The sequence below is a fragment of the Sceloporus occidentalis genome, unplaced genomic scaffold, assembly GCF_023333645.1.
Source record: "Sceloporus occidentalis isolate IW3139 unplaced genomic scaffold, rSceOcc1.0.p SCAF_9, whole genome shotgun sequence".
In the NCBI taxonomy this organism is placed as follows: domain Eukaryota; kingdom Metazoa; phylum Chordata; class Lepidosauria; order Squamata; family Phrynosomatidae; genus Sceloporus; species Sceloporus occidentalis.
Window position 1 is genome coordinate 11,932,069 of NW_028316989.1, and position 124,469 is coordinate 12,056,537.

General features: G+C 43.4%; 9 protein-coding genes and 1 pseudogene across 11 annotated transcripts; all 10 read right to left on the reverse strand.

Moving 5' to 3' along the window:
* Positions 1 to 22,944: 22,944 nt before the first annotated feature.
* Positions 22,945 to 29,076, reverse strand: REXO2 (RNA exonuclease 2). The gene is made up of 7 exons (XM_089537631.1): positions 28,931 to 29,076; positions 28,129 to 28,212; positions 27,257 to 27,334; positions 26,538 to 26,649; positions 25,601 to 25,709; positions 23,837 to 23,890; positions 22,945 to 23,387 (listed from the first exon to the last, which is right to left on the reverse strand). The coding sequence occupies exons 1-7, from the start codon at positions 29,045 to 29,047 to the stop codon at positions 23,258 to 23,260; spliced, it is 684 nt and encodes a 227-aa protein (XP_089393757.1). The 5' UTR covers positions 29,048 to 29,076; the 3' UTR covers positions 22,945 to 23,257.
* A 1,975-nt stretch (positions 29,077 to 31,051) lies between these two features.
* On the reverse strand, positions 31,052 to 37,091 carry RBM7 (RNA binding motif protein 7). The gene is made up of 5 exons (XM_089538133.1): positions 36,974 to 37,091; positions 35,932 to 36,094; positions 34,867 to 34,966; positions 33,371 to 33,449; positions 31,052 to 32,156 (listed from the first exon to the last, which is right to left on the reverse strand). The coding sequence occupies exons 1-5, from the start codon at positions 37,067 to 37,069 to the stop codon at positions 31,776 to 31,778; spliced, it is 819 nt and encodes a 272-aa protein (XP_089394259.1). The 5' UTR covers positions 37,070 to 37,091; the 3' UTR covers positions 31,052 to 31,775.
* A 14,396-nt stretch (positions 37,092 to 51,487) lies between these two features.
* LOC149306904 (nicotinamide N-methyltransferase-like) lies at positions 51,488 to 53,354 on the reverse strand. Its single transcript, XM_089537908.1, has 3 exons — positions 53,198 to 53,354; positions 52,793 to 53,000; positions 51,488 to 51,917 (listed from the first exon to the last, which is right to left on the reverse strand). The coding sequence occupies exons 1-3, from the start codon at positions 53,352 to 53,354 to the stop codon at positions 51,488 to 51,490; spliced, it is 795 nt and encodes a 264-aa protein (XP_089394034.1).
* Positions 53,355 to 58,467: 5,113 nt separating this feature from the next.
* LOC149306905 (nicotinamide N-methyltransferase-like) lies at positions 58,468 to 63,389 on the reverse strand. Its single transcript, XM_089538224.1, has 3 exons — positions 63,233 to 63,389; positions 62,204 to 62,411; positions 58,468 to 58,906 (listed from the first exon to the last, which is right to left on the reverse strand). Exons 1-3 carry the CDS (start codon positions 63,387 to 63,389, stop codon positions 58,468 to 58,470), a joined length of 804 nt encoding a protein of 267 aa, XP_089394350.1.
* A 1,433-nt stretch (positions 63,390 to 64,822) lies between these two features.
* Positions 64,823 to 68,660, reverse strand: LOC149306906 (nicotinamide N-methyltransferase-like; annotated as a pseudogene).
* A 1,303-nt stretch (positions 68,661 to 69,963) lies between these two features.
* LOC149306907 (nicotinamide N-methyltransferase-like) lies at positions 69,964 to 72,956 on the reverse strand. 2 transcript variants are annotated; one of them, XM_089539109.1, is made up of 4 exons: positions 72,846 to 72,956; positions 72,263 to 72,546; positions 71,158 to 71,365; positions 69,964 to 70,614 (listed from the first exon to the last, which is right to left on the reverse strand). In XM_089539109.1, exons 2-4 carry the CDS (start codon positions 72,504 to 72,506, stop codon positions 70,179 to 70,181), a joined length of 888 nt encoding a protein of 295 aa, XP_089395235.1. In that variant the 5' UTR covers positions 72,507 to 72,546; positions 72,846 to 72,956; the 3' UTR covers positions 69,964 to 70,178. The 2 variants fall into 2 exon arrangements, with proteins under 2 accessions (XP_089395235.1, XP_089395236.1); XM_089539110.1 differs by lacking the exon at positions 72,846 to 72,956 and having other exon boundaries at positions 72,263 to 72,622.
* Positions 72,957 to 73,003: 47 nt separating this feature from the next.
* LOC149306908 (NXPE family member 4-like) lies at positions 73,004 to 78,053 on the reverse strand. Its single transcript, XM_089539108.1, has 7 exons — positions 77,977 to 78,053; positions 76,626 to 76,739; positions 76,256 to 76,316; positions 75,429 to 76,131; positions 75,002 to 75,063; positions 73,997 to 74,215; positions 73,004 to 73,564 (listed from the first exon to the last, which is right to left on the reverse strand). The coding sequence occupies exons 1-7, from the start codon at positions 77,980 to 77,982 to the stop codon at positions 73,005 to 73,007; spliced, it is 1,725 nt and encodes a 574-aa protein (XP_089395234.1). The 5' UTR covers positions 77,983 to 78,053; the 3' UTR covers position 73,004.
* A 1,998-nt stretch (positions 78,054 to 80,051) lies between these two features.
* Positions 80,052 to 90,250, reverse strand: LOC149306909 (NXPE family member 4-like). Of its 2 annotated transcripts, none has more exons than XM_089539106.1 (7): positions 90,079 to 90,250; positions 86,224 to 86,401; positions 85,117 to 85,180; positions 83,591 to 84,287; positions 83,075 to 83,136; positions 81,712 to 81,930; positions 80,052 to 80,587 (listed from the first exon to the last, which is right to left on the reverse strand). In XM_089539106.1, exons 1-7 carry the CDS (start codon positions 90,120 to 90,122, stop codon positions 80,052 to 80,054), a joined length of 1,800 nt encoding a protein of 599 aa, XP_089395232.1. In that variant the 5' UTR covers positions 90,123 to 90,250. The 2 variants fall into 2 exon arrangements, with proteins under 2 accessions (XP_089395232.1, XP_089395233.1); XM_089539107.1 differs by lacking the exon at positions 80,052 to 80,587 and adding an exon at positions 81,368 to 81,445.
* Positions 90,251 to 93,547: 3,297 nt separating this feature from the next.
* LOC149306910 (NXPE family member 2-like) lies at positions 93,548 to 100,486 on the reverse strand. The gene is made up of 5 exons (XM_089537705.1): positions 100,385 to 100,486; positions 98,864 to 98,924; positions 97,510 to 98,206; positions 97,106 to 97,167; positions 93,548 to 95,491 (listed from the first exon to the last, which is right to left on the reverse strand). The coding sequence occupies exons 1-5, from the start codon at positions 100,463 to 100,465 to the stop codon at positions 94,956 to 94,958; spliced, it is 1,437 nt and encodes a 478-aa protein (XP_089393831.1). The 5' UTR covers positions 100,466 to 100,486; the 3' UTR covers positions 93,548 to 94,955.
* Positions 100,487 to 108,138: 7,652 nt separating this feature from the next.
* LOC149306911 (NXPE family member 4-like) lies at positions 108,139 to 116,077 on the reverse strand. The gene is made up of 6 exons (XM_089538225.1): positions 115,997 to 116,077; positions 113,409 to 113,469; positions 112,429 to 113,131; positions 111,624 to 111,685; positions 110,940 to 111,158; positions 108,139 to 108,674 (listed from the first exon to the last, which is right to left on the reverse strand). The coding sequence occupies exons 1-6, from the start codon at positions 116,075 to 116,077 to the stop codon at positions 108,139 to 108,141; spliced, it is 1,662 nt and encodes a 553-aa protein (XP_089394351.1).
* Positions 116,078 to 124,469: the final 8,392 nt, after the last annotated feature.

Genomic DNA, 124,469 nt, shown 5'->3' on the forward strand with positions numbered 1-124,469 from the left:
GTAGGAAAGCAAGAAGGAAGGAAGAGGGAGAAAAGATGTGATGAGAAAGCCAGAGATGGAGTACAAATTGAGTGCAAACAGTGAAGTCGTTTCCAAAACCCCATGTCCAAAATCCCCCCTTGTTCCACAAAAGCAAAACACCTCCCCAAGCTCTCGCAGATGGTCAGGGCGGGTTGTTCAGCAAACTGATAACCGGTGGGGAGATGTAAGTCGGAGCAAAGAACAGGTCCTGGGAGGTGCTCTATTATATCTACAGTGAGAAATATCTCTCTGTAAACATGTTTCCCATCCATTATTAAGCACCTAGGTCTCATGAAATATTGAAGGCTTGTGCATATGAGAGGAATAAAGAGAGGTGGGTGGGGCACAACCACGTCTCTTCCCTTCTCACTCCCATCTTATTATTATAGCAAATTATTTACAACCAAGGAGGCCTTCGTAAGAATCAAGGACAGAACCCTCTAGGCTTTGAACAAATTTGGCCAAGAAAACCCTATGATAGGTTCACCTTAGGGTCACTGTAAGTTAGAAATGACTTGAAGGCAAACAAAAACAATAACAACATTTGAACCTGGTCTCCCAGAGTCCTAGTCCAATGCTCAAACCACCACATCCTCTGGCTCTGTAACCATCCTGGTGTATATTTATGCCACGTTAGAAGCATGTAGGATCTAAGTCTCTGGTTGTTTTGGCTGAGCTCCTCTATCAATCACAAGAAACATAATGTTACATGTCATGGTTGTGCACCAGTGAATTGCAACATCACACAACAGAATGTGCCAATATGTGTACAATGTACTATTGCAATACTCGGTGACCATCAGCATGCACAATGCATAATCATGCCACATATGCAATGGCACCGCATGAATAACTCTGCTTCTGCAACCTCTGACTGTATGCAAATGTTCCACATTGGACAAAAATGCCCATCCACTTTGGTAGGGGAAAGTACGTGCAAACATACGTCACGCACAGGATGCCAGCCCATTGTTTCTCCACCTGAGATTAACTCTGGCAGGAAATGTTCATGTAGGCTCTTCTAATTTTAATTTCCCTTTTTATTTATTTACAGAGTTTATGATCCACGCTCCAGCATACGTTCTCAGGGTCCAAAGAACGATGCAGTAAAATATAACAGGAAAACGATAGAAAACACACACCGAAGAGGCAGTGTCATGTCAATAAACCAGCTCAGCCATAAAGTAACAATTAAAAACCAGCTATTCAACATGCTAGAAAAATTCATCTGCAAACAAATGTTTTGATTGTTTGCTTCTTTGCTTGCTTGCTCATTATATTAAGGAAGGCTCTTTCTCTAATTTGGGATGATTGGCTTGAAAAATGGCACTTGGTCAAGGAAATGCAGTGTCTAGGACGGTTTGGCAACCAGTGAACTGGGAAATCCCAGACTTCTCTGGTGCCACTGGAGTGAACCAGATGACTTTCTCCAAACTGCTAAAAGAAGAAATGGTGCCTTCCAGTTTTATATGGGGAAAGGAGGAGCACCTCGATCCTTGTCTCTAATCCCAGGACCAGTGGGCCTAGTGGTTTCACATAAAGTCCTTCACAGAAAGTCCTGGGGACATAATGGTTGCCTCCTGGTGTACTTTCCAAGGAGGATCTCAACATATAACTAAAATATTTCGGGGAACTGCAGGCCCAGTGGCCAAATATGGCCTTCCTGTCATTCTGATCTAAACACTAGGGATCCCCCCTAGACAGCCAGACACTTTCTCACCTTTTATTTGGGCCTCTCCCCATTATAAAAGGGTGAAACGTTACTCCTAAGACTCGTTTCACTGCAGTAAGAACTTCCAATGGAGACAAGGGCCATGCAGACCAATCCTCTGCCATGTTGGAACATGCAACAGTTGCCATCTTTAATATATATGCTGGTATTTCTGTCCTATTCTGTCCCACCCAACGCCACTGTAATGCAGCCCCTCAGAACTTCTCTGAAGTTGAATATGGCCTTTGAATTGTACGTATTATCAGTTCCCATCTGAAATCCTGTTGCACTTCCAATGGAGACGAGGGCCATCCAGACCAATCCCCTGCCATGTTGGAACATGCAACAATAGCCATCTTTAAATAGCTGAAGAGTTGTCATGTAAAAGGTGGAGTGAGCTTGTTTTCTGCTTCTCCAGACCCTAAGACATGAACCAATGTATTCAAGTTGCAAGAGCAAAGATTCCACCTAAGGATTAGGAAGAACATTCTGATGGTAAGAATGGATTGTCTTAGAAGGTAGTGGACTTTGCTTCTTTGGTGGTTTTCAAACAGATGTTGGAAGGGAATCCCTTGGGAAGCCAAGGACCAATGGGTAAATATGGAAGTTGTCCTCCAGTGACAACTCTGCACAGATGGACACTTCCTTCCTGAAGCAAATAAGGATGGAATAACAGGATTTTTCACAGGAGTCACCTTAGCAGGAGAAGCTTAGTAAACCTATGGATGCTTTTTGCATTTGAAAAAGCACACACTTTATTTGCATTTCACAATTAACATCATGCCTTGCCTGGCCCCAGAACTCGCCTTCGGTTTCATTGTGTCTTTCGCTGGCGGCTTGGTGCTGCTGTCAGAAAAGCAGAAGAATAAAAACACAGGCAGGCTAGACAAATCTGCTTGCAAAGAATAGAGCTTTGCCACAGCGCAGTATCTTTTCTCTCTTTGACAGGCATGGGGTGTAAAATTATATTCATTTTGTGTGTGTGTGTGTGTGTGCGCGTGTGTGCAGGAACTCCTCGTTCCATTTCAAAAGAGGGATTATACCTGTAAAGATAATGTGTGCCTTTAATACCTCCATTTGTGCCCGGGAGTTCTGCATTTTAAAAATCCCCACACACCTAAACAGAAACCTGTGGAGTACAAAATGGTGTTTTCATCCCTCCTCAGAAAGCAATGCTTCCTTGTCATCGTTCTCATTTCTTTTGTGTATGTGCGTTTGGTATTCTGTGGTGTTTGTCCTTACGGAGATATCTGAAAGTCCAGGAATTGCAACTGCAAGGCTTGTTTCGTGAGCGAATCAGCGCAATTTGGCTCAGAAAGCCCAGTGGTTGTTGTTCTATGTGAGTGTCAGCAAGAGCCCTGCAATGCTCAGGAACAGTTCAAAGCTGACTTAAAGACAGAATCATGTGCATCTGGACACATTCTGTACATGGTTTCTCAGATAATTCGCAGGACAAATCTAGGCGATTGTGGCTGAGGTTTGCAATTATGCTTATATAGTGTAAATCAGCACTGACGCATATTGCCACACCTCACACAATTGCACAGTGGTTGTGCTACACCACCCTCCTGCAGAGGACTGACACTGTACTAACCGATGGCATACCTGCCAATGTGCTTTCTCATTGCCCCTCAGTACAATGAGGGATGTGCAATAGCTGTTTCTGTAATCCCAGTGAATCAAGTGGCACACTGATGGCACCAATAGTGTGGTGTACACCGTCCAGGAGTGTACAATTGCATGTGCAAATGGAGGCACTTGAGGAACAATGCTTACTCGGCCATGGACTGAATGCAGACGTTATGCGATGGTTCAAAATATACAACCGGAGCTGAGGTTCTGTTAGTGATATATGCATTTCTAAGTCAAAATGCACACGCAGTGCAAATTGTCTACCAAAGCAAAACAGACACATTCCCTTCTCAGGAATGGAAGCAGAGCTGAGAATCCAGCAACATTATGTATTGTTTTTACATGCACTGTGGTCATGCATTGTGCAGTTGTGCATTTTGCCTGGGCACTGTATATTGATCCTTGAAGAGCAGCACCCAGTCATTGGCGCACGCTGTTGCTATTCTGCATGGTTACTGCATAATGTTCATGCTAAATACACTCAACTATTTAAGGCATTTCTCATAGGGCTTGGTGCTTTCCAGACCCTTCACCATTTTGGTCGCTTTCCTCTGGACACACTCCAGCTTCTCAACACCCTTCTTGAATTGTGATGCCCAGAATTGGACACAATATTGCAGGTGGGGCCTGACCAAAGCAGAATAGTGTAGGACTATTACTTCTCTTGATCTAGACACTATACCTCTATTGATAAAGCCTAGAATCACATTGGCTTTTTTAGCTGTCGTGTCACACTACTGATTCATGTTTGTGGTCTGTTAGGACTCTTATATCCCTTTCATGTGTCTATGCAGGGCAATTTCAGGCCTTTAAAGTAAACCAGGGGACTGGTATATGGCTTGGCTGTAGAGTAAGGATTCGATTGCCATTTTGGCCATGAAATCCACTGGGTGACCTTGGGCAAGTTACACTCTCTCAGCCTCAGAGGCAATTCTCTGCATACATCTTGCCAAGTAAACCCCATGATAGGCTTGCCTTAGGGTCTCCATAAGTCAGAAATGGCTTGAAGGCACCCAACAACAACAGCAACGAGATGCACCATAAGTCTACTTCATCAGATACAGGTAGACATGGCGGATCACCATACTATGCTAAAGCGATGTTGAATGGAGACCACAGTGTGCAATTCTTTGCAGTGCACAACCATGCATAACATGCAGACACATCCATGTGCAGCCATGCAGAACATACCCTCACACTTCCATGCACAAAAGCACCACATGTGCATCCCCATGTCCACAACCTTGAACTGAATGTGGACAATTTTGGTTTTATGGAAGGGTTGCCATGATGATGAAAGGGAGAGGCAAGTCCACTTCTGCCGTATCTTCATATGGATCCCACATAGGATCTGCACCCAGCCTCTCACTGCATCCAGTTGCATCCCCCCCCCACACACACACCCCTTCATTTTATTTCATCAATTTTTGAGAGACCTGTATTCCCTGAACCACTGCACGATCGCACACCAAATCATGCCGCTTGCTTTCGCTTCATACAGTTCTCCAAGCAGATATTGAAAAGGCATCTGGAAAAAATTGATAGTCTGCCTATACTCCAAGATTTCATTTTTAAAGAAGTAATTGTTGGAACACCCAGGCCTAGGTTTCTGTTGTGGGGGCTCTGATGCTTGCAGGACATAATGGAAGCGGCGGTGGAAAGTCTCGTGATCTTAGAGCTCCATCTGCAGGACAGAATGGAAACAAACACTTCCCATGTAGTCTGTAGACAACACACAATTGAAGGAAGCTCAGTCATGGAAACACACTTGAGTGACCTTAGGCAAGTCACGCTCTCTCAGCCTCAGGGGAAGGCAATGGCCAACTTCCTCTGAACAAATCTTGCCAAGAAAACCCCGTGATGGGTTCGGATCAGGATCGCCATAAATCAGAAACGACTTGAAGGCACACAACAACAACAGCAACAACAACACTAAGGGAAGCTACAGAACCAAATGGAAGGGACTAGATCCAAAATGGTCCTAGTGGGTTGGAACTAGTCCCACCCACTTGGTTCTGTTTTATTGCAAGAGGTGAGTGTTCTTTTCCTTTTTGTTAGCCAAGGAAAGGTCTCTGACATAGAGCATCTTATATAGGCGCACCTACCAACAAATGATGTGTCTGCACTGCACAACTATGTCAGTATCATATTGTTTTAACAATCACAGGCTCGTCCTTAGGAACTGTGAGATTTGTTAAGAAGTTAACAGCCAACATGGTGTGTAGTGCTCTTAGCATTGGGACACAATTCTGGTGATCAGGATTCGAATCTGCTCTTGGCCATGGAAACCCTCCAGATGACCTCCTCTGAACAAATCTTGCCAATAAAATCTCATGATAGGGTCACTTTAGGATCACCATAAGTGAAAAATGACATGAAGGTACACAAGAACAACAACAACTGCTGAAAACAGAGGTACAAGAGGTCCTTGGTATCCACTGGGGTTTTGTTCCAGGGCCCCCCATGGATACCAAAACCCATGGATGCTCAAGTACCATTAAGTACAATGGCATAGTAAAATGGTACCCCTTATATAAAATGTCAAAATCAAGGTTTGGTTTTTGGAATTCTTGTATATATTGTTAATGTTTTCAATCTGTGTGTGGATGGTTGAATGTGTGAATAAAGAATCCATGGATATGTAGGGCCGACTATATTTTGGTGCACCCAAACCACTCCACTTTACTGGCTTTTTCTAGTCATGCACTAACTAAAATGGCAACTGGAAATGATCCTGGCTGATCTATAGCTAAATGGCAACCCTAAGCCAATCCTGTTATGGGGTTTTCTTGGCCAGTTTCTTGGCCCAAAGTTACCCAGTGGGTTTCAGGGCTGAGCCAGGAATCAAACCCTGGTCTCCGGAGTCATAATCCAGTGCTCAAACCATGCTGGCTCTCTCTTTTGGACCCAAAATTTTGAACCCAAAATTGTGCCAAAAAACAGGGCTGGTTTGGGATAGCTTTTGGAAACTGCCTGGGGCTTTGGAGCACTAAAAGCAGAACGCAAGGCAACTCTGCTTCAATGCTACCCAAAACCTGGAGTGGATTTACTGCCTCACTGACACGGGAACTGAATTTCAGTCAACCTCAGTCTATCAGGTGAGGGCCACAATTCTCTCTGAATACTGTTTGAAATAAAACACAGTTTGAAAACACTGACATTCTGGAGCATGCCAACAACTATCGGATCATAATGCACAGGAAAGCCATTGAAATCCACAAACACTGGGACAACTTCAACAGGAAAGAATAAACCCTTAAAGTTAGAAAAATTTGGCTGCCGGTCCTGAAAAGCACTAAAATCAAGATCTAGTAAATGCAAATGGAAACCAGCCAGGGTCAGGGGTTTTCCCAGCAAACAATGGATCTCTAATTAAACAGACACAAATCCTCTTTGCATATCCTCCCATTCAACAACAGAACAATACACAGATTAACATGGAAATCACCCAACCTAGAGGTACAGAATACACACACACACACACACCCCACTCACTTCCATGCCAGCATTCTCTGAAGATGCCAGCCACAGATGCTGGTGAAATGTCAGGAATAAACTCTTCTAGAACACAAAATCCTCGCTGACTTCACTATCCCTCTTTGGGGCTTCATCCCTCGGAGGACTCAGCCGATCCCTTCCTCCTGGTCCCAGCTTCCTCTCCATCTGCCGCTGAGTCCCTTTGGTCCTCCCTTCCCAATGTTGCTTGACACTTGATTGTCACTTGGCACTGCTCACTCCACACAAGGCTCACACAGACAACAAGAGCTGCTTCGGCACCACAGATAAAACACTGCTCTGACACCTGGCAATTTATCCCCATCGCCTTCTCATCTGTCACTCAAAAAGCCGGCATGGAGATGTAAGGTTGTCATGGGTGAGTGATCCCTTATGGTTGCATAAAGGGCAGCGTAAAAGCCCCTTCCCCCTTTCTCCAAAGGAGGAAGCCTCCCAAACAGGCCATTGGAAATATTTACCAGCCTGCTCCCAAACCGCTTCATGCTTACCTGGAATAACTACTTTCTACAGTAAATCAAGAATTATAGCTGCGCTGGAACAATTACTCTTGCCTTAATCCTGTTGTTACTTTTGGCTAGTCTTGAATCTATGGGATTTGCTTTTGTGCCAGCTGACCAGTCAACAATTGAGTCAATAGGTCTATTCTTGTTGGAACTAACCAACAGGGTTCAGCCATCTGGTACATACTCCCTATTCTTCCATCCTTCACACATCTCTGAATTTATTACCACACTTAGTTTATAAACACATTAACAATTCAAATGTACACAAAAGTGGAATGATAAAAAGGGGTGCAAGTGGTTTTACAAAACAGTGACTTCTGGTCACCTCCGCAGTGATAACTGTCTAGGTACCAAGCTCTCTCTCTTTCTCTCTTCATCCACCATCTATCCATAGAATATGTGGAAGCGACCACAAGGGTCATCCAGTTCAAACATCCTTCCTTCCATCTATCCTTCCACCCATCCATCTGTCAGTCCATCCATCCATGGCCAAATTGTGGCTTCCATGCCAGGTAAATCTACTTCTTTTTCATCCATCCATCCATCCATCCATCCATCCATCCATCCATAACTTCACTATTGGCAGCTAAACCCACCTACAGTTCAAGCATACATAGAGCCAAAATGATGAAAAGGGACACATCTCCTGTGCTTTTTAGTTGTTGATGGAAGTCCAGGGACCTTGTCATAACGCACCATTACAGTGCTGTGATTCCCCCTAACTGTCATGGCTTCTTCCTGTGGAATCCTTGGATCTGCAATTTTGGGAGGGGTATTTATAATGCTCAGCCACAGAGCTCTAGTCTTGTCAAACTGCAAATCCCAGGATTCCATAGGATGCAGCCATGGCAGTTAAAATAGGATAACAGTACTATAGTTGTTTGTGTGGAAAGCCTCCAGATTCCAAGTTCTTCCTTACCACTAAAGAGGAGAGAAGGAACGCCAGGTGAGCCCAGAGACTGGCAGGTATGGCATCACTCCACAGAAGCATTGCAGCAAAACCACGCTTCCACTGATCTGAAGAATCTTACTCTCACCATGAATGCAAACATGACTTCAGGGTTACTTCTCTTCCCAGGAAGAAAAATCTGAGCCATTTTGCAAAATGGGAGCCTTTGCTTCAATTGGACAGGTGCAGTTTCTCAGGGAAGTTTGGTACCTACCCACCGAGAAATAACCAATGAAAATCTTTCCTATGGTCTTGTACTGGTTTCTTCTGTATGGAAGGCATGGTGCAATCCTAGAGTTGGAAGACACCTCAAGGCCCATGTTCAGCCATGAAGGAACATACAATCAAAGCCCTCCCAACAGATGTGCTGCCCTGGAAATAATCCTATGCAGATCTAGGCTTTGAACCATGCTCCATTTCTCACACCTTCCTATTCCAGATCTCCACTCTTTGCTGCATCCTTTTTTAACATGTGCTCCCTGTGGATACTTCTGCACATCTTGCAACTCCAAATGCTCATTTGCATCTGTAACTAACCGTGTTTCTATTGCAAAAAGTTGGTACAGCCCTTTTGGTGGGCATTCACACAAACATCGAATCCGTAATGCAGATTCGATGCCTTTTGAGGTACTTTGCGAGTCTCAAGTCTTTCAGATGATTAATCCAGTGAAACTGACACACTTCAGGTTTAAGGCATGGAAAAGGGAGGGGGGTTGTAGAGGCCCTTCTCTACAGAGGGCATGTTTAGCATAATGGAATATGTCACCGTAAGATGTTCTGATAGGGATTTAATTGGCCTCGGCATCACCATGATATCTCAGCTTGTCACAGATTTCAGAAAAATCAACTACCAAAGCTGTTTCGAGAACCCAAAGATCTTTCCTAGAATCAATCACAGGCTTTGTTAAAATAAAGAAGGGGAAGAAGAAGGAGGGGGAAAAAAGACCACGAACATCCTGGATTTCTCTGCTTAACCAAAGTGTCTCCTGGGAGTCATAATTAGCGGTTGCTATGATATTGTTATTTTGAGAGCTTTTGCCAAACCTCGTCTTTCCTGATACACTCTGCATCATTTGTGACAGGTAGCTACGGTCCCTAAGGGGAAATGGCTCTGAGAATTTGAAAAGATCTTGCTTTGGGCCAAGAAACCCAACTTTCTTTTTTCTTTCCTTTCTTTCTTTGCAGCCTTTTGCATCCGCCCATCTTCTTCTCCCCCCAATTAACAATGGCAAGGACAAAGCATCCAGGGCATTTTTTAATCTCTTCCATTTTAATTGGCGAGAAAAAAAGCAATACCCACTCATCAGGCCTCCAAGACTTAAGAATTTAATTAGATCTAATGACCAGATAAATTGAGGATTTGGAGGAAGGACCTTCGGGGAATCTGTTGTGTGAACAAGATCGCGTTGTTCCCTTCCCTTACGGAGGCCCTCTCCAAATCATTTCTGCAAATGCATGTCAAGCGGAAGAGGACAAATCCTCCACTGATGTGGATGGACCATTTGTCTGTGGGGTGGAAGGAAAGAAAGGGGTCCGTGAGGGACCCCCAGATTGGAAAGTCATCTCACAGCTCAGAAGAGGAGCCGAAAGAGGAAGCCGAAGCCATTCTCTTCTTCTTCTTCTCCAGGTGATTTCTTGACAGACCTGACAGCCACTTTGGAAGAAGGGGCCTGTAATGATAGCCCCCCGGCGTGGGTGGGAAACTCACCCATCAGTTGCAGGGACCTCGCTCCCCGGCGGCATGTACACCTCTTGACAAGCGTGTTGCATGGAATGGGTGCGGGATAATTCTTCACGTCCTTGTATTGTCATTTGGGGCACTTAAAGTGTCAACCAAGATTTCACGACTCTAAAAGCTTATCTGTCAGCGTGGGTGAGTTATTCCAGTAAAAGGGTATCATCAACACCAACAATGGAAAACAAAAGGCTTTCGATGCTGCCAACTTGGGCGAGGCCTTGCATTTTTTTAGGCTGGTCCCGTCGCATCCAAAGAAGACAGACGCTCCTGGGAAAAAGGCTGGTCAAGGGAAGGCTGTCTGGAGAGATGGAGGCATCCAGGTGGAAATCTTCCAATTTTAGCAACAATTAATTGGCTTAGGTAGAATCATAGGTCTCATTCCCAATTGCAAATAATTGGTTTGCAATCTGAATCGATGGATCGTTTCAACAGAGGAGAGTGGTCCATACTACATTTGACCCAACTGCATTTCCCTCCCCTGTAAAATAACCCACTTGTGATTCACATTGACGAATGAACTGGTTCAAAATGGACCTGCTCCAGCCAGCTGAAGGACAAATTTAAATCAATTCCGATCCGCATCTGGTTCACACTTGTGCGGAATCGATTTATCCAAAAAGACGTGGAAAAAAATCAGCATCAAAAAGACGTGGGTTATATGGGTCTAGCGCATGGCCCACCTCTCCGAATCGCTTCAGCTGTTCAGTTCACGTGGGAATCAGGGTCATTTGAACCGGTTCCAAACGATTTGCGATCTGTTTTAAAAGGTAGTGGGAACCAGGCCATAGTATCATAGGTTGGATGGCCATCTCTTGGAGGGTGCTTTGATTGTGTATTCCTGAATGGCAAAATGGAGTTGAAGTTGTTGGTCTTTGGAGTCTCAAAGGCCATCTTCTGCCATGAAGCCCTCTCAAGAGATGGCCATCCATCCTCTGTTGAAAAACCTCCCATTCATCCATTGGGTTTCCTCTATTTGGGACCAGCACTTCGGCTTCAGCCTTTGTCTTGGTCGTCTTTTCCTGAGTCCTTCTTCTCTTTGGGTTGCAATCCTACAAGGAAATGCACCCAAGCATTTTAATAGCATTTCTGGTAGACTTCTATGAGAGTTGGCTCTCTATGGGATCTCATTTCTCTGGCAGGCAAATAACTTTTCATTCAAATTGGTCTTAAGTCTTTCACTGAGCGTGGCAGAAAGGTCTTTTGATGGGCTTTTAATGGGCTGAATTTTATGCTCTGCATAGTTTAAACTTTATTTACTATCTACATTTACTAACACAGAGATAGAGTGTATGTATATATAGTAAATACATATATAAATAAGAGATCCAGCATGGTGTAGTGGTTTGTGCGTTAGACTAGATATCTGGAGACCAAGGTTCAAATCTGGGCTCAGCCATGTAACTGCATTGGGTGACCCTGGGCAAGTCACACACTCTCAGCCTCAGAGGAGAGCAATGGCAAAGCCCCTCTGAACAAATCTTGCCAAGAAAACCCCATGATAGCTTCACCTTAGGGTTGTTGTAAGCTGGAAATGACTTGAAGACACATAACAACAACATATACATACACACACACACACACACACACACACAGTTGTGTATACAAACTATATTTACTATTTTAACTATTTTAATATGATGATCCTGAAACCAAACTCCAGTGGATACCAAGGACCCACTGCACTGTTTAAACTGTATTTTGTTTTAACCTTACATTGTAATCTGCCCTGGCTCCCATAGACAAGCAAGCAAGCAAACAAGGTATGTGAGAATAAAAACTGTGTGTTTGTGTATGGACTGGGCTGCCTCTCTTCATCATGGCCTGGAAGCACCATTGCATTTCCTGCCTTCCTCTGTTGCAGAGAGCGGGACTCATGCGCCATGCGCTTTCGCAGGAGACTCCTTTAGTCAGATCACATCGAATCATCGCCGGATGATGTGAAGATTCAGATTGGCAGCAGCCAAGGCGTTGCCAGTGGCAGGTTAACAAGGGAATGGGATACAAGCCAATGGAGGAAGACAGTTGCCACAGTCATCTAAAGGGTTTTATGACCCACGTGGGTTTTGCAAAAAATCACTGTTAATGTTTCTTGGCACCAGTGCAGAGGTGGGGGGACTTCTTTCTGGGTCACTGGTGAATTCGCATCCTTCCCTTCCCTAACATCCTGACAAGTGGCTTTGTGTTAATGCTGCATTGCATTTGGGATGAGGACCTCTAGAAATAGCCACCTTGAGTCCCTGTACTGGGAGGAAGGTGGGATATAAATAAATAAAATAATAATAATAATAATAATAATAATAATAATAATAAATTTTTCATTGCAAGTGCCCTGTGCAAAGACTCAACCATTTTTCTTGCTAGGCATATGCAAATAATGGTGATTGCCAGGTAAGCAAAGAAGTAAATCTAAAAGAGCTGTCCTGGGTGCTAAAACAATATCTAGGGATAGGTTTTAACACTTTGGATAGTGCCAGCATGGTGTAGTGGTTTGACTACGTAATGGTTTGACTGGTGCTTTGGATAGGCCTCACTTGGAATAATACTGTGTCCAGTTCTGGGCACCACAATTCAAGAATGATGTCAAGAAACTGAAGCAGGTCCAGAGGAGGGTGAGCATAATGGTGAAGGGTCTGGGAACCATAAGGCTCTATGAAGAGAGGGAGCTGGGGATGTTTAGCCTGGATAAGAGAAGATTAAGAAGTGATATGATAGCCCTATTTAAATATTTGAAAGGATGTCTTATTGAGGAGGGAGCAAGCTTGTTTTTTGCTGCTCCAGAGACTAGGACCTGGAACAATGGATGCAAGCTACAGCAAAAGAGATTCCACCTCAACATTAGGAAGAACTTCCTGACAGTAAGAGCTGTTTGACAGTGGAAGACACTCCCTTGGAAAGTGGTGGAGTCTCCTTCTTTGGAGGCCTTTAAGCAGAGGCTGGATGGCCATCTGTTGGAAGTGCTTTGATTGAGAGTTCCTGCATGGCAGGGGGGTTGGACTGGATGCCCATTGGGGTCTCTTCCAACTCTATGATTTTGCAGGCATAGCTGGGTTTTCATGACCCTGAGTCAAAATATCAGTCTTTTGCAACTATTGAGAAGGTCCAGCTGTGCATGGCATGACATTTACACCAGTGTAGCCATTGCAGGAGTCCAACCCAGGCCTTGAAAGAAGAGCCGCTTGGTTTGAACCCTGCTTTCCCCTTCTCTGCAAGGAAGGACCCTGCGCTGCCGACAGAGACCAAATCAAAAAGGACAGGAATCAATTTACGCAGAGGGGCTACACTCTCAGTTCGGTGGGAGGTGGAGGCAGCTGCTGAGTATTTTGGAAGGAAATAAAATATCCGGTGATTGATTGTGCCTCGCAAGCAGCACTTGAGTGATCCCCCTTCGATTCCACCCAGCGTGATTTGCCCTGGGCCTCCAATCCATCCTTAGGTCTCTTTTATTCACTTCTGCATTTGTAAAATAATATTTTATGCATGCTTCTGCCATTTATTCATTTTTTGTTGTTGTTGTTGCTGTTGTTTGTTTGTTTCTTTATGACCTGAGCTGCCACAAGATTCCCAGCGTAAATGAAATACAACGTGGCAGGCTTGTCCTGGCCTGACATGCATTTAATACATATGTAAATCCATCTCCTCGGAAAAGGTGGCATATAAATATTGTTAACGGAAACGTTCGCATTCATTTACTCCACAGAAATAGTTTTTGGCTGAGATCCCAATACGAGGAGCATCCATAGAGAGAATGGCGTAGTGCGAAGGTGCAACGCACAGCACTTGTGAACCCAAAACTCCAATACACAATTGATGCACAATTCGTGTTATTTGTTTATTTTGTTACTTTCCAAGTTCGTTCTTTGGATACCGATGGCCAAAAGCTAGGTGCTGTTGTTGTTGTTGTTTTGCAAGGTTCTGAGTTTCATAAATTTCTGCGCTCAGATTTCAAATTGCCCCTGAAAACAACCATAGAAATAGATACATAGCTACAGGAAAAGAGATTCCAGTTCTATATTAGGAAGAACGTCCTGATGGTAAGTGCTGTTTGAGAGTGGAGAGCAGTGGAGTCTCCTCCTTTGGAGGTTTTTACACAGAGGATGGATGGCCATTTGTTGGGAGTACTCTGATTGTGTATTCCTGCATGGCAGAAAGGGCCTAGAGTGGGTGAAGGAGTTGAATTAGATGGTCCCTTCCAACTCTAGGATTCTATGTATTCTTGCATGGCAGAAAGAGGTTGGACTGGTTGGCCCTTGGGGTTCTCTTCCAACTCTAGGATTCCATGTATTCCTGCATGGCAGAAAGGGGTTGGACTGGTTAGCCCTTGGGATTATCTTCCAACTCTAGGATTCCATGTATTCCTGCATAGCAGAAAGGGGTTGGACTGGTTGGCCCCTGGAGACAGCTTCCAATTCTATGATTCTATGACCATTTAGTCCATCAAGGCAGGGGAAAGGATGACCATGATCTTTTTGGCTGGAAGGTATGGAGAGCTGAAGTCCCTCCATAGCCATTGCCAAGGAATGCGGGAAATCCTGCATGTCTTTCTACCCAAACTTCTTTTGCCGGGCACCTCCCTCGATACGCTTTTTTCTCTCTGGAAGAAGCGTTTGTGGAGGGAAACGCGAGAAGAGGCATCTTTATTGCTAATTCATTAAAAACACATAAAGAAAAATCTAACAGCAGATTAGCTTATGAGGGCAGTTTTTACAAGTGCACTGCAATTAGAGTATATAGAAAACAATTATTTCCTAGTAAAACTCTGCACTTAATCTTTCTCCTTAACTCGCCCTGCGCTGGATATTCAATCACTCTTGCGCTTTTTATATAAACACAGACACAACACACACACACAAAACACCTGTGCTGTGATGCAGTTTCCCCAGGGATCTCAGGCTGCATCTGCAATGGAGAATTAACACAGTTTTGCACTGCTTTAACTGCCATGGCACAGTGCTATGAAATCCTGGGATCTGTAATTTTGCAAGACATTTAGCCTCCTCTCTGGTGCCACAACTAACTACAAATCCCAGGATTTCATAGCATTGTGCCATGGCAGTTAAAGCAGCATCAGACTACATTAATTCTTCATTACACTGCATCAATCAAGCTGCACTAATTGATAGAGATGTAAATCCGTGCTTCTTAGCCCTGCTCAGAATGGAGGAGGACATTTTGAAATCCCTGCTGGAGAGAAGGTTGAAATGTAGGACATGTTCTGGAAAAGGAGGACAAGTTCAAGGGGCAGGTTTTTAAGGCTTGAAGCTGGAGAAAATTTCGCTCCGCTTTATCTGTATGGAAAACTTCCCTCCAAAGGTATAGATGTGACAATGGATGACTTGCCAAATAACTTTTCCCCTCTAAGAAGGGTCTCCCTCTCTCTGTGTTTATTTATATAAAACAGATTTTTCCCAAAAGCAGGATGGGGAGAAGATAAGGCAACACTATAGCATCTAATTAGCCCAGGTCCTTAGGCATAATTCAAGGTGGAAGCAAGCCAGGAAAGTCCTCAAGACCCAGCTTTAGATGCTGGGTTTGTTTGCTTCCTTGGCTCTGCCTTCAAAGATCCAAAATGCATCCATTTTAGGAGCACTCAAAGACACTCAATAATGATGTTTTAATCAGCCGCTAAAGGACAACTCCTATCCTCTTTTTATCTCCATGTTATTGCCCTGATGAAGAGGATCTTCAACCACATCTAGAAGAAGGCACGAAAGCCAAGGAGTCCCTCAGCCCTCTGAAGAAGAGAAGCCCAATGCTCAGCTTCAGCATCCTGCTTTGGCCCACTAGGATTCTGTATTTAAGGCTCACAAGCCACTTGCAACACAACCCAAAGCCACTGTAGATGAGGCTTCTGTGAATGCTTGAGGGGGGGGGACTACATCTTCCAGAATCTCCTAACCCTCATGTGTGATGTAGTCCAGAAAAGTAACTTTCCCAGATTTTTACTATATAGTATTTTAATTTTTCTTGAAAAGCAAACTATTGTATGCACTCGACTATAAGTCAACCTCATGTATACGTTGAGGGCAGATTTTGAGGCCAAAATTATGGATTTTGATACGACCCATGAATAAGTCGAGGGTAAAACTTAGGGGTATCTAACAAAGGATCTAAATGATGAAGCAAAGGAAAACAATGCCAAAGAACTTACAAAATTCCAGCAGACATAACTTTGGGCTTATTTTAAAGGCTGGATGGATGAAAGACTAGAGGGAGGTCAGTGCTTCCAGAACAAATTACACTCTTGCCTTTTGCCAGGCAATGGTTCCCTTTTTAGAAAATGAGCTTTCCAATATAGATAAAGTTCAGCATCTCTCTTGCTAAATTTTCTCCAGCTTCAGGGCTTAAAAACCTGCCCGTCTGAACCTTATGAATGGCATATTTTTGGTCTGTTTACTCACTGTTTTATCATTGCATCGTACAGGAATGCTTATGGCTTGCTACATCAGAACCAGAAAGAAATGGGTCACAGTCTGAGAATAAGATGCATATCTAATTGTTAGTGACCCAAAGCCAGAGGTAGCTGGTTGCTCCATTGTCAGTGGAGGGCTGAATCTATGCTGGGTTGTCACCCAAGTGATAAAAGAGTGATCCCAGATACTCAGTGTATTTCGGGAATCAAGTCAGACCTTGGACAGTTCCTTCAAAGTCGAGGCTCCTCTACCCTACTGCTCAAAGCTGTCTTTGAAACTTTCAGTGATGGATGCCATCTATTCCTTCAAAACCCTCTGGTTTCCCCCTTTTTTGCAAGGATAACCAGGTTGTCAACACCTGGATGTGTGGACGATAGCCTTCTAGCCATTGGGGGAGAGCCAGCAATGTGAGTTTTATGACAGGCCTGGGACATCGTAATGAGAACATTCATAAGAAGTGACAGAGCCTTGGCTCCGAAAGGCAGCAATAACCTACCTGGACAGGCCATTGGATGGAAAATGTTGGCAAGGGTCTAGGCAATTTCGCCACCCCACCTGCGCCCTGGATCAAGAGAGCCACGCCATTGGCTTCCTGAGAAGCCATTACCAACCTTTTTGACAGCAGAGAATTAATTCTTCTGGAAAGCGTGTGGCTAAATAATTCCCGGGTTGCAGAGACACGGGACACTTCTACTGATGGACAGCTTGCGATGAAGTCTTTTGACTTCCCAGGACCTTGGTGGCTCCAAGCCAGCCTGAAAATCCATGATGGCCGTGACTGTTTCTCTCATCCAACCTGTCTCCTTCAAAACCCTCTGGCTTCCCAAAGATAACCAGGTTGTCAACACCTGGATAGGATTTGACTCATTTCTCATTGGGCAGCGGTCAGGAGACAAAGAAATGTTCTTGGTCCTGATAATTCATTATCGTTTTGGTTGGACCAGTGTTTGGGCCACAGAACCATTGAGGTTCCTTCATGTCTTGCTCTCATTTGAGGGACTTTCACATGGCTCCCATATCGGTGGGGTGATCAATATCCTCTGGGTTTTAGCTGGAAATTTACATGAGCTATCCATAGGACTGGGCAGTGGCATTCCTGGCATATTTGATACCTGGTGCAGTTAATTTGTTAACAAAATAATAACCATGAAATGAAACCGCTCATTTCTTTGGAAGAGATGGACTATCAGCAGTGGCGGTAGGAGTGGTGGGACAAGTCCATGTTTCTGCCACCACCATTGCTAATGTTGGTCTCTTTAGCATGCCATGGACCCCTAAAGAAATTAGTAGAGATGGTGTGTCAACTCTATGTTACCTCCAGCATCACCTCCTCACTGCCTCACCTTCCTCTGACTACCTTTCCCACTCAGATAGCAGCCTCTTTTGGCCTTGGAAGGTCTGCTGGCTGGGTAGAAGAAGGAAGCAGAGGAAGGGAGGAATCCATCACCTCCAAGACTCAGTGGAAAGAGAAGAAGACACTTGGCTCACTTGCTGATGGTGACCGCAAGCATGCATTTACTTTTTGTGTCCACTGAGCAGTACTTCACCCCACGCCTTTGACATTTGGAGAATAGTATGAGGATCTCACCCGGTGAGGTCCATACACCCCACACCCCACACCCCACTAGCGACACACCTTGGTCTGGGTCTGTTTTGGAGACAAGAGCCAGCACTCAGGTGCTTCCTTTAAAGTATGGATGAAACCCAAAACAGAAGAAAATCCCATGATAGATTCACCTTAGGGAAGACACACAGCAACAGCAAGATACAGTTGGCTCTCCTTATCCACGGATTTAAGCGTCCACAGCTTGAAAATATTAAAATATATATATATATAAATTCCAAAAAGCAAACCTTGCTTTTCTATTTTATATAAGGAGCGCCATTTTGCTATGGCAATTAATGGGAGGTGAACATACACGGATTTTGTTATCCACAGGGGGATCCTGGAACCAAACCCCAAGGGCCCACTGTGGTCCCACTGATTTTGTGATCTGATTTTTAAAGGCAGTATCCAGGGTTATAAGCTGTTTGAGGGATAGTATTCATCTCATTAAAATTCTAAGTAAAAGCCCAGAGTGGATTAGCATTTCCACATGGGAGTCACCAAGGGCCACCAATAACTCCATGGATGCACTTGGTGGTCCTGCAAAGATTGCTCGATCAACATTTCCCCCCTCTGTACACACAAACACACACACTCAGAGAGAAAGATTGTGGAACTCTGGTGCTGGAAATAAAGGGCATAGGTTAAATTATATGGAACTGTGATTCTTTTTTTGAAACCAGACAAGTCTTCAGAACAAGGCGGGACCTTGCAACCCTAGAAGCAGAATGAAATTTTGCAAGTGTTTGGAACTCAGCCAGCCTTTGTGATGCAAATCCAGATTTTTTGAATATTCAGATGTCCACGTTAAAACTTTGGTCGCCAGGGACAGAGGCCAGGATACAAAGAACCTCCCAGCCTGTTCCCTTGCCGCCTATGGAGGCTCAAAGCTTTGTGTTCTGCAGAACCCACACACTGCATAGAAATCCGTCTCCGAAATGAAAGGTGACCTTCAAAACCTGTTTCATTGAGCTGGCAGGAGCTGCTGCTCAAAAGAAGCAGAATCGACAACAATTCCTCTGGAAAGGCCCAGGCGTTTGGGATGCAGCGAAAGTCACTCCATGGATGCCAGTCTGATAGTGTGATCCCATCTACGTCTGCAGAGGATTAGCTCCCACCGAATACAATGGGACTTGCTCCCTTAGATAAAACTATGCATGCCCTTCCCTACAAATTGGTGACACCCTGAAAACTTCTATGTTCTATTTAGGAAATAGTACCAATAGTCCCCTTATATTTTGCACTGGTCAGGCCTCATTTGGAGTCCTGCATTCAGTTCTGGGCACCACATTTTAAAGCTGGACATAGACAAGTTGGAGTGGGTTCAGAGAAGGGCAACACGGGTGATAGAAGGGACAGAGATCCAAACTCATGGGGAAAGGTTGATGGAGCTGGACATGTCCTACTTGATGGAGAGAAGATTGAGAGGCAACATGGTTATGTCCTCTTTAAATATCTCCAGAGCTGTCCCACTGAGGGAAAAAGGTGGGATATAATAATAATAATAATAATAATAATAATAATAATAATAATAATAATATAGAGCAGGAAGCAGTTTTGTTCTTTGCTACTCGAGAGGATAGGACCAGGTGTAAAGTTACAGGATGGGTTTTGACTAAGCATTAGATGGAAATTCTTGACAGTAAGAGCAGTGAGAATAAGGGCAATTGCCTGGAGAGGTAATGGGGTCTCCTTCTCTTGCAATTGTGTGCCTTCAAGTCATTTATGATTTATGGCAACCCTAAGGCAAACCTATCATGGGGTTTTCTTGGCAAGATTTGTTCAGAGGGGTTTTGCCATTGCCTTCCTCTGGGGCTGAGTATGTGACTTGCTCCAGGTCACCCAGTGGGTTCCATGGCCGCACTGGGATTCGAACCCTTGTCTCCAGAGTTGTAGTCCAGTACTCAAACCACTACTTTACGCTGACCCTCAACTCTCCCTGCTAGGGATGCTCTCTCTGGAGATCCTGTATTGAACAGGGGTCTAGATCCAAAGACCTATGGATAGGATCCTAAAGGATGGATTAAGATTACAAAACAAGGAGATTCCAACTCAACGTTAGGAAGAAATTTCTGGTAAATAAGAGCTTTTGCTAGGACTCCAGGGGATCAAGGCTCAAATCCCCCTGGAAGCCCAATGAGACTGAATTATGTGTTGATTCACCAGTTATCCATTGCTTCAGTGGATCTACTCTAGGTGGGACTAAGTACTAGGATCCAAACCATTGTATAACTTGCTCCTTGTATTCCAGTTTGAAGCATATCTGGGGGAGCTTTTGCACAGCTTCCTGTGCTCAGGAGGAAGGATGTAGCTATTAAAAATGGCAAAAGAACTTGTCTGGAACGCATAAGACTCCCCCTCGCTGTCTATGAAGAAGTAAAGAACGGAAATGCTACCATCTGCTGGTAGGAATATTTCATTTCAATTCCACTTGGTTCACTTAAGGATGGAGAATCTCTGTATCACTCCACAGCTTGTTGGACTACAACTCCTATCAGCCCTAGCCAGCATAGCCAGCGGTGAGGGATGGTGGGAGCTGAAGTCCAACAACTCCAAGAAGCACATGTGTGCTGGAGTCTCCTCCTTTGGAGGTCCCAAATGCAGACCTTGATCCTGTCATTTTATATAAGGGCACCATTTGACTAGCCACTGTGTTTAATGGGACTTCAGCAATCACAGATTTTGGTATCCATAGGGGTCCTGCAACCAAATCCCAATGGATATTAAGGGCCCACTGTATTTATGACTTTAATCTGGAAGTGTTTTAAATGGTTTATATTGTTCACTGCCCTGAGATCCCACGAAAATGTACAGGATAGATAGACAGATCTATCCATGGATTATCTACGGATTCAACCATCCACTGATTGAATGAATATATATATATATCTCCCAAATGCAAAAGGGCACCATTTGTCTATCCATTGTATATAATGGGACTTGAGCATCCATGGATTTTGGTACCCAACAGGGGTCCTGGAAGCAAACCCCATCAGATACCAAGGGCCCACTGTATTTCTTGCTCTGCAATGCTAGAAGTTTGGGGAATGAAGGAAAATTCCCTTGGGGATGTAATTCTTATTTTGGGTGGCTCTGGCCTCATTCTTCCATCCAGTACTGTTGCTTCATCCTTGAAACCAACCCCGAGGTCTATAAAATGAGCATCCTAACGCTGAACCAACCCACAAAAATGTGTCTATGCATTACTAAAGAAAGCAGGATGGATACAGACTTGGAAATCCCATGGGTTTCAACAATTCTAAAGTGGTGCTAAGTCTGGATCCTGCGCTATGTGTGCACACATCAAACAACTTTGATCACTTACATAAGAGAAACACATTATCTGCCTTCATATGCCATGGCTCCAGCAGCTCCTGATGGAAAATGGTATGGTGAGGAATCGTCTGTTTCTGGGAAAGGAAGTGCAATTATGATTCATATTAGGCGATTCCATTTCATTTCATAATCAAAGGAGGCTTGAGTAAAAAAGAAAAAAATGCTCATCCAGTGATGTTGTCTTTCTAGTTTTCGACGTATCTTGATCTGCTTTAAGTAGCTGCCATGTGAAATTGTAATGGATTGCTCTCTTGAGCTCTGCAAGGCTTTGGGCCAGACGATAATAACCAGAGCCTGGAGAAGTTACATTTTTTCCTTTTCTTGGACTATAACCCCTAGAAATCTCTTCAAACAGCAGTCATCCAGGATGGGAAACTTGGGAGTTGTAGTGTCTATGCATGGGAGGAACTTTTAACAGCAGTTTCTGAGCACTTTAATCCAAGAAATACATTTTCCAAACTGTCCTGGAAGCTGCTTTGGGTCCTATCCTGGAGGAAAGGATTAAATGTAATAGTGATACATTACACTCATAAATAGTAGATGAGAGCCAGCATGGAAAAGTGGTTTGAATGCTGGACTAAGATGCTGGGAGACTAGGATTCTAGACTGGTGGGACAATTGCTTCCTATGTTGAGAGTGGGATGCCACCAAAATGTGGTTCACATGGATTAACACAACACTTAGACATGTCAATGCCCTTTATTGGGTAGATAAATAATCAGATTGGAAGCTTTGTCTGAGCAAACTTTGGAGAGATCTACTGAACATGCCTTGTCTTTCTCAAACTGGTAACCCTTAACTGACTTTGGAGTAACTAAAGCAGTGGTTCCCAACCTTCCTAATGCCATGACCCCTTAATACAGTTCCTCATGTTGTGGTGACCCAAACCCATGAAATTATTTTCATTGCTACCTTGTAACTGTAATTAAATAGGTGCTTTCCAATGGTCTTAGGCGACCCCCATGAAAGGGTCATTCAACCCCCAAAGGGGTTCTGACCCACAGGTTGGGAACCACTGATCTAAAGGGAGACATAATGAACACACACAGTCAGTGAGACCTTAAGTGTCTCAAATGCTACATGAAATGTATTACATCAGTGTTTCTATTGCGTAGACTGCTGATTTGTATCAGGTCTCAGATGTCTTTTCAGGTGTTATATTAAATAAGTTATTTTAAAAAGCACAACACTTTGTTAAAAAGGCAAATGCTGTAAGACAATTCCCCATCTGACAAACACTCTGTTTGGGGTGATGGCCCAAATCTTCTGTGGTGCTAAGCTTGTGCTTGTCCATTCACACATGCAATGTGTGAACGTAAATATGCTAACCCTTTCCACAGTTGCACACAACTGGATGTGTGAGTTTACTCTGCTGAAAATAAATACTGAGTTTGAGGTGGTGATGCGTTCTGTCAATGGAGTTTCATCTCCCTGGAAGCACTTCTGCAAGTTCCAGCCTCATGAACAGAAGCCATGACATAGCAGGGGAAATGAGAAGAAAATATGACAGCAGACACTGAAATCTTTTAGTGAAATTAGGGCTTTTAAAAATTATTATGGAACAAAAGAAGGTCCCCTAAAAGCAAACAAGATATTGTCTAACTACAGAAAGACTTTTCAATCGTGAAACAAACAGTCGCTAAGGGTTAAAGGCACTGGCTCACAGCTCAGATGCAGGAAAGCTGCCATACCCAACCCTGAGTCTTTGTTAACCTTCTTGCGAACAGAAAGGAGTCATTTCTTTAACTGCGAATGAACAGGAAGAAACTTTTAAAGGAAGAAGCAGGAGGTGCTCCTGGGCGCTTGAGCTTATGCTCAGGAACCGGGTTGCGAAATCAACTGGCGGACTTTTCACTTTCACCGTTTTCCACTAGTTTCCTCTTCTTTTCATCTGTTTTCCTTTTGAAGATGCTGTTTCTGTAGAACTGGAGTTCTTTGATACTCTCCCTGATATCATCAAGGGCCCTAAAGGGAATGTGGAACAGGTTAATATATTTAAGAAAAGGAAAAGAAAACCCTACCGTATGCACTCACCCTCTCCAAGTATACAAAAACGCCTGGGCGGAGGGGTGGAAGATTTGCACCCAAAAATACTGCAGAGGGCTTATGCGACTCCTATGCTCCAGAAATAAATGTTGGGGGGAAATCGCCACACGCTATGATGGACTTTGTCAAGAGTGGGAATTGTGTAACCTCCAGAGGATTGCAACTCCCTTGAGCTCCTTTATTATGAAAGCTAATGGGGAGGGATGATGAGTGCTATAGTCCAGAAACATCTGGAGGGCCACACAATTCCAACATCTGGTTTATATGATCAACTGTAGCCTAGGATGCTTATCCTGGTCAGAAAAAGGGTGGCATGGGAGAGGCAAAGGATGCAAAAACAGCCTTGTGAGGATGGGGACCACATTTACCTGTGAGAAGCCGCCTTTTTTGGTGCAAACTCATAATCTTCTGGGTACCAGCGCCTATACATGGAAAATGAGAGTTTTAACCCCAATGATAAAAAAAATCCAAATCCTCTGAGGATACAGCAGAGGAAGAGTATCAAATATACTGGAGTCTGGAGAAGATTTTATCTTGATTTGATCATTTGTATGTACAGCGCTGTGTACATTTACAGCACTATAAAAATAAAGTATAATAATAAGTCAACAGTATAGGAGGGGAATGGGACACAGAAACATCAAGTCTACTATTTGGTGCAACCCATGCACCTAAATGCATAAAAAAGGAAACCCATAGATTATAGTTTCTGACACAACAAAGATGTATTTCCTACTTCCCAAAAGGAAAAAAAAAATCATGTTATATGAGAAGCTTAAAAAGTTATGATCAAACAAATAAAAACATACACAAACATTGTTTTAGAATTCAGAAACATCGCCGTCTTCGTCTGGAATATCAGTATGCAAAAGGATCTTGCAGCACCTTTGAAACTAACTGTGCAAAAGACATGGTACAGGGACGCAGCTGTTAGATACAATGAATGGTGTGTATGCCGTGCCACTGCACTCAAGCCCCATTATAATGGTGGCACTTAGTCTGGAGCCCACCCCTTCCCAAAATCCTGGCTACATCCCTGAGTTGTAGCACAAGCTTTTGTAGACTTGGTCTTCTTCCTCAGATGCATGGAGTGAACCAGATTATTATTATCATTATCATTATCATCATCATCATCATCATCATTTTCATATCTCCTGTCTTTCTCCCAACACAGGGACCCAAGGAGGCAGACTATGGCGGAGTACAGACCACCAGAAAGAGGCGCCAGGGAGGCGTGTCTCATTGCTGCGCAGGAGCGCCGCAGCATACAAATTGAGTGGCGCTGCTGCGCAGCAGAAAATGAGCTCCTAAAAGCAGCTCCTTTTTGTGGCGCCGCAAAGCGCCAGAGACGGCGTGGTTACGTCGCAGCTGTGCAGCGCTGTTTGGAGGCGGCACAGCTGCGATGTCAACATTACGCACGCCGTCTGTATGGCGCTGCTAGGGTTGCCGGGCGTGTGCACGCTCCGTCCCGAGACAACCCTAGCACGTCGTGGACACGCCGCAAAGGGCCCATCTGTACAGGGCCTATATAAGAATAGTCGTAGAAATGCAAAACTTGTGGTATTGTCAACTCATCCCCACAAGTTTTGCATTTCCATGGCTATTCACAGTTTGGTTATAAAGGTCCTTTCTGGGCACCAATTCACTCAATGTGACCAAAGAAGTAGACTAGGTCTATGAAAGCTTCTCCTACAACTTCTTTCACAAAGTCAGTCTCAAAGATGCTACATGATCACTTTGCATACTGATAAACGTTGTTTATAACTGCAGGACTGATAGTGTATTTTTTAAAAACTATATCAAGATTCTCTGAAGATGACAGCCACAAATGCTGGCGAAACGTCAGGAATAAACTCTTCTAGAGCATGGCCACATAGCCCGAAAAACCCATAAATATCTATGGATCCCAGACATGAAAGCCTTCAACTTTATATCAAGATTAATCATGCACATCATGATATTGACATATCACACAAAATCCCTGCAAGTATCCTTCAAAGTCCATTGCCTGCCATTTTCCTGAGAGATTTCCCAATTGTTCAGCTCTGTGTTGCTGGCCCAACCCTTTTCACTGCATCCCTCCTCTTTCTGACCCCTTCCATGCCCAGTTCTAAGGCTTTGCTGTTATTAACCTGCACAGCTCTTTGACAGTGCTGACGTCAATGATCCGGTAATGAAGATGCTTCATGAATTGGGGCATGTGCTTGTCGAGAAACTTCTTGTCTGCATGAACTGAGTTTCCTATAAATAAATCAAACAAAACAAAACGCAGACGCATCAATTGTGTTCACGTAATCAAAGCAGGATTCCACTTGCACTAGTTTCAGTAAGTCTGAAGGACTGCATCCTTCCATATGAATTATCCTATACAGTGCAGCCATCATTCAAGTTCTTGTTTCAGAATCAGGTGTGGTGGGAGGGAATAAAACACAGCAGAGTGTTCTGTTTTATGGCCAAAGAGACCCCACTCTTTCTTGTGCTTTTTACCTTTTTCAACAGTGTGACACTATCGTTTTGAACACAGATCTTTTAACCTTTTCAAAATCATCCACTCTAACTTTACAGAAACCTGATCTCTCCTCATGGCTCAGCCTGGCCCCAACGTCACCCCCAGCTAATTAACAAAGCCTCATTAGTTGGTGGCCCCATAAACTAGACCTCTCTTCCCAGAAAGGCTTCCCTCCTATCCATGCTTCCAATAAAGAGAAATTTATCATAACTGATTAAGGTTATGTAGGAGGAGAGAGACAACTGTTTGTGGCAGCTTTCCACAAATAGTCCATAATAGGTGAGGATGATGGGAATTGTAGTTCAAGACCTCTTGGAGACACATTGTTGGGGAAGGCTGACAACAGTGTGGGTCGACGAAACATTTTGCATTAATTCCAATCAAGTGCATCACGACTTTAATACTTGATGCATGTAATTGTTTCGGGGTGCTGCTTACACTCTCATTGTTTCAGTCTATTAACTTCTACAGGCAAATCTTGTGGAAAGGTTCAGGTGGATGAGATGAATGCTTTATCTCAAAGTGAACAGATGCTGTTCTTAGCAAGGGGTGCCTCTAACCTGCAAGGGGGCAGAGTCCTGGCGGTGTCTGCTGTCGGATGAAAGACAGAAACTCATACTCCGCTTGGCGTAGAGAAATTGTGCTTTCTCGCACTGCCTTGGTTAGGCCGGACTGCGGAAAGAATGGAAGAAATTCACAGTTAAGTAGCACAGGCATTGAAGAGAGCATCAAATACACACTCATGGTTTTGCTGCTGCAGGTTGTGTGAACAGGATACTGAGGTCAACAGGACTTCAGTCTGACCCAGTGTGGCTCTTGTGATGTGAAGTCAGTGTTATACAAACCACCAAAGGCAGTGCAATCTCAACGTTTCGCTCTCTCAGCCTCAGAGGATGGCATTGGCAAACCCCCTCTGAAGAAACTAGCCAAGAAAACCCCATGATAGCTTTGCCTTAGGGTCACCATAAGTTGGAAACTACTTGAAGGCACACAACAACAACACATAATAATAATAACAATAAAATTTATTTATATACCGCTATTCCATTCGATCACAGCGGTACATGACAGAGTGGAGTCAATTAGGCAAAACGCCAGTGTGTTCTTGCCTGAGTGGATGTTCAGAAGCAATGCTGAGTTTGGGAATGAGGGTCAGAAGGAAAGTTAAAGTGGAACTGGCAAATGGGAGGCTCAGAGTAAGATCTGGTGGAGGTGTAAGAAAGATGAGTAGCTTTTTCTTTAGGTGCATGAGCTAGGAAGAAGCCGGGGGAACATTTACCTTCCCGTGATGTTCTTTGCACCATTCAGACATGCCATCCAGCAGCTCATCCGGCTGGTTAATGATCAGGTTAGGCCCCTGTCAAAAGCAAAAGAAGGAGGGAGAGAAATGTTATGTTTGTACACCTGTGATGAAGTGACATGAGCAGGGAACAAATCCTTCCTGCCGCGTCCACAGACCTTCTTGTTGCAGCTCCCATATCATTCCTTTAACCACAGCTGCAAGATGGCCAAGCCAACACTGTCTTCTTTCATTAAGTAAAAAATATCAGAGACACACTTGGACAGTAAAGAAGTAGTAAACAAACATGACTCAAATTCCAGGAAGGAGATCATGTGGGATGGTGTGACCTTTGATAAGAACTAAAAAGCCTTTTCAAAAGCATAAAGGGGAGGGGGGACTATGAATGGAAACTGTGCTGTCTGTAAGTGGGGCTTTGCTCCATGTTGCTCAAAGCACATGGATTTTGTCTGCTTTTCCTTGCTGCCGCTACCACTATACAATCCTGGAAAAACTGCAATCCTATAGCCTACCTCTATGCAATCCTGGAAAAGCTGCAATCCAGTAGCCACTGGCATAGAATCAAAATCCCAGCCTAAATTAGCCTCAAGCTATTCTGTGCATGAATTTGAGGGGTGAGAAAATGGCTGAACTTTCAGACCAAACGACAACAGGAAAGAGATGTAACCCAGCGGGCTTCAATTTCCAGACTGAAAACATCTGGGAAGCACATGCATACAAGGAGGCTTTTTAAAAAGCCAGCTGCCCACAAAGCGTTGTGCATAATGTCAATCCCAGATGAAAAGCCAATGGGGTCACAGAACTGACATTTAGGGAAAAGACACACACACACACACAAAAGCGCAACCTACTTCTGCCAAGATATTCAGGTCCGAATCCGTTATGAGGCAAGCCATCTCGATGATCTGGTCTTTCTCGATGTCCAGCCCCGTCATCTGCAACAAAGGCCAAAGTGTATATATATATATACACACACAGGCATACACATGTATGCAGCCCATATATACATATATGTGTGTGTGTGTGTATGTATGTATGTATATATATATATATATATGTATGTAAGTACACACACATACAAGTACATATATAGCACAGATTCATAAACACACGCACACATATACGTATACACACACACATATATACACATACATACATACACACATATATACCTACATATACATAGTTACGCACACACAAACATGTGTGTGTGTATATATATATATATTTACATACAGACAAAAACACACATACATATATATGTTCACAAATACATACATACACATACAAATATACACACACATTGCTACACATACACAAATGTACATATTTATATATATACTGTATATATACAGAATTACACACACAAATATGTGTATATATACATAGACACACACACACATATATATAAAGACACATGCATTCATATTTACACACACAAACATATGTACGTATACACACACCCTTCTTCCTGTTCATACAAAATCCTGGGGATGGGGAGATATTATGGGATGAAGGGTTGCCATAATGAGCATATATTATTATGGGATGGAGACCCCCCCTTTTCCCCCTCCACAATCACGTGGGCCCCATATATTATGGGATGGAGACCCCCCACACACGCACTCTCCATGCCCCCCTCCCTTTGCTCACCTCCAAGTCCACCCAGACCATCCTTTGCCCCATGTGGGCCCCTTCCCCGTTGGCCATAGCCGCCCCGCTCAGCCACCGACACACCCGGCCTCCCAACGCCGCCGCTGCCCCTCGCATCCTCCGCCAGTACTACAGCTCCCGGCAACACCCGCGAAGGCCGCGCCCGCCGCCGAGCAGCGCCGCCAGGGCCCCGAGGCACGACGGGAGATGGAGTTTCTTCGTCCAGCGCTGGAGGTGACGTCATTGTGCGTTTCCCGCTGAGAGGCGGTCTCCGCGCGGGGCATGCTGGGAGATGAAGTCTCATGAGGAGGGGGAACAAAGACACTTTTGCGCATGCGCAACTCAATAATTGATGATGGAGGCTCAGCAAACCATGAAATGCCTCGAAGGCACCCAAAAACAAAGGCTAAGCCACACTCTCTCAGCCTCATTTGAAGAAATCATGCCAAGAAAACCCCATTAAAGGCCCTAAAAGAACCCAAAAACAAAGGCCAAGCCTTCTGAGGGGATTTCCTCAGAGGAGGCTTGCTACTATTGCTTTCCCCTGAAGAGGCATCTCATGGGGTTCTCTTGGCCAGTTTCTTCAGGGATTGCCTTCCCCTGAAGAGGCTGAGAGAGTGTGGCTTGGCATTTGTTTTTAGGTTCTTTTAGGGCATTTAATGGGGGGGGGGCGGGGTGTCTTGGCATGAAAAAGGCAAATACTGTAAATGGTTCTGAGTCCTCTCTTTGGAAGCCAAAAACTGAGACTACTTCACTTTGTCTGCACCCAGAAGTGACATAATGCTCTGGAAAAGATGAGAATGATGGGGAAAGTGGAAATAAAATCCCATAACCAGTTCACTTTAGGGCCACCATAAGCCAGAGACAACTCAAAGGCATACAAGAACAATTCCCACATAATTTAATGTGTTATTAATACAATACATGATGTACATACATAGTAAGGCTAGTGTTTTGTATGTTAGATGAGGATTCTGGACCAGGGTTCGAATCCCTGCTCAGCCATGGAAACCCGCTGGGTGATTTTGGCCAAGTCCCACTCTCTCAGCCTCAGAGGAAGGCAATGGCAACAATCCTACAAACCTTGCCCAGGAAACCCAGGCATAAGGCGCATGTGTGCGGCGTCTTCAAGTCATCCGCCAACTTATGGCAACCCTATGAATTTCACATGGCAAGCAATATTCAGAGGCGGTTTTGCCAGTTCCTTCCTTTGAAATATAGCTCAAGAACAGCAAACTGTAATAACTTTGCTCGCACGCGATAACGGTTTAAAAGAACAAGTTTATTGATGTCAAAATATATATATTTATATATGTACACAACTTAAAAGAAATGCAGGTGTTGTTGTTCTCTTAAAATACTCTTTTACCGGTATTGCTTGGGATCGTTTTGGAATGATGTAGACTTCTTTGTGTTGTTTTTTTGGCAATAACGCCAAAAACCATAAAAATCAAATCTATGGAATCAGTGGGGAGATGTGTGATGATGGTGGTCAGGTTTTTTACCAAAATACTATAATTTTGGGGTGGAAAAACCCATAAGACCCTTTAAGCATGCAGTCTCTGGGATGGTCACAGACATTCCCATCTCCATTGACCACAAATGTGGCTGAAGGTGAGCAAAGGAGGACAACCGAGTCTCAAAAACGTAGTGGTTTGGGGATGGAGTTGGCCAACTTATTACAGAAGCAATCACAGATTTTACATCTCTGAGAGGTTTTCTGCTGGCTAAAAAAGAGAGGACCTCTAAAACCAAATCTTTATTCTAGCATAGCACTAGAATTGCAGATGAGTGCTCACTTATTTTCTTTATAAGCAGCAATTTCTCTTATTCTCTACATAATACCATGCATCTGAAGAAGTAGACTACGAATCTACTAGAGTTTACGCTTCAACACCTTTCGCATAGTTAGCTTCAAAGGTGCTGCAAGATCCCTTTCCATCCAGATTAACACCATTAAGACTATCGAGACTCTAAGGATACACATTAGAATTTGCAATTCTCAAACAGGACTGTTTCGTGGGTTGTAGTTTTTATTCTTGTAATTGTGTTCAAGCTAGAAAAAGTGTGTGTGTATATATACATATATATAAAACACACATAAACGTATGGGCACCACAATGATTTCCTGAGAGTTTTTAATCACTTCGGCGGCTGGAAAAAAATAAAGTCCTTACGATACTGCTGGTTTTCTTTATATAAAAATCAAAGGAGTCCACGGAAGGATTTGAGGGGGAAAATAATTAGCACACCATTCTGTATAAATTAGCAGGTTATTCAGCAAAATCTAAACAGGCTGGATGTTTCTTTAATACAAGTATTCAAAAGCAACGGTTACCCCAGTAGCAAAAACACCATCGTCGACATTTACGGCCGGACCTTGCCGATAGAGCGCCCTTTCACAGTGGGTTTTGTGCCGAACCGCCTCGGAAGGTTCCTTCGCTAACACTCTACAAAAATACTCACATCCATTTTAAAATACAACCGCAACGGCACATCTTTTTCTCTTTTCCCTTATAAAATAAACTAAAATGATCTCCCTCCCACCCGACTTCGCCCTGTGTTTAAAAAATGTGTGGCAACACGCCTTTTCTTTGCCTCAAACCCAAGAGGGAAAGTTAATACAATTGAAATGAAGCCACTTTTGTCAAAATACAGACTGGAGGTGATTTTCTTTTTTTACATACATATAAAAAGATCACTTTTGTTTAGAGGAAGATGTGTAATTTCCAGAGTTACTGCCTACAAAGTCTCGTTTTTTTTAAAAAGAACCAATTTATTCAAAAGGGGGAAGAATCGCTTAATTTCCCCAAAGGATGAGATGGAAATCGACTGGGAGCAGTGGTCAGTGGCGGGAGGGATGCCATTTGCCGTCTCGGTAGGTCTCCCGCCGATGGTCGTAATCGTGGCTCCAGCCTCCGTAGTTCCTGTCGTTGTGGCAATAGTCGTCCCGGCTTCCCCGGGAATAGTACTCTGAGCCATAGTCATTAGCCCGTGGCTGCTGTTCCCGGTTGTAATGCCTTCCCTCGGATGGGTATGGGTGTGAGCTCACCCGGCTCTTGCGCTGAGACGACACAGCATCCGAACGCCATGGCATGGAAGTGGCTGATGACTGGGGGTAGGAGTAACTCTGCTGGTGCCCAGCCGATGCAAAACCAGAAGGGTCCGGGTGCGGAGAGCCATGCCGTCCACCATACTGTGACTGTTGCCACATGACGCTGTTCATCTGGGGGGAAAGAAACAGAAGAATCACTCTTCTGAGGAGGAGGCATTTACCTAGCTGGTACAATTCAAAGATATAACCATGTTAGTCTGTAGAATCAGTAAGTAGAGAGATCCTGTACTTTGAGACTGAAAGTAAGAAGTTGGCAGTATGAGCTTTCCTAGACTTAGGTCTGCTTCCTCCGACACCAACTGCCAGCCACGCGGGTAAGTTCTGCCATTTAGATGCCCCTTGTCATAAGAAGCCGCCCTCCTCCAAAGGCCACCCCACTCTCCCAATCTTCTGATCCCCCTCACATTTTTTCCTTTAGAACCGATGCAACTTTGGGGTGCTTTTTCTCTAAAAACTAAACCAACACCCTCCCAATTAAAGCATCTTGAACAACCATCACATCAATGACCCACTGCTTCAATGTCCACAGAAACACCCCCTCCCCACAATAATGCTATTTTTGTTTGTTGTCGTGTGCCTTCAAGTCGCTTCCAACTTACGGCGACCCTGTCCTGGAGATTTCTTGGCAAGATTTGTTCAGAGGTTTGCCACGGTCTTCCCCTGAGGCTGAGGAGGCATGGCTTGCCCAATGTCACCAAGTGGATTTCCATGGCTGAGCTGGGATTCGTAGTCCAACACTCAAACCACTACAACAGCCCTCTTTGGCTGCATCCTGGTGAGAATGGCAATGGGAAGTGACCATTTTCTGGTCACCATTTTCATAGAATCACGAAACCACACAACTGTGTAATAACCACATTTATAGCAGTTCTCATCCCCACTAGGAGCGGGTCTTTTTACCCAGTTGAGACTGAATCACCCAAAAGGACAAAGATGCTGAGGTTATTATTATCATCTCACTCTCCAAGATGCAATTGAAAGGCAATGAACACAAGCAAGAACAACAATTAAGAAGCAACAGAACCAACTTGTTTTAGCAAGCAAACAACAAGAGGAAGTGGGAATGAATCCTGTCATTTGCAAGCGTATAACTTTCCAAGTTCTTCTGCAGACTTTGGAGGCATGGTATGCAAAAGAAAAAGCAGGCTGGATTCCTACCCGACCAACCCCTTCCCCATCTCTGTCACAGCATTTACATTTCCAGGCCTGGACAACGATGCTGTTGTCAGACACCCAAAATGAGAAACCGAGACTCCCTTGGACCTGCTTTGTTCCGCCCCTGCAACACCCATTGTCCCTTTGTCTTTGGAAGAAAAGATTCTCACCACAGCTTGTCTCTGAAGATTATCTGGAGATGAGAAGGACCGCTGCACTGCTGGCATGTTATCTGTGCTCCTCTCATACCTATTAAACCAAAGGTGGAAATCAGGTTTGCTGCAAAAGTGGCATGGATAATTCCAAGCTATGTTAGCAGTGAGACATCCTTTTGCGTCATAACTGCAAGAAGGCACAGCCGCAATCCGCATTTAGGACAGCGAGTCGCAAACTCTGGTCCTCCAGGTGTTTTGGACCAGCTCCCAGGAGCCTCAGCCATCTTGACCAATGGCTTGGGATTCTGGGAAGTGAAGTTCAAAACACCTGGAAGACCAGAATTTGGTACTCACTGATTTAAGATGTTTGTATGTGGTTCCCAGCTCCCACTGAGCTTTCTGAGCAGGAGCTTTGAACCAGGGACTCAATGGTTCGAGCTCATGCTCTAATCACTACAGAATAACTTTTTCGCCAGTTTTCCCACTTAGTGTGGAACAAGAGCAATAGCCCAAAATCTAACAATTCAACTGATTCCTTTTGATAAATGAAGCGAGTTCAAATCAATGCACTTTTAAAATAACTGTAAGCAGAGCACAACCAAGCAATCTGTTTTCGCTTCCCCTTCAATTTTACAACTGACAGGCTTGTCAAAGCAAAAGAGAGGCGCAGATTAGATGCCTCCAGAGGTTTCTGGTAATTGTTTCTCTTAACATAATCTTTACATTTCAATTTAGTTAATTCCAAGAATATATATATATATATAGCTTGCTATAAGGCTGCTTTAGAGATGTGCCACATCAATTTTCTCTTAATAGCACTGGGTTTGTCAAGATAACCACAATCACCCTAAAAGGACCCTGTGAAAGAAGACCCTCCGCTTACAGCCTGACTGGCATCAATATTGGTATCATTCTGGTAACACACAACAATGGCTGTTTTATTCAATCCTTTGTGGTCGAATTGATTCCACCCAAATCTGTTCACATGTGTGGTTTTAAATGACCATATTGTTTTAACTGGTTTTAAACTGTCTTGTTTTAACATCCTAAATTTTTGCCTGTTTGAATCAACGGTGGGCCAGTGTGCGAGAGACTAAGGACCGAAACACACTGCAGAATTAATCCAGTTTGAGAACGCTCCCAACTGCTCTGGTTCAATGCTTGGGAATTCTGGGATCTGTAGTTTTGTGGGACATTTAGACTTCCCTGGTGCCACAATTCCCAGGATACTCCAGCCCTGAGCCAGGGCAGCTAGAGTAGTTTCAAACTGGATTATTTCTGCAGTGTGTTTTGGACCTAAGGGGCCGAAATCATCACCCCCACCATTGCCTCTTAAACACAGAGTTAATTTCCCCACTTAATATATATTACACCCCACTTAAAGAGCAGCCCAAAAAAATCACCAGATATGGATACCAACACCATCAACCTCCACATTTCAGGTCAGAATCATGTCCCATACCATAATAAACTACTGTCTTCAAAGTAGTCTGTATCAAAAAAAGGCTCACCGGTTGCTTGCCGGCCCTTGCTGTACCCCAGAGAGACTTCCATTAGGAGAGATTTGCGGGGGATAGGGCGAACCACTGTCCTGAGATGCATGGCTGCTCCCTGTTAAAAGACAAAAGGATATTATTATATGAGCAAGTAAAGCAAACCTCTCCTACCCCTGAGAAAGGCGTCAACCATCATCATGGTGCGACAGATGTAAACCATGGCACATTACTTAATGGGCTCTGGAGTATCACAGCAGGGAACCTCCAGAGCAGAGAAACAGATTTCCATAACAAGCGCTGCAATCAAATGGCATACCCAGCGGGAAAGATGCAATCGCAATGCAATGCCGAACCCAAGTTAATTGAAGTCCCAAGTCACACAAGCGTCAACTTTCCTAAAGAGAGAAGTCTCAAGACGTTCTTCAATGAGAGGGATGTCATTTTTCTCATTTGAGAAGGAACTTAAGAGCCTCAGAGGAGTTGAATGGACTCTCCGTCTAAGATGACCCAGGTCCAGATTTAATCCCAGTGGTCAGAAACCTACTAAAATGATAAGAGACCATGCTCCTAACTACGCAGAGAGGTCAATTCAGGAGTCCAGGATACAAAATAGTCCTGTTCCCAAATATACATTGTGGAACGTCATCCCAAAACAATGGTAAAATGCCCTACGGAGCACTTTTCAGCACTTTAAGGACACATTGTTGCAGCATTTATACTGTACTGAATTTAAAGACCTTTTGGAACAGTGATTCCCAAACCTGGACCCTCCAAGTGTTTTGGACTCCAACTCCCAGGATTCCTGGACACTGGCCACAGTGGCTGGGGCTTCTGGGAGCTGAAGTCCAAAACGACCCGGAGAAGCAAAGCTCAGAAATCTTTGTTGCAACCAATTGTTCTCCAACAATTTACAGACAAGAGAGTCTTCCGAAAGAGTTTAAGAAGTCAATAGTTACTTGTGCCAATAAAAACGCGCACGATTTCTTCGCACGCCCAAAACGTGAGTCTAAGGGAAGGTCGTAAAGCGGCGCTTGCGTTTTGTACGGACGACCCAGGCGCCTCCGAACGTTTCACGGATACCTGATCGGAACTGGATTTTGAGAGGCCTCCCGAAAAGCTTGATCCCGTTAAGGAGGCTCATTCCATAGGGAACTGATTCTTCGTGCTTGAAGTTCACAAACGCAAACTGCTTCGCTTTCCCCTCTTTGTCCTTCGGGATCTTGACTTTGATGACCGGACCGGCCTGAAAGGAAGAAGGACCAAAGGAGGTCAGTCTGAACATTAAGGACTTCTTCACTAAGAGTTTCCTTGCTGGAGGATTCTGAACAGTGGCGATCTTGCAAACCAAGGGAGCTTGGGAACTGTAGTCAGGGGGGGATTATGGGATCTATGGTGGCTTTCCTGACCACAGGATCATGGGAACTGCAGTGGCTCCGCAAACTAAAGGGGGGTTTGGGAACTACAGGAGTTTCGTTTGGGGATTCTGGGAAGTATAGTGGCTGTCCTGAATGGAAAGGGGACCATGGGAGATGCAACCCAAAGGGGTTTAGGGGATTATAGGAGCATCTTTGCGGGGGGATTCTGGGCAACGTAGTGGCTTTCCTGACCTAAAAATAAAGGGAAATGTAGTGGCTTTGGGAACCAAAGGGGGGATTTGAGACTTCCTTAATGGGGGATTCTGGGAAATAAAGTGGCTTTGCGAACTATATGGAGTTTAGGGAACTACGGGAGCTTCCTTGTTGGGGGATTCTGGGCCATGCAGTGGCATTTCTGACCAGAGGACCATGGGAAATGCAGTGGCTTTGGACACCAAGGGGGTTTGGGGACTGTAGTGGCTTGTTAGTTGGGAGAAAGAGTGGGTGATGGGAGCTGCAGTCTCTCCTGACCAGAGAGAGAGGACGATGGGAACCGCAGTGGCTTTTCAAATTTGGGGGCTCCTGAAGGATTCTGGGAGCTGCAGTAGGGGTTCATGGACCCTGAAGTGCCCTTTTTCCTGAAGAGGGGGATTCTGGGAGTTGTAGTCCGAGGGAAAGAGCTCATTTCCCCCCAAAGGCGGCCTCTGGGCATGTGCAGAGTGCTGGGCGACCCAGGCCACGCAGGCCCCCTTCCAGCCCCCGAGTACCTGGTGGAAGAGCTCGAAGAGCAGCTCCTCGGTGACTTTGGGGTCTAGGTTCCCCACAAAGAGGGTCCGGTCCGCTTCGGCCGCCGCCGCTCCCATGGCGCTTCCGCTCCGAACGCGCATGCGCGCAGGGAGCCACGGAGGACAAGGGAGCCTGGCACTGCGCACGCGCCGGGCGTGAAAGTTCCACTCTGCACACGCGCCCCCTTGCTCTCGGCTTCTTCCGCCCTTAAGTGTCTTTCCTCTCCCAACTGCGCATGCGCGCGTCTCTCTCTCTCTCTCTCTCTCTCTCTCTCTCTCTCTCAGCCCGATGATTGGTTGATCCGCCACACCGCCTCGGCGCGTATAAAACAGCTCCACCTAGAGGCCGAAAGCTGTTCCTGCAGCGACTTGTGTTGCATGCAGACTGAGCTTTTCTGTGTGTGGGTTGTTGTTTTTTTGCAGCGTCTGCATTGCATAATTAACGCAGTTTGGCACCGCTTTAACCGCCCTGGCTCCATGCTATGGAATCCTGGGATTTGTAGTTTTGCAAGGCCTTTAGCCTTCTCTGCCAAAGAGTGCTGGGGCGTCTTGTTGTTACTGTCAGCATTACTTGACTTCTTGTCCTTAGTACAGATTGCTCATTGGGACTATCAGATGTAGAGGCACCTCGTGTCTGAGTGCCTTCCATAGCTTTTCATGATCTATACAATCAAATGCTTTGCTGTAGTCTATGAAACACATGCTGATTCTTTCTTTGTGATTCTTTGCTGCACTCCATTAGCCATCACATGTTTGCAGTGTGCCCCTAACCTTTCTCCTCCGGATTATTGCTGCGGCAACCAAAATGGACCTCCTTTCCCACGCCGCCGCCAAGGCACTCTTTGCGCCCTGGGGCGTCACGGAGACATGCCTCGTGTGTGCCGCGCCATTTGGATGTGGCGCACAAGACACGTCATGGACACGCGGATGCACCGTATACGCCCATACGCACTAGGGTTTGAGAGCATGCTTCCGAACCCTAGTCTCTGCGGTGCCACGCCATTTTTGGCCCATGTGTACTGAGCCATATTTAGCCTTCTTTGTCAGAGAGCTCTGGTGCCACGACAAACTATGAATCCCAGAATTCCATAGCCCTGGGAGTTAAAGTGGTGCCAAATTGGGTTATTTCTGGAGTGCAGGTGCAGTTTTCGAAGCTGAAATCAATTATCTCATTAAAGAAGATACAATGAAACCAATGTTCTGTTCGTTTTGTTTATTGTTATCATCGTGTGTTTCTTTTCTTTTTTTTTTTTTTTAGTTTAATGAAGGTATGATAAAGAAATAATTAAGAAGAGTAAATGACAATATTAGCAACCGAGAGCCCTTTAAATGCCTTGGCTTAATGCTAGAAAACCCTGGGATTTGTAGCTGGTTGTGGCACCAGAGCTCTCTGATAGAGAAGGCTCAATGTCTTGCAAAACTACACTTCCCAGGATTCCCTAGCATTGAGCCAGGGCAGCTAAAGCGGTCTCAAGATGGATTTTTTCTGTGTTTTGGACGCGTGTTACATCTTCCTGTGTTCCTCTATGATTCTTTCTTTGATGTATTTTCCTTAGACCTTAGGTACTTTTTGCATTGTACTTATTGCTTCCTCCTTTTGTTCTTCTGAATTCCAAGGCAGAGCAACAGACTCGGCGCTAACCACTGTGCTTGCTGGTTGTCCGGTTGTGCAATGACAAACACCGTTTCCACACTTCGAGGGAATCTAGTGCCGCACGTCAAAGATGCCAACCAGGAAAGTTACTCACCTAGGAAGGATATGAAACTGCATTACAAATGGTTACCCTTGAGGAACCCTTACTCAGGCAACCGTAAACTCTGTTGCACAATGTCCCAAAACCTCAGCCAGATGTGTAGAGAAAGAGATTTACGTTGCGCTCTTTCATCCGCAGGAGCAAGTTTTTGCAGGTGTGCCAAGGAGAGGCATTCAGCCTTAGGCGACAGAATTGCACAAACAGATAAAACACACAACAAGAACCATTTGCAAAGAAATGTTCACGTTGCATATAGTTGTTTTTAAGCATCTCCAATGCAAAAGGCTTGGGATTATCCCAACTAGATCCCTACCCTTTGCATCCTTGTGTCCAGCAAACCCCATCGTCCTGCTTTGATTCCAAGACCAACAAGAACGACGTCCAAAATACATAAGACCCTGATGAATTACGTGGTCCGAGCCATTTTTGGATGAAAAACGAGTCAGTCCCAAAGTGGTGTCAGACTGCATTAAACTGGTGTCAAACTGCATTAATTCTGCAGTGTAGATGCAGCCCATTGATTGCCTTCTAGACTCATATAGCCCTTGAGATCCTTTGGGTGGTGCCTTGTAACATTTCATTTTCATAGACACACATTCTCTTTTAAATTGTATTCCTGAGACGTGGAATTTTACTCATGCTCCAGATGGTTGTTCTCACTGTTGCCGAAAGACCTACGTTCCAAGGCTGGAAAGATGAATAGTCTCCATTGATTGTTCAGTCTTCAGAAGATCTCCGAAATGAACTGGTTTTCTTTCTGTAAGCTTTCTTTACCATCCGTCTGTTGGATCCATACATGATGATGGGAAATACAGTGATCTCCCACATCCGTACATGATGATGGGAAATTATGGGATCTTGAATGATTCTAACTAACTCAGTGTGGGAGATCATTGTATTTCCCATCATCATGTATGGAGTCAACAACGACATTGTCTCCATACATGATGATGAGAAATACACCATACAGAAGCACCTTTGCAGCGCCTAACACCTTGTTTTGCTACAGCTGCAGAGCTCTTTGGGCTGGAAGTCAGCCTGAAGAAAACGGAAGTTCTCTACCAGCCGGCACCTCAGGAAGAACACTACCATCCCCACATCACTGTAGGCACATCTGTGCTCAAGTCTGCTCAGCAGTTCACCTACCTGGGAAGCATCATCTCCTCAGACGCCAAGATTGATAAAGAGATCGATCACAGATTAGCAAAGGCATATAGTGCATTCGGAAAGCTTCACAAAAGAGTCTGGAGTAACAAACACTTGAGGCGAAGCACAAAAATCAGTGTGTATAGAGCCATTGTACTGTCTATTCTCCTCTATGGGTCTGAAACATGGGTCACCTATCGCCAACACCTACGACTCCTTGAATGCTTTCATCAGCACTGTTTACGCACAACTCTAAATATACACTGGACTGACTATGTGACGAATGTTGCTGTCCTTGAGAAAGCAGGGATCACCAGCATGAGGCCATGCTATTGAGGACACAGCTGCACTAGGCAGGACACATTTCGAGGATGAAGGACCATCACCTCCCCAAAATAGTATTCTACGGTGAACTCGCCACGGGTCAAGAGCGTAAGAGGGGTGCCCCAAAGAAGAGATACAAGGACTCCCTGAAACAACACCTCAGGTTTGGCCAAATTGATCACCAACAATGGTCTGCCCTGGCCTCACATCGGGAGGCATGGAGACACACTATCCACGATGCTGCAGCCTTTTTCGAAAGCTAATGGCAAACGAGTCTCGAAGAGAAACGACAACGCAGAAAGAACCACAACCCGGAAACATCACCCAAGGAGACTTTCCACTGTGCTTTCTGCAACCGGACCTGTTTGTCCCGGATTGGCCTTTTTAGTCACCAACGCGCTTGTACAAAGCGCGGGATGAGTCCTTCCTGAATCTTCGTTCACGAAGCAAAGCCAAAGAGAGAGAAAGTATGGAGAAATCTTTACCTATTTCGATTTCTTCATTGTCTGGGTTGAATTTCTATAGATCCGCATCCCATACCACACCATAGTAATTTTTGTTTTGTACTATCGTCACTCATAAATGCTAATTCCCATAGATCATTCCTAAATTTTTCAAAGAACTTGCCATTTCTAGCGCTTCTGATCTCAATTTAAACCAGATCTTCATGTTGCTCTATCCTGTTTACAAAAGTGGTGAAACAGATGCAAGATATGACTTTTTTAAAAAACAAAATGTTTCTAGGGAAATGATTTTATCTTTCCTCCAGATTTGGGGAGGGAATCGGTGCCAGCTACACCCTCTCACCCCTCCCAAAACTCCTGGGTTGCATAAATACTGAGAGACTCATCATGTAAAGAATGTGTGCATCCTTGGACTATTTTTTTCCAAGCTGGGTCTAGGCTTCCTGACATTGGTTGTTGAGCTGGAAGGAAGGAACAAGGCAAGCATTCACTCTTTGGCTGTTCTCTGCCCAAGACAGACGGAAACCCAGCTTGGCCAGCATTTCATTGCGTTTCCATAGTTGTCCAAACTCAGCGACAGCAAAGAGAAAGACAAGAGGCATCAGACCCCCCAAAAGACCCCAAAAATGCCATCTTCTGAGAGCAATGTCCCTTCCTACATTGGCCTCTCCATCTTCAACATGCTCTGTTGCTGCCTTCCTCTTGGAATTGCAGCCTTGATCTACTCTTGCCAGGTCAGTTTCCTCCTCTATCTATCTATCTATCTATCTATCTATCTATCTATCTATCTATCATTTATCTATCTATCTATCATCTATCTATCCACATTTTGTTTCCTTGAATGTGATTGCTCTTTCCTTTCCCCCCCTGAACTATTCTTATAGCATGCTGGGGTAGCTGTGTTGGCCATTTAACAAATGCAAACTAAAATCCATCAGTGATGCCTTTATCGGCCAACCGAAATGCACCATATACTTGTTGCAAGCTTTCAAAGCTCCATGGGCTTCTTCATCAAGCAAGCTTATCCTGTTTGGTTTGTAACATCTTGCCTGATGAAGAAGCCCATGGAGCTTCGAAAGCTTGCAACAAGAATCTTGTGCCTTTTGATTGGCCAATAAAGTTTATTGCTGATGGATTTTTGTTTGCATTCTTATGGCAGTAGAATTCAAAGATATAGCCGTGTTAGTCTGAAGAATCAGTATGTAGAGAGATCTTGTAGCACCTTGGAGACTAGTGTTTAAACTCCACTATTAAGTCGACCTCATATATAAGTCGAGGGCAGATTTTGGGGTCAAAATAATGGATATTGATATGATCCATGGATAAGTCTAGGGTAAAACTTAGGGGTAATGAAAGATTGAAAGGATGAAGTAAAAGAAAACAATGGCAAAGAACTTACAAGATTCTGGATGGATGAGAGAGTAGAAGAGGGTCAGTGCTTCCAGGGCAGATAAAACTCTTTCCTTTTACCATATATATATATATGTGTGTGTGTGTGTGAGTTAAAAGACAATACTTACATTGACCCGTGGATAGGTCGACTCAGGCTTTTTGGGTCAATCTTTTAACCTAAATTTCTAGACTTATACATGAGTATATACAGCAAATGGAATAAAGGAGCTGGCTACATGAGCATCCCTAGACTTCAGTCTACTTCCTCAGATGCATCTAAATGCATCTGAAGTCTACAAAAGCTCATGCTGCCAACTACTATGATTCCACTTTAATGGCCATGGCAAAATCCTATAGAATCATCTTTCTATAGGATGTTTAGGGAGGAGGCGTTCACATTTCTTCTCCAAACTCCCAGTCCTGGGATCCCATGGCAGCTAAAGTGGAAACATAGGGATAAGATTGTATGGCATGAAAAGCATATCCTCCAGAATTTCTCATATGAAAACCAAGACATGCGTTGGCCATCAAGATGATGTCTATATATGCGCTTTCAGTTCGCCATGGATTTCTTTGGGTTTTCTTACACAATGAATGCACAGAGGTGGTTTTGCCAGTTCCTCTGAAATATATCCTACAGCACCTGGGATTCATTGGCAGTCTCCTCTCCAAATCCTAACCAGGGCTGACCCTGCTTCACTTCCAAGATCAGACACTCAAGATGGGAAATGTTATCAATGAGGAATAACACACAAGCCAGGAGAGGTTGTAGCAGTTTGCTTTTGCTTGAGCCTCTTGGGAAGGCTGAGACTTTGCCCTTCTTCTGAGTTGAGTTCAATGAAAATGACTTTTGTGCACAGTTTGCAGCAATTGAAGGAAGCAATTGGGCAGAAGTAGACCGAAGAGAAGAGAAGAGAAGAGAGAAACTGTTTCAAGTAACCAAGCAATGTGAAGTTCTATGAATGTGAAATATATGGAAATTCCAAAAAAAATAAGTATATAAAAATAAAATAAATAAAAACAGCTTAAGAAACATCACGTCTTATCAAATTGAAACTATGTACGTGCAAATATATTTAGGCTGTGCGTATTGTCATTTAAAAGGTATAGTTTTAATCTTGCCAGTTGTTTACATCACGACTATTGCTGTTGCATTCAGTGATATATGGGAATTACACTTTATGAGTAACATTAGTAACAAGAAACATTATTAAGGATCCAGTGATATAGGAAGAAGTCAATGGGGAGATGGCATTATGAGTTACTATGCCAGGTGATGCCAACTCTAGTGATGCCACTCTCTGGTGCCAAGGACAGTTAGAAGGAGTAGGTTGTTGCACTCGTATCCTATCTGAGAGTTTCCCAAAGGTATTTTTCTGACCCCAGAAATGGAATATTGGGCTAATTTGCCCATTTTATCCAATTCAACAAGGCTGTCCTGTTGGATAGCCAATGCCAGAACCATCTCTTGTTGTTGTTGGTAGCATGAGCTTTTGTGGACCTGAGTCTACTTCTTCAGAAATACATTTGCATACTGGTTTTCCAAGTTACAAAGGCTATGTATTCAACCGGTGTTTACCCTTTGTAAGTGCATTGAATGTAGGACTAGGAACCTGGAAGAAACGGGTTCGAATCCCCACTGGACATGCATGAAGACACACGCTCCCAGCCTCAGGGGAAGGCAACGGCGAACCTCCTGACATTTCCATCAGACACTTTTGGCCTAGGGCACCTTCAAGTCACTTATTGATTTAAGGTGAACCCATGAATTTGCTGGCAGCCAGGATGGCAAAGTGGTTTGAGCGTTGGACTATGACTCTGGAGACCAGGGTTCGAATCCCAGCTCGGCCATGAAACCCAATGGGTGACCTTGGGCAAGTCACACTCTCTCATCCTCAAGGGAAGGCAATGGCAAACCTCCTTTGAGCAAATCTTGCCAAGAAAACCCTATGATAGCTTTGCCTTAGGGTCGCCATAAGTCAGAAATGACTTGAAGGCACACAACCTACATATATGAACTTCATAGTGGAGAGATCTTGTAGCACCTTTGAGACTATAAAAAAAGTTGACAAAGTGATTCCCAAACTTTGGTTCTCCAGGTGCTTTGGTCTTCAACACCCAGAAGCCCTACCCAGCTTGACCAACCATCAGGAATTCTGGGAGCTGAAGTCCAAAACATCTGGAGGACCAAAGATTGGGAACCACTGTCTACAATCTCTTTCTGCATATGATTCCATAGACTGACAGGGCTATATCTTTGCATTAGGTTGTAGAGAGATCTTGTAGCACCTTTGAGACTAACTAAAGGAAGAAGTAGGCAGCATGAACTTTCCTAGACTTAAGTGTACTTTCTCAGATGCATTTGGTGGAATGCATTTGGTGTCCACCAAATAGATCTGGGGAAGTAGACTTTAGTCTAGGAATTGGAAAGCTCGTGTTGCCAACTTCTTTCTTTCAGTGAGTCTCAAAATTACTATAAGATATTATTATTATTATTATTATTATTATTATTATTATTATTATTATAGTCTAGGAAAGCTCATGCTTCCAACTTCTTGCTTTCAGTAAGTCTCTACATTAATGATCCTACAAACTTACACGGCTATATTTTAGGATTATATCTTTGAATGGATTTCATAGGGTTCTCTTCAGCAAGGAATACTCAGAGGTGGTAAAACGGTTTTATTCAGGCAGGCTTTTAATGTGTAATCATGGGATGTCTTTTATATGGGGGTGTTTGTGATATGCGGTTGTCGTTTTCTTGTTTGTAATTTTATATTCTTTTTAAGCTGATGTTTTTAATTGTTTTAGTGTAATACGTCTGTTAGAATTTTTTATTTGTGAGCCAATTTGGGTCCCTTTCTGGGAGAAAGGTGGCATAGAAATCAAATCAAATCGATCTATTGATCAATATAGCTCACAGTGCCTGATGTTTGTTGCCCCGTGTTCTTCTTCTCCCTTCCTTCAGGTGGACACCGCCTACAGTTCAGGAAACGTCAACCTGGCCACCCAATCGTCCCACATGGCTCGCACCCTGAACGTCATTGGCATCGTCCTTGGTGTGATTATGCTGAGCATCCTCATCGTGTATTATGTGGTTGTTAGTACGAAGTGAGAAAGTGGTCCAGCATCACCGCTGCTGTAGCCTTTGGAAATGGATCCAGCCCAGAACTGTTGCGCCATTAACAAGAATGCTGCGATGCTGGGAGACATTGGCTCCTCTACTGAAAAAGAAACCCTTCATTGCATTTTTTGCCTAAGTGCTTAAGTGCTTTGCCTTGCCTTTTTCTTACCCAGATGCCACCCATTATGTGCCTTAAGAGCATATAGCAAAGTTGTACGCCAATAAAACTCAAAACGTTGAGTAAAAACTCTGCCGCTTATCGTCGTCTCCTTTCCAAGGCAGCAAGGGAAGTTGGATCCATTTTGGTGGGTGGTGTCCTTTAGGGTTTGTTTCGGGGGGAAATGACTGTTTGCAACAAAACAGGATGAAAGAGTGTATGTGTGATACGATTAAAATGAAGACAAAAGGAGAACATAAAGTTCTTGTCGGCTAGCGGTTCGAACGGCAGAGTCTCTCCAAATAATCCAGTCTAGTGGGAAAAATAATTAACCTTTAAATACAGTGGATGTTGTTCAATCTAGCAAGAATGCTCAGATATAAAAAGCGAGCCTAATTTTTACTATTCTGGGTCAAGTTCCCCATTGCAACATCTTCTGAACAGGAAACACCTTGTGATGCTCCAGGAAATCTTATTTCTGCATAAAAATCCCATTTCCCAGGCAGGAAGAAAATGCAGTTTCTTTCACAATGAGCCACGCTCTGCCTTTTGCAATGAGCTAATAGTCCGATCTGCATGCAAACACATTGCAGAAATAATCCAGTTTGACATTGATTTAACTGCCTCGGCTCAGTGCTAGGGAATCCTGGGAATTGTAGTCTGTTGCAACACCAGAACTGTCAGACAGAGGAGGCTAAGTATCCAACAAAATACAATTCCCAGAGTTCCCTAGCATAGAACCGGGATTGTTAAAGCAGTCTCAAACTGGATTATTTTGGCAGTGGGTTTTGGTACTAGAATGGAACCAGCCTGGTGAAATAGTTGGAGTGTTGGACTATGACGTTGAGAGACCAGGGTTCGAATCCTCGCTCAGCCACTGGGTGAATCTAACTGAAATACATATATTAAATGCTGGGGAAATACTGTGTGACTTTGGGCAAGTCACACCTTCTCAGCCTCAGAGGAAAGGAATGCCCTCCGAAACAAATTCTGCTAAGAAATCCCCATGATAGTTTACCATAATGAAAACCATTTTCCTAAAGGGGTTTTTTAAAAGGTGTTATGAAAAGGCTGAGAGCCAGTATGATGTAGTGGTTTGAGCGTCAGACTATGACTCTGGAGACCAGGGTTCGATTCCCAGCACAGCCATTAAACCCACTGGGTAATATTGGGCAAGCCACACTCTCTCAGCCTCAGAGGAAGGCAATGGCAAACCCTCAATGGACAAATCTTACTAAGGAAACCCCACGATAGGTTCTCCTTAGGGTCGCCATAAGTTGGAAAAGACTTGAAGGCACACAGCAACAAACAAAATGCAATATATATATCTGGATCAATCGATAGATAGATGATAGATAGATAGATAGATAGATAGATAGATAGATAGATAGATAGATAGATACAGTGGGACCTTGTTATCTGCTGGGAAACAGAAATCCCTGCATCCAGGCCAACTGAATGGATGCCAAGGAGTCCTATGGTCCCTGCTGATGGAAACCACATGCAAACCCCTTGGCTTCCTCTGCAGTGACTGTGTTCTCTTCTTGCGTTACATTTTGCAAGCTTTGGGAAGATCGTTTCCTGGACTGCAATTCCCATCATGGCCACTTATCAAATTCTGAGAGTTGCAGTCATTTTTAAAAAGCTGTGGGGTGCAGGAAGGCTTTCTAAAGCTGTGCAAATGTGCATCAAGGACCTAAGGAAAAGTAGCTCAAATATCGACGATAATCTGACCTTAGAACAGGGATGCTCGAACCTTGGCCCACCAGATGTTTGGGACTTCAATGCCCAGAATCCTCAGCTGTCTTAGCCAAAGGCAACGGATTCTGGAAACTGGACTTTCAAACATCTGGAGGAACAAAGAACGGAGATTTTCGAGCGATGGTTCCCAAACTTTGGTCCTCTGAAGGTTTTGGACTTCAGCTCCTAGCATTTTTACGTTTTTATTCTCATCGATATATCATTTTAAGTTCATTAGACTTGTCACACTCTTCAGCTCTCTGCAGTGCTTTTGCCGCTGTTGTAATTGTTTGCAAAGCATGCTGCAGCCACGTTTCTTTCCAGGAAACTTGGCCTAATCCTCCGGCACCGAAATGGATTCCCATGTATATCCATAACTTGCATAGAAGGCATGTGAGAGAAGCAGAGTATTAACCACAATTGCATATATATGGTGTGTGTGTATGTTTTTTTAAAAAATATGGCTTGATTTGAAACAATGAGATATGAGTAACACAGATACTAGGGAATATACTAGTAATACAGGCTACATGGCATGCTTCGTATCTGTGAAAGAGGACACACGATTGCCATCTAATGGGGCTTCTGTTAGAACATGTTTCTCCAGTTAGTGGCCCTTCTTTTCTCCTCTTCTAGCCACCTATCCTTCACTGTGTTTCTGAGCGACCAGGAAGACCCCTTTCTGAGAATCGGTGATCTCTGGCGGAAATTGCAAACCGAACATCTCAGACCACTGGATAGCAAAACCTGCCTCCTTCGCAGCATCTTCTACAACCTTTGGCTTCAGGTAAAGGGTGGCAAACTTGTGTTGGCCAACCATGTAGTAGGTTTCTCTAAGGGCCACCACTAAGATGAGGTGCCACCCAGATTGGACCAAGGAGCCCACGTTCTTCACGGCTGACTGCATTTGGCATGTTTTACCTAAACAGCCCCTAAAGTTTTCCTTATGCAAAAGTATGGAGACGTTCAAAATTCTCTGCATAACAAAGGGGGCTCACGAGGGATGGAAACATCTTGGGTTTCCGATGAAGAACCTTTTTGTGTTGCTAATGGGATATAAATTTCATTTTCTTGACTTTCTTGACTTGAAAATGCATTGTCTCCAAGTACTCATAGGGCCAGAAGTTGGAGACCATCTCAATTCATACCGTCCATGCCATCTCAGTTCAAATCACCACCAACATCTTGTGACTAACATTGTCATTTGCTCTTCCTCCTGTATCGACACCTTTGCCTGATGAAGAAACCAGTGGGGCTTCCCAAACTTGCATCATGTATTTTGTGCATTTTGGTTGGCCCAATAAAGGTATATTACTGTTTTGTGGGTTTTGGATGTCATTGTACCGTGCTATAGGGCCGACGCACCTACCCCTGGATATATCCCCTGAAATAGGTTCAGTTCCCTGGGTAGTTGCCCTAAGTTATAACTAAGAGCTTCCCACCAAAGGGCATGAATTTGAACTTGGGTCTTCTCCCCAAATGTTACCCAAAGGCCTATTCCTTCAAGGCACCCCAAAACTGTGGAATGATCTGCCAGTCAAGATTTGATAACTGGATGTATTTTCTGAGATGAAAACAGCACCAAAGACCAGTCTCTTCTGGCAGATCTACCCAGATGCTGTTTAAATATATGAGTTTTCAAATACAAACTGATATGTATAGGTTTTATATGCTTCCTTAACTGGTGTTATGCACTTCGTAACTGATGCTATGTGTATTTTAATCTATTGCTGTTTCCTGGCTCAGCCCGTAGGGAGAACCAGGTAAGATATATTATTATTATTGTTATTGTTATTGTTATTATTATTATTACTACTATTTGAGCAGATTCATCAGCTGTCGATGCATCTCTAACACACACACACACACACACGAATACAGCTTGTGCTAGTCCAGATTTTTAAACAAGGCTCACACATCCCACCTTGAGGTTTATCACACGGAGATTTTTAGAGCTTTTGCAGCTCAGTTCCGACGTGAGTGTGGGTCCAATGATGCGGATTCACGTCATAACGTGAATGTGTTTTCAGATGCGATTCCTTTCTATGGGAGCCCCAACCGTGGAGCTTCCGCAGTGAATCCAAAGTGACTCCTCATTTGGATGAATTCCAGAAAAAAGGGAATTCACACAATTTGCATTCAAGCTTACTTCAATTTCACTCCGAATTGGTCTGGTGTGGAAGATCACTCCGATGTCGCCCCCCTTGGCCCCCTGCGTCCTGCTCCTTCATCCCTCTCCTCCTCCTTCATGCCATTTCGTCCCCTCCTTCACCCTGCTGCCTATCCCATCATCCCCTGCCTTCTCCTAGACCCCAATCTGCTCCCCTCCTTCACCCTGTCACGTATCCCATCATCCCCTGTGTCCTCCTAGACCTCGATCTGCTCCCCTCCGTCACCCTGCTGCCTATTCCATCATCCCCTGCCTTCTCCTAGACCCCAATCCGCTCCCCTCCTTCACCCTGCCACCTATCCCATCATCCCCTGTGTCCTCCTAGACCCTGATCTGCTCCCCTCCTTCACCCTACTGCCTATCCCATCATCCCCTGCCTTCTCCTAGACCCCAATCCGCTCCCCTCCTTCACCCTGCCACCTATCCCATCATCCCCTGTGTCCTCCTAGACCCCGATCTACTCTCCTCCTTCACCCTGCTGCCTATCCCATCATCCCCTGCTTTCTCCTAGACCCCAATCTGCTCCCCTCCTTCACTCTGCCACCTATCCCATCATCCCCTGTGTCCTCCTAGACCCCGATCTACTCCCCTCCTTCACCCTGCTGCCTATCTCATCATCCCCTGCCTTCTCCTAGACCCCAATCTGCTCCCCTCCTTCACCCTGCCATCTATCCCATCATCCCCTGTGTCCTCCTAGACCCCGATCTGCTCCCCTCCTTCACCCTGCTGCCTATCCCATCATCTTCTGCCTCCTCCTTCAACTCGATGAAAGATGACAGCTAAGGAGAGGGCAGGGAAGGAGGACAGAGTCCAGAGCCCCACGGAGCATACACTCGGGTGCCGATTCGAATCGTTGAACCCTCAAATTATGTTCCGGTGTGGTAATACAATGTGCACTCACTCTGCTTTGCTTGAATCCGCATCACGTGACTTGCTTGGAATCGAATTGATTCTGCTTCCAGGGCAACCAGGTGTGGTAAAACATCACATCTTAAGGTGAATTCGCATTGCTAGACAGGAGTGACTCCGGATTTGGTGTGAAAAAACATGACGTTTCACATTGCTAGAACAGGAGTGACTGCGTATCTGAGCTGCAAACCTCCCCATGTGTGATAAGGGCCCTTGTTGCACATTGAAAAGCATTTATTCCTTCTTTACCTCACTGTTAAATATCACTGATAAAATATTGTCTGGTGTTTATTTATTTATTTACATTTCATTTTTATTAATTTTAAAATCACAACAAAATACATACAGAAAGGGAAAGAGAAGAAAGAAAATAAAACTATGCATACCTAATACCTACAAATAACTAAAACTGAAACTAAACTACATTAAATTCACATTATGACATATTCGTGAAACACTATTGCATTAAGCAAAATCTAATTTATCATAAACTAACTAAAACTAATCATAAGTTAATTAAATTAATTTCTTAAAAATAGTCTTTTAATTGGGCTACTGGTGTAATGCATTTTAAAAACTTTGTTCAAGTTGGGTATCTCTCAGCCAGAAATCCAAAATGCTCCAAAGGTGGCTGATAGTTGCTTTCTGATAGTTAAATGTACACAAACGTTGTTTCATGCACAAACTTACTGAAAATACTGTCCATAAAATTACCTTCAAGATGTGTGTAGGAGGTGTACACAAAACATAAATGAATTTTGTGTTTAGACTTGGGTCCCATTTCCGAGATATTTCATTATGTATAGGCCAATATTCCAAAATCCAAAATAAATCTGAAATCCAAAACTCTTCTGGTCCTGAGCATTTCAAACAAGAGATACTCCACCTATACCACAGGTTAGCTGTTTTGCATTAAGTTGTATTATAAGCCACTTTGAGTCCCATTTGGGAGAAAGGTGAGATATAAATCAAATTGAATCAAAATAAAGGTTTCAAACTCTTATTGCCCATGTTGAATTGGAGGATTTTGGAAGTGATAGTCCCCCAAAAAGGGTCATTTACATCTTCTGCCTGTTTGTGTGGGTCTGGTCTCGCTGTCATGGCCTTGGAGTAGAAAATTATTATTATTATTATTATTATTATTATTATTATATAGATTTTTATGGGTTTTTCAGGCTACATGGCCATGTTCTAGAAGAGTTTATTTGTGATGTTCGACTTCACATTATTATTATTATTATTATTATTATTATTATTATTATTAGTTTTCCTCCATGAAATAATGATTGCCTTCCTTCCCTTTTCCTAATAGCCTCCTAGGCTTCATTGTGCTTTTGGGCTACCAGAAATCCTACACTCTGGACATTGGCAAGGTCCAGTGTAAAATTCATGTCCAACGTCTCAAAGCACACGATCCCAAAGCCGGCCTCTTTCACAGCCTCTTCGACCATCTCCGGCTCGAGGTAAATGCAAGAGAACTTGTGTTGGCCAACCATGTAGTAGGTTCCCCTAAGGGCCACCACAAAGATGAGGTGGCCACCAGGTTGGACCAAGGAGCCCACGTTCTTGAAGGCTGACCGATAAGTGGGAAGGTCTTCGCAAGCCGATTCCAGGCAGTAAGTAGAGAGGACGCAGCTGACCGGTTGGAGCACCAACGGATCCAGAGGGTTGGCCTGGGTCACATCGCATTTCAGAACCTGCTTGATGGTCTTCCTGAGCTTCTCCTCCTTCTCCATCCACTTCTCCCTAAAGGGAAGGAAAGGATGGAATTGGCACAGAGAAATTGCAGCGGAATATGCATTTACAAAATGAAGTGATTATGCGCAATACTATACTACTAGGGGCAGGGAAGGAAGATTTTCTCATATCTGAGAAAGTGATCAAATGAGGGGAGATTGAGTGAGATTGGGACAGAACCATCATCAGAAAATCCTTCTTTTCCAAAGCTTGGAAGCAGCACTTTAAATGTACATTAAAACATAACAATTTGTCATAGAATGCACCAGATTATTAATCTCCAGCATGCACACTGTTACAGAGGATAAGAGGATGTTATAAGCAACAACTTTTCAATGTGAAGTATATGTGTCTTGGGAAATGTGAGAATAAAGGAGTAGATCACTCAAGCAGAGTAATCAGATTGGCAAGGCAGAAGCTGAACAAAAACTAGACCTATAACCATCCATCCACAGGGTCTAACAGAGAAACAAATGGGCTCAGATATATACTGAGTTCCTATAGAGTTAAATGCAAACCATCATTACTGAATATAGGCATGCAGGGGCTGCTACATCTAGGAGGGGATGGCAATGCTGATAGCAATTTCGAGCAAGAAGAATCTTGTGGCACCCTTAACAACTCATATTTGGCTTTTGTGTACTTCAACCACAACTTGTTAGCCTTCCACGTACCCACACTTTTTCTGGTTGACATTTATAGGGGATCGGAAGCGTGAAGCCCATTGGATGTTGCTGGACAGCAGGTCCCAGCAGCCATCGCCAATGGTAAGGCGTACTGGGTACTAGAGTCCCAATACGAGAGGGCATCACAATTCCCATTCCTTGTTGTTAATGCATGCAAATTAAAGGCAGCTATGCGATATCAATTCATTCTCTCCGTACCTGTCCCCTTCCAGCTGGCAGACGTATTTCACCATCAAGGTCCAGTCAAAGGCTTCCGGATCCTTCTTCAGCCACTTTTGCATCTCTTCCCGGTTCTGCTCAAGGAAATCAGTGGCAATGATCTCTTTGAAAGACTCACAGGCAGAAAGGAGTTGGTGGATGGAGGGTCCACTGCCAATGTCAATGAGTGTCTCTCCTTGGATGCCATCTGCATTTCAAAGAAACCATTATATATATATATATATATATATATATATATATATATATATATAATCCATCGCATCATCTAACCCATTGCAAACCCATATATATATATATATATATATATATAATCTGTTGCTTAACCCATTGCAAACCCAAATCTGTTGCCTGTCCAATTGCAAGCAATACCCCAGAGATATTTACCCAGCAGGAATGCCTTGTGCAGCTTCTCCAGAATGAAAGCATAGCCTCGCTCGCGCACTGCAAGGCTGCCAGATCCAAAAGGCACGTGCAGTTTCAAAAACCCTTTGGGGTCAAAATGCTGCCTGTAAACCTCTTTTCCAGTGAATTCCCCTTCCATGTTGCCTCTGAGCCAGGACCCAGCAGGAATGCCTTGTGCGCACAAGTGACCTTTGCTTTTATATTCTTTGAGACACGTTTCAATAAGTGGGGGGAAACGTTCTTGCAAGGAGCCCGTTAGATGGCAACCGTGGGTCCTCTTCCACAGCTACGAACCATGCCAGCCTTCCCAATATATTCCTGAGTATATGTGTTACTTATATGTCATTGTTTCGAGTCAAGCCACATAGCTCTATATGTATGCAATTGTGGTTAATACTCTGCTTCTCCTGTATACCTTCTGTGCATGTTATGGATATATATGTGATGGTTTCCTATTGTACTAGGTGATCGCTGCATGCATTATTATATTGCCCTGTCCATTATGTTTTTATTCTTGTTGATAGATCATTTTAAGTTCATTAGACTTGTCACACTCTTCACCTCTCTGCAGTGCTCTTGGCACTTTTGCAATTGTTTGCAAAGCATGCTGCAGCCACGTTTCTTTCCAGGAAACCTGGCCTAACCCTCCGACACCAAAATGGGATCAGATGGTCTTCTGGAAGAGAATTTCCCCGTCAGAAAAGGAGATGCGCAGATTTTCCTAGATTTTCCTGTTTCATAAGACACGTTAATTTATTCAGTTCTGCCACCTTAAATAAATGTATTAACCGATCTTGTAGCAGATACTGCACTTGGTCTAAGCCCGAAAGGCCAAGAAGTGATTTCTGAAATTTCTTTCTGTTTTTGGGCCAGAAAATTGTAAGCAGATTATGAATTATATAAGTAATCACTATGGTAAAGTAGCACCATTTGGGTTTATGGATTAATCAATGAAAAATATAGCATACACACACGGATATATGGATATGGATATGTATGTGTATGTGTGTATGGATATGGATATATATGTGTATGTAGCATATATATATGGATATGGATATGTGTGTGTGTGTGTTTGTGTGTATAATGCATATAAAATATATATGCACATACACACACACATGTATTGCATCGAACTGTTCTGAAATTACATAAATATCAGAAACAAACAATAACTTATATAAAAGGATTAACACTGGTTGTAATATATATGTATATAATGCATATAAAATATATATGCACACACACACACACACACACACACACACACACACACAAATTTTATATGCATTATGTACATACATATATATTATAACCAGTGTTAATCCAGTGAAGCCAGTGAAACTTGGAATGCTTGCATGATGAATTTTGTGCATTGTTGCTGCTTTGTGGGTTGTTGATTTTATTGTACATTGCTGCAGCCAACATGGCTACCCACAAATACACATCAGAAGAGTTTACATTACTATACGCTTTATGCCTCTATTATTGGCATGTTATCGTTGTTGTCATTATCACCATCATCGTCACAACTGGTCATCATGAGGATGTTGGGACTTGCTATCCAATACATCATGAGGATGACTGGACTTGCCATCCAATATCTCCTGAGGGCAGGCATCCCTTTAGGATATCTGAGCAAAGTCTTCTAGCTTCACCTGATGAACTGACCAGCAAGGAGTGGGAGACTTGGAGTCAGAATTATCCCAGAGGTATGTTCTCTGAGCCTGAATTGTCTCCCATCATCTACCTCCACTTCAGAGCCCTCTTCTCCCTGTAGTCCTGCAGTCACATCCCCGGCCAAAAAGCCACTTCTCTTATGAATTTTTGTGGAATGGGGTGAAACCTTGGAATAAAAATCATTTGCAGCATTTGCATGAAATCTATTCTGTTACATACGCATGGGAAGAAGACCACCGCAGTCAGGGCAGATGTCCCCAGATACTCACCCAGCAGGAACGCCTTGTGCAGCTTTTCCAAAACGAAGGCGAAAAAGGCCTCTCTTGCAGGCACGCTACCAGGGCCAAAAGGCATATACATGTTTAAATAATCTTTGGGGTTGAAATATTGCCTGTAAGCCTCTTTTCCAGTGAAATCCCCCTCCATGGTGTCTCTGAGCCTGCAGAACATCTAGACGAAGTTTGCTCCGGTTGCTTCCCAGTTTGCAGCCCACGTGGATATGGTGGTCTCACTTCAGATTCTGGACTGAGGGGTCCTAGATGAGGCCTCTTTAGACAAAGGTAAGGGCTTCTGGTCCCATTGGCTATCCCCAGATAGAATAGACTCATGGAATCAATGGCTGAACTCCGAGTCAACATCCAGGTTAATCCCTTGGACTGAATGGATCTATTATAGTCAGAGCTAACAATAGGAATCGAGCCATAGCCTATTATTTCACATATGCAGAGCATGCTATAACTGCATTCAACCATACAATCATCCAGGATTTCTGATCTAAACTTTGCATAGTAGGGCCCTCCCTTCATCAGTCAAATAAAACACCCTCCCACCTTCTTGGACGATGCATGTGCCAAACCCCAGTTCTGCTGCAAGCAGACTGGACAATGTCTGGCCCATTCAGCACCAAAACCAGGATATATTCCTCTTAAGATGCATTAAATTATATGTGTTTGCTTTGGATCTTCCCAGAAGGTCCAGATTTCTCCATCCTGATGCCTGGTGGCTATTGAAACGCATGCCACTTTGCCACCTGTCTCCCAATGTCACCGGTCACTTCCTCTGGGGTCAGAAAAAGGGTCCCTGGCCATGTTACCATCACTGGACTCCTCATCTTGACCTCAGAGCAAAGCAACCCACAGTGGTGGTGGACACATTGTGTGGTTCAGTGGGACGCATGTGCAAACCACTGTCTGGCATCGGAATGGATGGCCAATGCAAAGTTGAAGGCATAGTTTTCTGTGGGTTTTTTAGGCTGTGTGTCTTGGAAGAATGCATTCCTGATGTTTGCCTGCATTTGTGGCTGGCATCTTCAGAGAATGGTGGCATGGAAGTGTGTGGATTATACATGGGTCGCATGCCTGCAGCGTGGACCTGCGTGCCTCCATGCACCCGCACCTATATTCAAACCAGTGGGGCTTAGGTGAACCTTGGTTTTCGCGAGGGGGGTCCGGAACAAAGGAGGGGCAACTGTATACATTTGTGGTACCCCATGTTTGGGAGGAAGTAGTTTTTACATGTTAATAGTTGAGTTAGCTTGTGTGTTGCACTGTGTTGAATGGAGCAGCCTGGAAGTGTGTTGTGTGTAGGATATGCAAGGGGGATTGCTTGTCTTGAGTCTTGATTTGGGGGGTTTTCAGCAATGGAATGCATGGCCTTTGTATTGAGGAAAGATCAGGTCAGCTTCATGGTCAGGATACTCTGGGGTGCCCTGTGTATATCGCCTTGTTGAAGATGTGTGTGTCTCACAGAATTAAAATTTAGTTGCAAAATGCACCCAAAACTAGAACCATAGAATCCTAGAGTTGGAAGAGATCTCAAAGGCCATCCAATTCAACCCTATTCTGCCATGCAGGAACTCTCAATCAAAGCACCCCCAAAAGATGGCCATCCAGACTCTGTTTAAAAACCTCCAAAGAAGGAGACTCACTAGACTCACAATTTTACTACGCGTTCACAAACTTTGTGGTTGTAGGCCTCCAAGACATTGTAAACTTATGGTGATCCTAAAGTGAAAATATCATAGGGTTTCCTTGGCATGTTTCTTCAGAGGTTTTCCAATGTCATCTTCTGGACTGAGAGAGTATGACTTGTCCAGGGTCATTGTGTTAATCTCCAGAGTTGTAGTTCAACACACAAACCACTACACCACAAGCATACAGGGTCACAAAGTAGGTGTTCCTGGGTGTGCGCAGGTATACTTTAGTCATCAAAGTGGATGCAATGCTGGGTATTAACTCTCTAAAAGAGGAAATTTAGTACCAGAGGTAGAAACAACATGGAAAGAATAGGGAGAGGTCCTAATGCACAAAATGGAAGAGCAGTTTGACAAGTTCGGCAAACTTTTTATCCAGAGCTAACAACATGGTCATGGTGAAAGGAAACAAAGGGGTCAGCTTAGCCTTGCAGAAATAAAGAGAAGTATTTTTAATCTTCTGGACACCACTTGAGAAGCTGGAGCGTGTTCAGAAGATGGTGAAGGGTCTGGAAACCATGAAGCCCTATGAAGGCTGTCTAAGGGAGCTGGGTATGTTTAGCCTGAAGAAGCAAAGATTGTATGAAAGCCCTGTTTAAATATTTGAAGGGGAAGCAAGCTTGTATTCTGCTGCTGCAGAGAATAGGACCTGGAGCAATGGATGCAGGAAAATAGATTCCACATAACATTAGGAAGAACTTCTTGACAGTAAGAGCTGTTTGACTGTGGAATAAACTGCCTTGGAAAGTGAATGGGGTCTCCTTCCACTTGCAAAGTGCAAGACAAATAGAGTAATCCCACCTTTGCTGTCTGGAGCCTTAAGGCTGTAATGTCTGAAAATATACTCTGGAGCATTTGCTGCAACTTTGCTTTTAATTCAAATATTTGCTTTTATTACAGATCACAACCACCGCCCCCATTTCTGCAAAATATATCCATTTACCCAAAGATTAAGAAGACACCTGTAGCATTACACACATGCAAGAGTTAAATGGGAATATTATATCACATTACAAAGAAGGATAGCCCTATAATGCACACCATGCTTAAGTTTCTTGCTTAAAAAAAGAACAGAGAACCAAACGAATATGCTTTTCTCTCCCCCTAGACATGATCTATTTGCAAGGACTGGGGGAAGAGTACTTTTTAAAAAAGGTTTGAAAGCATAGCTACTGGCATATTCTGGGAGTTGTAGTCCAAAAGAGAGAGAGTGATAGCAGGGGTGGCTTGTAAATCCCATGTCAGTGGGGTAATGAATCCACTCCGGGTTTCGACTAGCTTAAAGGAGCTGGCTTAGGTTCTGAACTTATTTGGGAAGCTGCATCTGCACTGCAGAAATAATCCTGTTTAACGCCAGTTCAGCTTGAATGGCTCAGTGCTATGGAATTTTGGGAACTGTAGTGTTGTGAGACGTTTAGCCTTCTCTGTCGGAGAGCTCTGGTGTCACAACAAACTACAGCTCCCAGGATTCCATAGTATGGTGCCATAGCATTGCGGATGCAGCCTCAGAGCCTACATTAAAACCTGGAGTTGATTCACCATTCCACAGATATGAGAGCCACAGGCCTTGCTCCTTTCCTTTCCTTTTTTCCCTTTGCCATTAACTCACTGGGTTTTTTTTGTGCTTCTGGGCCACAAGGAATAATATTTCTTTGAGATCAGTGAGGGCCACTGGGAGATCCATCCCAAGGAGCTCAGAGCACACGATCTCAAAGCCGGCCTCTTTCACAGCCTCTTCCACCACCTCCGGCTCCAGGTAAAGGCAAGAGAACTTCTCTTGGCCAACCATGTAGTAGGTTTCTCTAAGGGCTACTACAAAGATGAGGTGGCCGCCAGGCTTGACCAAGGAGCCCACATTCTTCAAGGCTGACCGGTAGGTGGGAAGGTCTTTGCAAGCCGTTTCTATGCAGAAAACAGAGAGGACGCAACTGGCCGGTTGGAGCACCAACGGCTCCAGAGGGTTGGCCAGGGTCACGTCACATTTCAGAACTTGCTTGATGGTCTTCCTGAGCTTCTCCTCCTTCTCCTTACACTTTTCCCTAGAAGAAATGAAAGGGTGAGATTGGCACACAGGAATTATGGTGGAATATTTCTGCTATCACAGCAGAATATGCCTTTTTCCAAAGCGTGGATGGAGACCATTAAAAGTGTTGTAGTTCTTTGCAAGACAATAATAATAATAATAATAATAATAATAATAATTTTATACATATCCCACCTCTCTGGTTGGACTGAGGCAGCTTCCAATAAGAATACAATGCAGAAGATAATAAAATATCCAATATAAACCATTATCCCTCCCTTCAAAACAACACTTAAAATATCCAGTTGTTAGAGACAATGCTAAATAATATCCTAGGAGGAAGGAGGAAAGTATAGAAGGAAGGAAGGAACAAAGGAAGGAAGGAAGGAAGGAAGGAAGAGGGAAGTAAAGGAAGGAAGTAATGAGAACTTCACAAACTCACATCTGAGATATTATACTGAGGAAAGAGGGAAGGAAGTACAAAACTAGTATCAGGGAATCCGTCTTCTCCAAAGCTTAGGAGCAAAGTGTCAAGAGTAAGACAACCCTGCCTTTCAATCCTGCCACTTTGGGGAAATAAAAAGAGTTTAATGCACTTGAGCCAATGCAGTCTAGTGATTTAAATGCTGTACTAGGACTCCAGGAGACCAGGGTTCGAATTGCCGCTCAAGTCATGGAAACCCACTTTGTGATCTTGGACAAGTGACACTCTGTCAGCCATCTCAGAAGAAGGCAATGACAAATGCTCTCTGAACAACCCCCAAATGATAGGGTCTGCTTAAGGTTGCCACAAGTCGGAAATGACTTGAAGGCACACAACAACAACAACAAGAAAACTAATGTTTCAAAAGGATGTAAAGCTATTCCCATTGGTACTAAGGGTGCTTCTACACTGTAGAAAGAATGCAGTTTGACACCATTTTAAGTGCCCTGGCTCCATTCTATGGAATCCTGAGATTTATAGTCTTGCAAGGTCTTTGGCATTCTCTGCCTAAAGTGTGAATGGTGCCCCAACAAAATACAAATCCCAGGATTCTGTAATATGGATCCATTGCAGTTAAAGTGGTGTCATTATTTCTACAGTTTAGATGCACCTTCAGCTGCTTTTCTGACTTATGTTAAAAAGGCATTTGGATACACATTTGTCAGGTTTTAGGCCACTCTTTTACAATTCCTATAGGGAAGAGAAAGTAAGGAAATAAGTAACAAGTAACATTGCAAGCAGTGAAACGGGTAACTTTTTAAGATATTGCTAATGAATGATTGCAGAAAGAATACGTTGTCGTTACTCATTGCAGTGTTTGAAAAACCCTTAACTAACAGAATCAATTCACCTTCAAAAAGCAAATGTCCAACCTCTGCCCTTTTCTGGTTACCAAGTATGGCAAAAACTCACCCAGGCGTTTCTAACTGGTGTATGATTTTGTTTTTCCTTTTAAAAAAGAATGTATGAATTCAGCGATTCTTCCATTTCTTGCAGAGTTTGGACTGAGTGCTTTTTACACAGACTTTGCATCCAAAAGGAATGAAAGATGGTACAAAGATATTTCAGGAAGATGGACAGCCTTCATATATATATATATATGACTGGGATTTTTCTTTCCTGCTTAATTTGAAGAAGAAAGAAAAGTAGATGATGTTTGCAGACTGGGATGCTTGATGTTATGATTTTAAGACAGAGGTAGATTTGAAGTAGCAAAATAGGTTCAGCTCTGTTAGAGTTTGGACTAAAATGTGGGATGGATGCATTGCCTCCCTGGCTGCATCTATGGTCCAAAACAGGGGTAGGCAATCTTTTTGAGCCGGGGGCCGGGTTGCTGTCCCTCAGACAACTGGGAGGACAAAGCCAAAAAATAAATAATTAAATATTTTTTTAAAAAAATTAAATATATAAATAAACCAGGACAAATGTAGGACAAAATTTTCAAATGGAAGACACTTTTTTAAAAAAAATGGAGGACACGCGAAAAAATTTACTGATTTTTAAAAAAATGTTAATATAAATACATGTTTCTGAGGCTTCTATAGACAATTGCCCCCCAAAGGCCCCGGTGGCAATCGGCGGCAGGACCGGGCTGGGGCTCGTCCCAAGGCCTCGCCGGGCCGCATCCGGCCCACGGGCCGCAGGTTGCCTACCCCTGGTCCAAAACACACCGCAGAAATAATCCAGTTTCAGACTGCTTTAACTGCCCTGGGTCAGCGCTAGGCAATCCTGAGTATTGTGGCACCAGAGCTCTCTGAAAGACAAACACAACACTTCCCAGAATTCCCTAGCATTGAGCAGGGCAGTTCAAGCGGTCTCAAACTGGGTTATTTCAAGTGTGCTTTGGATATGCACTGCAGTATTAATGCAGTTTGATATCGCATTAACTGCCACGGCTCCATGCTATGGAGTTCTGGGATTTGCAGTTTGGTGAGATATTTAGCCTTCTGTATCTTGAGAGCTTTGGTGCCACAGCAAACTACACACCCCAGGATTCCCATGGCAGTTACAGTGGTGTCAAACTGCAATAATCCTGCAATGTAGATGCAGCCACTGATGGAGGAGCTTTCAGGGGGGCCTGCAAGGTCAGGACCCAAGATGATTTTATTATTTCCGTTCCGGTTGTGCATTTGGTCTGGGCGCATGGGAAATGTAGTGGCCTCCCTTCCATTGACATGGCTTGGGAACAGAGTGAATTTTGTTACCGACTCCAAAGAGCTGCGAAAAGTTGGATGCAAGGCAAGATATCTCTTGCCAAGCGAATCCCAGAGGCCTTGAGCATCTTTATTGTCCAAATAAAAATCCCAGTCTTGATTGCATTTGACCAACGGCTGTAAGATTTTACCCAAGAAAAGAAAAAGCAAGATAAGCCAACAAGAAACGTGCAAACAAATACTTGGGTTGCCTAAGGCAGATCATATAGTTCTTTCAGAGTTGGAGCAGAAATGACTTTTCCAGATGGCTATTTGTGAAGTCCCACTCAGATTGTCAATAGGGATATAGCTATGGGGAATAGGGGGACAAAATGAGACCCTCCCATAACAGTTATCCTTAACCTTCATGAAATTTTCCTTTGCTTCCAAATTATTTGAGCATTGCAGCAATTTAGGATAAAGTTTAGACATACATAGTAAAGAGGAAGACAAAGTGGCCCAGGAAAGGCAGACACAGCAAATAGGAGAGGTCTAGACGAGGATGATTTTCAGTGTCTCGATGAGACCTTGATGCCAAATAATGATGCATTAGTGTTTAAGATGCAACCAGACTCTTGGTTGTTGATAACATGATAATAAAAAGCCACTATCAGAGGCAGCCTCCTTCTCCCGTTACCTGTTTCCCTCCAACTGGCAGACGTATTTCACCATCGAGGTCCAGTCGAAGGCTTCCGGATCCTTCTTCAGCCACTTTTGCATCTCTTCCCGGTTCTCCTCAAGGAAATCAGTGGCAATGATTTCTTGGAAGGACTCACAGGCGGAGAGGAGTTGGTAGATGCAGGGCCCACTGCCAATGTCAATGAGGATCTCTCCTCGGATGCCATCTGCTTTTCAAAGAAACCATGAAATCCTCCTCTCCCTGGTCCCTGGTCTCCCCTTCCTTCCTTCCTTCCTTCCTTCCTTCCTTCCTTCCTTCCTTCCTTCCTTCCTTCAATCCTTCCTTCCTTGGTCATTGCTGTTTGGAATATTATTCTTTTCTGCCCAAGGCAACCAGTTACATCTCTTTGCTATGCAATGGCACTGAGCTTATCAACCCTTTATTCCTGAAATGATCCGGATGCTCTTTCTCCAAACCAAATTCCATGAAAACCCTCTAGAGTGAACAATATCACTCATCTACGCACTACTGTATTTGTATCCCAACTTTTCCCCATGTTGGGACTCATTGCCCATGCTGATTGGGGATGATAGGACTTCTTCCCCATCCCATCTGGAGTGAAGGACCCTTTGGGGAATGTTGAGCCAAGCCATTCTAACTTTACCTCTTGAATCTCCACCACCCTTTGAACAAGTAAAAGAATCAGCTTGAATGAAAGCCCTTCATTTTCAGCTTCACCTGTTGAATTCACCAGTGAGGAGAGGAAGACTGGAATTGGGAAGGATCCCATTAGTGTGTGTTTTGAGCCCAAAATGTTCCCCACAACCAGCTTTTTGGGGCTGAAGAGAAGACAAATCCCCATTTTCCCACTAGCCTTGTAATCCCATTGACCCCCCCAAAGGATCTCTCCTGTGCATTTTAAGGACCGGGTTGCAACGCTGATATAAAACCATGCAAAGCATTGGTATAAAATCCTGTCTGTCACAAATAGCACCCCGAATAAAAGCGGGGGACAGCCTACCAATGCAAAAAATAAATAATGCTCACCCTTTGTGAATGCCTTGTGGAGCTTGTCCATGACATCGCTGAATGCAACATCACAGCCTGAAGAGTCAGCAGAGCCAAAAGACATATAGGTCTTTAAGTAATCTTTGGCATGGAAATGCTTCTGGTAAGCCTCTTTGCCAGTGAAGTCCCCCTCCATGGTGTTGCTCAGCCTGCAAAGTATGAAGTGGTGCTTGCTCTTGCTCTTGTCGCTTCTCAGTTTATAGCCTCAACCCTTGGGCAAGGTTTTCTAATCTGAGACATGTGGTCATGTGTGTGTGTGTGTGTGTGGGGGGGGTTTCCAGAATAATAAAGATAACAATAATGCATATTCCCTTACATCTGGAAACTATGCAGTTACTAGGTGTCAGGAATGTGGACCTAACCACCAGGCATTTCGACAAGTTATTGCAGTGCCCTGGGATTAGTTTTCATTGCATAATCCACCACAAACTGAACTCACAGTCTTAGTATTGTGTGAGGGTGCATCTGCAAACATGCCTATTTCCCCTTGCCAGTAATAATAATAATAATAATAACAACAACAACAACAACAACAAAACCAACAACCCACCAGGACAAAATTTCTCTGAATGACTTTAATAGCCATTGGGATAATCTCTTGTTATGGCTTTTCGGGGATGAAAACTGGCATCTTCCATGAACAATGTGGCAAAGATGCAAAAGTGATTTTCAGTGCGGTGGCCCTATTCTGAAGAAGATAAAAATTCTCTCTTAGGTGTGTTGTTGTATATGTGTGTGTGGCAGACACACACTAGAACTCACTAAGTCAGAAAAGTCAAGAAAAGAAGTCAGAAAACTCAAGGGTCACCAAGTCAAGGGTCAGAGAAGACTCCACAAATCAAATGGTGTATCACTTGGACCTCAAGGCTCTTTCACACTAGAAAATTATGGCATAACAATGACAACAACAACAACAACAACTATTATTATTATTATTATTATTATTTTACCTGCCTCTCCTCAAGGAACAAGGTGAGGTACAACATAGAGCGAAACCCATAAAACCATTTCAACACATTAAATTAAAACACACATATATTGGACACATTAAAAATCAACCAGTATAAAATCAAAACATCCCCATTTAAAATGCATAGTTTAAAATGGATAGGGTAGGCCTATCAGTTGCAAGCGATAAAGTCCAAAACACACTGCAGAAATCATCCAGTTTGAGATCGCTTTGACCGCCTTGGCTCAGTGCCAGGGAATCATGGGAACTGTAGTTTTTGTTAGACATTTAGCTTTCTCTCTGTCCAGGTGCAATGCCAGGGAATCCTGGGAATTGTAGTTTTGTAAGATTTTCAGCCTTCTGTGTCAAAGAGCTCTGTTGCCACAATAAACTGCAATTTTCCCAGGATTCCTTAGCAATAAATTCTGCAGAAATTTAAGCTTGATATATGATTACATCTAGTTGTGATTGAGTTATTGTGTCATATGGATGCCAGCTATCGTTTCCTGACATTTACAATTTTTATTCAATTCACACTACATTTGGGGGGGAAACGTGGAGCTCGGCTGTGGAATAAATCAACACAAATCAGCTGGTTTCAAGTCCTTTCCCAAAGACTCCTACGTTTCCAAGCGCTTCTTGGCCACTAAGAAAACTATGTCCTCACTATCAGTGGTCAAGTGTGGCAAATGCCGATCAAGCATCTCAGAGCGCATAATATCAAAGCCAGACTCTTCCACAGCATCTTCTACCACCTCCATCTTCAGATAAAGTGAGGTGAACTTGTGCTGGCCAACCACATAGTAGGTTTCTCCAAGAGACACCGCTAAGATGAGGTGGTCTCCAGGCTTGACCAAGGAGCTCACGTTCTTCAAGGCTGACCGGTAGGTGGGAAGGTCTTTGCAAGCCGATTCCAAGCAAAAAGCAAAGAGGATGCAACTGACCGTTTGGACCATCAGAGGATCCAGAGGGTTGGCCTGAGTCACATCACATTTCAGAACTTGCTTGAGGTTCTTCCTGAGCTTCTCTTCCTTTTCCATCCATTTCTCCCTAAGGGGAATGAAAAGATGGAATTGGCATAGCAAAGCAGTTATGAAACCTTTCTTTTCCAAAGCTTGGAGGCAACACATTAAAAGTAAAAATTATTTGCAATTGATTTGGGGGTTATGTTTTTGTTTCACAAAACTTAACAATGGGCCTGAACAGACATGTGTCCTAAGAGTCTGGAAGCCACCTCAAAGCCAAGGGGCTTTTGGCCCCTTAAGATGCGTGTGTCAATTAAACAGCATACCTCCAAAGTGACCCGAAGCAGCTTTATTTTGGCCTGTCTGTTCAGGCCCTAACTCATATCTCCCATCTTGTTTACAGATCAAGAGAGAGCAGATCATTGGAAGGACCTGGCAGGGGAAGACTGGAGAAAACAGGAATGAATGGGCATCAAAGTCCAGTGGTCTCAACCTTGGCTTGCTAGAGCTACAAGCATCCTAAGCCAAGGCCTGGAATCTCTTTCAATCCAAGGAATCAAATTCAGCTTCATAGATGGTGGACAGGGTCAAAGGCAAAAAGGTTGGAGCTAATAATACCAATCTGTTTTATCCCACTAACCTTCCTGGCAGTGAGTAAGCTGTTAGAGATGCATTGCAACATTTTAGATATGGAGCAGCATTTGCATGTATGGGAGACAATAGTTTGGGATATTATTGGGCTTTTCAAAGTGACGGGGAAGCCATTGTCATTGCACAAACCTTAAACAAGTGGTAAGGAAATTTTCAGCATCGGGTCACAAGAACAACAAAGAGCTAGAAGTGTCAAGGTATCCTTTGGCTAGTAAACAGCAGCAGTTTGGGGATGAAATATGTTTCAGATAAGAGACTTTGAGATAAGATAGAAGCCAGCCGATGACTTAAAATTGCAGCCTTGCCCAAAAGAAAGATTCCAGACTTTGTAGCGTTTACCCAAAAGGCATGGGAATTTATCTGGATAAAGAAAAAGTGAGATAATAACCTAGCATGAAAATAGCTTGCTTTGAGTGTTCTTTGCTGCAGTCACCAAGGCAGACCTGAGGCAAGTCATCACTGCTCTTTCACAATTGCCAACAATTGTGGAAAAGATACCATTCTGGTCTACAACTGCCACAGTCCCAGCTGGACCAGCATTACTCCTGTCAAATGGGGGATTCTGGGAGCTGGAGCCCAAAAATGTGCCATTGCCATGTGGTTGGAACGTGATTTGAAACAAGTTTTGTTTCCTTGAGATTTTTTTTGGTCACATATGGGCAAGCGGATTTGGCAAGGCTTTCAAGCAGGACAACCTGTCAGGCCTGTTTATCAGAGGTGCAAAAATACCAGTGCGTCCACATATCATGAGCATTTGCAACACATGTCCCTTCAAGTAGCCTGATGGCTTATGGCAAACCCATGAATTCCAAAGGGTTTTCTTAAGCAAGGGATCCCCAAAGTTGGTTTGCCATTGCCTTCCTCTGAAACAGATTCCAGGATCTGCTATTCTTTGGAGGTCCCCCCATCCAGGTCTGACCCTGCTTAGTTTCCTAGATCGGATAGGATCTGGTGCCTTCAGAATATTTAGGCTGGTGAGCCATGTCATACCAGTTCTCCTGCTCTTTTCTCATCCTGGTTTAGTATTTTGGTGATTTATTTTTCTGACAGGCTATTGGGGCAATGGCTTTATCTGACTGTCTCTTCTCTTTAACCACACCAAAACCTTATAACTGAAATACTGTATCAAAGAAACATGGCATACTGTGCAACCTTGCTGCAAAAGTGCAACACTGCACAACTAAATGTGCATTATGCATTGAACTGCAGTGCACCCTGTACAACCACACACTCAATGCACAATGCACCACCAAGCACACGGCACAATGCATGACTTGCAATGTGTCACAATGTGGAATGATACCATATGCATAACTCTGTAACCTTCCTTTGAAAATGGATGTTATCCCTTGGCCAAAAAAGTGCAACTGCATGGGTTTGAGAACTTATGTACATGCAACACACCAATGAGATGTCAGTCTATGTGGCTGGAAAATTTTAAGCATAACTCCCCCAAGCTCTTAAAGACCAACTTATGTGTTGCTACAGAGATGTCTGAGGACTAGCATCCAGTTTAGGAGAGACAGGATTTGGGAGGGGAGGGTATAGCTACACTGGGAGAAAATACAACCAAGAGGAGTACTGTGGGATCCTTAAATACTACCAAAATTAATGTTGTATAATGCTTTTGTGGACTCTGTGGGTTCTTTCCAGAAAAGCTGTGTGCCAGGCAAAACTCCAAGGTGTCCACAAGACTCCTGTGAGTTGTTATGGAAAAGGGATGGGAATCCTGTGTCTCTCCACTTGTTATTGTGTTGTAAGTCCCAGTACATATAGGCAGCACAGCCAATGGTGAGGCATGCTGGGAACTGTAATCCAAAAACACCAGGAGAGCCACAGGCTTTCCATTCCTGTCATTAACGAATGAAAAGATAGCCATGAGATATCAATTCATTCTCTCCGTACCCGTCCCCCTCCAACTGACAGACGTATTTCACCATTGGGGTCCAATCAAAGGCTTCCAGATCCTTCTTCAGCCACTTTTGCATCTCCCCCTGATTCTGATGGACAAAATCGGTGGCAATGATCTCTTGGAAGGACGCCCAGGCAGAGAGGAATTGGTAGATGGAGGGTCCGCTGCCAATGTCAATGAGGGTCTCTCCTCAAATGCCATCTGTGTTTCAAAGAAACCGTGAGATTCCCCTTCCTTTGTTGGATTAATTCTTCACCCTTGGCCCTTCCTTGACCCATGCTCTTTAGATGATGGTTTTTCTGTGTGGTTTTTTTTTTTTTGCACAAGCATTCAATTAAATCTCCTTGGCACTCAGGGGCTATTATTCAATTGAATCTCCTTGGCATGCAGGGGTTATTAGTTTCTTTGTTCTTAAAGAAGAAACCCAGTGCTCTTCTCTGACAACCATCTCCACAAACACATACACACACGTGCACACACACCCCTAGATTAAGTCTTCATCTCCTTCGCCCTTTCCTCCTCCTCCTTCTATTCATTTGCACATGATTATGTATTAACCCTCATTGGGATACAGTGGCACTGGGATTATTAGCTTTTCACTTCTTAAATAAGAAGCCCAGTGTTCGTCTTTGACAACAAATTGCACAAACACACACCCCCACACCCTAGATTAAGTTTGTATCTCCATTCCCCCTTTCCTCCTCCTCTCTCTATTCGTTTGCACATGGTTATGATTTAACACCCATTGACACGCAGTGACACTGGGGTCATTGGTTTTCCACTTCTTACATAAGAAGCCCGGTGCTCTTTCCTGGCAACAGAGTCCACAAACACACACGTGACGTAACACACAACTGGGGTCACTCAAGTGTGGTCCGTACCCCCGCATCCCCCAAAGGACACCACCGCCTCATCCTCATCAGCAGCCATTGCCATTTGCCATACTGACTGAGGATGATGGAACATGCTGCCCAACCCATGTGGAAGATGGGCAATATTTGGGGCAAGACTGAACCCTTCCAGTTTTGCCATAATTTTTGTTGTTGTTGTACTCATCCAACCCACTGAACATGGAGCACGGAGACAAGATCAGGGAATAACTCACCACCATCACCATCATTCATGGGGATATTCACCTTGCAGGAATGCCTTGTGGAGATTATCCAGAACGAAAGCTAGCCTCTTATCATTTCCTGAACAGTCAAAGACTCTGTACATATTCAGAAAACTTTTTGCATCAAAATGCAGACTGTAAACCTCTTTCCCAGTGAAGCTCCCTTCCACGGTGCCTGTGAACCTGCATGTCTTTTGTGCCTATGGTTTCCCATTTATAACCCCAGTGCGATGGTTCAATAAGTTTAGATTCTGGACTTAGCCATCTTTAGGCAAGGACAGTATGCATTCCTTCACAGTGTTTAAGAAGCAATGCATGCCAGGACTGCCTTCGCAACATGATCCCTCAGAATCAGGTAAAAGGGTGGGCATTTTATTTCCCCAAATCCCAGTTTGTTGCTGAATCCATGTAGAGCTAAGCCTGGCATTTCTCCAGTTTTATCACTTTCCTGCTTGTAAACAGTTTTCTGGGGTGATGGCATGATACCCAGGGACAGCTGTTGGCTCCGTGGCATCCACTCTTGGAGTCAATCCAGATCTAGGAATGCCGATGCTTAAACATGAGACCTTCTGCATTCAAAGCCACTGAGCTTCGGTGAGCATTACAGCATTACAGCATGAAAGCTCAAGTAGCGAAGCAAAAGAGTCCAACCCAACACTGGTAAAAAAGCAGAACAGAGTCACTGAGCTATTTTGTGCCAATTGCTTTCTGCCAAACTGGAGTCCCATCCCTTTGAAAAGCAAAGTGTGAGACAGAACAACTGGCCAATTCTTTATGAGAACTCAAACAATGAGCCTTCAAAGATCTATGCATGTTTTGCACAGTTTTGCTTCCTTTCCGCAGTTTTGCTTAATGTGCATGAATAATAATAATAATAATCTTTTTCAAGACTGCCACAAAAAGGTCTCCTTCTCCTGGCAAATGAAAAGAATATTTTTGCAGGCCCTTGTCTTTGAGGACAAGAGAAGGGAAGATTTACTTTCCTTGCTGAACCAAAAACTGAGCATTTGATTGACCAGTAAAACTTGCAATTATTTTCTAGAAGGGTACACAATTTTGCATGAAGCAATTGATCTTAGTAAGAGGCCGCAGTCAACAAAATGATGCAACACAGGCAACTTTGGTTCCTGCACCTAGAAAACTTTATTGCATTTCAACTTACAACCCCCCTGTGAAAGTAGGTTACCCTTGTACCGATTATATGGGTAAGCTGAACGACCATGGAATAGGTTATATATCCATTAAATCATTAGATTTAAAAACAGCAATGAACAAACCCTATTGTGAGGCTCAAGCTAAGGATATTAGTGTGTCTCCTATACTGTCTGTTGGGCTTAAGCCTTTGTTCCTTTGCAGGCTACAATGAAATACAGTGCAGTGAAATCACACATGTCCAGCATCACTTTATCAACCCTGGGTTGTGTTTTGAACTGAACAATGGTAAAACCGTTTGTGGTGAGGGCCTCTCTCAGGAATTTCTCGGTGAGGAACAAGCTGGAGAATTTCCGGGAGCCAACCATGTAGAAGGTGGTCTCCAAAACCCCACAGAGCACCAAATGGCCTCCGGGTTTCAACAAGGAGCTGATGTTCTTCACAGCGGTCCTGTAGCTTTCGTGGTCACTGCAAGCAGCCTCCAAACATTCTGAGGAGAGGACACAGTCCACTTGGGGCAAGGACAGGGGAGCCATGGGGTTGCCGAGGTGGACATCACATTTCAGAACCTGCTTGATGGATCTTCTCAGCTTTGCCTCCTTCTCGGCCCACTTGTCTCTGCAGGAAAGGGACAGAAAAGAACCCATGATGTTTTGTGGAGTCTCAAGCTTCAGGTCAAGCAGCCAAGAAGAGTGACTCCTACCCAAAGCCCTCAGCCTGAACTGAGGAAAAAGAGGCCTGGATGGGAATGTTCTCCTCACACAATGTGATCTTTATGTCCAGCCTGTGGATCGGTCCATGCCTTGGACTTTGGCACAGTTGAAACTTGGAATGACTTTCTCATTCGCAAAGCGACACAATGCCGGCATTCAAAAGCTCACAGAAAGGGAAGAGGAAAATATGCCGAATCAAAGACCAGGGGCAGAGACATGAAAGTTTCCAATTTTCTTTCCACAGTTTCAACTAAACTTTATCTTTCAGATTTTCCCCCATTCTCTCATTGACCTTTTCCTTTCCCTGCAGAACTGTTGTACTTTGTCAACATTATGTTGCGTCACTTTGTCCCCCTCCTTGCTCCCACTGTAACACATTGGTCAGAAAGGCCTTGAATTGTTCATGGCCTCTGAAAAGTCCAACAGATGGACGGACCGATGGCCATACCTGTTTCCCTCCAGCTCACACACGTATTTCACCACAGGGCTCCAGTCAAAGGCTCCCGGTTCGTTCTTCAGCCACTTTCTCGTCTCTTGCAGGTTTTCGTCCAGATAATCAGAGGCAATGATGGTCTCAAAGGCCTCGCAGGCTGAGATGAGTTGGTAGATGGTGGGGCCGCTGCCTATGTCGATCAGGGTGTCTCCTTTCATGGACCCTGGAAATAAAGAAGTGGAGGAGAAGAATGAGAAGGATCAAAAGCCTCCCTCTTTCCTCCGATAGTAGCACCTTGAGACCCCAAAATGGGCATCCCAGGCTGCATCTGCACTGCAGAAATAATGTGGTTTGACACCGCTTTAACTGTCATGGGTCAATGCTATGGAACTCTAGGATTTGTATTTTGTTACGGCACCAGAGCTCTCCGATGGAGAAGGCTAAATATCTCACAAAACCTCCAAATCCCAGGATTCCATAGTACTGAGCCATGGCAGTTAAAAGTGGTACGCTAACATGTATTAATATGTATTATATTTAATTATTTTTGCGGAATGTATGCCACAAGCAGGCTTATTTTATCTATTTTATCTATTTTAATTGATTACACATACAGCGCTGTGTAAATTTACAGTGCTATATAAATAAAGCTTAATAATAATAATAATAATAATAATAATAACAACAATGGTACCCAACTTGTATTAATTTTACAGGGCTGATGCAACCCCAAACCTTTTTGGTCAATATCAAAAGAGCAGGGATAAAACTTCGTAAACCTAGGTCTAATCTGGAGAACCGGGAAGGGACAAATGACATTGATCTGCGAAAAAAGTAAGCATGATTTGCTAACAGTATCCTTAAGGCAATAGCTTCATGGGAATAACCCTTGCCTTTCCTGAACCAGGCTGTTGCTTTTACTTACCCCAGTCATCCTCTCTGCACCAATGGGCAGAAACTTTCTGCATGGAAGGCAGGAGTATTTCCCTGCCCGGAAATGCCATGTATTGAACCTGGGTCTTGAATTCAAAGTCAGGGCTCAGCCATTGGACCGGAGAGCTTTTGCTCCTTACTTTGACGGACACCCAAAGATTACAGCCATGTGCAGGCAGTAACTTACCCAATGCAAAGGTTTTGCAAAGGCATTCCAAATAAAATATAGTGGTCTCATCTCCCAAAGTGCCTTCTCCAAACTTGTAGTATTCTAAATAGGACCGAGGATTGAATTCTTTCTGGTAAACATCCCCTCCGGTGAACTCTTCCATGATGTGCTGCTCCCTCTTGGGTTTCTGGACAGCAAATGCAATGCTTTCCCTTTCTGGGCCTCTTGTACCCAACACCTCTTTGAGGACACCTCTTGGCATTGAAATTTCTATTGGTTGGCTTTAGCTGAATAGCCTTCCCCTGAGAATAGAAGCAGAAAATAAAATTTGCTTGGAGGTCGGTTTCTGGCTCAAACGCTTAGTTTCTCAGTCAACCCAGGATACACAGTAAGTAAGTAAAGTAAGACAGGACCAAGGAATAATTCACCACCAGCATCAGGGGATATTCATGGGGATACTTACCTGGCAGGAATGCCTTGGGCAGATTATCCAGAACAAAAGCTAGCCTCTTACCATTTCTTGTTTAGAAGTCAAAGATATAGCTGTGTTAGTCTGTAGACTCAGTACATAGAGAGATTTTGTAGCATCTTTGAGACTCACCGAAAGAAAGAAATTGGCAGCATGAGGTTTCATAGGACTTTATCACACACAGGCAAATTTTGGGGCAAGTTGGTTAAATCCCGTGCAGAAACGGGGTTTAAAAGTTTCATCGCTTGATAAATCCTCAGGTTTGTCTGACTGTCCTTTGTTTCTTTGTTTTTACATTGGATTGGCTTTAGCATTGCAACAAATGTAAGACAAAAGCATATTAACTTCTTCCCAAACCACGTGATTGAGCGGGTGAACCTTCTTCGTATTGTATGCAACTGTTATGTCCCACGCATCAATGAAGGCCACATTCAGATCCCGGAAAACCTCCTTTAGTGCAACAGACTGAGCGTAGCCTTGAATATCTCCAAATCGTTCCTGGTCCACCTCCATCTCCCGAATGTTCTCTCCCTTGATGATGACTCTCACGTCTGGACTCCTCAGGAGAAGGCGCTGGATGGCCCTCCGGATATTAATCACCCGTCGAATGAAGAGCTGGATGGGGAAGGGTCGGAAGTGCTGGCCCAAGCAAATGACAATAATTGTGTCTCTGTCACCAGCCACGTTGTCGATATCCCGAGCTACGTAGCTGTGATCTTTCACTGTGTAGCCATGAGTGCCGACGTAAGGGTGACCATGCTTTTTTGACTGTATCCAAATACATTTGGCCAAATCCACAGCCAGCAGTTTCTGGAGCTTTTCTTTTGGATAGATGTCTAGATATTCAAGCGCTAAGGTGGAAACAGAAAGAGAGGCAATGTCAGTTCAAGTATGATGGTGACATGTGTGCATATATATATATATATATATATATATATATGGAAGGTAGGATTTTTTAAGCCAGAGAAGGGAATGATTTGGCCTTACAGATGTTTATGGATTGAAAGTCCCAGTAGCCCTAAGAGATCCATCCTTGGTGTAGTTTTTTTGAGTGTTGGTCATGGTGATGGCAATGGAGTAACCACACCACCATGTTTGGTGGAGTAACCATAAAACCATGTTTTTGGGTGGTTTGGGGCTGAATAATTTTCATTTGTTGTCCCTTGGGAGGCCTTGGAGGGCCAGAAAATAATGGTATGGGACCACATGCTTCCCATGAGCCACCCTTTCCTCACTCATGTGTTACAGGGAACAATGCAACATCGCTGACGCTGAAGACCTACTGGTTACTCTTTTTGTAAGGGTCTCCATCCATTGCCGCAGAGTCGAGTCTCCCATGAAGTAAATCATCTTGCCCTTCAAGCACGTGTTAATCTGCTCCAAGGTGTCAAAACGTGGCATGTTGCAGAATGCGGGGTGCCACTGGTTTTGCCACACAAAGCCACTGGGAACTGGGGAGCTCACACCAACACAGCATTCCTTGCTTGTCATGTTCTTGTTGCCTAAAAAAGGGAAACTAATGCAGTTGACAATAGACTTGAAGATTATTCTGTTTGGAGGGAACTGGAACCAGAAACAAAGCATGGATCGGGGTTGTGATCTAGGAGGATCAGAGGGAATCCCTAAGTCCCTGGAGGTAGAAACTGGGCATATAGGAGCCGCCAACAAAGGTAACATTTTGGACCCTGAAGAAGAGTCAAAGTATTTGAGACCAAAATTCTCCAATTGCTGATCCTCCTCAACTGTATTGAGAGACATGGGCCTATATCCTATTGCAAGTTTTGATTAAAGTAGATGCCCTGGATCATTGAGATTTGTGCAAAAGTAGTCCCAACAATTGATACAATGGGCCTACTTATCTGGGACTAAACAATCAGATTTGAATTTCACTGTTTCTGATGTTGAAAGGACTGTGTGGCTGCTGCAGTTAGTGGCCACTGATAAACCTGGACCTTTTCACACTACACATTTATATCACAATTTAATGGCCATGGCGACATCACATGGAATTCTGGGATTTGCAGTTTACATATATGACCAAGTTACCTGAAATCTATACTTTGATCTGGTATTTGGTAGACCACAAATTTAAGAACTCCTTTCTGATTTTTGACCCTAAAATTCCTGATGAATTTCATGAATGCTTTATTGCCATTTTGAAAACCTGGCAACACTACTTTCAAAAGCGAGAAGGGGTTAGAGGTCCAGAAAAGAGAGGGACCTGCCTTTCTTGGTTGCCTAACCATGGGTCACCAAAGTTGTGATGAAAACTGAAAAGTCCAGCTCACCTTTGCACTGTACAACCCGAATATCCCCAAACAATTGAGGGATCTCAATGCCAGTCTTGAACCTTCAAAGGAGAGAAAAATTGACACTTCAGTCAGTCAGTCAGTCGGTCATCATCATCATCATCATCATCATCATCATCATCATCGGTATACCTTGTTTGCTGAAAGCCAGTCTTCATATCTAATTGGTCCCTTCTGGATCCAGAAGGCTTGGCCAAGGAAGGTCTTGGTCGACCCTTGGTCTCCATCAGACAATGAACATTTCCAAAAATATATCAGCAGAAATGAGACATTTGTAAAGTACAAGTATGACCCTGAACCACTGGAAAACCCAACCACATTTCAGGCTAAAGGGGAGGGACACAGATCAATACTACTGTATATGGAAATCAAACATGTTCAGATTAGATTGCCCCAAAGTCAATACCTCTTTAACAGACTCTGTTCCAACGTAGTCAGATATGAGATGGGTTTGTTGTAGGACTTGAGGTGAACAAATGCTGCGCATGGCACATGCTTTGGTTTGAGGCAGTAGAAGGCTTCTTGGTCCCGCTCATCCAGATATTCACATAGTTCTGCATTTCTGGTCAGGTTAAACCCACATTCAGTGGTGACTTCAGATGTTCCATTCAAAAATTTACCCGTGAAACTAATTTTGCCGTAGCCTTTCTTCCTCGCCGCCCACAAGGCGGAAACTCCTTCACTGGGGTGGATGAGCAAGATGGAGGCTCTGATGTTCCCCTCCCAAAATAAGGTGAAATTGACCAGGTATGTCCCATTCCTGAAGTCTTTGATACTCCCAGACGCTCCAGCCTTGAGATCCAGAGAGTAGATCCTTGCCCTTAAGAAGTCTCCTCCATACTCCTTCCTCTTTCCTAAGTGGTCATACATATCCAGTTGGACCATCAAGTGTTCTCCTACACAGTAAGAGTCTTTCTGGTTCAAAATGGTGGCTTTGCTATTCTTGGCACTTGTGGTATTATTTATATCCCTGAAAGTGACATTGGGCATCATGCGGTCCAGCTTTGCAAGGATTTCTTCTATTTCTTCATTCTTTCTTGGCTTCTCTACTTTAGTCTGTCTTGGGGTGCACTCCTTACTCAGCCATGTATTGCTTTGTTCTTCTTCGACTGTACCATTGGTATTTAAAAATAAATAAATATAAATAAATTAGCAACTTCCCTTTTCGAGATGTATAATGATATCTAACACTGGGATGTGATTATGCAAATTTAAAGAAAAATGAGTACTCACCAATAACTGCAGCAACTTGATTTGCTTCCGGTTGTTCCATGGGACCCCCAAAGATGGCAGGCTTAAGCATGAAACCATAAAGAAGCAGACAAATAAGCATTAACAAAGGTTCACCTCCTAGACACGTGAACAAATAAAATCATTACCAAAGATTCACCTCCTAGACTCTAAAGACCAGAGTTCAAATCCCAACTTAGCCATGGAAACACAATGGGGGACCTTTTTGGAGATGCCAGCAACAGATGCTAGTGAAACGTCAGGATTAAACTCTTCTAGAACACAGCCTCAGAGCCTGAAAAACCCACAACAAACTATGGATGCTGATCATGAAAGCCTTCGACTTCACTTTAATGTGGATTCATCTTTTTACCTTTGTTTGCGTTCTGTGGGAGCTGTAGCTGAGGATGATGACCGTTGCAATGAGAAGCACCAGGAACGATGCCAACCTCATGCCAGGCGCCAAAGGCCAAGGAAGCTTACAACTCTATTAATGCAAAAAGTTAAAACACAATTAAACTAAAAAAGCTCAGTTGGGGAGGGGGGAATTAAAAACAGACTTTTATAAACAAACAAACAGATTTAAAACAGAATGGAATAGAAATGCAGCACCAGATTCTATCTGCCGCAACATGTATTAAAAACCACATAAGGCCAAGGTGGCTTACAACTCTGTTCATGCAAAAGGTAAAACACAATTACACCAAAGTTCGGCTCATCAAAACACAAGTTAGACAAACAAATTAAAAACTGGTTCGTTCGTTTGTTCTGTTCTGTTTTAAATCTGGATGGTTTTTTGTTCGTTTAAACAAACAAAAAACCACCCAGATTTAAAACAGAACAGGGGATCTTGGAACCAAACCACAGAGGATACTTAAGGGTCCACTGTAGTAATAATAATAATAATAATAATAATAATAATAATAATACCCCATTGTATTTAATGGGACATTGTATTAAAAGCCTCATCTACCACAACATCCCAAAAGGATGGACTTAATCGCTGCATGATTACCAAACATTCAAGAGCCTTCTTGGTGGCTTTTGGGGAAGTTTCCTTGGGTCCCATTTTGGGAGAGTCATCGAAATAAATAAATGAAAATAAAAGAGAAGTTTAAAAAGGAATAGGCAACATTTTCCTGTTTCGGCCTTCTTCTGTGGCTCACAATAAGGTGGAAGTTTAGAACATTCGATTGTCAAGATTCTTCAGTATCAACTGTTGCAGGGAGACAGCATGCAAGTAAATCCCATTAGTTCAATGAGTCTACTCTTGTTTATTCTGACAGCAAATGTGCCGTAGTGGTTTGAGTGTTGGACTATGACTCTGGAGACCAGGGTTCGAATCCCAGCTCAGCCATGAAAAAAAATCCCACTGGGTGACTTGGGCAAGTCATACTCTCTCAGCCTCAGGGGAAGGCAATGGCAAGCCTCCTCTGAAGGCATTTGCCCAGAAAACCCCATGATAATGCCAGTGGAGTGCAGTGCTCTGAGTGTTGGGATCCCCATTGGGCCATAGGAACCCACTAGGTGACCTTAAGCCTCAGAAGAAGGCAGTAGTACCTAGCAGGGGGATGCTGGATGTTGTAGTCTAAAAAAGAGGAACACTTCCTAGAGCTCTGAGATGCTGTCCTGCCTGAAATGAGATGGAAAAGTGCATCAAGCCAGAAGGTGTGCTAGATACCATAATGTGCCAACCCCAGAAGCTGGGCCTGATTCTCACTTACTTGCATATCGTCTTGTTCTAGGATCGCCTCTTTGTCTCTGTCTCTCCTTCTTTCTCCCCTGCATGTCTCCCTTGTCCTTCTTTCTTCCTTCTTCCTTCATTGCTTTCCCTCCCTCTTGATGTCTACCTTTGACAGGTGAGAGCAGCAGGTGGAAAAAATTGAATTAAATCGCCCAATTGTACTTATTTATTTCCTTCTTCTTTTGCAGTGAGCAATTTGCCCTGAGGACTGGGCCAGGCCCTGGGAAAGGGAAGGGTGGCAGCAATGAGAGAAAGATACTTAGGTACTTAGCATGCATTTACACTGTAGAAATAATGCTGCTGGACACCACTTCAAGTGCTGTAGCTCCATCCTGTGGAAGCCTAGGATTTATAACTTCGTAAAGTCTTTAGCCATCTCTGCCAAAAAGTGCTGGTGCCACAACAAAGTGCAAATCCCAGGAGTCTGTAGGATGGAGCCACAGCAGATAAAGTGGTGTCAAACTGCATTATTTCTATAGCGTAGGTCCAGCCTTACTTGGGAACCCTTTGTAGGAAGTCGTCCGAGTGGAAAAGTGGGGGGAAAGCACATTTGTGAACCAAAACAGGGCATGTTCTTAATGCTTAGTCTGCAAGCAGATAAATAGAGTGGCTCCTGGGCATGTGCAGAGTGTCTTTCCTTTGCACCAGGTTTGGGTTATGAGCCATGCTCATTGACCACTGATTCACATGCGTTGTATTAAATTTCAGTTGAGTACACAGGCAAGTCACACCCTCTCAGCCTCAGAGGATGGCAATGGGAAACACCCTCTGAAGGAAGCTGCCCAGAAAACCCCAACTCGGAAATGACTTGAAGGCACACAGCGACAACAACAATGTGGTTGTCTATCCCTGTGATGACAACCCTTTCCTGTTTCCAAGGCAAGACAATCTAATCGCAGTATGAAAACAAGAACTTGCAAAAACATAGAAAAGCTTATTTTTTGCTTACGCAGTAAATTCTTTGCCCCTCAATCCGCAAGTTCCTCTCTCGATCCGGTCTTAGCCCTTGTGCAAAATCCATTTCCACGGACTCTCCTTTCATAGTTCATTTTAATCAGGGATTCAGGGGTCGACTTGGACCCTTCAGATGTTGTGCCCTACAGCAACTCCCAGCATCCCCAACAAACATGTTCAATGGCAAGAGACTGTGCCATGTACAGGCTGAAATATCTGGAGAGTCAGCATTTCTGCCCACTCCCAATTTATGTATAACTCAATTCCACTCTAAAGGTGCATTTACACCGCAGATATAATGCAGCTCAACACCACTTTTAAGTGCTGTTCTCCATCCTATGGAAATCCTGGTGTCTGCAGTTTTACAATCCTTCTCTGTCAAAGAGTCCGGGTGCCTCACCAAACTACAAATCATGGGATTCTGTAGGATCAAGCCCTGGCAATTAAAGTGGTGTCAAACTGCATTATTTTTATAGTGTAGATGCATCCTCGGTTTCCCTGTCTTTTCCTCTTGTTTTCATTTGTTTATAACTGAAAGTGAGGTTTGTTAATAATCAATCCAGTCTATATGTGGCTGTTGGTACATCTCTCCCCCCCCCCTTAATTCTTTTCCCAGTTTGAAATTCAATAGGTCTGAACCTTTGGAAGGGCAGGCGGTTGCATTGAAAGTTCATGCCAATGAAATGGTATTGTTTGTTTTACTAGAAATTTGTCCCTGGATGTGCAAAATCACTACAAAATATGTTCCAGCACCGCAGTGCTCACAGTCTCTCCCACAACAGCCCCATAAATACAAATATAAAAGGTGGAAGATGAAGCTTCCTATTGATGAAATCTAACTTCTATCTCCTGAACCAAGTCAGCATGATTAAAAATTCCTATACCGTTTCCTATTTTTATGGAAACCCAAAAAATGTATCTGGGGTAGCCATATTGTCCATGTGGCAAAGTGCAACACCCCCCCCCCCCCAAATCCACCGAACTGGTGCAACGAACTACTTAAATCTGATATTTGGTAAAGCATCCCATATCTTGAAGTGATGCTGCTGCAGTCCTCCACTTTTGTATGGTTACAGTTTTCACATTCAATTTCCATCAGTCTTAACATATAGAATTAAAAACCACATTAATCTCATTCCAAACCACGGAGTCTGGAGGGTGAACGTCCTTTGTGTTGTAGGCGACTGTCATGTCCCACGCATCAAGGAAAGCCACTTCGAGATCCTGAAAAACATCTTTTGCTGCAAGGTATTGAGCATAGCCATGGAAATCACTAAATCGCTCCTGGTTTATGTCCATCTCTCGTATGTTCTCTACTTTTACAATGACCCTGGTGCCCGGACTCCTTAAGAGGAGACGCCAGATGGCTTGACGGATGTTGATCGCCCTTCGGATGAAGAACTCTATTGGGAAGGGACGAAAGTGCTGGCCCAAGGAAATGACCAGAACCGTATTTTTGTCACCAGCTATGTTGTCTATATCCCGAGCGATGTAGGAATGGTCCTTGACTATGTACTCAAGGGAGCCGATGTAAGGGTGCCCATGTTTTTTCCACTGGATCTGAATGTTTTGGGAAGTGCTGACAGCAATTAATTTCTGCGGCTTCTCACCCACATGGACATCAAGATAGGTAAGGTCTAATGGGGAAGAGAAGAAAATTCTATGACAGTCTCTGGACAATATCTGGGCCATGTCTTGTGGGGAAGACCCTAGAGTTGCTCTGTGCTCTTGGGCCTAATGGGGGCAGTTTATTTCAATGCAAAAAAGACCTTTATCTGCTACAGGACTATATATCAGTGGCATCACTGGAGGGGTGTGTGGACCACACTGGGTGACACCCCAGAAGAGGGGTGACCCCTGGCCAAGTGTATCCCCCTCCCTGCCATGCACCGATTTACTTCTGAGTAAACCAGTGTGTAACAAGTTGGGAGAATGCCCAACCTTCCCTGCCTGCCATGTACCATTTTACTGCTGAGTAAACCAATGTGCCACAGGGAGGGAGGGAGGGTCCTCTGGACACTCTCCCAACCTGCTGAATGTCAATTTACTCAGGAGTAAAACAGCATATGGCAGCAAGATCAGGGGCATGCCCTTTTGGTTCTGCCCCCCACAAGCCCCACTCCTCACACTGGGTGACACCTGGTGCAGGAACACCATAGTTTCTGCATCATTGATTCCAATAATTTCATCTCAAATGAAGAATTTAGTGGAGCATTCTGTTGTTACAGGCTGCACTACCATTCCAATTGTTTCACATGGAGCAGAAGACAAATTCCCTTCCCAATTGGAAACATGACCCTGCTCTCAGTTGCGCAGTGGCCATGGTGGAAAGATAAATTTGGTACACTCATCCACACATGGAGCTTCTGAAAGCTCCTTTACCTTCAGTTTCTGCTGTATCCTTTCAAGATGAAAAGCTGGATGGAGAACATTTAAGATATTTTTTTCTCCACCTTGGAGGAAGCCTTGAATAATTTTCAAATCTCAGAGAATCCCTGCAGAAATATTATAGATCTTAAAAGACCTGAGATATAAATAATTATTTCTACAGCATATATGTGTGTGTGTGTATATATATATATGGGTTTTTCCCCCAATCATGCTGTCTTGCAGAACCCCTAGTAACCTCTCACAGAACATTAGGGTTTCTGGGAACCCTGTTTGAGAAACCCTGATTTAGTGCATGCAATGCATCCTGGGTGCCATGTCAGTGCTACAGAACACAATGCTATATATTAATATAACCAAATCGAGAACGTACTGGGCACTCTTCTTTTGAGGTTCTCCATCCACTGGCGCACAGTCGAGTCCCCCATAAAATAGACCAGCTTGCCTTTCAAGCACGTCTGAATCTGCTCCAAGGTGTTGAACATGGAGAGGTTGCAGAAGAGAGGGTGCCACTGGTTCTGCCACACAAAGCCACTGGGAAATGGGGGGTTTGTCTCAAGCCAGCATTTCTCACTTGCCTTTGTCTGGTTGTCTGGAAAAAGGAAACAAGGGACGATCAGCTGAGAAGGTTGTAAAGGACCATATTGAAAAAAGAGTCTGAGACAACCAGCAAGAATCCCAAAGCCCCAGGAAGCATGGAAGAATGAAATGAGCCAACAAAAGAAATATGGTCTAGCCCTACCCTCTGTCCTTTGCAAACCACTGATTGTGATGTTGTAGTTGTTGGCTCAGCATAGTTTTGGACCTTGATCTCATGGAATCCTAGTCCAACAGTAAAACCACACCATCACACCATGGTTATTAAGAAAGAAATAGAAAAATCCCGGAGGAGAGAGTAAGAATAATGCTATAACAACCAATGCACTCTTTGCTTATATTTGTTTCATATCCTGAAGTCAGGCATAGGCGGTTCAGAGTGGCTCATACATGAAGCAAAAACACCAATAAAGGCAAAATAAATAAATCTCAGCCTATTAAGACAGCTAGAACAGGATATACTGAAATATTTTGGCCCAAAGACTGGAGAATTTACAAGGGCTGGCTGAATCACAAGGTCTTCATTGGGTTCTCTCTTCTTAAATACACAAGGTGTTGTTGTTGGTGGTGGGGTGAGAACCTGTCTTTATAGTTCAGTATGGACTTGACAATCCTGAAGTGTAAAGATACACAACTGAGCACTACAGTTATGATCATTCAAGTCATCATATTCCCCATTGTCATGTATCGATTTGAGAACTGGAGAATGACAAAAGCCAGCAGAAAGAACATCAGTTCATTTGAGATTTGGTGCTGGAGAAGAGTACCTTGGGTGGCCAAGAAGACAAACAAATGGGTCCTTGAACACATCAAGCCAGAACTCTCCCTGAAAGCCAAGATGACAAAACTGAGGCCGCCGTACTGTGGCCACATTACAAGAAGGCATGAATCATTGGAAAAGACAATAATGCTAGGAAAGCAGAAGAAAGAGGGGAAGACTGCATGCTAGATGGATGGACTCAATTCAGGAGGTCATTGGTCTGAGCCTGCCGGACCTCAGCAGGGCAGTGGAGGATAGAAAGGAATGGGGATGTCTCATTCATAGGGTCACCATGAGTTGAGGACAGTCCTTGAGGACTCAAGGACAGTTAACAACAACAAATGAGCCAGACGCCATCCAAGTTGTGGCCAAAACTCACCTTCACATTGTACAACATGGATTTCCCCAGTCATCTGAGGGATCTGAACTCCAATGTTGGACCTTCAAGAGAAAGCAAAATGGCCATTTGGGTGAAAGAGCCGATCAGGATGTGTCAGTCATCAAGAACGCTGCTGGTTTACTCAAACTCTCAATATACTTTAGAAATAAGAAGCTTGACCACAGAAGACCTTGGCCAATGTCCAGTAAGATCATGTTTTGGGTTTGGAACAGAAGGATACCATGTTTGGGGTTTAGAAAGGAAAAAGATAAACCACCTCTTCATTTTTTCTTGTGTACTATTGTGAGTGGATTCCAATTCTTGCTGTGATTTCCTCTTGGAAGGTTACTTTCATCAGCAATACATATAAAAGCAGAGATGAGACATTTGCAAAGTACAAGTATGACCCTGAATGGCTGGAAAAACCTACCATATTTCAGGCTAACAGGAAGGGACACAGATCAATACAATATGGAAATAAAACATTTTCACATTAGATAGCACAAAAGTCGATACCTCTTGAAAAGACTTTGTTCCAGCGTTGTCAGATACGAGACGGGTTTGTTGTAGGACTTGAGGCGAATGAAAGCATCACACGGCACGTGTTTTGGCTTGAGGCAGTAGAAGGCTTCTTGGTCCCGCTCATCCAGATACTCACACAGTTCTCCATTTCTGGTCAGGTTAAACCCACATTCAGTGGTGACTTCAGATGTTCCGTTCAAAAATTTTCCCTTGAAAGCAATTTTGTCGTAGCCTTTCTTCCTTGAAGCCCACAAGGCGGAAACTCCTTCGCTGGAGTGGATGAGCAAGATGGAGGCTCTGACGTTCCCCTCCCAAAATAAGGTGAAATTGACCAAATACGTCCCATTCCTGAAGTCTTTGATACTCCCAGACGCTCCAGCCTTGAGATCCGAAGAGTAGATCCTTGCTCTTAAGAAGTCTCCTCCATACTCCTTCCTCTTTCCTAAGTGGTCATACGTATCCAGTCGGACCATCAAGTGTTCTCCTACACAGTAAGAGTCTTTGAGGTTCAAAATGGTGGCTTTGCTGTTCTTGGCACTTGTGGTATTATTTATATCCCCGAAAGTGACATTGGGCATCATGCGGTCCAGCTTTGCAAGGATTTCTTCTGTTTCTTCATTCTTTTTTGCCCTCTCCATTTCAATTTGGATTGGGAGTCCGTCTTTCGGAGGCCGATTTCTGCTCCTGCCATCTTTGACGTAAAGATTTATAAAAGGTTTATAAAGTTAAATTCATGTTACTGCAATCATTAAAGTTCAATGAATTAAAATTAAATAAATAATTAATTGCATTCAATCAATTAGAAACTAATGAATTGAATTAAATCTTAAGTGAATTCAAATTTAATTAGCTTTTTCTTTTAGTTAGTTAATGAAATTTGTTCTTAGTCTTAACATCATGACAGCAGTGAGGAGCAATGGTTTTGGTGAGTCACACACTCTCAGCCCCCCAAAATCCAGTGATAGGGTCACTGTAAGTTGGAAATGACTTGAAGGCACACAACAACAAATGAAGAACCTCCTAAAAATATGGAACATTTTGATAAGTCCCTACATTATAATGTACATTTTTCAGTACCTTTACAAGCAGTGGCCTAAATCCTGTTCCTACTTTTAACTACAGTGAAGCCATTATGTGCAGAATGGTTTGAGTGTTGGACTATGACTCTGGAAACCAGGGTCCAATTCTCCACTTGTCCATAAAACCCATTGGGAGACCTTGGGCAAGTCATAGTGTCTCAGCCTCAGAGGACAGCAATAGCAAACCCCCTCTGAGCAAACCTTGCCAGGAAAACCCTATGATATGGTTGCCATAAGTTGGAAAAGACAACAACAAACAAAAAAGCCATTGACGCAATGAGATTTACCAGTGTTGACTCACCATTCCACAATTGAAACCATGGGTCTATTCTTGTTACAATTAACCAAGAGCATGCCATCAAATGTTGGTCCTGCAATTTGTTATTTACAGTAAATGTGAAACACTAGGTGACATGTTTATAAAACTTTGGAAGGCCTTACCAAGTTCTGAGATTTGCTGATCTGTCGCTGTTGGCCTTATGGTACCCCTCGCCTCGGACGTGCACTAAAAGTATAACGACAAGGAGAGACCATAATTCATGGGGAGAACATATTGTTGCATGTTGTTCCCCTGTCCCTGTTTCCAGTCCTAGCTTCCCGATTTTGTGTAAAGTCACAGGTAACAGGAACTAGGGGTGCATCCACACTGCAGAAATAAACCAGTTCAGCACCACTTTAACTGCCATGGCTCAATATTACATATTTCTAGGATGTATAATTTTATGAGGTGTTTAGAGAGCTCAAATGCCCCACCAAACTACAGAATTTAATGAGAAATGGAAGTTAAAGTTAAAGCAGTGTCAAACTGCTTTATTTCTGCAGTGTGGATGTAGCCCTAGGAAAGAACAATGATTGAGATCCTAATAGAGTTATCCCCCAGCTAGCTTGGCCACCAGTCATTGTAGGGAGAGGATGTTGGGAGATGTAGTCCCAAAAAGTAACTTCTCTAAATTCTGTCTCCTGGACACCCCTAAACAACACTGGGCTATTAAAAAGATCATGAAACAACCTCTCATCCTGGGGCAGACATGCCAGCCCTGAGCCAAAACCCAAAGCGTTGTTGGGGAATACTAGGATCAAGGAAAATGTCTGGTTCAAGGGTGGGCAAAGTGCGTCCCAAATGGGGCCGTCAAGCCCTTTCTTCAAGTCCAGGGTAAGCAAATGAATAAAAATTGGTAGAAAAAATAAGATTTGTCCCAAACAAGGCTCCAAAAATGTGGCACTTTGGCTAGATTTGGCCCTTCTCCCAATACTCACCCAAGCTGGTAACAAATCGTCTGAAAGCAAGACTAATATGACCATTGTGCCACTTGGAGGTTGCCAGGAATGTGCCAATGTGGCCAAAGTAGGGTGAAAAGTGGCCTCCTGACTTCTAGTATAGTTTCCCACCAGTAGATATTAAAACAACTCAAGATCACACTTTTTGAAGTACAATTTTCATAATAAATTATGCTGGCTGGGGGATTCTGGAGGTTATAATCCCAACATTTTACTTTCCCAAGATGTGCAAATGATTTGTCTGTAGTTCACTGAGGTGCAGATTCCTACCTTACATCGGTTTCTCTGGAAACTGTAGCTGATGAACACAATCACACCAAGCACAAGGGCTGCGAAAAGGCACTTGTATGTGAACATGGTGCACATTAAAGCACTGAAGTCACCTCTCTGAAAGAGATAGAGCCCCAAAGCATTCAGAAGTCTCTCTCCAGCACCTTTGACTGCAAACCTGTCACAACCCAAAAACACAAGACAAATGAAATAGCAATATTTTGCATTAGGATCATAGTCCATAGAACCATTTCTTTTTAAAAAACAACAACGTAAATGTGCTGTTTTCCTAAAAAGCATTAAAATTGTGATTAGGAAAAAAAGGAATAGCTTTATAAATTTTGGGAAGCAGAATCCAATCGTCTCAAGATTTTTCAGAAACCAAGGCACCAACAGACTATGTTAGACCTCTCCTATCTTTCTGTTGTTGTTGTGTTCCTTCAAGTCCTTTCCGAATTATGGTGATCCTAAACTGACTATTGCGGCGTTTGCTCAGCAAGATTGGTTCAGAGGAGGTTTGCCATTGCCTTCCCCTGAGGCTGAAAGAGTGTGACTTGCCCATGATGGTTTCATGGCCGAGTCAGGAATCGAACCCTGATCTCCAGAGTCATAGTCCAATGTTCAAACCCCCATGCAGTCTCTCTCTTCCTATGTTTTTAGGGGAATCCAAAAGGCATCCGTTCCCACCCTATGTGATTCTACTTCCTTCTTGAGAAACATTGAATGTTCTTTATTAGTTTACATATAAAATGATTTTATGGCCACTTTTCTAGCCAAGAAGGTTCCGCAAAGTGCCTTGTAAAAGTATGATCAGAAAATGTTCAAAAATAGGTTACCTTGTTCCCAAAAAAACCAAACCCCCAAGGAATCTGTCATCTCCAGCAGGATACCAGGTTCAGAAAATCAGGCTTCAGTTGCCGAAATGCAGAACCCTTATTTAAGAAACTACAGATCCAGCCCAGTGATTTTCATTGTCGGCAAACATTACGATTGCATAATTAAACTACACACAGTTGCAAAATTCAGGTGAACTTTCTTCTCATCTGCAATAATGAATAAGCACACTTCTCCTCGCTTTCTCATGCCGTACCCTTTTGGGTTGTTACAATCAAATTATTTTACAATACTGGCTATGGACAGGCTTCTGGCTTTATCTCAGGACCTTTGTCTGAGATAGGACAACTTCATAATAATGCCATTTCTACTTCATAACCCATTGCAGCTAATTCCCAGTGTTGGAGGGCAGGCAAGTTGTTTATCCAATTCCTGGCCCAATCTCAGGGCAACTTCAAGGCAACTTTAGCATAAGCATTCCTGAACTGCAGTCCACTTCCTCACCTCCTTCTCAGGCTTGGATTATAATCCAGAAATCCCAATCCTTAGATGGCTGGAGAGACAGGTTTGAGTGTTGGATTAGGAATATGGGAAACCAAGGTGTGTATGACCATGGAAACTCACAATGGGCAGCCTTGAGGAAGTCACCCTCCATTGGCTTTATACAATTGTGCCAGAAAATACCCATGATAGGTTCATTTTAGAGTCACCATGGATCAAAAGTGATTAGAAAGCACACATCAAGACCAAGAGCTGATTAAATCTGTAGGCCTTAAAAGTGTCACATGTCCCTTTGCGGAGGAAAAAAAATCTGCTAGAAATTATAGTTTAAGTTGTGCTCTCAGTTTCTTTGTGTGAAACTCCTGCAACAGGTGTTGCCACATACTAAAGGAATCATCATCATCATCGTCGTCGTCGTCGTCATGATCATGATGATCATGATCATGGTCATAATCTATCATTTAACTGCCAGTTGTCCTGATTTGGCTGGAACAGGACTGATCAATCCTCTATTATTATTATTATTATTATTATTATTATTATTACATTATGACATCTGCTTTCTGTCCCTATCTGCCTAAACTTTCCACTCTCCTGAATGGGCAGGAACAGGACCAATCAGTCCTTATTATCTATTTTAATATTGTAATAATTTAATTCCTTTTTAATGTACCACTTTTATATGTTATTAATTGCACTGTTCTTTTAATGTTGTGAGTCCCAGTTCTGGGGAAAGTGGGGGATACAAATAAATATGACAATGGTGGTGGTGATGATGATGATGATTGTCATTATTCAATAATAATAATAATAATAATAATAATAATAATAATAATAATAGAGGATTGAATGGTCCTGTTCCTCCCAAATCAGGACAGTTGGAGTTTATATGACAGCATAAGCATTTCTGCACAAAGTGATTATGCACAAATGTGCATTATACACATTTTAGGTGGGTAGGGACAGAAAGCAGATGTGTTTGGTCAAAGCGAAAATCAAGAGAGCCTCTTGTGACATCTTAACTATGACCACAATTAATCTGCTTTAAAGTTGCACTCATTTATTTTGTCTTAAAGAGGAACATATTTATTTTGAGGGCTTTTCTAGATGATGGGTTCAATCGCCCTCTGTGCAGAAACCAAGCAGGGACTTTCCAGTACAGGGCAGAGTGTGTTGTTGTCGTTGTTGCCACTGCTGTTATTGTTGCCATTATTATTATCTCAGTTTCACAGCCTTCTGGGTGTTACTGACTCAAGTCCTGGGCCATCGATGATTTGGATTCTATCCGAGAATCTAGGAATCATTGAGGTATTGCCGCGCAATGTGACATGTTTCGACAGGCATTCCCTTTCGCAGTTTAATTTTGTGGTGACACTCTATGGTGATTTCATTCTGATCTTTGGTCATTTGGTTCTGATTGCGCCAACAATAGCTATCCCAAGTGGAACTGATGATGATGATGATGATGATTTGCATGTGCTATTTGATGGGACCTTGAGAGCCAATGTGGTGCAGTGGTTTGAATGTTGGACTACAACTCTGGAGATCAATGTTCGAGTCCCCACTCAAGCATAAAAACCCATGGGTTGACCTTGGGTGAGTTACACTCTCTCAGCCTCAGAGGATAGCTATGGCAAACCCCCTCTGAAGAAGGATGTAGAGATATCTTGTAGCACCTCTGAGACTAAGGTCATCATCAACATCAACAACAACAGCTTATGCCTCTAACATGGCCAAAGGGATCCTATAAAGCAGAGGTCCCCAGACTTAGGTCTTCCAGGTGTTTCAGCTCCCAGAAGCCCTAGCTAGCTTGGTCAACAGTCAGGAATTCTGAGAGCTGAAGTCCAAAACATCTGGAGGATGAAAGTTTTGGGAATTGCTGCTCTATGACCTTCTGGGAGGGAAAGAATTACCAGCTCCCTTTGGAAGAGAGAAACTACTCCCATTCTTGAATTTTGCCTCCACTTTCTGTGGTCATAAATTGCCTCCAAGAGAGCTAAAGGTAAAGGTAAAGATAGTCCCTTGATATGAATGTCTATTCATAACCGATGGTAGGGGACAGTGCTCATCTCCGTTTCTAAGCTGAAGAGCTGGTGTTGTCTGAAGACTGCTCTGCATGACTCCACCAAATGCTGTTACCTTCCCACTGAACAGTGGTACTTATTTATCTACTTGCATTTGTATGCTTTCGAACTGCTAGACTGGCAGAAGCTGGGACTAGTGATGGGAGCTCACCCCATCATGCAGCACCTGGGCCTCGGACTGCCAACCCTTCTATCTTCCGATCATCAGAATTGGCATCTTAACCACTAAGCCACTGCATCATTCCAACAGAGCTACAGTTCTGCAAAATCATTGCTGGTGTCCACCTCAGTCTTCTAAAAGGAGTGTGAATCATCCACCACCCCCCACCCATCCATCCACCCCATGGCCTTTTCTGCAGTCTCTGCACCTCCTGGCCCCTCCATCGGACACATCAAGCTGTGGATAAAACCCTCCTCAGATCTGCCATTTGCTTACCTTTTTGATCCTCTAGGACTTTTGCTGTCATCCATAATGGTCATCTTTTACCCTCCTGCATTCCACAGCCTTTATCATAGACCCAGAGGTTATATAATTCGGCCTCTTGGCCCTTTGAAGGTATTGTGTGTGTTGCTCTAGCTGGCAAGCCAAGTGTTTCCTGATGATAACGGTCAACTAAGTAGAGGGGAAAAGCAGCCACCAGAAATGCGGACAGGAAAAGAAAGAAATATGGTTTCACATTCATAGGGTTTGCATAGATGCGGGGAGTAGCCGGTGGTGGGAGGAGAGAAGCCTCTACTTGCGTCAGTCTGGAAAGACCCAGTCAAGCATCCTTCCTTCTTTGCTACACTCCAGAAAAAGAGAGGAAAGCTCTCAACTTTAACTCAAAAGAGAGACAACTGAGCCTTTGGGACTTAAAACCAGCCCCAGCTTATGCGCTCACCATTCTAATGTTAAGAAGACAGGAGGAACCATAGAATAGAGTCATGGAGTCATAGAACCACAGAATTGGAAGAGACCCCAAGGGCCATCCAGTCCAACTCCCTTCTGCCATGCAAGAAGTCACAATCCAAGCACCCTTGACAGATGGCCATCCAGCCTCTGTTTAAAGATTGTCAAAGAAGAAGACTCCACTACCCTCCAAGGGAGTGTCTTCCACTGTCAAACAGCTCTTACAGTCAGGAAGTTAGTATGTAGAGAGATCTTGTAGCACTTTTGAGACTAACATAAAGAAACAAGTCTACTTCCTCAGATGCATATGTCAGGAAGTTCTTCTTCATGTTTAGGTGGAATCTCTTTCCTTGTACTTTACATCCATTGCTCCAGGCCCTAGTCTCTGGGGCAGCAGAAAACAAATTTACTCCATCCTCAATATGAAATTCCTTCAAATACTTGAACATGACTCTTATGTTACCCCTTAACCTACTCTTCTCCAGGCCAAACCCAGCTCCCTAAGCCTCTCCTCATAGGGCTTGGTTTCCAGACCCTTCACCATTTTGGTCACCCTTCTCTGGACACACTCCAGCTTCTCAACATCCTTCTCAAATTGTGGTGCCCAGAACGAGACACAGGATTCCAGGTTCTTGACCAAAGCAAAATGGAGGGGTACTGTGACTTTCTCAATCTGGGAGAGGAGAAGGTGCCATGACCTGCCCTGGGCCTGAGTTAGAGGCACAGTCAGAGAACCCTGAAGAAATGGAGGAGGCTGAGATAGGGGCAGATCTGGGGCTGCCTGGATCCGCAGGCCTCAGCATGAAGCTGCAGAGGGAGAAGCAGACTCTATAGAGTCTTGGTTACAGGTGCTAGGACCTGTGGAGTGAAGGCAGGTCAAGGAGTCTCCTATTAGGAGAGCTAATAGGTTCACATGAGAGAAGCAGAAGCCTTTTAAAAGACCTCCAGCTACAGTGGTTCTTTGCAGCTGACAACCAGTGTTGCAGCCTTGTTGGTCCTTGCTCTTGGATTCATGACTGGTTATCTGACCCCTGGACTTGCCTTGCGACTACGCTCTTGTCTCTGCCCTTTGCTGTGACCTATTGCCTGGTATTCTGTGGCCTTTGGACTGGACTCTGGACTATTCTTTGGTATACTGCCCTGCTATGCTGCCCTTAGTAGAGGTAAGCAGGAACAGAAGGTCATGTTCTCTTTTCCTGGGATCTACATTGGACATACGGACTTGCAGCAATCTGGTGCCAGGAAGGGTAGTCCTGGTTTGACTCTCCCCAGCAGGTAGCCCCACTGTCTTACAGGAATGAGATGTTCCTGTCTGGCACTACCATCTACATCTTCATTAAAGCACACAATTAAGATGGCAGGAGTGGCAGGCAATATTTGATTTAATACACACACATATCTGCACACACTTGCTCTGAGAGGAACTGAATTATGCAACCGTTTTTTGGCCGCAAGAGGCAGTTCCAGTATGATGTCAATGGGATGCATGGCCAGCCATGGATAACTCTTCTGGCTCCTGTAGATAAGCATGGTGTGTTTGTGTTTGTGGAGAATATATGTGTATAAAGGGGAATGGGCATTGCTGTTATCAGCTATAGCTTATTTGTTCTTACTTTACAGTTTTGAAGACAGTGAATGTGGCTTAGGTGGAAAGCGCATGGGCAAATGTTTCATTTGTGGTCTGGAACAGCATTGTCAGTACAGTACTATGTCTTCATTTCTACAGTCGGTTTTTCATATCCACAGATTCTGCATCCATGGATCCCATCATCCATGGCTTGAAAATGTATCTATATTTTAATGATCCAAAAGGCAAACCTTGATTTTGCCATTATAAGGGACACCATTTCACTTTGTTGTTGTGTGCCTTCAAGTTGTTTCCAAGTTATGGTGAACTGGCAAAATTTGTTTTGTCCTTCCCTTCCCTTCCCTTGAGGTTGAGAGCATGTGACTTGCCCAAAAAGATGACAAGAACTGACATCACATCACTTCCGATCAACATTTGGAGAGGAACATGGGTTACGCATTGGACTATGATTCTGGAGACCAGAGTTTGAATCTCAGTTCAGCCATGTAAATTTGGCCTTGGGCAAGTCATGCTCTCTCAGCTTCAGAGGATGGCAATGGCACTTTCCCCTCTGAAGAAACTTGCCAAGAAACCCCCATGATCAGTTCACTTTAGGGTTACCATAAGTCAGAAATGACTTGAAGGCGCGTGTATGCGCACGCACACACACACACAATATGGTATGGAGTTCTGGTATGATGGTGAGGGAAGTTTTTGCATGTTCTCTGGCATTTTGGGGGCTTTCTACCCAATTTGGTGGCAAAAAGCGTACTCCAAATTGTGTGTGTGTTTAAAAAGGTGAGTTTCAGTGCTCTGGAAGGCAGTTTCAGAGGTCAGAAAGGTGGGTTTCGGAGGCCACATGTGTGGCCCACTTTGCCCACCTCTGGATTAAAAGATTAACACAACATAACAAGAGGGTCATGGCATAACTAAACCAAGTTAAAATTGCATTTCTGCAGATGGAGATATGTTCAGATTAAAGGCACAGCAAAATACATTTTGTTTTTAAATGCCAGCCATATAAACCACAATTGAGTGGGGAGGCCAACCATGCTTCCTTCCCTGAAATAGACTCACAACAGCAACAACAAAGTCTTCTCCTCTCCCTGTCATGTCAGAACCTCAACCAAAAATGAACTCAAACACATGCTCAGGGTGAGAGAGGAAACAAATTCATTTCTGGCTGAACTGACAAATCTTTGTGTTTGTGTGCTCTTTTTACTGCAGTCTCGAATCTAAATTTGGTGGGCATCCCAAATTGTAGTTACACATTTGTAACTTAGAGTTACACATTTGCAACTGCTCCGTATTCAGTTACACTGCATACCAAATCCATCAGGAACCAAGTTCAGAAACTCAGGCTTCAGTGAAAAATTCAGCAAAGCTTTATTCAGTAACTATAGATCCAGTTCAAGAGACATTCATTATCAGAATTAAACAGCAAGCATTCACATTACCTAAAATTAAACTAGACACAATTACAAACTCATGGCGGGCTCAATTCTCGTTTGTTATAATAAATAATATTTGCCCGTCTTGTTCCCACACTACCCTTTCTTTTTTGCAAGAATATTATTATTATTTAATTACTTTATATAGCACCATCCATTCATATGGTGCTTTACAGTTATAGGCTATAACATTTATAACCATTCCAATAATATAAAATACCAAAATACAATGCTAACCTGCAATAAAAAACCAGCAACATACAGACAGACACATGCAGAATACAACCAAATAAGTCTATTTTTATTGTGTCTATGTGTGTGTTGCTGTTGGTTTGATTGTACTTATTATATTGTATTTTGTTATATTTTAGCACTGTATTTTAGTAAAACTTGTACACACTCTGCACTGGGAATAAAATGCTGGGTTTTTTTATTATTAAAAAGGCTTCACTATATATACTTGTCTATAGGTCGACCTTGTGTACAAGTCAAGGGCAGATTTGGGGGCCAAAAGTATGAATTTTGATATTACCTATGGATAAGTCGAGGATAAAACTTAGGAGCCTCTGCCATTTTCCTACACAGGCATTCAAAAATTTTGACAATCTACTCAGAGAAGGGGATGGTTCCTTTTAAACTAAAAACTGAGTTACAGTACTTAACATTGACCCATGACTTGAGTCAATTCAGGTTGTCTTCTTTTAGACATATACATGATTACATAGATAGTAGATTTCTTTGTGCCTCTGGCCCCCTCTTCTGGTGCTCACTCTGCAATGTGAGCTTGCCATAGAAGCAGGAGAAATGGCCCTGGATGCTCTTGTAAGGTAAAAGAAAGAAGGGGAAAAAAGAAGCACCTGCATTTATTGTTTCTGAAAATCTATCTTGGGAGCGGAAAGGAGATAGGCAAAAGAAATGGGCCTAAACTTGGTTAGAAAAGCCCCTGGAAGTGGGGTTTCTTATGCGGGTGTAAAATGGCAGACATTATTATTAGGGTTGGAGCCCCATGGATGCTCCTTCCAGAACAAAGGGAATACAAAGACTTGTTGAAGGGAGAGGTAAATGATGCTTTTGCAGGTAAGAAGGAAGCAATACGCCAAAGAAAGATACAGAAGGCAAAGTATTATCTAGACTCTCCTCACTCATTAATCACTTTACAAGAACTGAAACCTCTTTGCTCCAAAATCCCTTAACATTGGCTGAGATTAGGGCCAATCCTGCTGAAGTTCCTCACTAGCTGCTACAGCCATGATCTGCTCCGATTTGTGGATGGAGACCAGAGCCATCATTTGGGCCAGAGACTTTTCCATGTCTGACTCCTCTGCATTGGATCCCTCAGATTACTTTATATAGTCTTAGCCAAGAGGGTCCCCTTGGTTGGCCTTGTGGGGCCAAGGCTGTTCCAACTAACAGAGGTATGTTAGAAACATCATGATCTGACTCCAAACTACATGATCAGGTGGGTGGACACTGTTTGTATTGTAGGCCACCGTCATGTCCCAAGCGTCTATCATACCAACCTTGAGACCTTGGAAAATGTCTTTTGCAGCCAGGTACTGAGTGTATCCATGGAAGTTCCCAAACCGCTCAATATCGCCGTGCATCTCTCTGATGTTTTCTGCTTTGATGATAATTTTAGTTTCTGGGCTCCACAGGAGAAGGTTCTCAATGGCGCTACGGACGTTCACAAGCCTCCGGACAAAGAGGTCCATGGGGAATGGCCGAAAGTGTTGGCCCAGGGAAACAATGATGGCCGTGTCACGGTCCCCTGGGATTTGGTTGATCTCTCGTGCAACGTAGCCCAAGTCCTTGACAGAGTAAAACGAGTGTGTCACAATCGGGAGACCATGCTTTTTCCACTGGATGAAAATATTCCTCTCCACATCCAGAGCCAAGCGTGTCTTGAACACAGGGATGCCGGGATGGTCAAAGTACTTCAGGGCTAACAAGACAGAAAGGAACAGAGAAAAAGGGTGTTGTTTATGTAAAGAAAGGGGCTTATTTAGCAGCACATGCCTATTGGCCAACATCCAACGGTAACCAATGATTGTAAAACTGAGGTTTTCTTTTCTCTCCTGCTTCCACTCCAGTCCTCTGGGATCCCAGCATTTTTGCTCCATACCATTTCCCATGTTTTTATAGTGCTTTGAGGGTGCCAATGGAAGAAGGAGGAGGAGATTTTGGGCCATTAGTACCAGTCGCAAGTATACCATTGGATTTAACTGTCATGGATCAATGCTATGGAATTCTGGGATTTGTAGTTTTGTGAGCTGTTTAGCTTTCTCTGACGAGTGCTCTGGTGCCACTGTAGTGTGATATTGCTAGGTGTCAGCCTTCATATGTTAGTATTTAGTGACACCTAATGGCTTCCATGATATTGTATCGTTCTATTGTAACCCACCTCGATCCGTAGGGAGAGGCGGGATATAAATTATTATTATTATTATTATTATTATTATTATTATTATTTGTTTATTTGTTTATTTATTTGTATACCGCCCTATGGCAAACCAATCCGGGTGGTTATTATTATTATTATTATTATTGGGATAATGAAGCCAAGCTGGGGTTAAGTTTGAACTTAATTGAGATATGGTTTTGAAGTTTGGACTCAAGCCCAGAGTAGAGTTGCTGCCCAACTGGCATGGAATCCATCAGCCACCACTGACAATATCTTTAAGCAGTTTTATGTGTTGTCAGGGGGAAGGTCTCAGGTTGAGGAAGGACACCCCAAATCTTGTCCTGTCCCCTGTCACCTGAGTGGGATTTGGGATCGTAATTGGGATCTTGACCCCAGCATGAGCGTGAAATCAAAACCCAGCAAAAATGTTATCCGCTTGTGGAAAACCCAACCCTCCTAAGGACCTACTTGTCAACTTTTGCGAAAGGTAATCAATCCACTGAAAAGAGGTAGAATCCCCCATGAGATATACTGTTTTGCTCCTCAGGCAGGCTTGGATATTGTCCAGAGGTTTAAAATCAGTGACTGAACAAAATGCCGGGTTCCAGACACTGTCCAAAACGTAGCCACTGGGCACAGGTGATTCCATCCCGATCTGACATTTGTCTCTAGGCCTCGTCTTCCCTGGGCAGAACAAAAGGAGAGGAGAAAGCAAATAAACCCATAGCAAGGGAGATATTTCCAAACTCCTGAATGTACAGAATATAGATATCCTAAGCTGGGGCAGGCAACTGCAGGCCGAGAGCACCAAACAATGCACCCCTTATAAAATGCAAAAGGTGAAACATGTGCACGATTGAAAACACTATATGCTTATCTGTGATTCATTCAATGGGAAATATGGCTACAGTTGACAAAATGTGTAAATGAATGGACCCACATGGCAGATTTCCATATTTGCCACCTGATACAGAACAAGAACTGGTAGAAAAGGAAGGTGAGACATGAGACAAAACCATGGAAGTAGAACAAACTTTTTTTTTTTTGTATCTATACAGTAACTCTTTTAAAATTTCAACTTTAAATACTTAGTCTTTTCAGGAACATTATTTGCATGCACCACCAAAATTTGTGAAGGAGACCAGTCCATCTCACCTTTGCAGGGTACGACAGCAATGTCCCCAAACGTCTGAGGGATCTCAACTCCAATGTTGGACCTTCAAGAAAGAAGGCATTTGGAGAAAGTACATCAGTCATCAAGAGTACTGCTGGTAAGACCATATCAAATTCTGAAATATAAGTTGCAAATATAACACCAGGCTAACTAGATGTTCTTAAGCCAAAGCTTTTATTGGATCCAGTATGAAAGGTCATCCCATAGTCTTTTGGATCTAGCTCAGCATCAGGTTATTAGAAGGATTTAAGAGATTACCATTACTATCACAGCAAATGAATATGGCATTCAAATGACTCAGTGGATCAAGGGAACAACAGTACAGATCAGCACTCTCTTCAACTGAAACATCATAAACAGAATTAGACCAGAAAGGGAGTAGTACCTCTTTAAAAGACTCTGTTCCAATGCTGTCAGATATGAGATAGGTTTGTTGTAGGACCTCAGCTCAATGAAAGCTCCACATGGCACATGCCTTGGTTTGAGGCAGTAGAAGGCTTCTTGGTCCCGCTCATCCAGATACTCACACAATTCTCCATTTCTGGTCAGGTTAAACCCACATTCAGTGGTGACTTCAGATGTTCCATTCAAAAATTTACCCGTGAAAGCAATTTTGCCGTAGCCTTTCTTCCTTGCCGCCCACAAGGCGGAAACTCCTTCGCTGGGGTGGATGAGCAAGATGGAGGCTCTGATGTTCCCCTCCCAAAATAAGGTGAAATTGACCAGGTATGTCCCATTCCTGAAGTCCTTGATACTCCCAGACGCTCCAGCCTTGAGATCCAGAGAGTAGATCCTTGCCCTTAAGAAGTCTCCTCCATAGACCTTTGGGTGTCCTGAATGGTCATACAAATCCAGTCGAACCATTAAGTGTTCTCCTACACAGTAAGAGTCTTTCTGGTTCAAGATGGTGGCTTTGCTATTCTTGGCACTTGTGGTGGTTGTTATATCCCTGAAAGTGACATTGGGCATCAGGTAGTCCAGCTTTGCAAGGATTTCTTCTATTTCTTCATTCTTTTTTGCCCTCTCTGTTTCAGTCTGGCTTGAGATGCAGTCCTTCGGCAGCCCTTTGCTACTCCTGCCACCTTTGAATGAACAAAGTTGAAACATACAGTTGTACAGTTGGCTCTCCATATCCGCAGCTTCTACATCTATGGTTTCAACCAACCACAGTAAAAATATTCATCATAACAAATTCCAAAAAGCAAACCTTGATTTTGCCATTTTATATGAGGGTTACCATTTTACTACCCCATTACATATAATGGGACTTCATCTGGACTTTCTGTTGATGAATTGTTTTATCATGACATTTGTACCAGATGTGCTGTTTTGTCTCTCCCCAAACAAGCCAGAAGCACAACCCAGAAGCATGACTTTGGGTTGTTTGAGAGAAGGAGACACTGGTGGACATCCTTTTGGTGACAGTCCTAGATGTAATATTGAATCACACCGCATTATTTTTATAGTAATTGTGGGAGGAGGTATTATGTACCTCCTTTGCACAATGGCTTCTTATACCAAGAACTCAGTTTTCTTCTGGGGAGGACAGGAGACAACGAAGGAGCATCCAGCTATATTTCAACAGCCAGATACATGGTGACAACAACATCATCCAGGATTTTTGGAGGACCCCTAGGAGTTCTTGTTGGACTACCAAAAGGATTTAGGCCAGTGTGATTTGACATATTAAGATATAATCCTTGAGATGGTTAAGGAAGTTAAAAGGAAAAAGCCCTCACCAGTATCTTCAGCAACTGGATTTGCTTCACTTGTCTCCCAAGGACCTCTGAAGATAGTAAACTGGAGCATGAAATGAGAAAAACCAAAAGGAAGGACAATGTTTACCCAAGTTTACATGAAAATGCTGCTTTCTTAAATAACCAGACTCAAGTTGCATGAGAGGTAAACAGCAATGAAAGAGAGATACTTATAAAAATGGTGAAATGTTACTCTGTGTGTAGACCACCCCCAATTCTAAACCCCCAAACCAAGCATCACTCTGAGTCAGTGTACTGGATGGCGAAGGTGGTATTTGGAAGAAGTTGAAAGGCAACATCCTAATGAAAGAATACCAGTTTTTCTCCCATGGCTAAGAGTGTTTTGCAATTTTCCATCTTCCGTTTCCTTCTTAATTCCCTTTCCCAGCCCCTTTCCACTGAGCTTGAACCATAAATCATTGAACATGATCCTTAGTTCAATACATTTTAAAATGGCCCACTAACTGAGGTTCTCTTGGCAGAGTGAGGTGTGTTAGGAAATGCAATGTACAGTGGACCCTTGTTATACGCTGGGGTTTGGTTCCAAGATCCTCCGTGTATAACAAAATCCATGTATGCTCAAGTCCGATTAAATATATTGACACAGCAAAATGGTGTCCCTTATAAAAATGGAAAATCAAGGTACATTTATACTTTTTTGGGATATTTTCAAACCGTGTATGCTTGAATCCGTGTATAAAAAATCCGTGTATAAGAAGGGCCGACGGTACCTTAAAATGGAGCCATGAAACAATAGAACAATTTCAAGGAAACAGAAGGTCAAACTAAGGTAAAGTCATCGGGACAAAATGAAACCTTTCAACTTCTCAGATGGATTTTTAAGCAAAATGCAAAGGTGTAAGACAACTAAAACAATTCTTGAAATGTCCAGGAGAATGAAGACATCTCTACACCTGATACTGAGAAGATGGGAAGTGCTAAATGGGGGCGTTTGAAAGAGGACATGCCACCATGAAAAAGAGCTTGTAGATACCAGCTATCTCTTCTTTGACTAAGGCATCCTGAGAAGAATCTCGGATGATGAATGGGTACGAACGCATGGGAGGAGATGCTCTTCAGTCACTACATCACCCATAATCCCTAATGAAATAACAAAAGAGAGAGAGAGACAGAGAGAGACAGAGAGACAGAGAGAGAGTGCGCGCTATGAAAAGTTGTTCTAGGTCTCATGCTGGCTGATGCTCAAGGGCACTGCAGCCTAAAACATTAGGAAGACTCTACATTGCCTACCTCCGCTTTAAGCTAATTTTGGTGGTGAAATGGAGGGGCATTTCTTCCATGATTTAAAGATATTGCCACAATTTGTCACCAATTTTTGTGGCTTCTGAAGGGTTCTGGAGCCCACTGAAACATCTTTGAGGGCCACATTGAAGGGTCACCGGTTGATAATACTATTCCAGATTAACCAGAGGGGTAACTCATGAATGAAGAGGATACCACTCTCTCTCATCCTCTCTCTCTTTTGCTGGTTGGTAGGTTTACCTGGACCTCTTTTCTGTGGAGAGCATAGCTGAGGATGATGATCACTCCAAGTGTGAGAATCAAGGAAATTTTGGACTTCATGGTGGAGGGAGACCTCCAAGGTAATCCCATCCCTTCTGTGGAAGATGGAGAAGATTCCCATCAGGCTGCCTCTGATTTTCATTTCAAGATTAGTTTAATCTACTTTTCACCCATTATTATTAGGCAGCCTCAGTCAAAATGAGAGCTGCCCAGTATTATATGTGAACTTGAGAGGCTGCAACCATACCCTCCTTGGCTTTTTGGGTAACAGGGAAACATCCAGAACGGCATTGAACCATGGAGGAAATAAAAGTGGTGTCAAACTGCATTATTTCTGCAGTATGGCAGCAGCCTAAGAACCTCTCATTCCCAAATGAAAAACATAATCCAAGCCAGATCACTGCCCTACAAGGCATTCCCAAGGGTTTTGGGACTGGATCTTGTCCTGATCCAATAAAGCATGTACTCACCAAGTTCATTCTCAGCTACCTTGTCCCAGAAATGGCTCCTCTTTCTTTCTTTCTTTCTTTCTTTCTTTCCCTCCCCTTTTAAGGTCAGCGAGTGACAGGCGAGTGCAACAGGTGGAAAAAATTGAATTGAATCTGACTGCACTTTCTGCAGATCACTCCCTTCTTTTGCAATGGATGAATTTGCCCAGAGGTGTAGGCCAGGCCGTGGGAAAGGAGAGAGCACCAATGGAGAAAGAAACAGGTCCTGACCTGATACTTGTTGGCATGGCCCAGGTATTGCTGAGTCAGCCAGAAAAATCATCATCAGCAGAACATGGTATCCTTCTGGAACGCCTGAGGGAGTTAGGTATTGGAGGCACTGCGCTCCAGTGGTTCCATTCCTACCTCTCGGGTAGATTCCAGATGGTGCAGCTGGGGGGCGTTTGCTCCAATAAGAGGGAACTTACATCTGGTGTCCCTCAAGGAGCTATTCTGTCCCCCATGCTATTCAACATTTACATGAAACCGCTGGGAGAGATTATCCGGAGACACAGTACGCTGATGACACCCAAATATGTTTCTCTATGTCTCCGACTGACGCAGTGACTAGGAATGGCATCTCTCCTCTAAATGCCTGCTTGGAGTCGGTAATGGGATGGATGAGGAAAAACAAACTCAGATTGAATCCAGAGAAAATGGAAGTACTAGTGATAGGCACTCCCGGTCTGGGTGGTGAAATTTGCCCACCTGTCCTGAATGGGGTCACGCTCCCCCTGAAGGACTCAGTTCGCAGTTTGGGGAGGCTTTTGGACTCGTTGCTCCAGTTGACTTCTCAAGTGGATGCGACAGTCAGAAGCACCTGTTACCAGCTTCGGCTGATACGCCAGCTGCGACCCTACCTTGGCCGGGGGGACCTTGAAACAGTGGTACATGCTCTGGTAACCTCTCGGTTGGATTTCTGTAATGCGCTCTACATGGGGCAACCCTTGTAGCAAACCCAGAAGCTTCAGCTAGTGCAGAATATGGCAGCAAGGTTGGTCACTGGATGTTCCAGGGCTGACCATATAACACTGGTTTTGCAAGATCTCCATTGGCTGCCTGTTCGCTTCCAGGCGCAATACAAGGTGTTGGTTATAACCTATAAAGCCCTAAATGGCTTGGGCCCAGGTTACTTGGAGGACCGCCTCTCCCCATATAATCCGCCCCGCACACTCAGGTCAGCCGGGAAGAATTTGCTGAGGATCCTGATGGCAAGATATGTGTCAACCTCACAAAGGGCCTTTTCCATCTCAGCCCCTAGGATGTGGAACACCCTTCCCGATGAGCTCTGCTCTGCTCTGCTCCACCACCTCCCTAGATCTCTTTAAAAAGAGACTCAAGACCTTCTTGTTTCGGCAAGCCTTCCCCGATGTTCCTTGATATCATGTGACTCCCCCCTATATGTACTGTACTATCGACTGCACTCAGCTAGCTTGGATTTGATGTAATGGTTTTAATTTGTATAACTGTAATGTTTTTATTGAAGTTTTATTTATGTATTGCAATTTTTATTCTGTAATATCTACTCTGTCATTGCAATTTTTACCTGTACACCACTTTGATCACTGCGGAAAAGCGGTTTATAAATAAAACTTATTATTATTATTAATTATTATTATTATTATAAATCATCTTGGACATAAAATGCTGTGGGAAAACACTGAAATTCTGGACCATGCCCAGAACTGTCAGGTCAGAACTCACAGGGAAGCTATTGACATCCATGAACACCTGGGCAACTTCATCAGGAAAAACGAAACCTTTAAAGTAAACAAAGACGCTGGACAGACGGGCCCTACGCACATGACGCGACTCGCCCCTCGCACATGATGAGGGCGTCAAAATGGCGGTGCCCTGTACATACGGGTGCCGCCATTTTAACATGATGGACGCCTAGCATCCGCACGTCCCGGCACCTTTGTGACATCACAAGTGTGCCATTGGCGCCTTGTGGCATCACAATCGCACCACAGAAAGAACCCACTTTTTGCAGGTTCTTTTTGCTGCGTGACAGAGCTGCGCGGTTTGTCTGCTGCATCTCCCTCGCGCAGCAAACCAGGGTGGCGGGAGACTGTCCTTTTTGGGCAGTCTGTATCCTGCCAAAGTTTGGCTACCAGTCTTGAAGAACACTAAAATCAAGGGCCAGCCAATGCAAATGGAAACCAGACAGGGTCAGGGTGGCTTCCCAATTAGACACTGGATCATTAATTAAATAGACACCCTGAGACTTTGCCTTTCATCAACACAATATACAGATTAACATGCAAATTGCTTCTTCTCAACCAACATTATATATACCCCACTCTCTTCCATGCCAGCATTCTCTGAAGATGCCAGCCACAGAGGCTGGGGAAACGTCAGGAATAAACTCTTCTAGAACATGGCCACATAGTCCGAAATACCCATTAAAAAAATAAAGCTAAGCCAGTTTAGGTCTACATGCAGAGGATCAGCAAGGACAGATAAGTTGTTGAGGCAATCCAGGGGCCAAACGCACAAAGCAGTCTGAGAGTAAGTCTGTTTATGCCAATGGTTAGAACCAAACTAGAACAAAAACAGCCCTTTTACCAAAATAGGATCATAGAATCATAGGGCTTAAAGGGCCATCCAGTCCAACCCCCTTCTGCCATGCAGGAAGACACAATCAAAGCCTTCTGGACAGATGGCCATCCAGCCTCTGCTTTAAAAACCTCCAAAGAAGCAGATCCTGGGCCCGTTTGACCATTGATTTTTTTAATACGCTCCTCGTGCAATTCTTGTGGTAGCAAAAATTGATAAAATCTAGCAATTTGACGTGGTTTGTTGGAAAAAACAACCTCATCAAACTCAAGTTTTTCTAATTCAAATCCTTTTTTTATTATCAATTAAGAATCTTTCTTTGAGTTGTCTATAGTTGAACCAGGTAATTGTATAACCTTCACTTATTAATTCCTCTTGTGTTTTTAAAATTACATTTTTGGATACATATTCAATTTTTATTAAATCTTTATCTGTTAACCATTTGTATGGTAATAATTCCTGGATTTTATAGAAAGCTTCATTAATCGACGTCCGCAAAGGGATCTTCCTAGATCTGCATCATTCTATTCCCTTAGAACAACGGGAGAAGAATTTGAATAAAAGACTTAAATATAATGTTAGTTATGATCTTAGGGGAAATTATTACAAATTACAATATCGTTGGTATTTGACGCCAACTAAATTAGCAAAAATTTACAAGGGATTTGATGCAAACTGTTGGAAACGTGGTAAAACTCCAGGATCATTATTTCATTTATGGTGGAATTGTGAATATGCCAACAATTTTTGGAAACAAACCCATAATTGGATACAGAACATTCTAGACTATAAATTTAGAATGGAACCTGAACTTTACTTGTTGAACATGATTATTGATGAACCCCTAGAAAAGAAATATGGGAAGTTACTATTTTATTTGATACTGGCCCATTACAGATGGGCGTAAAGTATGTCTTGGGGACGTACTAGGGTTACGCACCTAACCCTAATACGTCCCCAGGATGTACAAAATGGCGGCACCCATTCCACGCGGGGGCCGCCATTATGACATCATGAACGTGCCGCCTCCAAATGGGGTGGTGTGCATGTGACGGCTTTGCGCCGCGCGAGGGCGCATAGAGCACCCTTTCCATGGTGCTAGAAGGAGCTCCAAAACAGAGCTCCTTCTGCGATTTGCGTTGCTGGTGCAGCTTTTAGATGGCTGTGCCAGTGACGCAAGGGAGAAAGGGGCCAAGTGGCCCCTTTCTCCTCCTCCCCGCTGCCGTTGGGTGTCCTTGGGGCATGAAGCCCCAAGGACACCCCTTTCCAGGCTGCGGGGAAGTGACCTTTTCCGCTTCCCCGGGGCCTGGAAAGCAGTGGATCGGGGCCCCAGAGGCTGCCATTCTGGCAGCTGAGGCCCAGATCTGGTGGGGAAAGGAGCGCCTACAGGCCACCCCAAAAGGGCGGTCTGTAACGCGCCTATAGCAGCAAGGATAATATATGGGGCTAATTGGAAAAACAGAGAGCAAATTGATTATGATAAATGGTGGCTAAAGCTCTTAGATATTTGAGAAATGGATAAACTTACATGCTTGATACGCGGGCATTCATGGGAAGCTAGCAAAAAAACCATGGAAACCATTGACTGACTTTTTACACCAGGAAAAGAACACCGATGTAGCTTTGGAATAAGGAAATAAAAGTAATATAGTAATGTAAAATATTAATGTTTAATTATAGATTTGATGGTTTTAGTCCTTCCATCTCTTCTGTATTTTATTTATTACTTCACTCCCAATTTCTAAGGAATTCTGATTCAATAATGATTTCAGAGGTTTTCAACAAATACTGAGAGAGAAAAGCACTAATTCATTTGTTTGTTTGTTTTTAAGGGAAATGTACCAAAGATGGGGGAAGAGAATGAAGGGGAAACGAATGATGTGATATTGCTCTTTGTTATGTAAATGGTATTTAGGCACAAAGATGTGTTAGTCTAGAATTCAAAGTATCAATATAATAGATTGTTAGGAAATTAGGAAAGCAGCAAGTAAGTTGCAACAGAATTACAGGTTGAACTAGCTGAATATCAGATGCTCAGGAAGAACAAATTTATGTTTAGTTATTGTTTATTTGTATTCTTGTATTGTATGTAGACTCTTCTTTTTTTCTTTTTTTCCTTCCTTCTCTCTTTTTTTTCTTTCATTTTTTTTCTTCCATTTTCTTTTTTCTTCTTTCCTATTTTTCTCTGTTTTTGTCTTTTGCTTATTTGTTGTATATCTTGGGCGTTGTATGATGATGTGTTTTTTAATGTAAAAATTAAATAAAGATAATAATAATAATAATCATCATCATCATCATCATCATCATCATCATCCAAAGAAGGAGAATCCACCACACTCCTAGGGAGCATCTTCCACTGTTGAACAGCTCTTACTGGCAGGAAATTCTTTGTAATGTTTAGGTGGAATCTCTTTACCTGTAATTAAACAATATCACAACAGAATATACTGATAACGTAAGAAATTGATTTGCGCTATTAAGTATAATTGACCGAGAACCAATGGGAAGAAGCCAAGGATGAAATCAAACAAGAATGCAAAAGCACATTATTGATGGCCAAAAAGAAAGAGAAGAAACAATGGATAACAGATGAAATGCTTCAAGCAGTAAAGGAAAGAACAGAGGCAAAACAAATAGCAATAGTAAGTACATTTCTATACCGCTTATCAGTGCACTTAAGCACTCTTTAAGCGGTTTATGATATGTAAACTAATTGCCCACAACAAGCTGGGTACTTATTTTAGCAACCGAAAGAAGGATGCCTGGTTGAGTCGACCCTGAGTCCCTGGCTGGTGTTGAACTCACATCCTTGTGGTTTGTGGGAACAAAACCAGAACCACAACTGTACAACTGCTACACAAAGAAAAAGAAAACTACAGTGGATCCTTGTTATACGCTGGAGTTTGGTTCCAAGATCCCCCATGTATAACAAAATCTGTGTATGCTCAAGTCCCATTAAGTATAATGACATAGCAAAATGGTATCCCTAATAAAAAATGGAACATCAAGGTAAATTTATACTTTTTTGGAAATTTTCAAACCGTGTATGCTTAAATCCGTGTATAAAAAATCCGTGTATAAGAAGGGCTGACTGTATTACAATGATCAATGCAAAGAAAAATGAGTCAACAACAAAAAAGAAAGAACGAGAGATCTCTTCCACAGGATCCAGGAAATCAAAGGAAAGTTGAAACCAACGGCCAGGATGCTATATGCCAAGAAAAAGATCATACTACAAGATCAAAAACATGTGTAATATGAGAGCTGGACGGTAAAGAAAGCAGACAAGAGGAAAATCAACTCATTTGAAATGAGGTGCTGGAGAAGAGTGCTGAGGATACCGTGAACGGCCTAAAAGACGAGCAAATGGGTCCTTGAACAGATCAAGCCAAAAAGCCAAGATAATGATATTGAGGCTGTCATACTTTAGCCACAGTATGAAAAGGCATGAATCATAGGAAAAGACAATAATGCTGGGAAAGGTGGAAAGAAATAGAAATACAGGAAGACCCCACACTAGATGGATAGACTCAGTCAGGGAGGTCATGGGTCTTAATTTGCAAGACCTGAGCAGAACAATGAAAGACAGATAGAATTGTAATGGAAACGTGAAGTCAAAAACAGAACAGAAATAAAGAAGGAGTGACGGATGAAGGGGAAGACAGTGAACCCTTCTCTGATGAAGGCAAAACTTCAGAACAAAGTCTCAAAAGTAATGAAGAAGAAGATGTAGGAGAGAGTGATGAAGAGATGTAATAACATTTTAATAAAATATAACCAAAGAAGGGGTCTTGGAGGGGACTCATCCACAGGGTCACCATGAGCCAAGGATGACTCGAGGGCAGTTAACAATGACAACAATAACATCTTTTGCACAATGCCAAAAATACACAGACACATACCCGCGTGTGTAAGGGCATTTACATGTGTTTATGACAACAGGAAAGATTTCAGTCAATAAATTATAACATTAAAATACAGTTAAGTTAATGATCATATTGAAACAACAACTGAGAAAAACAAATAGAGAGTAACAGTACATCAAAAGGAAACAGAAGTTTAAAAGTGTCTCCCTCACCAGCCGGTCAATTGCCCAAATTTCTCCTGATGTTCTGTTTTTAAAATAAGTATTTTCATTTGCTCAATGAAGGACAAGAGGAAAGGGGCCAGCCTAGCCTCAATTGAAAGGGACCTCCATAACTTGGGAGCAACTCTTGAGAAGGATCCTCTTTCACATCCCCATCAAATTTGACTGCAAGAGTTGTGGGAGAGATAAAGGGGCATCTCCTGAAGACTTCAAAACCCAGACAGGGTCCTACTGTCCATAACCATCATGATTCCTCACCATGACTAACTGGAACCTCCATGTTTTGGACCAGGATATCATGGGAGCTAAGGGCTATCAAGTAGGAAGGTGGTTGCCTTCAAGACCAGCACCCCACCTGCCTCCCCAGTAAGAGTTCCCAGAAACATCTAGGCAGACTATACTGGAAATACAAGAATAGGATTAGTTGAACCACATGGTGAGATCTGGGAGGACTTTCCTGGTATTCTTATGGGAATCCATGGGTGCAAAGTATTTGCATTCAATCTGTGACAAAGAATCCCAAAGCTGGCAATTCTGGCGAGCCACAATCATGGGCTTTTGTCCGACTATAATTTTCACATTGGGTTGGTGCTCACGTCTTAACAAATGTAATTTAAAAACATTTTAATTTCATTCCAAACCACAAGGTCGGGTGGGTGCACATTATTTGTGGCATAAGCAGTGGTCATGTCCCATGCGTCAATGAAAGCTACATCCAGATCCTTAAATACGTCTTTTGCTACAAGATATTGAGCATAGCCATGGAAGTCACTAAATCGCTCCTGGTCCACGTCCATCTCCCGAATGTTTTCTCCCTTGATGATGACTCTGGTGTTCGGACTCCTCAGGAGAAGGCGCTGGATGGCCCTCCGGGTATTAATGGCCCTTCGGATGAAGAGTTCAATGGGGAAGGGACGGAAGTGCTGACCGACAGCAATGACAACCGCTGTGTCTTTGTCGCCGGCTATTTTGTCAATCTCCCGAGCGACGTAGTCGTGATCTCTCACCAGGTACTCATTGACAGTCACCAAAGGGTGGTGGTGTTTGATCCACTGGACTTGCACATTTCTATTCATGTCCACAGCAACCAGGTTCCGATGCTTCCCAGTTCCATGGCTGTCAAGGTATTTAAACGCTAATGAGGAAAACAGACACAAAATCAAGGAAGGTTTTTTGATAACCAGAGAAATTATTGCAATGCTTTCTCACAAGGAGGAAGAAACTACTGGACAGTTGTTCGATGCACTTAGATCCGACGACTGCATAGAGAAATGCGCAAAGACTCACATTTGACTCTCCTGTCTGAGCTGTGTTTAGTTTCTGCTATGGGTATTTCAATGATTTATCTCAATATAGCAGTAAGGTTGGGAAGAACATGTGTACATTTACAGCGCTATAGAAATAAACTATAATAATAATAATAATAATAATAACAACAACAACAACAACAACAACAACAACATGTATGGCAAAAAATCAGAACAAACCCAAACATGTTTCTTGTGATTCAGAAAATCCTTACAAGAAGTAATGAGAATCTTCACAGTCCAGGACACACTCTGCAAAATATTCACCCATAGTATTTTTGCATATTAAATGGTATTTTGTACAAATATATAATAATATCAATAAAATATGGTAATAATTAAACTATTTCTGCACAGAACATCACTTGCTAAAGAGAAAATGCTATTTCCTATGCAGGAAAGGATATTTTCTGTGCATTAATGCCCCATACAAACATTGCACAGAGTAAGCCCTGAACTGTGAATAGTCTTAAACAGCATAGTTTTCTTATAGTGAGATGAAGATGGCTCACATTACTCCTTGCTTTCTTTCAGAACATAATTAGAAAATAATTGCATCCCTATCTGTAACAGCAGTCTTGTTTTGTAGAAGTCAGAAAGAGGAGGAGAAAAACATTTCTTAGGAGTTACCTCTTTATCTGACTCAGCTGCACACTTTTTACGGGCGCAATTGCTCTCTATTTGTTCTTGAAGGATGCAATGAGTAATTTTAGCAATTTTTTCCTCCCGCCCAAGGAAAAAGTCTACCGAAACCACATCATTTTTCAAAGCCTTTTCGCAATTTGGGACTTATTCTGTGCCAAATTCGCACATGGGCGATTGGCCTAGAAAACAACATTTTCTATGCAAGAAACATAATTTTCTGCACAGGAAATAATATTAAATAATAATAAAAGAACCACCTGTGAATTCTGGGCAGAATAAGTCTCAAATGGCAAAGATTCTTGTCTTATCTGAGAGTTTCTCAACATGGAGAAGGGTGATTTGGGGTTTTTTTTTTGGGGGGGGGAGCAATTAAAAATATTTTCAATATTCAATATTCAATATTTCAAATATTTTCTCTGCTCCGAACCAATAGTGCTGAAAGCACAGTCAGTTGAAGTGAATGAGCAGCCAAATGCAAGCATGAAATGCATCCATGCAATACCAGTAGACTGTCAAGATGCACATATTTATTGCAGAATATCCAGTCCGAACGATACCAGCTTCACCTTGTGGGATAATGGGCTCTGCCATTGTCTCAGACGACATAGATCCTGCCCTAGTGATCTCACGACTGGATTACTGTAACGTCCTCCTGGCTGGGCTTCCTCTTTCTCACCTCCGTCCTTTAATCTCTGTCCAGCATTCAGCTGCACGCATTATCACTTCCACCCACCGCTCTGACCACATCTCTCCTGTGTTGGCATCCCTTCACTGGCTCCCACTCCCTTTCCGCATTCAGTATAAGCTCCTGCTGTCGACATTTAAAGCCCTCCATGGACTGGCCCCTCCTTACTTATCAGGCCGTCTTTCTCCTCACCTTCCTACTAGGGCCTTCCATTCTGGTAGTCAAGGGCTCCTGTCTCAGCCCAGGATTTCCTCTGCCCCATCTCAGATTTGCCCCTTTTCACTTGCTGCCCCTCATTCCTGGAACCTTCTTCCCCCGCAAGCAAGAGCCATCACTTCTTTAACTAGCTTCAAAACGGAGTTGAAAACCATCCTGTTCAGAGAAGCCTTCCCAGGCATTGCATAATTGTCGCTTACTACTTGATGTTCTTTTGGTGCCTGTTTATTGAACCATTTCCTGTATTGCTATGTATTGTATATGTATTATCCTACTTGAGAGTATGTATTTTCCCTGGAAGAAGATTAACCATCCATTATGAAGCCAAGCCCTCCCTCCAGTCCATCTGCCTTGGTCCAGGCCTCGGAGGTTGAGAGGAACTGCTGGACCTCTTACCCTTTCCCTCCACCACTCCCTTCTTCTTCTGTGTCATGTCTTTTTAGATTGTAAGCCTGAGGGCAGGGAACCGTCTAACTAAAAAGTGCTTCATAAATAAAGGTTAATAAATAATAATAGATAATGAGAAGTATTTGGGGGAAAGACATACTGTTCACTGTTCTTGTGAGATACTCGATCCACTGCCGTCCGGTGGAGTCTCCCAGGATGTACACCAGCTTTCCTTTCAAGCATGTCATGGTCTGGTCCAAGGTGTTGAAAATGGACAGTTGGCAAAAGAGAGGGTGCCATTCGTTCTGCCACACAAAGCCACTGGGAAAGGGGGGATTTGCCTCAAATCTACATTTCTCGCTTGCCTTTGTTTGGTTGCCTGGAATAGATAGGAAACAAGGGACAGTCAGCCGATGAGGGACTTTTGTGAGTGCAATGTTGAGAAGAGCCAGCAGTGAAATGAAGCATCAGAATGACTGGTGCAGTGAAAATGGCTGGAAGAACTGTGTACGAGAAATTCTTTTTATTGTTGCATACCTTTGAACTGTTTCTGGCTTTGGGGGACCCTAAAGCTAACCTATCACCTGGGTTTTCTTGACAAGATTTGTTCAAGGGGGTGTTTTTGCCTTTCTCTGAGGGTGAGAGAGTGGAACATGCCCAAGGTCACCAGTGGGTTTCCATCGCCGAGCAGAGATTCGAGCCCTGATCTCCAGAGTCATAATCCGATGCTCAAACCACTGCATGTGGCTTCCAGGCTGCATTTTGCCTGCCCTTGGGTTAAAGGGATGTTTCTTGGATACTCATGCCTTCACCATAATGATGAAAACCAGGAAGCCAAACTTACTTTCACATTGTATGACATGAATGTCCCCAAACGTCTTAGGGATCTCAACTCCCATGTTGGACCTTCAAGAGAATGGGGAAGAGGTTGTTGTTATGAGAGCCGGGAGAAAGCAATCCAGAACACATTGGTCAGCCCTCAAGAGTATCCCTGGCTTGTTCAAACCCATTTCTGGCAACTGAACCGGACCCTTTTACGGTGATTTATGGTGTGTAGATGCACCCATGGTTTTGTGAAACGTTTAGCTTTCTCTGTCAGAGAGCTCTGGTGCAACAATAAACTACAAATCCTAGGATCCCATAGGATGGAGCCATGGCAGTTAAAACAGTGTCAAGCTGCATTATTTCTGCAGAAGCTGAAGTATGTTTCCATGGCTGAGCAGAAATTTGAATGCTAGTCTTCTGGCCTCCTAGACCAATGTTCAAACCACTAGACTAGGATTGCTCTCCCATGAAAAAACATACTATATCAAATTTTCTTTACATCACATCGAAGTGCTTGCACTTCTACCATCTCTCCTCTCTCTCACCTTTCTTTCTAAACTAAAATCCTCCAAAACTGGAAACTGTTCCTCACTGGGTAAATTGCTCCAACTGACTCTCAATCATTTTGGGTCCCCCCTTCTACCTCCATGATACCCTTTTTCCAGGTAAGGTGACCAGAACTGAGCAAATACTATTCCAAGTTATCATCCCTTCTACATTTCCTCTAGAGATTTCTGATCACCCAGATACTCAAAAGACCACATGGAAAGATCACTACAAGTCTGAACCTGAAATATGTGAAGATGAAAAGAGAGTTAAAATACCTCTTTAAAAGACTCAGTTCCAACGTTGTCATATAGGACATAGGTTTGTTGTAGGACTGCAGACTGACAAAAGCATCGCACGGCACATGCTTTGGTTTGAGGCAGTAGAAGGCTTCTTGGTCCCGCTCATCTAGATACTCACACAATTCTCCATTTCTGGTCAGGTTAAACCCACATTTAGTGGTGACTTCAGATGTTCCATTCAAAAATTTACCTGTGAAAGCAATTTTATCGTAGCCTTTCTTCCTCGATGCCCACAAGGCGGAAACTCCTTCGCTGGGGTGGATGAGCAAGATGGAGGCTCTGATGTTCCCCTCCCAAAATAAGGTGAAATTGACCAGGTACGTCCCGTTCCTGAAGTCCTTGATATGCCCAGATGCTCCAGCCTTGAGATCTGAGGAGTAGATCCTTGCTCTTAAGAAGTCTCCTCCATACTCCTTCTGGTGTCCTGAAAGGTCATACATATCCAGTCGGACCATCAAGTGTTCTCCTACACAGTAAGAGTCTTTGCGGTTCAAAATGGTGCCTTTGCTATTCTTGGCACTTGTGGTGGTTGTTATATCCCTGAAAGTGACATTGGGCATCATGCGGTCCAGCTTTGCCAGGATATCTTCTATTTCTTCATTCTTTTTTGCCCTCTCCATTTCAGTCTGGTCTGGGGCTGCATTTTTCGGAGGCCAGTTGCTGCACCTTCCATCTATGACTTAAGGATTTTTATTTCGAAAAAAGAAAACAATCTGAATGGTTTTAAATTAATCCGAAAAAGAAGTAGAACTAAGTCAAATGACTAGGAATCTCTGAACAACACTAAACAACGTATAATCTTCTAAGAGAAGGAAGCACAGCAAGGAAATGTACAACTGGACTCTTCTTATTATATTAATCTGGCATTGTCTGCAAGACTCTCTGAAATTTTGCTTTCTTCAGTCAATTGCCTGAAGTAGTGCCTTGTGCCATCATGAAAATTAGGAATTCCTTACCAGTGTCTGTGGCTGTTTGCTTCAATTCCGTTTGCCTCATATGAGCTTTGAAGATGATAGTCTTGAGCATGCAATGAGAAATAAATAGTTGTAAAGAGAAACCATGGCTCAGAGGTGGAGCATTTTTTTTGCAAGTAGGATAACGCAAGTTAGATCACTGGCATCTCCAATTTGCTAGTAAAGACCTGAGTTTTACTTGGGATCAACTTGGATCCCAAGTAGTTACTTGACTACAATTCCCACCATCCCCACACAGCATGATCAGGACAATGGGAGTATGTCACTCAAAGAACATGCAAGGTCCCATGTCTAGGAAAGTTTGGACTAGATGAATCCTCACCTAGGATTAATGCAACTATCTGTAAAAGAGTGGTCACAAACATTTGGATCACAAATAAAAAGGGTTTTTTCCTCCTGAGAATCCTGGATACGATGAGAATACTCACTGTCAGGATATCTTCACAATACATTAGTGATGTTATCATATTTCAATGTAGCTACAGATTTGCAAAGTTATAAAATGTAGACTGTAGTGTAAGATCTTCACTGGCATTATTTTTGCAGAGGAAACGATAGGAAAATGGGGTTCTCTGCTTAGAAAGCTTGCTCCCTGGCTCTACACAAAAACAAGATTCATGCCTTAAAAAATCCAGCTTTCTGTGCATTTAAAAAATATATTAAATTTTATTTTATGCTTTTTAAACCAAGAATGTCCCCACCTGTGAATATTTCCCAAATCTTGCACCATTTTCAAGGAATCTTGCACAGTGGGAGAAAATTGTTGCAAGAAATAATAATAGCCCTTATCAGATGAGTCTGGAACTGGGGGTCTTCAGCACTGGGCGGTTCGAATTCACGTTATTTCGCACAATACCATCATACCAGCATTCGAATGGCCCAATCCGAACTCACGTGAATGCGCGAGATGCCGAACTGAATGCGTACTGGCTCCTCTTTTTGGAGCGTGTTGGCCAGTGCGCTGATAAGGGGATTGGCAATATCCTGGATTGGGGCTCTGTTCGATCTCAGTGCGAATGGCTCTGGTGTGACTACCCAATCCTGAATTCCATCGCAAGACCCCCAGATTCCAATTTTAACTTCCGGTGGGTCTTTCCTCTTGCCGGTTCCAGGGAAGCGGGGGGGGGGGGGCGGTTCCAGCGGCCTCCTCTTCCTCCTCCCGGCTTGGGAGCCAGCATAAACTGCATCCCAAGAAGGGAAGAGGCGCGGGGGGCCGCTGGAATCGTGGTTCCGGCAGCCTCCTCCTCCTCCTCCCGGCTTGGGAGCCAGCATAGGCTGCATCCCAAGAAGGGAAGAGGCGCGGGGGCCGCTGGAACGGCGGCGATCGCCGCGATTCTAGCGGCCCCGCGCCTGTTCCCTTCTTGGGATGCAGCTTATGCTGGCTCCCAAGCCGGGAGGAGGAGGAGGAAAAAAGCATCCCCATTTACTTAGATGGCCATCCAGCCTCTTTGACAGCCGCTGGAACTGGTCCTCCCCCCCCCTCAGAATACATATTCACACACTCACACACACACACGTACAACCGGGCATTGCTAATTTGTTGCAAGGGAAGGTCATGGTAACGTTAAAACCAAGCAGGAATGTAGAGAGGAAACAGAGAGGAATGTAGAGAGGGCACGTTGTATCGCAATTGTTAATGTGCATGAGCTGGCTCTCCAGCTGTTTACCGGGCTGTCATGACGTGACCTCCCCTTTCACCCCGGAAGCGTTTAAGGTCGCAACCCATGCAGGGCACCACTGAGCATGTGCGAGGGGGCCGATACGAATCGGCCAATCCTCATGTTGAGCACCGGTGTGACAAAACATTCTGCACTGAATGCACTTCGCGCGAATGCGTATTGGCCAATTTGAATCATGCCAATTCGGAGGGGCTCCCAGGTATGATGGTATTGTGCGAAATAACGTGAATTCGAACCGCCCAGTGCTGAAGACCCCCAGTTCCAGACTCATCTGATAAGGGCTAATGATAAAGATACCATCATTGTACATGGCGACAACTGGTCTTTTAGCTCCAATGGCTGTAGTGACTCAAAGTATGATTAGCAAGGGACAAAATGGAAACATGAGCGTCTCACCTTCCTATCCATGTCCTGACTAATTCCTCAATAAATGAGGAGGGAAGTCCATTCTTTCCTCTCATGCCATTGCTATCTGCAACTAGACATCACTGCAACTTCACTCCAGTTTCATAGCAATTATGGGACTCAGCCTTAAGCAGTATTTGTGAAGTTATAAAATGTAGACTGTGATTTACATCTTTACGGTATTTTTGCACAGGAAACTACAGGAAAATGGGATTCTCCGCCCAGGAAGCTTGCTGCCCTGCACAGAAAAGTCACCTTTTGTGTTTCTCAGACTGTGGCCCTCCAGGTGTTTTGGACTTCAGCTCCCATAGTCCCTGACCAGGGCCATCTGGAATATGAAGTCCAAAACATCTGAGGCACCATTGCATGAGAAACACTGGTCTAAAGGCCCCCAAAATGGCTGGGATGGTGCATCCCCAAACCCTCTGCAGCCATAATAATCCCACCATATATATATAAAATCACTTTCATTACTGAGATTTCTACCTTGGGTTCCATTCCATGGAAATTGTAGCTAAGGAGAACAATCGCTCCAAGCACAAGAAGCAAGAAAGCTTGTGTCCTCATGGTAGCAGGAATCGCTAGAGGTGTTCCGGTTCGGACCTGTGGAAAATAGAAGAAATGCCTCCATTGCCTGATTTGATTTCAGGGCTTAGACTTGGGCCTCTGTGCCTCACTCATAGGGAATTCCTGACCCAAAACAGAGGAGGGTTTTTACTGTTCATGCACCTTTTCTTTCCTTTTTAGTATTTACCGAAAAACAACCACTCTGCCATTTTGGTGAAATGATGTCAGCAAAGCAAACATGCGGCATTTAGCAGTGGACATATTGTTTGCTGAAACGGCTCAGTTCCTTGCTTTGGATAACCCTGAATTTATTAGGAGGTTTTCCATCATCCTTTTTTTTAAAAATAGTTTTTAAACCTTGAAATAAGTTTTCTTACTATGGCCATCTTGTATCTCTGTTATTTCAGATATGGTAGGACCTTAAAGGGCAGTAGCGACAAAGCAGCTGGCAATAGGAGCGGACAGCTTTCAGTATGGGCTGCATTTTTCATAGACTTGTAGGTTTGAAAGTAACCTCCAAAGGCCATCTATTCCAGCCCCCTGCCATGCAGAAATACAAAGCTAAAGCACCCCTAAGAAGCAGGTAACCAACCTCTGTTTTAAAACCTCCCACACAACCTCCACATCACATATCTCTTACCATGAGCAAGTCCTTCCTAATATTTAGCTGGAAACCCTTTTTTTTGCTTTGGATTGGAAAGGAGCTCTAAGATCTACTAACCGGAGTTGGGTGCAGAAAGCTGGATAGTGGCTGGCAGAGAGATTCTTTGTTTCAAGTTCAGGAACAGGATGTCTTTTTCAATACTAGTTCACTATTACAGCAAGCCAAGAGGATCCTGTCCTGGACTAACCCACCCTTGACCAACCCACCCCTTACTTACCCCACACATTTTCATCTCTCCTGTTCCACTACTTTGTCTCCTTTGTCCTTTCCCCTCCTTCCTTCTTCCCAGTTTGCTTTCCGCACTTCGCGTTGTCAGCAGTGAGAAGTGTGCGAAAAACCTATATTGGGTACAGCTGGACAACAGCAGTATTTACCTGGGAGTAGGTTGGGCCTGAGATGCAGGGGAAGGCCACGGGAGCAACACACATCCTTTGGAAATGTCCGTTGAGATCCTCTGGGCATGGGCTGGACGTTTTTCCTCTTGCCGATAAAAAGGAGTATCTGAAAACTGCGTAGCCTTCGACTCCATCTCCTAGAAACATAGGATTTGAGATAGATAAAGAGGGGCGACATAATGGATAGACATGCAGATGGTCCAGAAGGTTTCACTATGGGGAAAAACATGCCTTATATTTCATAAAGTGAAAGGGGAGGAACAGCATAATATTCAGCCATGTTTAACTTGTAGTCATTGTGCTGGTATCTAAACATGTCCCAGGCAAAGAAGGGCCCCATTTTCAGTGCCAAGTCTGCAAACGGTTCAAGAGTGTCCCTGCGCATGTGCAGAGTGCATCTCGTCCTGAAAACTATATCTACACATACAGTATAACTGGTCTTTTCCTCCTGGTTGTCATCTCTCCAGGACAAGATCAGATGTGTTGAGAGACTAGCGTGGTGCAAAGCAGGTACTTAATACCTCCTTACACAAGTGTGTGAAAACCACAACCGCCATTGTATATCCAGGCTTACACCAATGTTAATGCCCCCACAAGATTCTATAACTTTTGTGAATTTTTAGGGACATTTTTTTTTGCATTTGCATTTGCAGATGTTTTTCCAGTGCAGATTTTTGTTTGTGCAAAATTCCCTGTGGTTTTTGTGCAAGACACTCATATGTATAGAAGATTTATTTATTGCAAAAAAAAAAGTCCTGAAATGTGAAAAGTCATAGTGCATAAACATTGCAGTGTGTCAATTTGTGTTGAAATTTTGTCATTGAAGAGAGGAAAACTGGCAAATATTCATCACATTCCTAGCTGGTGGCAACCCATTGCTCACACAGGGTTTTTGTGCAGATGTGTGTGTGTGTGTGTGTTTAATCTTGTTCTACTTTCGGCAAAAAATTGTATTTCTGTGCTTGACTGTGCATAAGAAAGACAGGGCATGAGTGTGTGTCTTTCTTTCTTTCTTTCTTTCTTTCTTTCTTTCTTTCTATGGATGCGCATGAATGGGCAACAAATGTGCTGAATCCCAGGCTATACCTGTGCTATTTCATCCTGGGACAAGTAGTAAATTCAGGTGAACTTGTACCTTTCTTAGGAGCAGAATGGATCCAGTAGCATTAATCATTAAACAGTAGCGTGCATGAAAAAGAGACACTCTGCATTTTGTTTGCAATGAAGGAACGGGAGCAAAACTTGGGTGTCAGCCTGGGAGTGGCACTATACATAGAACAAATTTTCGTGTTTGTTGTAAGGACTATTTAAGCTTTTTAATGGCTGCATTTCACCTTGAAATGCCCGTAAAAGTGAGAAGCGGATCGCTCCTGTTTTTATGGGTCTTTGCTTTCACTTTGTTGGCTTCCGCTGCCATTTGTTGGTGCATTGTGTACATCTGGGCCATACGGTCGTACACCCGTCTCTTGCAGTGTTTTCTCATGGGGCATCACTTTGCAGGCAGGCAGAGAAGGAAGGAGAGGATGAAGAGATGCTGGAGGCCTTAAATGGAAACTTCTCTTTTTTCCTTTGTTGTTGATGTTGTTAGTTGCCCTTGAGTGGTTCTGACCCATGGCGATCCCATGGATGAGACATCTCCAAGAATCCCTATCCTCTGCTGTAGTCTTGCCCAGATCCTGCAATAAGCCCTTGCCCATAATAACCCCCCTGATTGAGTCTATCCATCCAGTTTATGGTCTTCCTCTCTTTCTGCTACCTTCCACCTTTCCTAGCATTAGTCTTTTTTCTAGTGATCTGTGTCTTCTCATGATGTGGCCAAAGTACGATAGTCTCAGCTTGAACATCTTTGCGTCCAAGAAGAGCCTGTTCAAGAACCCATTTGTTTGTCTTGGCTGTCCATGTGATCCTAAGTACTCTTCTCCAGACCACATTTTGAAGGAGTTGGTTTTCTTTCTGTCCACTTCCTTCACTGTCCAGCTCTCACATCCATACATGGGGATGATGGGGAATACAATGGCCTGAAGGATTCTGACTTTAGGGCTCAGTTGTATGTCTTTGCTCTTCAGTATCCTTCCCAGTTCTTTCAAAGCTGCCGTTCCCATTCCTAGTTGTCTTATTATTATTTCTTGACTGCAGTCTCCATTCTGGTCAAGGTTTGATCCTAGATATGGCAATTCTTTAACTGTTTCAATTTCCTTGTTGTCTAGATTGAATTTGTATATTTCTTCTGTGGTCATGATTTTTGTTTTCTTTATGTTCAGCATCAGATCTTCCTTTGCACTTTCATCATGGAACTTCCTTATGAACTGTTCCAGTTCCTGAATGCCTTCTGCTAATATTATGGTGTCATTGTCTGCATATCTCAGGTTGTTAATGTTGCTTCCTCCTATCTTCCCTCCTCCTTTTTCTGATTCTAATCCTGCTTTTCTTATGATGTTTTCTATATTCAGGATATAAATATAGCCACCTACTTAGGAGACCAATGTGGATATCTTGTTGGTGTTTTGCACACATGTAAGTTCTATTGCACATGCAGTTTGGGGCCATGGCATCATGCCCAGACTCAGTTCACTACTGCACAAACCATGTTCTGCAAGTATGTAATAAGTGTATTAGCAAGTGTACCACTACTCACCAGTGCTGTCCATGCACTGCTTGATTCACTGGGATTGTGGAAACAAGGATCATGTCAGAAAATATGCAACTGGTTATACAATGCTAGTATTAAGCGGAAGGATGGAATAGCACAACTGCCACTTAACTATTCAAGTGTAGATTTACACCAAGCAAACTTGACGTAGGATCTTGGCTTACATTGTGCAGCTGGTTAAGTGAGTTTTGGTCCAGGGAGATTTGTTCCATTGTTTCTGCACTAGATATTTTAGGCTCAGCTCCAGGGGTGCATTTGGTTGTTGGCATGTTTAAAGCCCAAACATAAGAGAGGTGGAAGTTGATTCTCCACAACCGCTGGCTTACTTTTTTATTCATTTCATTTATTTACATTTGCTGGGCCTAGGGTCGCAGGACCTCGGTGAATGTGGAAAAACCGCAAAAACACTATTCTTTTTACCTAAGAGAACAACTCTCTAGGAGTCTCCAGGTCCTCCAGTGCAACTTTATGGTCAACACCTGCCAAAAGTTGATCGTAGAATCATGCTGGAGGACCTACAAATGCCTAGAAAGGTGTTTTCTCTAGCAACTTCTAGGTTCTCCAGCACAACTCTGTGGTCAACCTCTGGCCGAGTTGCTCTGGAGGACCTAGAGATTCCTAGAGAGAACATATTCATCAAAACCGCAAACAATCAAATCTGCAAAGGCCAAAACCACAAGTGTGGAAGGACAACTGTGTATGTACTCTTTCTAGTCTGTGGGCATCAGAGTTGTTATTTGCAATCGCTTGCACTAGATGGTGCTAACGGATAAGCTCTGGTTGGACTGGCACGCATTGGGTGTGTTTTGCACTGTGCAAACTCTAGTAGATCAGTTAATGATGTGCAAGTGAGCATAGATTGGCAGGTTGAGATGATAAATGGCCCCTGGAATTAAATGCACACCAATGAACAGCATCATTCCTGGAAAGAAGAATATGAGATACATCCAGATTCCACTTGGCTGTTCACTATGGATGCTTGTGGGCAAGTCACACTCTCTCAGCCTCAGAGGATGGCAATGAGTAAACCTCCTCTGAACAAATCTTTCCAAGAAAACCTCATGATAGGTTTGCCTTCGGGTCGCCATAAGTCAGAAACGACTTGAAGGCACACCACCAAAACAGCAACCTGTTATTATTGATGTTGTTATGAGAGTTTATCACATGAGGAAGACTGGAAGTTTAAAAGGGGATTATCACAGGAAAATCATGCATTCGCGATTAAGATTTTCATATGACATTGTCATTAAACTGCCATTATCAGGGGGAATATCTCAGGCAAATCTTGCAATAGCGATAAAGGTTTTCACATGATGTCGCAACGAAAAGAGATTAAAGTGTCATTATCCTGGGAATAACCAGGCAATAAAAAGCCCATGATTCCCGTGAATGGTTTGGTGCTGTTTTTTGCCTGGTTATTTCCAGGATAATGACTTCTTTGTGTGAAAATCTTAATCGCATCTTAATAACAATTGTGCAGTTTTCACGGGATAATCCCTGTTTAAACTTCCAATTTTCCCTTGTGTGATAAATTCTATTGTTAGGCCTTTAACAACGGACTATATTGTCTTTATTTGTTGTTTTTCTGTTCTTACAACCGTGGTCTTAGTTGCTTTTAATTCTACTGATAGTGTAATTCTACTTTAGCTTTTGCATAAGGTGAATTTTTTAAAAGTTGTATCCGTTTTAAATATTGCAATCCGCCTCAACCCCAGGCTGGGGAAAAGGTAGAAAACAACAACAACAACAACAACAACAACAACAACAGGGTTTCGGACACAGATTACAATGTCCAGAATCCCCGAGAGATGCATCGTAACCACTGACCATGTTGGCAAAGTCTGGAAATGGTGATCCCCAAAAGTAACTTTTCCAAGCTCTAGAAGCATAAATTGTGAAAGGGAATTGTAACGGTGAGACAGAGAGAAAAACTACCTTCAGCATCTCACCAAGTGCAGCACCACTAAATGCGGTCTTGAGTTATTAATACTCCGTAAGTGTAGCTAAAAGTTTCTCCAAAATTTCCATTTCCATTAATTCCACCTTGGGGGAAAAGCGAAGGCGAGGGACTCCTGAGCTGAGAACTCACACTTAGCTTGTTTAAAAGAACAAAATGAGACAATGGAGCTTTTAAGGGCTAAAATCCACTTTATTTTCTCTCCAGTTCCCCCTTGGGGGATTCGACAAAAGCCTGTGGATATCTAATGACTGGAGCTGGTGGAGAAACGCAGCCCCTTTCCCTTTGCAGGGAGATGCCAAAGGCATTTTATTTTCTTGAAACAGAAGACAGACCTGACGACTCCGACTTGGGCAACAATATTTGAACTGCGCTGACGATGCCATGTGCGACGTAAGGCATAGGTCCCTATGGATGGGATGCTTTTCAGAAAACACAACCATGCACACCTACAAAAGAAATAATAATAACAATAGTTCTATACTGAAATTTCCGATACTGAATTCATAGTCTGGCTTTTCACAATTCAGCTTTCCATTTCCCTGGTTAACGGAGGCTCACACTGCAGAATTAATGCGGCTTGACACCACTTATTTATTTATTTGAGTATTTATACCCCGCTCTTCAGCCATAAAGGCTCTCACAGTGGCTTACATCTTTTTTTTTTAATTAGACAGTTGCCTGCCCTCAGGCTTTCAATATTTAAAAAACCCACTTTAACTGCCATGGCTCCATCCTATGGAATCCTGGGAGCTGTAGTTTGTGGGACCAGAGCTGTCTAGGAGAGAAGGCTAAATGTCTCACAAAACTATTATGTTATATGCCAGTGTGTCTTTAGGTATGAGCTAGCATGGCATAGTAGTTTGATTGTTGGACAATGGTTCTGGAGCAGTTTCCTCAGATTTCCAGTGATGCCCAGAGACCCGCCAGGTAAAGATAAGGGTATTCCCCATTGACAAGGTTGTCATGTCCAATCATAGGAAGTGGTGCTTATCTCCATTACTAAGCCAAAGAGCCAGCATTGTAAGAGACTAGTGATCCTATAGCCAGCATGATAGCATAGAACACTGTCTACCTTCCCACTGGAGTGGTACCTATTTATCGACTTGCATTTGCATGCTTTCAAACTGCTAGGTTGGCAGAAGCTGGGACTAAAGCAGAGCAGTTCCCTCAGATTTTTGGTGATGCCCAGAAACCTGCCAACCCTATCCCTTATCTCAGTGGTCCCAAAACTGTGCTCTTAAAGCCATTTTGGACTTCAGCTCCCAGAATCCCAGACTACTGGCCGACAATCCATTGCCAGTTCTTCCCAAGAAGCTGCCTGCTGACATTGGGAAGGTGTCTAGATACTGCAGAAGGTTGCCAACATGGAGCTGTGATATGACTGACAGAAGGATTTATAGGCCCATGGATCCATTAACGAAACTGCTCTGAGCCTTGAGAAACAAGCGCCGGAGAGATGAAAGTCTTCTATTTGTGTAAGACAGATCTGCAGAGGGAGTCATAAATGACAAGGGAAAGTACGGAAGTTTGCAGCCAATGCGGTAAAGTTTTATATTCCTGAAAACTAGGAGCAAAAGGGGGAAGGAGGAATTTTAAACAGAGTGGATAAAAAGGTTCCTTCTATGCCACCGTAAAACTGTCTTCGGGGAGTTAATTGTTGTTGGTTTCTTGTTGCTGCAGAGATGCATTTGAAAAAGAGTAGCACCAACAACACAACTCACTCTGTAGAATCACTGCCTTTGGGAGAATGTGAGAAAGAGGAGGAAAGGAAGCAACGCAAGGCAGAACACTGCAGCTGGACGCAACCTGACATGCAGTGCTAATAGTATGTGATTGCATGTACCTAGCATGCAATGGCAATTTGATATATACTTGTTACACTTATATCGTACCTTTCCTCTGGTGTGCATGGTTGTTCTCCTTTAATCCTCACATAAACCCACAGTTAAGGTAAGCCAGGCTGAGAAGGAGTGACCCGCCCAAGGTCACTTGTGAGTTTCATGGCTCAAGGGAGGACTTGAACCCAGATCTCCTGAGTCCCAATCTATATAATAACAGCTCCACTAGTGATCACACACTCTCTCTGTGACTGAAACATCATAAGTGATAAGTAGTAGTGAGGATTGTCAAGTCGTGTCTGGGGTGGCAGAGAAATCAAGATGCATTTCTGGAATAGGAAGGACACACACAAAACAAAGCTAGATAAGAAAAATGAAGGAGAAGGGGGTTGAGTCCCAACAGCAAGATTTGTCCAGAGGTGGTTTGGCATTGCCTTCCCCTGAGGCTGAGAGTGTGTGACCTACCCAAGGTGGGTTTCATAGCTGAGCTGGGAATCGAACCCTGGTCTCTAGAGTCGTAATCCAACACTCAAACCATGACACCACGCCGGCTCACGTCTCCAAAACTGGAATATATTTGTCAACCCAGGAATGAATAATTACGAATAGTCTTTCCTTTCCTCTCCGCAGCCGCCTCCAACAGGACTCACATCTCCATGACCAGCAATTACTTTACAAGGCCAGGGGTGCAAGATGGAGGGGGGACACCTTCTCTCTGGAAATTGCCTCATTTAAAATATGAACCAATCCAGCAAATGGGGACCCAGGAAGATAAAAAAACCTCCAGCAGCCGGGATGTTGCCCGCCACCAAACCCAATGATTTTGCACAGATGGTGGAGAGATAAATGGTGCCATCTTTTTACTGGAGAGCATGAGCCATAATT

Bases quoted from the DNA above. Each gene is read 5' to 3' on its own strand.
- LOC149306904 (XM_089537908.1), bottom strand. From the start codon at position 53,354: ATGGAAGGGGAATTCACTGGAAAAGAGGTTTACAGGCAGCATTTTGAC. The intron at 53,001-53,197 runs GTAAATATCTCT...TTTGAAATGCAG, and splicing joins GCACAAGGCATTCCTGCTGG to ATGGCATCCAAGGAGAGACA. The intron at 51,918-52,792 runs GTACGGAGAGAA...CCTTCCCTTTAG, and splicing joins TGCCAGCTGGAAGGGGACAG to GGAGAAGTGGATGGAGAAGG.
- REXO2 (XM_089537631.1), bottom strand. From the start codon at position 29,047: ATGCGAGGGGCAGCGGCGGCGTTGGGAGGCCGGGTGTGTCGGTGGCTG. The intron at 25,710-26,537 runs GTTAGAGGCACC...ATTTATTTATAG, and splicing joins AGGACTCTGCCCCCTTGCAG to GAAACTCAGTTCATGCAGAC. The intron at 23,388-23,836 runs GTAAATGTGGTC...CATTCCCTTTAG, and splicing joins AAAAAGGCGGCTTCTCACAG to GGCCCTTGATGATATCAGGG.
- LOC149306907 (XM_089539109.1), bottom strand. From the start codon at position 72,506: ATGCCAAGAGGTGTCCTCAAAGAGGTGTTGGGTACAAGAGGCCCAGAA. The intron at 71,366-72,262 runs GTAAGTTACTGC...CTTTATTTCCAG, and splicing joins TTGCAAAACCTTTGCATTGG to GGTCCATGAAAGGAGACACC. The intron at 70,615-71,157 runs GTATGGCCATCG...CCTTTCCTGCAG, and splicing joins TGTGAGCTGGAGGGAAACAG to AGACAAGTGGGCCGAGAAGG.
- LOC149306908 (XM_089539108.1), bottom strand. The intron at 76,317-76,625 runs GTAAAAAGATGA...TTCATGCTTAAG, and splicing joins CCCACAGAACGCAAACAAAG to CCTGCCATCTTTGGGGGTCC. The intron at 75,064-75,428 runs GTATTGACTTTG...TCTCCTTTGAAG, and splicing joins GAACAGAGTCTGTTAAAGAG to GTTCAAGACTGGCATTGAGA.
- RBM7 (XM_089538133.1), bottom strand. From the start codon at position 37,069: ATGGGAGCGGCGGCGGCCGAAGCGGACCGGACCCTCTTTGTGGGGAAC. The intron at 36,095-36,973 runs GTACTCGGGGGC...TCTTCCTTTCAG, and splicing joins TCTTCGAGCTCTTCCACCAG to GCCGGTCCGGTCATCAAAGT. The intron at 32,157-33,370 runs GTGAGAATCTTT...CTTTCCCCCCAG, and splicing joins ATCTTCAGAGACAAGCTGTG to ATGAACAGCGTCATGTGGCA.
- LOC149306910 (XM_089537705.1), bottom strand. From the start codon at position 100,465: ATGAAGTCCAAAATTTCCTTGATTCTCACACTTGGAGTGATCATCATC. The intron at 98,207-98,863 runs GTGAGGGCTTTT...GTTCATTCAAAG, and splicing joins TCCAGTTGCTGAAGATACTG to GTGGCAGGAGTAGCAAAGGG. The intron at 97,168-97,509 runs GTACTACTCCCT...TCTTTCTTGAAG, and splicing joins GAACAGAGTCTTTTAAAGAG to GTCCAACATTGGAGTTGAGA.
- LOC149306909 (XM_089539106.1), bottom strand. From the start codon at position 90,122: ATGACCATTATGGATGACAGCAAAAGTCCTAGAGGATCAAAAAG. The intron at 86,402-90,078 runs GTAAGCAAATGG...GGGTTGTGACAG, and splicing joins AGTCCTAGAGGATCAAAAAG to GTTTGCAGTCAAAGGTGCTG. The intron at 85,181-86,223 runs GTAGGAATCTGC...TTATACTTTTAG, and splicing joins TCCAGAGAAACCGATGTAAG to TGCACGTCCGAGGCGAGGGG.
- LOC149306911 (XM_089538225.1), bottom strand. From the start codon at position 116,077: ATGAGGACACAAGCTTTCTTGCTTCTTGTGCTTGGAGCGATTGTTCTC. The intron at 111,686-112,428 runs GTATTTTAACTC...ATTCTCTTGAAG, and splicing joins GAACTGAGTCTTTTAAAGAG to GTCCAACATGGGAGTTGAGA. The intron at 111,159-111,623 runs GTAAGTTTGGCT...TATCTATTCCAG, and splicing joins TCATGTCATACAATGTGAAA to GCAACCAAACAAAGGCAAGC.
- LOC149306905 (XM_089538224.1), bottom strand. From the start codon at position 63,389: ATGGAGGGGGACTTCACTGGCAAAGAGGCTTACCAGAAGCATTTCCAT. The intron at 62,412-63,232 runs GTGAGCATTATT...TTTGAAAAGCAG, and splicing joins CCACAAGGCATTCACAAAGG to ATGGCATCCGAGGAGAGATC. The intron at 58,907-62,203 runs GTAACGGGAGAA...CATTTCTTCTAG, and splicing joins TGCCAGTTGGAGGGAAACAG to GGAAAAGTGTAAGGAGAAGG.